General features: G+C 45.6%; 1 protein-coding gene and 1 pseudogene across 2 annotated transcripts; one reads left to right on the top strand and one right to left on the bottom strand.

Moving 5' to 3' along the window:
- The first annotated feature begins 859 nt into the window (after window positions 1–859).
- Window positions 860–46,950, top strand: LOC309565973 (annotated as a pseudogene). The gene is made up of 2 exons: window positions 860–1,235; window positions 46,358–46,950. The product of its transcript is annotated as an uncharacterized misc_RNA (transcript).
- A 12,391-nt stretch (window positions 46,951–59,341) lies between these two features.
- TALDO1 (transaldolase 1) lies at window positions 59,342–100,389 on the bottom strand. Its single transcript, XM_082271168.1, has 8 exons — window positions 100,148–100,389; window positions 82,614–82,737; window positions 79,527–79,634; window positions 76,260–76,391; window positions 65,406–65,581; window positions 64,287–64,484; window positions 61,174–61,319; window positions 59,342–59,563 (listed from the first exon to the last, which is right to left on the bottom strand). The coding sequence occupies exons 1-8, from the start codon at window positions 100,245–100,247 to the stop codon at window positions 59,546–59,548; spliced, it is 1,002 nt and encodes a 333-aa protein (XP_082127294.1). The 5' UTR covers window positions 100,248–100,389; the 3' UTR covers window positions 59,342–59,545.
- Between the last annotated feature and the right edge of the window lie 863 nt (window positions 100,390–101,252).

The raw sequence follows: 101,252 nt of genomic DNA, 5'->3' as shown, positions 1-101,252 counted from the left end.
AATCTGATGAACTTTATAATGGACAAGGCAGTAGTGTGGACCCTATAGATATGACATCTAGAGAACCGTCGGAAATCAGAGATGATGAGGATGATTCTTGGTTAGAAGTGAGGACCCCAAGAACCCCAGGGAATGGGGGCAGGAATATTGCAGAAAGAAATTTTGAACCGAGGCACGCTTATGATGATTCAAGGGCAAATACACACACCAACCAGAGAAATGACAGGACACCAGCTCACATCTACAATCATGTTAGCACATCCAATAGATTTTCTCTGCTCGGTTATTACCAGGAACCTCAATATGACAACAGGGGCCCCCTTCCAAGAAGGGTTTTTTTTTTCCAAGGGGAACAGAGGAAGGCCCCCAAGAGAGGGAGGACCCCCGAGGCAACACAACCAATGGAGGAACAATGGATGGCAACACGATCAATGGATGGCAACAACCATGGAGACGAGAACATCAATATGGAGGCCCGAGAGAGGGACAGAGGCCGCAAGGAGGACATCATACCAGTTGGAGAGAAGATTGGAGAAGACCCCAACAAGAAAACCACAGAGAAACACCCAGGCAAGAAGGGTCCAATATGAACAGGAGGGAAGAACCACCCAGGTTCTACGAATACGGAAGAAACCAAGGGGAAAATGAGGAGGGACAAAGAAAACGAAGAAGAGAGTTTTAGGGAAAGGGATCTTTACCTTAGTGGTGTAATATTTGAGGAGGAAGAACTGAAACTACTAGAATTGGGCCTAAAATATGCGCCGATAAGAACCTCGACAAATTTGAGGCGTATATTGATCTTCAGAAATATATAAGGAAGATCAATATTAAAAAGTTTTTTGCAATTAAAAAGGATAAGATGGCTCCCTTGCCCAACACTGAATTCAAACATACTACACTAAAAAACAGATCAACATTCAACCCAAAGAACCCACAGAAAGAGAATTTGGAAGTTTTTAAAAGAATGGTAGAGGAGGAAATTAGGACCTTAAAAATCAAGAGAAGGAAAGAGAAGGATATATGGGATACCATAAGGAAACTCGAGAAGAAAAAAGGAATTGTCATAAGACCGGCAGATAAAGGAGGAGGTTTAGTTATTTTAAATCAGAAGGACTATGAGGAGGAATTGGAACGTCTCCTAAATGTAGAAGACACATACAAAAAATTACCAGGAGACCCAAAGATGAAATTTGAAAGAATTTTAAAAGGTTTTATTAATAAGGGAAAGGAATTAGGTATTTTAAATAAAAAAGAGGCAAGCTATTTACAGTTGGAAGCAGCCAGAACACCTATAATTTATTACTTACCGAAAATACATAAGGATGAGGCAAAACCACCAGGCCGCCCGATAGATAGTGGCATTAATTCGATCCACTCCCGCCTTGGAGAATATTTGGATACATTTTTGCAACCCCTTGTACCTAAAGGGAGATCCTACCTTAGAGACAGCAAACAATTGCTAACAGATATCCAGAATTTGGTAGTCACGGAGGAAGATATTTTAGTGACTATCGATGTCAACTCTTTGTTTACTAATATTGTGCAGAGAGATGGATTGGACAGCGTGGAGTGGGAATTATGTAAATATACAGATTTGAAGCAAGCACAAGTGCACTTTATTCTGGAAGGCCTTAAAATGGCCATGAATTCGAACTATTTTTGGTACAAGGGACAATATTATGCACAAACTAAGGGAGTAGCTATGGGGGCTAAATATGCCCCCAGTGTTGCAAATATATTCATGCAAAAATGGGAAGAGGGGCAAGTTTTCAGTGTTGATAGACCAAACTTGAAGTATTATAAAAGATACATAGATGATATTATTCTAATATGGAGAGGAAATGCAGAAACTTTACAGACTTTTTTTGATGAAATTAGTGGCAACGAGTACGGGATCACCTTTACAGGGAATTGGGATAAACATAAAGTGTCCTACTTAGACTTGGAATTATTCAAACAAGATGGTAGATTATTCAGTAAAACATTCTTTAAAAAAACTGACAAAAATGGTTATATACCCATGAGAAGCTGCCATCACCCACAATGGTTGGGCAATATCCCCAAGGGTCAGCTTTTGCGAATAAGGAGGAATTGGAACACCTTAAGCATTTAGTAAGAAATATAGACAGAGGTGATCTTATTAAAGAAAACAAAAAGAAAGAAACGAATAACAGACACGAGTTTGCCTTCATCACAGGTTTTAACAGGCAACACAAAGATATAGAAAAAATAATAAGAAAACATTGGCCTATACTCACAGCAGATAGAACGTTGAGAACAATTTTACCAAACAGACCCTCCTTTATCTACAGAAAAGCACCAACACTAAGAGATAAATTGGTGCATAATGTGGTCAACCCACCAAAAAAGATTACCCTTCCCACCAGTATCAATGGCTTCTTCAGGTGCAAAAAATTTTTACCCTGTAGGACCAACAAGAATCAGCAAAGAAAAATAACAAGTTTTTAAATCGAATTCCACTGGGAATGAATTCAGAATAAAGGACACTATCACTTGTACTAGTTCATATGTATAGAATGCCCTTGCCGGTTCCAGTATATAGGTAGAACCACTCGTCCCTTATATATAAGAATAAGGGAACACATCAAAAATATTAAAAATGGTTTTGATAAGCACAACCTCTCCAGACACTTCAAAGAAGTACACTCTCAAAAGCCCTCAGGATTAATTTTTTTATGGAATAGACAAAATCAAGGGGGACTGGAGAGGAAGCAACAAGAAAAGGATGGTCTCGCGCAATGAAACAAAATTGATTTATATGATGAAATCTCTTCGCCCGAATGGGATGAATGCGGACATAGATCTTAATTGTTTCATCACAGACGTACAACACATCTTAGGACCACCTTTTTTACCTTTCATTATGATTTTTATGCAATTTTAATAACAATATAATTCTTACTCTTTATATTTTTGTTAACACTCACCATGATCTGAGTATGTTCATATGTTGATTTTATTATTTTAATTTTTTAATTAAAAAAAACAAAAAACATTTTAATATTTAATATTTTATCTTCCACTCTTGATATTTTTACATACCCTTATCATATCTGGTGTGGTTTACTATATATATATATTTTTTTTTCTCTATTTTATCCTCACAGTCCTCCTCCAATTTAATCAGATCCTTCTCACCCAGCATCCCTTTTATTGAATCCTTCTTATTGAATCCTTTTTATTGAATTAATTTATCCTCCTCATGTTATCTAGTCATAGGTCTCTATTCAACTGAATTTTTATCCGCCATTTTATTTAAACTGTATATTTTATACAGTCTTAATTTCAATATTTGGATTAGAAATAACAGTTGTGTCCTTTCCCTCCTCGTCATTCCTTGATGGACTTATCCGTACTGTTGTGTTTTTTGAAAAAATCCTCAAAGTTTTTTTAGTGTCCTTCTCATCCAGCATCCTTCTTTTTTATCTCTATTGAAGTGATATTGCACTATATGGATAATATGATTCTATTTTTTTTTTTTTATTTTTAACCAACCAAATTTTTGTTTTATGTCCCCGTTTTTTGTGTGTCCTCAACATCCATTCATGTGACACCGTGTTGTCTCATGCGTCTCATTTTTACCGCCATATAATTTTAAAGAAAATTTTATTATTTGTCTATTTTTTTAAAACATTAAAGAACAAGTTTTTTTGCTTTTCTTTTTAAACATTTTCTTTTTCTTTTTAAAACATTTTTTTCAATATTTCATCGCTCGTTGGTGTAGGCTGATCGGAAATGATGACATACAGCCTTATACGAACCGATGTTGCAGAGAGAGGAGTAACATGGCCCCTTTCCGGTTCTATAGGAGCACCAAGATGGCGTTGGGTGAAGCCTCTTGGTTGCTAGGACATGGGTGGCTATTAAACAGCCGGGAGTACGCCTAGTTGACGCCGCTCCAGCAGATGTCCTATGACGAAACGCGTAGGTGGGAGTCTTACGTCACTTCCAGTTATGGAGCCTGAGCCGTGGAACGCGGAAGCTTCCCGGCGTGTAATACACTGATCCTGACCAGCCTACCGAGTGAGTCTACACTATTTTTTACATCACTGCCTTGCAAGTTTCCATCATGGGGTTCTGTTTCTGTTTGAGAATTTAGATCGCCAGGATCTCCCTATCATCTGCTCATCAGAAGCGGAAGGAACCCCTGGGTTTGTCAGCCTGACTCCCACCATACAGGTTGTATTGCTAGTGTGACATCTAGTGGTAAACACAGATGTAGACACTTTCCTTTTTATTTCTCAATTTGCTTTCTTCCTATGGTTTGAGGATATAACTCTCTGGTGTTATTCTGGACACTTCATTACGTTCTTTTTAGGCAAGGAGGTTTTACCTTCCTAAATTTATTTTGGTTCACTTCAAGATACACTAATATTGAGAAATTTACATGCACTTTATAATATGGAATTATTCTTGCGATAATTTGCACTTGATTTATATATTTCACTATTCAATTGTCACCTTGCACTTTATAAATTTATATATTTTTCAATAAATTATTCTCATAATTTGTGCACTTTTACTATTATCATTTATTGCACTTTTCTGTCAGCTCACAGTATAGCACCTATATATACTGAGCACTTGTTGAGGGTCTGTGGAATTTATACCCTTGATCCTTTTAGTCACTGGCACATTGCACTTTATATCACATTTGCATTTATATATATGTGATGATTCTTTTGTGAGTCATAACTTATAGGTAGCGCCTTTTACCAGCCTCCACATATATTTTTATCAAAAGCAGAGGTTGAGCATGGGAGGATCTGCAGGGGGCGAGGATTGAGGATCAGATGAAATATCTCTTCCTCTCCCAGATGACACCTGTCAATAAAACATGCCTGCTGGTTACATAGAATAGATGAAGTGCCCGCTGGTTACATAGTAGTGAAGAGCCCACTGGTTACATAGTATAGAAGAAATTCCCGCTGACTACATAGCATAGATGAAATGCCCGCTGATTACATAGTAGGGAAGTGCGTATAGATGAAGTTCTCATTGGTTACATAGTATAGATAAAGTGCCCGCTGATTACATAGTAGTGAAGTGCGTATAGATGAAGTTCTCATTGGTTACATAGTATAGATAAAGTGCTGCTTGTTACATACTATAGATGAAGTGCTTACTGCTTACATAGATGAAGTGCCTGCTGGTTACATAGTAGTAAAGTGTCCGCTTACATAGCATAGATGAAGTGCTTACTGGTTACACAGTATTCATGAAGTGTGTGCTGGTTACACAGTAATGAAGTGCCCGCTGGTTACATTGTATAGAGCAGTGTTTCTCAACTTTGGTCCTCAGGGCACACTAACAGGCCAGATTTGAAGTATTACCTTGGGGAGATGCAGACTAGAATACTGCAATCACTGAGCAAGAAATGATATCTCCTGTGATGTATTTCAGTTTTCTTGCAAACCTGGCCTGTTAGTGTGCCTTGAGGACCGGAGTTGAGAAACACTGGTATAGAGGAAGTGCCCGCTGGTTACATAGTAGTGAAGTGCCCACTGGTTACATAGTATAGCTGAAGTGCCCGCTGGTTATATAGCATACATGAAGTGCCGCCTGGTTACATAGCATAGATGAAGTGCTCGCTGATTACATAGTATAGATAAAGTGCCCGCTAGTTACATAGTAGTAAAGTGTGTATAGATGAAGTTCTCGTTGGTTACATAGTATAGATAAAGTGCCCGCAAGTTACATAGTAGTGAAGTGCCGCTTATTACATAGTATAGATGAAGTGCTTACTGCTTACATAGTATAGATGAAGTGCTTACTGCTTACATAGTATAGATGAAGTGCTTACTGCTTACATAGTATAGATGAAGTGTCTGCTGGTTACATAGTAGTAAAGAGTCCGCTTGTTACATAGCATAGATGAAGTGCTTACTGGTTACACAATATTGATGAAGTGCGCGCTGGTTACATAGTAATGAAGTGCCCGCTGGTTACATTGTATAGAGGAAGTGCCCGCGGGTTACATAGTAGTAATATGCCCGCTGGTTACATAGTAGTGAAGTGCCCGCTGGTTACATAGTATAGCTGAAGTGCCTGCTGGTTATATAGCATAGATGAAGTGCCCGCTGGTTACATTGTATAGATGAAGTGCCCGCTCGTTACATAGCATAGATGAAGTGCTCGCTGGTTACATAGTATAGATGTAGTGCCGCTGGTTACAAAGTAGTGAAGTACGTATAGATGAAGTGCCCACTGGTTACATAGTAGTGAAGTACATATAGATGAAGTGCTCGCTGGTTACATTGTATAGGTGAAGTGCCCGCTGGTAACATAGTTGTAAAGTGTCCACTGATTACATAGTATAGATGAAGTGCCCACTTGTTACATAGCATAGATGAAGTTCTTATTGGTTACATAGTATAGATGATGTGTCCACTGGTTAAATAGTTGTGAAGTGCCCACTGGTTCCATTGTATGGATGAAGTGCCCGCTGGTTAAGTAGTAGTAATATGCCCACTGGGTACATAGTAGTGAAGTACGTATAGATAAAGTGCCCGCTGGTTACATTGTATAGAGGAAGTGCCTGCTGGTTACATAGTAGTAATATGCCATAGTAGAAGTGCCCGCTGGTTACATAGTATAGCTGAAGTGCCCGCTGGTTAAATAGCTTAGATGAAGTGCCCGCTGGTTACATAGCATAGATGAAGTAAAGTACCAGAAAAAACAGCGCTTGCAAAAATGTGCATATCCAAAAGTTAAAATAAATATAGGAAACAACAATTAATAAAATCATATAAGGTGCAATTGTGCTGCGTCAATCATGACAACTAGCATCAATTAACAAAATAATTAAAGTGCAATAGTGCAAAACCTATCATTTTGATCAGCTATTATAAGTGTATTTTAGCATTTTATTTACCACCAGCCATTTCTATCATTTATATCAGTGCCCTTATACAGTACTTGTCACTTATATGCTTTATGGGGGTGCCAGACTGAATTGCCTCCTGGACCCTGCCATCCGGCCCAATTTGCCCCATGAGACTGGCACTATACTAAAGGTGTAGCGCAAGCCGGCGGGGGACCCTTTTTGTGCGGGAGCCAGGAGGAGGTTGTTTTTTTTTCATGCGGGTTGCAGCTTTTGCCTGCAAAGTGCCGCCCTAGGCCTGGGCCCTGTCGGCCTAGGCCAAGATACAGCACTGACTCTGATATGAGGTTCGTTGGGAGTTGTGGTCTGGCTCTGGCTGGATTAGATGTGCGGTGGCTGGGCTCTCTTCCTATTTTTAAGAGTTCTTGCCTATGGCAAGTACACCTACTATTCTTTCACATATATATTATTATTTTCCATTTCAATGGTTTTTATTAAATATTGATAAAGAACAGGTGTACAACAATAGTGTAAATCAATACAGTAAGTACACAGTATATAGTGCTATAGAAAGCATTGACAATATATTATTCTTTTTATAGTGAAAGCCTATGGGAAAATTTGGCACCCTAACTCCTCCCAAAGTTTTTACACTACATAGACAAGTAATATATCGAAAGGAGCGGATCGTTCCCGATCGCGTTGTTATTCTTTTTTGCAAAGAAGGATTTATATAGCACTTGCTAATAAGTAATAAGATGCACAATAAATATAATAAAGTTAATCTGCACAGAAATTCCACAGTATTATTCACAATAAAAATTGCACTAATTGTGCACAATGGATACTATATAATTATACAGTGCATAGTGATGTCAAAAAATAAATAAGGATAAGATTGTGCCACAAAATGTCCAAAAGGCAAAGTTCATGAGTGACTTTAGTGCATGTATAGATTCGGTGCCAAATAATTTGCAGGTGCTGGGTGCGAATCCTCCAGTAGTCCAACTGCTGGTACTTGGGCGTGATAGGTATGGATTAAAGGTGGTATGCACTCACCAGATGTAGTGGGTCTTAACTACCATATGGTAAAAAGACCTTTAGGGCTTTATGGCCTCCTGGGCCTGAAAGAGGTATCTGCTGGGCCTTGTAGTCCCTCCGTGATCCGGGATCCCTCTCCTGGATATCGATCCTCAGGGTCTGTTTTAGGCAGACTCCATCGTTGTCTTTAATTTATAACCTCTTTTTATGGCCTCTAGCCTTTGGAGTCATCCCTATTAGGTGTCCCATATAAATCAGTTTGTGAAGTGAAATATTTTTTTATTTAGCATATAATCTTCTCATTCTTTTTTGGAAGGTTTCGCCGAATGGTTTGCGAAATATCATCATTTTTGTGGCCAAATTTGGCAAAATTGGCCCCATAGGAATGAATGGCGGAATGTTCAAAACTAGAGTGGGGCCTGAAAATAGTTAGGCTGGCCATACACTATGCAATTTTCTTGTTCAACTTTGCTTTAGATTTACCAAAACCATGTGATATAGGGTCAAACCTAAACATTTTCAATTTGTATGTAATCAGACAGGCCCTTGCACTACATAGTTTAAGGTAAATCTAAAGGAAATTGAATAAGAAAATTGTATAGTGTATGGCCAGCCTAAGAGGGTGAGCGAAGAAATCTTGCCACAATTTCTAAACTGCTGCCACTCCCTCATTTTTAAGGTCACCTACATAAATGTTACATCAAAACGTTTGCCTATCCCTGCTGCCACTTAACCACTTGCCGACCGCCGCAAGTACATTTACTGCGGCAGTCAGCCCCGTGCAGGCAGGCAAAGTGACGTAGTACTACGTCCCTCGCTCCCGCCGGTCTGGGACACGCTCCTGCGAGCCCCCGCCGCCACCGCAGATGACCTGATTGGGTTCAGAATTGATCAGTCATTAGGTCCAGGCCAATGATTTTTGGCCTGAACCTGTTGATCGGTCCTGCCCAATCAGATTCCATGCTGAGCCTGTGTAATGTAAACACAGGCTCAGAAAAGACCCGCTCTCCCCTCCCATGATCCTTTTTGGATTCATCGAGAGGAGAGAGCACATCTAACTGATCTGAACTATCTAGTGAGTACTGCTCCAAGCACACATACACACACTTAGATAGGCACATTTAACACCTGATTGCCCCCCCCAGTTAACCCCTACACCCCCTGTCACATTACACACTGTATATTGTATATAGCATTTTCCTATATACCCGTATAAGTGTGATTTGTGACCAGGTGTAGCGCTTGCGGTCGTTCCTTTTATCCTTAGGATACCCGCCACCCCCTCACAATAAAGATTTAACCCCCTGATCCCCCCCTGTTAACCCCTAGTTAACCCCATCCCCCCTGTCACATCGCACACTAATACACATGTAATATACTGTTTTACTGTATTTTGTATTAATGTGATTGTGACTTAGTTTCTGTCCCAAGGAGGTTTAGGGTCCCCGCCACCCCCCCCCCCATAAAGATTTAACCCCCTGATCACCCCCAGTTAACTCTTAATTGCGCTGTCACAGTGTCACTTTTATAGTGTACAGTTTTTTTCTGATGACTATTATTAGTGACACAGGTGACATTATCTAGTGTTAGCGTCAGTCTAAAATAGCACAGATCCCCGGCGCATAGTTAGAAATAACCCCTTGATTACCACACACACACACACACACACTTCCATTACTAGTATAGTGTTTGAACTGATCAATATCTGATCTGATCAGAACTATACTAGCGTCCCCATAGTTTAGGGTTCCCAAAACGCGGTGTTTGCACGATCAGCATTGATTCCTGCCAGCACCTGCGTTGGTTTAACCCCTCCGGCCAGCCCACCCCACCCCACCCAGGTAAGTGTAGTAATCAATAGATTACTTTCACTTACAAAAAACACAACACACAAAACCGCTGTGTTAGCAGAGTCAGGCCTGATCCCTGCTAGCATTAGCAGTTTTTTTTTTGTAGCGGTTGAAATAGTCCTTGACAACCAGGTGCTTTTATTACCTGTTAGTCACACTACTGTACTGGTAAATTTAGTTAACTAAAATGACCAAACGTTGGTACAGTAGTGCAGAGGCTTACAGTATACTGACCATGTAGAGCCCATAGTGATGCGCTGGCATATCCCAATTGGCAACCCACTGATTCTACAGCGCCAGTGCTTCCCCCATTCACTGCCCAACCTGGAATCCACGTGGAGACAGCTGGTTTTACGCCCCTGAATTTTTTTGAGCTGTTCTTCACGGAAGATCTTTACGGATCTATTGTGGATCAATCAAATGAATATGCACAACAATTTATCGCCGCCAACCCAAATTCGCCCCTTGCCAGACCATTCGGCTGGAAACCTATAACAGTTCCCGATTTTAAAATCTTTCTGGGCCTTTCCCTCCACATGGGCATAACCAAACAGAGTGAATTGCAGCTATATTGGTCCACTAGCCCACTTCACCATATGCGCATGTACTCTGCCTCCATGTCCAGGGCGAGATACGAGCAAATTCTGCGATTTATGCATTTCAACGACAATGAAATCTGTCGTCCTCGGGGAGACCCTGAATATGATCGGCTCCACAAAATTCGGCCCCTCATAGACCACTTCAGTCAGCGGTTTGCAGCCTTGTTTACGCCCTAACAAGTTGTCTCCGTTGACGAGTCCCTGATTACGTTTACTGGCCGCCTTGCTATGAAACAGTACCTCCCCAGCAAGCGTGCCAGATACGGGGTCAAGCTGTACAAGCTCTGTGACAGGGCCACAGGCTAGGCAGTTAGTTTCCAGGTTTATGAGAGAAAAAATAGCACTGTGAAGCCCCTCAACTGCCCAGACTACATAGGGAGCAGCGGCAAGATAGTTTGGGACTGGGTGTCACCCTTATCCGGAAAGGGGTACCATTTGTACGTGGACAACTTCTACACAAGCGTGCCACTATTTAGTCACCTTCTTGAATTACAAATTGGCACATGTGGCACCGTGCGACCTAATCGCCGGGGCTTCCCCCAACGGCTTGTAAATTCCTGTCTTAGTCGGGGGGAGAGAGCCTGCTTGAAAACGGACAAATTGCTTGCAGTGAAGTGGAGGGATACACAGGATGTTTTCGTTCTGTCCTCCCTTCACGCAGACACGATGATCAAAATTTCTACGGCAACTGGCATTATGGAGAAACCCCTCTGTGTCCACGACTACAACCTTAATATGGGAGGGGTGGACCTTAACAACCAGCTTTTGGCGCCGTATTTAGTTGCCCATAAAGCCAGACGCTGGTACAAAAAAAGTGTCTGTTTATTTATTCCAATTGGTTATACTGACGCCTTTGTCCTATACAGGGCGTCAGGATGAACTGGATCCTTCCGAGAATTCCAGGAAGCGATCATCAGTGCCTACCTGTACCCAGGAGGTATGCCTGCCCAACTTCCCCTACCAGATGCAGTGAACCGGCTGCATGAGAAACATTTTCCACATGTCCTCCCGCGTACCCCTACCCAAAGACACCCCCAAAGAAGATGTTGTGTCTGTAGCAAGTGCGGATGTAGGCGTGACACCCACTATTATTGTCCCAGATGTCCTGACCAACCTGGTCTCTGCATCGGGGAATGTTTCGAGCGCTACCATACATTAGTAGAGTATTAGTATAGGGTACAGCACGACATAGTGTAGGGCACACAAACACAGGGTCTCGAAAGATGTTCGATGGCTATCGACATTTTGAGAGACCCAAGCTGGAAAATCGCAGTTCACAGAAAAAAAAGTGTTACAAAAAAAAATCCAAAAACAGTTGTCATGTCAGTCATTTTTTATGTTCTTCTCTTCCTCCTGTACTTTTACTGTACTTTGTTTGTTTTTCATTCTTTTGTTAACCTGTTTCTCTTGCAGGTACCCGTCAGCTGCCACATTGATTTTATATATTCTGACACAAACAGAGTTTGCGCACAGCATATATGGATACCTCTGATGGCAGCAGCTGTGGGGATAGGCTGATTTCACCACTGCAGTTAAAATACCTTTAGGTATACGTGAAATATTGTCATGTATACCCACCATTAAATTCAGTGGGTGACTGTTTGGGCGGTTAATGGTGTGTAATACTACACAATATTCCTGTGGTGATTTCTGTTAGGTTCTCTTTTTTTAAGTTCAGCCCACAGGCTGCATGAAAAAAAAAAACCTTCACTATATGCCAAACAAGGACCAGCAATGTACTGGTACTTTGCTGGACTTTGAGTGGTTATACCAGGATGATGTCTGCAAATTTAGGCATCACCTTGGTATCGTTTTTTACAGCCAGCGGTCGGCTTACATGTAAAAGCAATCCTAATTGGCCGCTAGACTGCTTTTACATGCAGTGGGAGGGGACTCCCCCCCCACCGCCGCCTTCCGTCGCCTTCCGTGGTTTTTCTCGTGCTCTCCTTTCCCACCGGTCCCACCGGTTAACCCGAGAGTGCAGCCGGTGGTTCAATTATCTAACCATAGAGCTGATTGGAGATGAGAATGGCTCCAATCATCTCTATGGCCTAAGATACCGGAAGCTACGAGCATTTCATGACTTCTGTTTCGTCAGAAATAAACAGCGCCATTGGGAAATTGGGAAAGTATTTTATCACACCAATTCTGGTGTTGTCAGATGCGTTAAGGTCAGAGGAGAGAGCTAGAGTCTAAAAGACCCCAATTTTTTTAAAAAAAGAGTACCTGTCACTACAGATTACTATCATAGGGGATATTTAAATTCACTGTGATAACAATAAAAATGATTAACAAAAAAAAAAATTAAAGGAAAGGTGTAAAAAATCACATAAGAAAGCAAAATAAATAAAAAAAATCAAGCCCCCCCCCCGTGCTTCCGCGCAAAGGCGCACGCAAGCGTTGGTCTAGTGTCATATGTAAACCGCAATTGCAGCATTCATGTGAGGTATCGCCGCGAACACCAGGTCAAGTGCAGTAATTCTTGCAGTAGACCTCCTCTGTAACTCTAAAGTGGTAACCTGTAAAGACTTTTAAAGGCTTTTAAAAATTTTCGTAGTTTGTTGCCGCTGCACAGGCGTGCGCAATTTTTAAAGCATGTCATGTTTGGTATCTATGTACTCGGCATAATATCATCTTTTAAATTTTACCAAGCAATTTGCAATTATATAGTGTATTTGTGCAATAAATAAAAAAAAATGTATTTTTTTTCGCAGAAATTGCGTTTGGAAAATCTGTGCGCAAATACCGTGTGACAAAAATATTTGCAACATCCACTATTTTGTTCTATAGGGCCTCTGCTTTAAAGAAATATATAATGTTTGGGGGTTCAAAGTAATTTTCTAGTAAAAAAATATATATTTTTTCATGTAAACAAAAAGTCACAGAAAAGGCTTGGTTTTCAAGTGGTTTGAACTAGAGTGGGTGATGTGTGGCTAAGATTGAGCATAAAATGCCGGGACATTTCAAACACCCCCAAATGACCCCTTTTTGAAAAGTAGACACCCAAAGCTATTTGCTGAGAGGCATATTGAGTCCATGGAGTATTTTATATTTTTCCCTAAGTTTCGGGACGATGACAATTTGTTTTTTTCTTTTGTTTTTTTTTTTAACACAAAGTTGTCACTAAATGATATATTGCTCACGCATGCCATGGGTATATGTGAAATGACACCCCAAAATACATTCTGTTGCTTCTCCTGAGTACAGGGATACCCCATGTGTGAGACTTTTTGGGAGCCTAGCTGTGTACGGGACCCCAAAAACCAATCCCCATCTTCAAGTTTTCTAATGGCGTAAATTGCTTATTTTACCTCTGAACTACCTGTCATAGTTTCAGAGGCCCTGAAATTGCAAGATAGCACAAACCCCCCCCAAATTACCCCATTTTGCAAAGTAGACACTCTAAGCTATTTGCTGAGAGGCATGGTGAGTCCATGGAATATTTTATATTTTGCCACAAGTTTCGGGAATATTATTATTTCTTTTTTTTTTGTTTTTTTACACAAAGTTGTCACTAAATGATATAAATGATATATTGCTCACACAAGCCATGGGTATATGTGAAATGACACCCCAAAATACATTCTGCTGCTTCTCCTGAGTACAGGGATACCACATGTGTGAGACTTTTTTGGAGCCTAGCTGTGTACGGAACCCCGAAAACCAATCCCCATCTTCAAGTTTTCTAATGGCGTAAATTGCTTATTTTACCTCTGAACTACCTGTCACAGTTTCAGAGGCCCTGAAATTTCAAGATAGCACAACCCCCCCCTCCCCCCCCAAATGACCACATTTTGCAAAGTAGACACTCCAAGCTCTTAGCTGAGAGGAATGATGAGTCCATGGAATAGTTTATATTTTGCCACAAGTTTCAGGAAAATTATTATAATTGTTTTTGTTTTTTTTTTACACAAAGCTGTCAGTAAATGATAAAATGCTCACACATGCCATGGGTATATGTGAAATGACACCCCCAAATACATTCTGCTGCTTCTCCTGAGTACAGGGATACATGTGTGAGACTTTTTGGCAGTCTAGCCGCGTACAGGACCCCAAAAACCAATCCGCACCTTCTGGCTTTCTAAGTGTGTAAATTGTTGATCTCACTCCTTACTACCTATCACACTTTTGAAGGCCATGAAATGCCAAGATGGTACAACCCCCCCCCCCCCCCCAAATTACCCAATTTTGCAAAGTAGACACTCCAATCTATTTGCTGAGAGGCATGGTGAGTATTTTGCAGCTCTCATTTTTTTAGGAAAATGAAGAAAAAACAGGAAAATGCATTTTTTTCCCCCCTTTTTTCAATTTCCCAAACTTTGTGACAAAAAGATCTGCAAAACACTCAACATGCCTCTCTGCAAATAGCTTAGGGTGTCTACTTTCTGAAAAGGGGTCATTTGGGGGGGGGGGGGGGTTTTGTGCTGTCTTGACATTTCATGACCTCCAAAACTGTGATAGGTAGTCAGGAGTGAAATCAACAATTTACGCCCTTGGAAAGTTTGAAAGTGGGGATTGATTTTCGGGGTCCTGTACTCGGCTAGACTGCAAAAAAGTTTCACACATGGGGTATCCCTGTACTCAGGAGAAGCAGCAGAATGTATTTTGGGGTGTCATTTCACATATACCCATGGCATGTGTGAGCAATATATCATTTAGTGACAACTTTGTCTAAAAAAAAAAATATATATATATATATATATATATATATATATATTTCCCGGAACTTGTGGCAAAATATAAAATATTCCATGACTCACCATGCCTCTCAGCAAATAGCTTGGGGTGTCTACTTTCCAAAACAGGGTGATTTGGGGGGGGGGGGGTTGTGCTATCTTGGAATTTAAGGGCCTCCGAAACTGTGACAGGTAGTGCAGAGGTGAAACGCACAATTTACGCCATTAGCAAACCTGAGAGTGTTGATTGGTTTTCGGGGTCCTGTACACAGCTAGGCTCCCAAAAAGTCTCACACATGGGGTATCCCCATACACAGGAGAAGCAGCAGAATGTATTTTAAGGTGTCATTCCACATATACCCATGTCATGTGTGAGAAATGTATCTTTTAGTGACAACTTTGTGTTAAAAAAAAATTTTATTTTCCCAAAACTTGTGGCAAAATATAAAATATTCCATGGACTCACCATGCCTCTCAGCAAACAGCTTGGGGTGTCTACTTTCCAAAATGGGGTAATTTGGGGGTTTTGTGGTATCTTGACATTTCAGGGCCTCCTAAACTGTTATTGGTAGTGAGAAAATGCAATGAAAAATGTACGCCCTTTGAAATTCTGATGGTGGGGATTGGTTTTCGATGGGTCCCGTACACAGCTAGGCTCCCAAAAAGTCTCACATATGTGGTATCCCTGTACTCAGGAGAAGCAGCAGAATATATTTTGTGGTGTATTTACACATATACCCATGGCATGTGTGAGCAATATATCATTTCAATGACAACTTTGTGTAAAAAAAATTTTTTTTTTTTTAATCATTTTTCAAACACCTGTGACAAAAAAATGAAATATTAAATGAGCTCAACATGCCTCTCAGGACATTCCTTAGGATGTCTACTTTTCATGAAGTGGTAATTTGGGGGGGGGCAGTGGCGTACCAATAGGGGGGGCGGGGGGGCGGCCCGCCCCGGGTGCCACACATTAAGGGGGTGTCAGGGAAGACCAGGGTGACACCCGGGGCCGGCCGCCAGACTGCTTCCACTGCGGAGGAGGAGGAACTGTTTAAAGCAGAGGATGAGAGAGACTCACTGTCACTCCCGAGCCCTGAATACACAGCGGTCGACGCCTCGGCGGGAACTGCGGAAGTTACTGTGCTGGTTAATGAGAAGGTGATTGGTTGATAGGCGGTCCTAGCTCTTTAACCAGCACAGTAACTTCTGCAGTTCCCGCCGAGGCGCCGACCGCTGTGTATTCAGGGCTCGGGAGTGACAGTGAGTCTCTCTCATCCTCTGCTTTAAACAGTTGCTCCTCCTCCTCCACTCTCCTCCTAAAAAGGTGGGGGGGGGGGAGGCGCTTTGTATTGTAAAGGGTGGAATAAGAGTCTTTAGTGAGCTTCAGGTGAATAGGCTTAGGAGTATGATCCACTTTGGCTGGCTGAGTTGTGCTCTCACCACGAATCTAGCAAGAAATGCTGGTGTAACAGTTGTTGGAAAGAAAGTGTACCGGGCTAGAGGGGCAGAAGCAGGAGATTTATGTAGAAATAGGTAGAGAACCCCGCAGATCAGTGGGATGCTCTTTTTGTGTGATTCATCCACTAAATAGTGCAGTAAATGGGAGAGAAACGTGGTATGATCTTTTCTAGGAGTGTAGTAGGAATATACAGTGACCTTGCATTCAAACAAATGGCCGATCAAAATAAGGTATTGTCCCTCAGGGTCATTGATCTCTGCCAGGAGGGAAAAATGGATTGATCAGTAAAATGCCACAAGAATACCTCTGTGTTTCAGCTGAGGCCATGTAGGGTTATTTTGAGGGGGGGTGGCTTTGTGTTGTAAAGGGGTTCTTTAGGGGGGTGGCTTTGTATTGTAAAGGGGTTATTTGGAGGGTGGTGGCTTTGTATTGTAAAGGGGTTCTATGGGGGGGCTTTGTATTGTATAGGGGTTCTATGGGGGGGCTTTGTATTGTATAGGAGTTCTATGGGGGGATTTATTGTAGAGGGGTTCTATTGGTGGGGGCTTTGTAATTTAAAGGGGTTATATTGGGGGGCTGTGTAATGTAAAGGGTTGTATGGGGGATGGGGCTGTGTAATGTAATGGGTTCTATTGGGGGGCTGTGTAATGTAAAGGGTTCCATGGGGGGAGTGGGAGCTGTGTAATGTAAAGGGTTCCATGGGGGGATGGGGGCTGTGTAATGTAAAGGGTTCCAATGGGGGGATGTGTAATGTAAAGAGGTCCAGGGGTAAGGGGGCTGTGTAATGTAAAGGGGTCCAGGGGTACGGGGGCTGTGTAATGTAAAGGGGTCCAGGGGTAAGGGGGCTGTGTAATGTAAAGGTGTCCAGGGGTAAGGGGGCTGTGTAATGTAAAGGGGTCCAGGGGGTACGGGGGCTGTGTAATGTAAAGGGGTCCAGGGGTATGGGGGCTGTGTAATGTAAAGGGGTCCAGGGGTAAGGGGGCTGTGTAATGTAAAGAGGTCCAGGGGTACGGGGGCTGTGTAATGTAAAGAGGTCCAGGGGTAAGGGGGCTGTGTAATGTAAAGGGGTCCAGGGGTACGGGGGCTGTGTAATGTAAAGGTGTCCAGGGGTAAGGGGGCTGTGTAATGTAAAGGTGTCCAGGGGTACGGGGGCTGTGTAATGTAAAGGGGTCCAGGGGTACGGGGGCTGTGTAATTTAAAAGGGGGTCTCCATACATTTTACACGTGACATGTCAATGGGCAGTTCGTCGCCTGGGGGGGTGCCAGATATAGGATCCGCCCCGGGTGCCAAATGCTCTAGGTACGCCCCTGGGGGGGGGGTGGGTTGTACTGCCCTGCCATTTTAGCACTTCATGGAATGAGAAAGGCAGTCAGAAATTAAAGCTGCGTAAATTTCAGTATTTACACCATAGTTTGTAGACACTATAATTTTTGCGCAAACCAAAAAAAATACGCCCATTGAGATTTTTTTTGTCAAAGACATGTAGCTAAATACATTTTGGCCAAAATATTTGACATAAATTAAGTATATTGAATATTTTTTAAAAGACAAAGTTGAAAATGTAATTTTTTCTCAAAATTTCTGCTCTTTTCTTATTAATATCGCAAAAAATAAAAAGCCCAGAAGTGATCAAATACCACCAAAAGAAAGCTCTGTTTGTGGGAAAAAAGGACGTAAATTTAGTTTGGGTACAGCATTGCATGACCGCGCAATTGTCAGTTAAAGTCACAAAGTGCCTAGTTGAAAAAAGACCTCTGGTCTTTGAGCAGCCAAATCCTCCGGGGCTTAAGTGGTTAACATGTCCACATCTAAGCCATAGCCCTAATAGTTTTAACACTGTGACTGTTTCCAACTCACACCGTCCATTGACATTCATTGAAACTGCACTCAAACCATCTCAAATTTCAAGGCCGTTCTCTAACCTGTGACTGTGCCTTCAGTTTTAATGTTTCATAGACACACTATACAAAAAAATGTCCGCCAGGGTCTTGTGATTCCTATGGTATAAGTCTCAAAGCTGTGAGATTTGGATCTTTTACACTAGAGCTGTATGAAGATGGGCACCTCCAACTTTGGTAAGGTACCCCATAAGAATGAATGGCGAAATGTTCCGGAATGTTCAAAACTAGACTGTTTGTTTCCAACTCCCAAAATTTCTTAACTGCTGCCACTCCCACACACACACACCACACCACACACACATACCCCACACACCACACACACACCACTTAAGCCCCGTACACACGCATCGATTATTGGCCGGGAATTTTGCGGCCAACGTCTGATCGGCCGATTTTCGGCTTGTTAGTATGATGCTTTCGACAACCGACTCCGACTTTTCGGCCGAAAAAAATCTGGTGTGCAGGCTATAAAATTTTTGTTGGCCGTCAACACAACGGCCGATTTTCCGTCAGTCAGTACAGATTTCGGCAGACAAAAATCTGATGAGCAAGACTGGGCATGCTCAGAGAAGAAAAACACATAGAAAGTAAACCAGCACATGACATCACTTCTGAAGTTGATTTTTGTTGGCCGAGAAAATTTGTGTGCAGTCTAGGCACATTCCAACCAACAAAACACCACTCTGGACAAAAGTCGGACGATCGGTCGGCCGATAATCGTTGCGTGTGTACGAGGCATTACACACACACACACACAACACACACAACACACACACCACACACACACCCCACTAAAGCCTCGTACACACGCAACGAATTTCCGCCAACCGGTCATCCGTCTTTTGTCCAGAGTGGTGTCTGTTGGTTGGAATGTGCTCTAGACTGCACACTAATTTTCCCGCACGACAGAATTCTACTTCAGGAGTGATGTCATGTGTTGGATTGCTTTCTTTGTGTTCTTTCATCTCTGAACATGCCTAGTCTTGCTCATAAGATTTTTCCCCATCGAAATCTATACTAATGAGACGAAAATCGGACGTGTTTTGACGGTCGACAAAAATTATATAGCCTGCACACCAGGATTTTTTCGGCCGAAAAGTCGGAGTCGGTTGTCGGAAGCACCAGACTAACAAGCCGAAAATCGGCAGATCGGTCGTCGGACGAACTTTCCCGGCCGAATTTCTACTCGTGTGTGCGGGGCTTTACACACACAACACACACCACACACACCACACCCACGCACCACACACATACCACACACACCACACTTACACACACAGACAACACACACCACACCCCACACACACACACACATAAACACACACACATACACACAAACTGCTGCCACTCCCACACACACATAGTTACTCCTCCCACTCCAGCTGGAGACTACCGGTGGCGGCAAGAACACTTCACACAATTTCCCCGGAAATTGTACGTTTTCTAGTTGCAATATGCAATCTGGATCTGGATGAACCTTTCCTCAGCCTGCACCCTCACTACTCAGTGGCATCCAACTCATTGAACCTTGACAGCCTGAGCGGGGACCCTGAAGCATTTATCATGGGTCGAGGTTCATTGATGCTTCATATTTCTCCTTCCATGACTGGAATACTTTACATGTTTTTATTGTACTTTTAATAAAGGTAGTATTATGCTATGATGCTTCCTGCACCCCTTTTTTCTCCCTTTTTTGGGTTCCCTGACACCCTACTGTGCTCTGACAGCAGGGACTACTCTGCTGTCAGAATACACTGATCAGTGCCTCAGCAACATTCCTGCTTGACAGAAGACGATCGTTAGATTGACTTTTGTTGAGTGGGAACAGCCATAGGTAGATTGAAATTCAGCCAGTCCCGGCTGAATTGGCAAAATTTTGATCCATACATTATGAGTAAAAAAGCAGATGTAATAGAACAGTTTCATTTTATTAAAATGAGTGTGCTGAGGTTTGTATGTATCTGTTAAAAAGCTTGTGAATGGCACATATGCCTCTAAGTCCCTCCCATTGTTGATACAATTTGACCACACCCACAACTTGGCACAGTGCACTATATTCCTTCAGCCCATTTTTTTGGGGGCCGGGGGAGGAAAACAAAACAAAAGCTCCTGTGCATCTGGTGCTAGGTACACCACTGAGAGGAAGGGCCCGTTTTGTCTATATACTAAAAGCAATCTACCTCTAACATTTAGCAAATTTGTAAATTCCTAATTTTCTTATTACTGTATACTCCTCTATATAGATTTAGGGATAGCCACATTTTCTTCCTTACCAAAACTACACAAGCAGCTCCCTCTAGTGACAAAGAAACAAAATGCAACTATGTTCTATTTTGTAAAATATATCATTTGATGTCGTCTATGGTATTAATTTAGATCTGCAGGACAATCACAAAGAAAACAGTCAATTCCAAGAGAGCTAATGCGTGTGTGCATATTTCCCCTAGATTATTATTTTTAGGCAAGTAGCTAAATACACAGCAAAATAAAGGAAAGATGGTACGCACAGTCACATGCCAAGAACAGTTCCCCAGGATCATCTGACCCACTTCCTGTGAGCCCAGTGTGAAAAGCTCCCCACCCTGCACTCATAGGAAAATGCTGAAGAGGGCAGAGTCACTATGTGACTTATAGGATCAACCTCCCACCAGAGGATTAGGGAATGAAAAGGGTCTGTGACATGACTAGACCAGACTTGGAAAAAGGTGTATTTTTTATGTGGGTGTAGGTTTGTCCCATTGGGGAAGTGGGAATCTGAGCCCAGAGTTTTAAAGCAGCAGCCAGCACTGTCACACTGGATGTAAAGGATGCATTAAAGGAAATCTGTACTGACAGAATTTCCAAAAACTGTAGGTGCTACTCTACTTCAGAGAACTGTTTGGATGTCTCTGAGTCTAACTTATTCTAAGCAAGCATACGGACCAGGAAAATCAGAACTAATCTGCATAATTATATATATATATATATATATATATATATATATAATAAACTAGTATTCTTTAGAAGGGTAGGTCAGCAATGGAAGCATCTTTAATTCTTTATGCAGGTTTCCTTTAAAGTACAGGCCTCCTGTTCCTAGTCCCCTATAACACCCCTCTCCACCCCTATCTAGGTATTTACTTACCATTCCATGGTGGCTGCGGCCCATGATGGTAATTACATCCTTGGGCCCAAAATCTTTACAATAACTTTTTTTTGTCTGTGAAGTGACTCAGACTTGAATGGGACCATACTCCTACAGTAGTGAAGCTAGAAAAACATCCACATGCAAGTACACTGTACACTGCCCTACATACTACTGACCTCTGTATACTGCCCTACATATTACTGAACCCTGGATGCTGCCCTACCTAATACTAACCTCTGTAAACTGCCCTACATACTACTGAGCCTTGGACAGTGCCCGACCTACTACTGACCTCTTTACACTGACCTACCTTTTACTGACACTGTACAGACTGTGGAAATGTTTGCATTTCATTTGGAAATCAAAGTCCCAGAGTCTGGAGGAAGAGTGGAGAGGTACATAATCTAAGTTGCATGAGGTCACAGCTCCTGATCTTCATAACCATTGAGATGTCCCAAAGCAGTATTAAACACGAGGAGTGGGAAGAGCAAAAAAATTCCCAAGACTAAACAGAAGTTGACCAGGCAACAAGAGCTCAACCAAAAAAACTGGGGCCCAACTGAAAAAACAATACACCCTCGAAGAGGATCAGGTTCTCTAAAAGGCAGCCTGAAAAACCTTGCAACCAAAAGGAGCATCCACAGATACCGACACATCCACTTTTTAAAACTTAGTGAAAGTGTGCACCGTTGACCTGACGAAGGGGCATGCATGCCTCGAACGCTAGCACCACCCCGCTTCCACCGGATGTGATGAGGGAGAAGCTGTGACGCCAACAGGACACCAGGAAGTGCCAGAAGCCACTGACACAGCCAGGACCCAGGGCTGTCTACACCTCTCCTGCCTCCCCTGCAGTGGATCGGATGACTTGCTGTAAAGCCTGCTTTCCCATTACCTTTTATGCCAATAAAGTATTGTTTTAATACTACACTCAGGTGGCGCTGCTCTGTTCTCTCTCTTTTTCTACCGTTGACCAGGTAGCCACCTTACAAATGTGCGTCACTGACGCCTGATCACGGAAAGCCCAGGAGGCACTAAGTGTCTGAGAAGAGTGCGCCTTAACAGGGAAAGGAGGAACCTGACCCTTGATGGAATAGGCCTGAATCACTGCCTGTCTGATCCATCTGGAACTGGACGCGGAGGAAGCAGTCAACCCTTTCTGAGGCCTATCCGTGAGCACAAATAGTGAGTCTGACTTCATGAAAGACCCTGAAGCTGCCAAATACACCCTAATTGCCCAGACCACATCCAAGACATGCAAGGCAATTTTCTTTGGATGTTTAGGCCTGGGACACAGGGAAGGCAACACAAATGTCTTCATTCAAATGAAAATCAGAGACAACCTTTGGGAGGAACAACGGACAGGGGCGAAGAAACACCTTATCTCTGTGAATCACCAGGTAAGGTGAACTACAGGATAACGCCCCAAGTTCCAACACCCTGCACGCGGAGGTAATAGCCACCAAAAAAGCCACCTTCTGAGACAGTGTAAGCAAGGGAATCTCCCGAAGATTCTCAAAGGGAGGCCTCTGGAGGACCGAAAGCACCAAATTGAGGTCCCAAGGCGGCAACGGAGACCGCACTGGAGAACCCAAATGTCAGACACCCTGAAGAAAGGTACGCACCAGGGAGTGTGTTGCCAAGGGTCATTGGAAGAAGACTGCCAAAGCCGACACCTGGTCCTTGATGGTACTTAAGGCCAATTTTTGTTCAACCCCCCGTTGAAGGAAGGTCAATATTCGAGCCACCGAGAAGGAGCAAGGATGAACCTCAAGAAACTCACACCACGCAATGTACGTCTTCCATGTACGATAGTAGATCTTCCTAGAAGTAGATTTACTAGCTTTTACCAGCGTAGGAATCACCGACTCCCTGCATAGAAGTCTTGGAAGATTCTTAAGAGGAGGGGCCACCAGCGCATCTGTGGCGTCCGCCAGAGGATCCTAGGACTGAGCCACAAATCTCTGCACCTTTCTGTTGAGCCAAGATGTCACCAGATCCACCTCGGGGATGCTCCACCAGAGACACAACTAATGAAACACCTCCGGAGGAAGGGACCACTCCCCTTGGTCCAACGCCTGCCAACCGAGGTAATCCGCTTGCCAGTTTTCCACCCCAGGAATGTGTACCGTGGAGAGGGCTGGAACAAATCATTCTACCCACCTTAGAATGCCGGCTACCTCCAGAGCCGACAGGACACTTCTTGTGCCCCTCTGGTGATTGACATAAGCCACAGCCATGGCATTGTCCGATGTAATGCGCACTGGGGATCCCTGAAGATGATCCATCCAATGGTCCAGACAGTCTGATCGCTTGAGTTCCAAGACATTGATCGGTAGTCTGGACTCTTCCAGTATCCAGATCCCCTGAACAGAATGTTTGCTGAGGACACCTCCCCAGCCAGACAGGCTGACATCCATGGTGACCACTGTCTAATACAAGGGGAGGAAGGATTTGCCCAGGCGAAGGACCGGAGAATGAAGCCACCATATCAGGGACTCCTTCGTTCCCCGACTCAACCAGATCGGATTGTCCAGAAACTGCAGAGTCTTGTCCCATTTGGCCAGAATCTCCCTTTGCAGGGACCTCATATGGAACTGTGCAAACGGAACCACCTCAAAGGCAGACACCATCAGGCCCAGCACTCGCATGCAAGCCCGGAGGGATGACTATGTGCAGGACAGCAGGAGATGAATCGCAGCCTGCAATTTCTGGAGTTTGTCTGGAGGAATGAGCACTATGGCTTAGGCTGAATCCAGAGTCAGACCCAGATAGTCCAGCTTTGTGGACAGAACCAGAGCAGACTTCTGAAAATTCATATTCCAGCCGAACTTCCACGGAGTTCGTATGGTGATCTCCAGGTTTTCCACCAGAGAAGTAGGAGACTCCGCTCGAAGAAGGAGGTCGTCCCCTGTTAGCGTAACAAACCTAGCACCAGGGCTAACACTTTTGTGAAGACCTGAGGAGCAGAGGTGAGACCAAAGGGTAAAGCTACAAACTGATAATGCTCCTCTCCCACGGCAAAGTGACCGGCACATATCGGAATGTGAAGGTAAGCATCCCTGATGTCGCTATAGACAAAAAAATCCCCCTGATGCAGGAATGCCACCACCGTACGAATGGACTCCATTCTGAACTTCTGCACCCACACTAAGGGGTTCAGTGCCTTGAGGTCCAGAATTAGACGCACCTTGCCTTCCCTCCTGGGAACTGTAAACAGGTTTGAGTAAAAACGCTGAAAATTTTCCGAACTCGGAACTGGGGACAATCATCCCTAGAAGTAACAGGTCTTGTACCGCCCCAAACAGACCCTATAAGCGGTCCGATAACAGGCGCATGTTGGAAGGAAAGAAACTTGCAGGGGGACAAGAGCAAAACCCGATCTTGTAATTGCACCGAATTACTTCATGGACCCACTTGTCTTGTACCAGGGAAGTCCACAGGTCTGGAAACCAGCAAAGACATCCCCCCACTCCAGATACGGGTGAGGGCGCACCTCCATGCTGAAGGACCGCGGATCTGGAGAAGCCCACTCTCGGCTACCAGACCAGGTTTGTTTGGATCCTCCAGAGGAGGCCCTGAAAGGCTTCGAGCCTTTGTCAGTCGTCCCTGAGGGACGTAAAAACTTCTTATGAGCCGAAAAGACAAGGTTCCATGCCCTTAGTAGCCTGCAGAAGAAAGGTACTCTTCCCCCCTGTGAGACCTTTAATGATGTCATCCAGGGTAGCTCCAAACAGGCAATCTCCTTGAAAGGGAAGATCAGTCAAGGCCTTTTTAGAAGTCTGGTCCGCAGACCAGCATTTGAGCCAAAAGACACGCCGAAGGATCACTGCCGAAACAGAGAGCCGAGCCACTAGGGGAGCAGCATCCAAAGAGGCATCACAGATAAACTGCAGCCCCTGGATCAGCTGGTCCTCCAACTCAGCAAGGGCAGGGGGGAGCTGTTCTCCCTCCAGGTCACAGTGTAAAAGCTTAGCCCACTCGGTCAGTTTGCAACACCAGGGCAATGGTGAATTCCAGCCTCAGTGCCAAACCAGCCAGAGTGAACATATTGCGGGTCACAGCCTTCGCCTTCCTGTCAGCCGGATCCTTAAAGGACAGGGACTCTTTAAACAGAATCATGGTTGCCTTGGTTAATCTGGAAACCGGAGGGTCCACTACCTGTGGAACAGTCCACTTTTTAATAAGGGACTCCTCATAGGATTAATGCTTAGAAAATCATTTAGGAACCCCAAGGGGACACTTTGGTCGTCCCCACTCTTTAGCGACAATTCTGTCAAAATAGTCAGGGAAATTAATCACTGTTGCCGCTCTGGATGACTTGTGAGTGCCAAAGGGAACCTGCGCCTCCGTTGCAGCTGTGTCCTCTATCTTCAAGGTCTCATGCACAGATACAATTAGTGCGTCCACCAGCGCCTTTTCGTGCGTGGTTGCAGATGTGGAGGAATTGTCATCACTCTCAGAGGATTCGGGGCGCATGGTTGAAAACCCAGCAAGGTGACCCACGTCCGCAGCGGCCAAATCAGATTCAGGATCTGCTGAGGCAGGGGAAGGTGGGGGGCACTTTTTGCAAGCCCATTGCTGGAAAGCCACCTCCACCCGGGACACAAAGTACTCCAGGGCCGCCGTCAGTGCATGGATGGATGGGTGGGACCCAGAGGGCCCCACAGCCTCAGAGAGGGGATCAGGGGGAAGATGTGCTCCAAAGACTCCATGAGTCCCCAGGGGGACCCCACAAAAAGTGTAAAACACTGCAAGGAACAACCCCCACCGTGCTGGCAGCAAAACCCCGTCGCCAGAAAGGGAGAGAACACCGCCAGACTCACCACCCAGCAGAAACAGGCACCTGCAGCCACCAGGATAATCTGCACTCCACCTGCAGCGATCAGTAAGTGAAAGTATCCAGGAGTCAGTACCAGGAGATGAGGAGGGGCTCCCACCACTAAAATCGCCGCTCACATGGCTCCACTGTCATGGCCGCCACTTGTTTCAATGGCAAACCACCGCAAAATGGCCACCGGATTACACAAACATGGTCGCCCTGCATAGAAACACACATGCTACAGCAAAATGGCGGCACCGCGTGGCACCACAAGGTTTTCAGGAACCCAGGAGAGATCCTTAGGCCTCAAGGACAGACCCATGCAGGACAGGGGGCCCTGGCAGGAGCCCTCACCAGGTACAGCCCTATCCCCCCCCCCCCGCACAGCCAGTCACCGGTGGCGCACCCCCCTGACCCCCATTAACAGCATAGCACCCTGCCCCCACCCAGGAAGTGGACCAGACCACCCAAACAGCCCCAGGATATGTGAATGGGGGCAGGATGGGGGTCAGATGAAAGCGGGTGCCTAACAGGAAGGAGGGGAACCCGGGGGGGGGGTCTGACCGTCCCAAGGAGGGGCCCATGTCCACCCCAAAACTCTCCAGGGGGAAAGGGGGGACTGCTATTCACCATACCAGGAACCAGACGGGCACCTCTCCAGACAGAGGCCCTCTCCATTGAAATGGGGGGCTGTCAGCCAGCAGGAACACTGCAACTCGGGCCAATAGCCAGTCATATGTGACCTTTGCGAGGCGTTTCATTCGCAGGCCAGCCCCCGTCCAGTGGGGCTATGTTGCGGCCAACCTAGCACAGAGCTGAGCCACCCATAACAGGGTGACACCAAGCTAACCAGCCACCCACCACAGACTTTTCCTGCAAGCCAGCAAACCATAACAGGGTGACACCAAGCCAGCCACTCACCACACCACGGTGTTCCTGCAAGCCAGCCACCCATAACAGGGTGACACCAAGCCAGCCAGCTACCCACCACAGACTGTTCCTGCAAGCCAGCCGCCCATAACAGGGTGACACCAAGCCAGCCACCCACCACACCACAGTGTTTCTGCAAGCCAGCCACCCGAGACAGGGTGACACCAAGGCAGCCAGCCAGCCAGTGCCACCACAGTGTTCCTGCAAACCAGCCACCCAGAACAGGGTGACACCAAGCCAGCCACCACTGTGTTCCGGCAAGCAAGCCACCCAAAACAGGGTGACACCAAGCCACGCACACTGCCAGGCGTCAGCCACCAACGCACAACAGGGTGTCAGCAAGCAACCCACACTGCCAGGCATCAGCCACCAACCCACAACAGGGTGCCAGCAACCACCCACACTGCCAGGCATCAGCTACCAACCCACAGCAGGTTGCCAGCAAGCAACCCACACTGCCAGGCATCAGCCACCAACCCACAACAGGGTGCCAGCAACCACCCACGCTGCCAGGCGTCAGCCACCAACCCACAACAGGGTGCCAACAACCACCCACACTGCCAGGTGTCAGCCACGAACTCACAACAGGGTGCCAGCAACAACCCACACTGCCAGGCGTCAGCCACCAACCCACAACAGGGTGCCAGCAACAACCCACACTGCTAGGCATCAGCCACCAACCCACAACAGGGTGCCAGCAAGCAGCCCACACTGCCAGGCGTCAGCCACCAACCCACAACAGCGGTTGATGTCCATACTTGAGCCAAGGTACACACTGAAGAGTGAGAAGTATTTTCGAAACCAAAATGATGGCAAAGCTTCACCAAAAGGTCGTTGATAATGTAAAGGCTATGCTGCAACCAGAGAATGCTGGCAACTCACTCTCATTCACGACGGACTGCTGATCATAAACAGAGTCAGAGTCCCTAATCATTCTTACATGCCGCTTCATTGACAGCGGGTGGACAAAAAGGCAATTGGTGTTGAATACAAAAGTGATGCAAGGATCCCACACTGAGTACAGTAGAGAAATGTTTCTAGGCATGCTTGAAGAATGGGGAATCAACAAAGACCGAGTGATGCTAGCGCAACATAGAGACAGTGGAGCAAACATGCGGAAAGGAATGAGGCTTGCTGATATGTCTGAGTCAGACCTCTATGTCATGGCACACAACACCCTCCAACTTTCAAATGATGATCTGTCAAGCCAAAGAGCTTTGATTGATATATGTTTTGAGAAGCATGAAGAGATTAAAAATGTTGTGCTTGCAAGTCTTTTGAATCGTCGATACAATAACCATGCTTTCTCTTCTGATGACGTATTGGCTAAGGCGAAACAATGGCTGACAGAAGATATTCAACAGGAGGTGCAGGAGGTTCCTGACGAAAAGATAAGTCCAGAACACTATTTTTATGAAGAGCAGCATGCTGCAAAAACAGACAAATGTCCAAAAATACGTCAACGAACAGAAGAGAATCTTCTTCATCGTGGTCGAATTTATCAGGACATTTTCAGTGTTTTATTGGGGCCTCATGCAGAGGATTCAATTTCTTCTGAATCTGCAACTATGAGCCTGGATGATGAACTTCATCTCTATTTGAAAGAAGCAGTAGTTGACAGAAGAAGTCATCCTCTTCAGTGGTGGAGAGAAAATGAGGCACGCTACAAAAGACTTGCTTCCCATGCTAGAAGATAGCTCTCTCTCTCTCTCTCTCTCTCTCTACTCCTCTGTCCTCCACTCCTCCTGAGCATGTTTATGAAGTGGCAGCATTGTATGAACAAAACAGAAGACCTTCAACAGGTGACCATGGACATGCTGAACTGTTCTGCTTTCTGCATTATAATATTGTTCTACTTAACTGGGAGTATTGAAAAGAATAGTGTCCACTCAAATCCCCTGTGTAGCTGTTGCCTAGCTTTTTTTCTAGCAGTTTTGTACTGACTGCAGTAAATCATTGCAGTGAGTGCACTACTGCAGCAGTAGTCCCCTGACTCCAGTCCAACTCCAATCCACTGTCGTGCTTCGTGCTGTTGTCTAGCTTTTTTTCTAGCAGTTTTGCACTGTCTGCAGAAATTGCAGTGAGTGCCCTACTGCAGAGGTAGTCCACTGACTCCAATCCAATCCTCTGTCTAACTGTTGCCTAGCTTTTTTTTCTAGCAGTTTAGCACTGACTGCAGTAGTTGCAGTGAGTGCCCTACTGCAGAGGTAGTCCACTGAGTGACTCCAATCCAATCCACTGAGCAGCTGTTGCCTAGCTTTTTTTCTAGCAGTTTTGCACTGACTGCTGTAGTTGCAGTGAGTGCCTTACTGCAGAGGTAGTCCTCCACTGACTCCAGTCCAATGATCCACTGTGACATGTGTAGCTGTTGCCTTGCTCTTTTTCTAGCAGTTATGCACTGACTGCTGTAGTTGCAGTGAGTGCCCTACTGCAGAGGTAATCCACTGAGTGACTCCAATCCAACCAACTGTCTAGCTGTTGCTTAGCTTTTTTTTCTAGCAGTTTTGCACTGACTGCTGAAGTTGCAGTTAGTGCCCTACTGCAGAGGTAGTCCACTGAGTGACTCCAATCCAATGTCTAGCTGTTGCCTAGCTTTTTTTTCTAACAGTTTTGCACTGACTGCTGTAGTTGTAGTGAGTGCCTTACTGCAGAGGTAGTCCTCCACTGACTCCAGTCCAATGATCCACTGTGACATGTTTGTGTAGCTGTTGCCTTGCTCTTTTTCTAGCAGTTTTGCACTGACTGCAGTAGTTGCAGTGAGTGCCTTACAGAGGTAGTCCTCCACTGACTCCAGTCCAATCCACTGTGTATGTATGTGTATTGTGTAACTGTTGTTGCCTAGCTTTTTTTCTAGCAGTTTTGCACTGACTGCTGCAGTTGCAGTGAGTGCCATACTGCAGAGGTTGTCCACTGACTCCAGTCCAATCCACGGTGTGTGTAGCTGTTGCCTAGCTTTTTTTCAACTACACTGCAGAGTGCATGAGCATCATGGGAAATGTAGTTCCAAAACATCTGGGGTGCCAAGGTTCGCCATCACTGATCTAGGTGATTCTCGGAATCATTGACATCAAACGACCTGGACAAGGCATCAGCACGAACATTTTTGGCACCAGGACGAAAAGTAATGTTGAAATTGAACCGGGCGAAAAAAAGAGCCCAGTGAGCTTGTCGTGGGTTTCAAGCGTTTTGCAGATTGTAAATATTGCAATATTTTATGATCAGTAGATGGTGATGCAATGGGGGGAACCCTCGCCATTCTTGAAAAGCTAGTTTAATAGGCAGTAGCTCGCGGTCCCCAATGGTATAGTTTTTTTATGCATCTGAAAACTTCTTGGAAAAGAATGCGCAAGGCTGAGGCTTGCCCTCCTGAGCTTGCAATAGAACACCACCGACTCCTACTGAAGAGGCATCAACCTCCATAGAAAAGGGTTTCGTAATGTCCGGACGTAGGAGAATAGGGGCAGGGAGGAAGGCTGCCTTGAGTTTGTGGAAAGCATCAATGGCTGCAGGGGACCAGGACCTGACATTGACACTCTTATGGGTAAGAGATGTAATAGGAGCCACCACAGTGGAATAGTTATGAATGAATTGTCAATAATAATTGGTGAAGTTTAAAAAGCGTTGGGTGGCTTTAAGACCAGAGGGCAGAGGCCATCCAGAGATGGCCCAAAGTTTGGCTGGATCCATGAGGAGACCCTGACACGTGATTATGTAGCCCAGGAATGGAACTTGTGTTTGTTCAAATAGGCACTTCTCCAACTTGGCATAGAGACAATTGTCCCGCATTCGCTGCAGAACAGCTTTCACATGGAGATGATGGGTGTGTAAATCTGGAGAGAAAATAGAATATCATCCAAGTAGACAATAACACAGACATATAAAAAGTCCCGGAAGATCTCATTAACAAAGTTTTGGAAGACAGCTGGGGCATTACATAGGCCAAAGGGCATCACAAGATATTCATAATGTCCGTCCCTGGTGTTAAAGGCAGTCTTCCACTCATCTCCTTCACGGATTCTTTTTTTTTTTCCAAAAGGATTCTTATTAAATTATAGGCCCCTCTAAGATCCAATTTAGTGAAAACATGAGAACCCCAAAGTCTGTCAAAGAGTTCCGAAATTAAAGGGAGAGGGTATCAATTTTTCACGGTGATGGTGTTAAGGCATGGACAGAGTGAACCGTCTTTTTTTTTTTCCACAAAGAAAAACCCGGCTACGGCAGGTGAGTTGGATTTCCTGATGTAGCACCCTACAAGGTAGGTGATAGGCAAAGTATAGTGGGCCTTGGCTGCCTAACAGCAGGGCCATGATTTTCAGCTGGACTGTCGTGTCTCCCAGGTGTGGCTATTGAGACTGGGGAGTCTCCCCACTGGCTGCATGAGAGAGTTCTCATTGGGCAGTGGAGGAAACCCAATCAGTGGCACATTCAGGCCTGTATCTACCCCAGAAAGGCAGATTCTGCCGCACAGGATTCTGGGAGTGGGTATAAGTTTGAGGGGAGCGCATGACGCAGCATCTTTGGCGGGAAGCAGAGTCCCAGGAGGGAGAGTACGGCTGTCTCTCCTCCTGTCAGGAAGAATCAGGTGTCCCGGGTGGCTTGCCTGAGGGGACGGAGTGAGCTGAGCTGAGCTGCAGAGAGGATCCTATGTGCCGAGGACCAGCAGAGCAGAGGGGGTCCAGTTTCAGGAAAGCATTCCCAGTTTGTGAGTACTGTAAACTGTCCTTGGGGTCTGCCTAGCAGAGGGGACCACTCCGGTGAAGGTCCAAGGGATCCAGGAGCCAGCTAGCGGTAAAGGGGGTGCTCCAAAGGAAATTTATGATGCTTGGCACCTTACTCCTGAGCTCAAAAGCAAAGCTCCCAGACTACTCCTGTTACGGGACTCATACCTGGCATCCCCAATAGCTAGACCTTGCTGCCCTCTACGACCGGGGTGGTCGACATAGCACTGCAAACAAAAACACAAAGAAAGGGTGCACCAGCCTAGTGCATTATCCTCAGTAAGGCCTCTGAGGAAGAGGCAATGTCTCGAAACGCGTTAGCCAACATACAAAACTAAGACTGTGGACTCTATAATCATGGACTTCTGGAACCGTTGCTGGTTTACATCACCTGTTTGTGAATAGACACCTTTTAATTTGTTATAAATAAAAGCCTTACTGAGGATAATGCACTAGGCTGGTGCGCCCTTTCTTTGTGTTTTTGTTTGCAGCGGTAAAGGGGGTGCCAGAGTTGACCCTGAAGTTCCGAGGGGGTGCCTAGTGAGAGGACCCTGAAGTTCCGAGGGGGTGCCTAGTGAGAGGACCCTGAAGTGTAAAGGGGGCGCCAGTGGTTGGGCCCTGAAGAGTTAAAGTGTACAGCGTGCAGTGTACAGTGTTGAGATTTGCAGCAGCACAAGCAGTTACAAAGAGCTACCTCAGTCAGTGAAGGGCTGGAGGGAGCTGTTTACAGGACTTTTGAGCTAACCAGAGTGTCAAGAGTCAAGTCTCAGATAGTCCAGGACTTTTTGAGCTAACCAGAGTCTCAAAAGTCAAGTTTTAACACAAGTTCAGCAAGTCAGTATTTTTCAAGCGCCAGCAAGCGTTGGTCAGCATCCAGCTGGCATCAAGACAGCGCTAACAGGCATTTTTCTGCAATGTGTCCCAGTTGTACCTAGTTGAGCCAGAGGAGTATCCCACTCATTCCCTTCTCCCATCCCCATTATCAAATAAACAAAATAAACCAAAGATGCCAGAATGGTCATTGTCTCCAATATCACACTTAGGTATTCAGCTTTAAATGGGCTGAAGGTGTCACCGGTAACAAGAACCCACATGAGGCTCAATGCCTGGAAAACCTGCTACATTTGGGGGCTCGTCCGAGATTTTGCCATTGCTTACTGGCCCAGTTGCCCCTGGCAACAGCAGAAGAAAAAGTCAGAAAAGTCAATTTTTGTGCCCAGAACTGTTGTTCAAGTACCAAGCCAAGTGTGAGGCTGGATCTGCGGGAGGCAGGAAGAGTGGGATGAAGCTAGAAGTGCACATGGAAGGTTGCTCACGGCAATGCAAGTGTTCAAGCAAAGTCTGCAAAATGATGAGAACCTTTGATATGGACTATGATATGTACTCTGCTCTCAGATATGAGGACAGAGGGAAAAAAATGTGAAAGTGCATGAATACTGCAACTGCTTAACAGGAAGAGGACCCAGTGAGGACGGAGAAGATGGCGTCAGGGGTCCCAGTGGGGGAAGAGAAGAGGACGCCGGTGGTCCCAGTGGGGACGGTGAAGATGGAGGCGGGGGGCATGGGAAGAGAGGTGCCAGGGGCTGGGTGTATGTGCATGCTATATGGACTGATGTTGACCATGCGACCGACAGCGGGACCTTTATTCTGTATAGTGGATGCACGGATACTGTGGGGATCGTAGTCGGCCATGCCAGGAGGGGCAGTGGGGCTAGCCTCGGAGACAGTATGGAAGATGTAAATTGCACATGTATGGCTAGGAAGAGAACTATCGACCCTGCGACCGTCAGTGGGATATTACTCATGCCAAGCAAGAGGAACAGCTGGCTTTAGTGAAGGAAGGCGCAGTTATGGCCCTGGTGCAATTGAGGAGAGTGGATGCATGTCTGGCAGGTGACATGATCCGCTTAGCAGCCACTTCCCTGTGGGCTAAAGTAAGAGAGCATGGCAGGGGAAGAGTTACAGCACCGCGCGGGAAAGCGCAATACATGCAGACCTGCTTAACAGGAGGAGTCATCACCCAATATGGCGAAAGGGTGGAGAAAGCGGGAACTTTCAGCCAATCAGAAGTGACCAAGGGAGCCCTATTAATACCCCCTCCTTCGGGTGTGGCTGTGAGGGAGACACGTGTAGGAGAGAGAAATATGACTTTTGTGAGAGAGCCGAAGAGTGTGACCGCTATTGCTGCCACCATGGGTGAAGACTCTGCTAGGCAGACACTGGAGCAGATCCACCAGCCCAATCCATCCCTGGTATGGGACACAGGTACCCGGATGGTGTCTGAAGGCGGACTTGCGCTGTGTACTGGAGGCAGCTGGGAATTCCTAGGAGCGGTATGTCCTCAGTGTGCCACTGTAACGTTAAAGATGCAAGCATGGGTTCAGTGTGGGCAGTGTGGCTAGTGTATCTGCTGCTCCGGGCAGACCCAAAAAGTTGTATGTTGCTTGGGAGTCAGGCCTCACTCAGGAGGTGACCGGGACTGAATCCAAGTTCCTCCCTGGAGGCAGACGGGGCATGTTGCGATTGATGATGCACCTGGAGGCCATGCCAGCAGCCAGTGTGCCTTCAGTGGTTGTAAGGGATGGCTCGGTCGCAGAGCTCCCTAGGGAGAGGATGCATGCCAGCACTGGTGGCCGGAGGATGCATCTGCCACTGCAGTAGTGGCCGGATCCGCTCCTATTGATGAAACCCATTTGCGGGTTTTCCTGAATGTTTTCCGACATGGCTTGTGTTTCTGGGATAGAAAGAGGGTAGACATGGCCTCGGGGAGAAGAGGTTCCTGGTAACAGATCAATGGAACAGTCATAGTCTCTGTGAGGAGGAAGGCGGTCGGCGGACTTTTGCACAAAACATCATGGAAGGACTGGTATTGGGAAGGCAAAATGGGAGCTGTGGAGGTTTCAGCCAGAGGGAGGGAAAGAGATTGTAGTACCTTGGACACACATTGTTCATGACACTGAGGCCCCCCAAGCCAATACTTGTCCAGAGTTCCAATCCAGATGCGGTGACTGTTTCTGCAACCACGGGAGGCAGAGAATGATGGGACTGGAGGATTTAGGCAGAATTAGGAAAGAAGTTTCCTCACCATGCAAACGCCAATATGTAACGCAACAGGAGGGGTTTGAAACCGGATTGTGCCAACTGGCAAGCAGGAGCCATCTACTGCGGTCATGGAGAGGGGTATAGTCAGGGCAACAAAGGGAATGCCCAACTTCGAGGCCAAGGATTGCTCAATGAAGCTTCCGGCTGCTCCAGACTCCACATATGCAGAGAGTTGATAGGCATTTTGAGCCCAGTGGATAGACACCGGTAAGCAACCAGAAACTGGTCTGAGTGGGATTTAAATAGGGAGATACATGGGAGACTGGACAGGAAGTAGCAGGAAGGAAGGAAGGTATAACCTAAGACTGAGAATGTAGAGTGTCACCACAATTGTATCTCAATCACCCAGCACTTAGGAAAAAACTTACAAACAATAAATAAATCAATAAATCATTTGCAAAGAATGCATGTAAATCTCAAAACGGTAAAACTGATACCTTATGAATAAAATATGTAAAAAAGATGTATGTAACTCCTTCTATAGAATGTAACTCCGCATGAAGAGTCAGACACATAAGCAGCGCAGTGTAGGTGAGTCCACAGTGTATTAATATAGTCTAAAGGATGGGATGACAATCCACCATGAAGTGTGGTAAAATCATGCGCCTTCACCGCACCATGTGCCCCCTCCTTTGGTATTGCTCACTCACCAAATAATATGAATACTATGCCTTTGAACAACACTTTACCCAAGTCTCACAAGGATATCTCGATCAGCCACACACCTTGATAATCAGCACAGGCAGAAGATGGAGCAGTGTATATAAGAAAATAGAGGGCTCATAGGACAGTATGTATGGTCAAGTACTTTATTGAATCCCCCCCCTTTCCCAATCACAATACACTCACAATGTTTAAAATCCAAAAGCACAGTATGAATCCACAAAACAGAAGTGACTAAACCTGGCGCCGGCTAAGCCGCCGGAGTCTCACCGTCCCCGCTCGTCAGCGTGTCTGGAAAATTCCGAAGCCGCTCGGCGTCTGGTGTTCACGGTGACCGCATGCTCACGCCCTGACGCATTACGTCATCAACAGACTTCTACGGAGGGCATTGTGAGTGTATTGTGATTGGGAAATTTAGACTAATAAATAGACTAGATAGACTAATAAATAGACTAATAATCTAAATCTAGACTAGTACTATGCCTGGCTGCCAGTGCCAGGCCAGCCTATTTGCAGAAGAAATCCTGATTTGAATTAAATTGTTGCTGCCAGTGCCAGCCTATTTGCAGAAGAAATCCTTATTTCTTTGAATAAAATTGTTGCTGCCAGTGCCAGCCCAGCCTATCTGCAAAATAAATCCCTAAGTAGAAGTCACTCCTCTCTCCAGTCCTCCACTTACCTTGGGTGTGCTGTGCGATGTGGCTGCAGAGTGTTCCCTCTGGACATAGTGCAAACATGATACAGGAGATGGTCAGAGACTAAGGACATGATACAGGAGATGGTCAGAGACTGAGGACATGATACATGAGATGTCAGAGACTGAGGACATGATACAGGAGATGGTCAGAGACTGAGGACATGATACAGGAGATGGTCAGAGACTAAGGACATGATACAGGAGATGGTCAGAGACTGAGGACATGATACAGGAGATGGTCAGAGAATGAGGACATGATACAGGAGATGGTCAGAGACTGCGGACATGATACAAGAGATGGTCCACGGCCCACCGGGAATATGCCCGGTCTGCCCGATGGCCAGTCCGGGCCTGGTCAGCGTAGAGATGGTATTGGAAGCCGCGGGAGGCTATCAACTGACCCAGAGAGGAGGTGTAGATTGAAAATAGGAGGAGTCCAAGAACAGAGCCTTGAGGGACCCCAACAGAGAAGGGAAGAGGAGAGGAGGAAGTAGAATTGTGCATAACGCTAAAGGTGCGGTTGGATAAGTAGGAAGATAACCAGTGAAGAACAGTCACGGAGACCAAAGGCATGGAGTTTTTTTGAGGAGGAGGGAATGGTCAACCATATCAAAGGCAGCAGAAAGGTCCAGAAGTAGGAGTAAAGAATAGTGTCCATTGGTTTTGGCCGTTAGTAGATCATTTGTCAGTTTTAGGAGAGCAGTTTCAGTGGAGTGTTGAGGCCGAAATCCAGACTGAATGGGATCAAGGAGGCTATTCACGGCAAGGTGGTCGCACAGTCGGTTGTAGACTAGACGTTCGAGGAGTTTTGATGAAAAGGGGAGCAAGGAAATAGGGCGTAGGTTGTTAAGATCGGTTGGGCCAGTGAAGGCTTTTTAAGTATGGGGCTGACTAGCGCATGCTTTGGAGAGTTGGGGAAGATGCCAGAAGAGAAGGAGAGATTGAAGATGTGGGTTAGAGAGCGTAGACTAGGGCCAGAAGGTAAACGTAGCATATATAAAAATGTAAACATATATTTCTCAAAATATATATATATACACAGTAGTATTCAAAATTATTCAACCCCCCCCCCCCCCCCCCCAATGCTGTAAAGGGTTTTAGGGAATTTAGTGTACATTTGTAATTGTATTCAGAATGAAATCCTACAAGGACTTCTTAAAGAACCATATGCAACTAAAATGACATCAATTGGTTTTGTAATACAGTAATAAATGTTTCTTTTGTGAATTCTTCATTGACACAATTATTCAACCCCTTAAAGACTACCACTCTGAAGAACAGAGGTTCATTGAAGTGTTTTCAATCAGGTATTGAAAACACCTGTGGATGTCAGGGAGCAGCAATAAAGCCTAATAAGCACCAATTAGGCAGCTTTAAAATGACTGTGATACTCAGCTCCTTCTAGACATTTACTGGTGTGGTTACAAACATGGTGAAGTCAAGAGAATGATCCAGGAAGACAAGAGAAGAGGTGATTACTCTTCACAGGAAGGGCAATAGCTATAAGAAGATTGCAAAGATGTTAAACATACCAAGAGACACCATAGGAAGCATCATTTGCAAATTCAAAGGCAAAGGGCACTGTTGAAACGCTACCTGGTCGTGGCAGAAAGAAGATGCTGACTTCCACTGCTGTGCACTACCTGAAGCGTAGAGTGGAGAAAAGTCCCCGTGTGACTGCTAAGGAACTGAGAAAAGATTTGTCAGATGTGGGTACTGAAGTTTCTGCTCAGACAATACGGCGCACACTGCGTAACGAAGGCCTTCATGCCAGAACTCCCAGGCGCACCCCCTTGCTGTCTCCAAAGAATAAGAAGAGTCGACTGCAGTATGCCAAAAGTCATGTGGACAATCCACAGAAGTTTTGGGATAGTGTTCTGTGGACTGATGAAACAAAATTAGAACTGTTTGGGCCCATGGATCAATGCTATGTTTGGAGAAGGAAGAACAAGGCCTATGAAGAAAAGAACACCTTGCCTACTGTGAAGCATGGCGGGGGGTCAATCATGCTTTGGGGCGGTTTTGCTTCTGCAGGTACAGGGAAGCTTCAGCGTGTGCAAGGTACCATGAATTCTCTTCAGTACCAGGAGATATTGGGTGACAATGTGATGCAGTCCGTCACAAACCTGAGGCTTGGGAGACGTTGGACCTTTCAACAGAACAATGATCCCAAGCATACCTCCAAGTCTACTAGAGCATGGTTGCAGATTAAAGGCTGGAACATTTTGGAGTGGCCATCACAGTCACCAGACTTAAATCCGATTGAGAACCTCTGGTGGGACTTAAATAAAGCAGTTGCAGTGCACAAGCCTAAGAATGTGACTGAACTGGAGGCTTTTGCCCATGACGAATGGGCGAAGATACCCGTAGATCGCTGCAAGACACTTGTGTCAAGCTATGCTTCACGTTTAAAAGCTGTTATAACTGTAAAAGGATGTTGTACTAAGTACTAAGATTGAATGTCACTTGGGGGTTGAATAAAACTGATAATGATGTGAGCACAGAAAAGACATTTGTGGTTATTTCATTATAAATGTTATGTTATATTTGTCTGACCTACACGTGCCTCTTTGATTTAATTGTAAGCAGGATGACTGAATGATCAAAATCAATGTCAAACTGGCCAAAACAATCAATTTCAGTGGGGGTTGAATAATTTTGAATAGAACTGTAAAAGCACTATTATACAGACAGATATTTGGTGTAAAAAGGGAGCATCATTCACTGCGTTTTTGTTTCCAACCGGTTTTGCCAAAATGGCTTCTTCAGGGAAGTGCATGAAGAATTTTCCAAGAATTTTTACTAATGAGCAAATAAGAAATACAATGAATACTGAATACTGAGAAAGCAGCATATAAATACATACAAACAAAATAAAATAAACTGCAGTTGATCAATCATGTAAAGATTTAGAGGTGTCTCCATACCTATGGTGGCGTAGAGCTCTAGAGACTATTGAATGATGAAGGTAAGCCTGTCACAGGGGACCCATGCACCAGCCGGACTGAGGGGCCCATATACCAGGTCTCCAGCAGAGGAGGTAGAAGGTCTCAATAAACTAAGGGTTAAACCTGCATTTACTATGGCAACGTGTCAAATTAAGGCCCTCAACTGCTTATACCAAATCTACTCTCAAAGCTGTCACACTATGGTGTCTCTGGTTTTTCTTACAAATGCCCAAAAATGGAGATCAAGGAGAACCTGCAACCAATATTGGATAGCCTTCAAAAGTCAGTATTTCACTTGGTCATTTATTCTTTAACAGTCCCTCAATGTACATCAGTCAGAATGACCAGACTTCACTGAACCTTCAAGAGTTGCCAGTCTATACAGGGAAAGGAAATTATATAGAAAAATAATATAAAAAATAATAATTCATTCCCAACCTGGGTACCCCATAAATACAACATAGGTGATTGGTGCGCTTTTCAGTGTGAAACATGAAATATTCAAACTCTAGTTTCTAAACCACAATGATCAAAAGAAATTATTGTCTTGAAAACTCATAAGATGATGTGTTAAATCAAAACAATTATATTTCACAGTGTTAAATTAAACAGAAATAATCAACAATACAAATGTGTAAAAAATCCACATGTGAAAAATTATTATATTGTCCTTCAAAATTGTGTGATAAAGAAACAAAAAATAGGTGAAAAGTCCAATGATAAATCAATAAAGTGATGAGTAGTTGAATGGTCCCTCCACCTGGTGAAATGCCTCCTTGCCCGGCGGAAAATAAGGTAAGTGCCTTAAATATATTCCTGTGATGGTGACATGTATCTATCCATATGAACACCTTCAAACGTGCACGATCCCCCAGGTGCAAAAGGGAGGCCCGGAGCAGGAGCGGAGAGATAGCATAGGGCCAGCATGACTAAGTGGACAGGGGAGTGTAGGGGTTAAGTCAGGAAACAAGTTAGCAGTGGTCATGAGGGGAGCCTAGGTTGTTTAGCTAGCTCAGGGGGAGGTGGGGCTGGCAGGCAGGAAGAGGTGGGATCTGCTGGGGGGCGCCAAAATCCCCTCACTCGGCAGTAGAAGCGTCCAGGGTGAGGTTGTGTCCCCCTTGCCTCCCTCCCTCCGTGCCTGGGGCCCTCCGGCTGTTTGCCTCTGCCGTGCCTGGCTGTCCGTCCCTTCCACTGGGCTGCTCTCGGGCTGTCTCTCCCCCCCCCTTCCTATCCCCTCCGGTGTCGGCGGCGCTGTGCTGCGCTGCCAGTCTCCCCTCTCCTCTCACTCCTCCCCCCCCCGCTCTTCCTCCACGTGGAAGCTCTGGTCAGTGCAAGGGTTGCGGTGGACTCGGTCTCCCGCTCCCCCGCCCCCCCCGCAGGCTATACCCGCGCCCGCTCTTTAGACACGTGGGCAGCTCCTTCCTGTTTAGGAGCAGTGGTGAACGCTGACTCCAGCCCCCCCCCTCCCTCGCAGGCTATACCCGCGCCAGCACTCCCTCCACGTGTGGGGCTCCCGGGCTTCCTATAGTGCGGCTGTGCACTCGCCCGCCCCCCCCGGGCTCCCCTCCCGGCCGGCCAGCTTCCTCCTCCAGTTACTTTAGTCCTCCGGGCGGCGGGGCAGGCGGTCCGGCCCCCCCCCCCTCCTGCATGCTCACTACCCGGCTGCATGGCTCCTCTCCCTCCTGCTGTGTCCCTCTGCCATCCAGCCAGCCCCCGCAGCTTCACCCCCCCTGCTTTCAGCTGGCCTACTCCTGCCTGCTGTCCCCTGCTTCTCCCCTCTAGAATGGCCGATCTGGATGGATTACTCTCCCGCCTCCGCACCGCGGCCGCGGTGCATGGGGCGGCCTGGGTCCAGGCTCAGGTCGCGGCGGTCCTGGGCGAACAGAGCCCGGCCGTGGTGGCGGGGGGGGGGGCGGGACTCCACTGGCGCTCGGAGAACCAGGCCTCCGGAGCGTTTCTCCCCGGACTCCCCCCCGTGCTGTGAAATCACTTAGGAGCCCCAATAGGGACCCTCCAGGCCCGCTGGCTAAGCGTGCCACTGCTTCGGCCGGCGGCGCGGCTGGGAGGAATCCTCAGCAGCAGCGGAGCTCGAGGGGTGGGAGGGGTAGGCGTGCCTCAGTTTCCCCTCCCCCTGAGCGGCAGTCGGGCAGAACTGCGGACTCCTCCCCGGAGGTTATTGGCGTTGGGGAGGAGTCTCGGCGGGGGAGGAGCAGTGATGCGGCTGCCGGGCCCTCCGGTGCCTTGGCCGGCAGCCCCCATAGGTTCCAGAGACCCTCTAGGCCCAGGGCTTCAGATCGGCGGGGAGGCACGGGTCGTGCCACAGCGGGCGCTCCAGGCTCGGGGCGTGCTGCCGGAACATCAGCTGGAGGCGGGACCGGTGTGCGAGGAGCCGAAGGACGACCGCACGGTTCGCGGGCATCCGGGGGCAGGCCCCCCGCACGGCCCTCCGATGAGGCATCCCCACCTGCGATGGATCGGTCAGAAGGCGAGCTGTCGGTTTCGGACGAGGAGGCGACTGTGAGCGGCCCAGCTGAGAGGGCTTCCGGAGCAGCGGCTGGCGGGACCACCCCTGGGCAGCCCGGTGAGTGTGAGAATTCTGTGTCTGTCTGAGATTCTTTACGCGAACTGTTGGGTTTAGGTGGGGGCGGCGCGTTGGGGTCGCGGTTGCCTGCTAGGGGGGGGGGGGTTAGCTGCCCAGTTGGTGGGCGGTACGCCTGCTGCTGTGGGGCCGGATGGGGCGTTAGTTTCCTTGCTGTCGGGTCTGCGGGAGCTGGTCGGGCGCTTCGACACGCAGGGGGGTGCTAGCCCCTCGCCAGCAGCTGCGTGGGTCCTGCCCGCTTCTGGAGGGGTGACGGCGGGGCTTGCGCCGGCGCCTGGGGTTCAGGGGGCGGTTGGTGTGCAGGCCGCGGCGGTTGAGCCGTCGCCTGCGGCCGCTTCCTCATCGGTGGGGGACGCTGCAGGGGGGTAGGAAAAGGGGGCTGCAGTTGGAGACAGTGCTAAGAAGGGGGACACGGTCCGGTTGGACGACTCGGCGAGGTGCGAAGTCTACGTTTGCTTCGAGGGACCGTTGGGTGCGCATCTGAAGGCGGAGGTCAGGGAGAAGATTGTCAAGGGTGAGTACGTGGAAATCTTTACTCTGTTGCCGCTGGAGAAATTTAACTTGGATAGGCTCAAGCCGGAGGAGAACAAGAAGGAGGATGAGGAGAAGCGGCGGTATAGGTTAATCCCTCGCACTTTCGCTAACTGGTTGCAGGCGTTCGCGATTCTGGCTAGTGTGATTGGGGAGAAGAACCCCGAACATTGTTCGGCTCTCTTCTGTTACTTGGATGCTATTGGTGAGGTTTACACGGGGTACGGCGTGGCTGCGGCATGATGAACAGTTCCGTCAGCGGAAGGCCTTTCGGCAGTCGCTGCGTTGGGACCACAAAGACATTAGCCTCTGGATGCGGCTTATGTCGTCGGCACGGGCCCCCCAGCAGTTTTTTCCAGGGGGGGGCGGCGGTTCTTCTACCCCTGGGCAGTCGGTCACAAAGTGGCGGGGTTGCTGTTGGCAATTCAACGAGGGTTCCTGTAAGTTTGGGGGGTCCTGTCGCTACAAGCACGAATGCTCGGGTTGCGGGGGTGCCCATCCGTTGTCCCGCTGTTTCAAACGGGGTAAGGGACGCTCCGGGGAGCCTGGTCAAAAAAGGGACGACGCCGGTGATATTGGAAAAGATGCTGCCTTTTCTAAGTAGATACCCTGATAGGGCAGCGGCTCAACTAGAGGCCGGTTTTTCGGAGGGTTTTCGTATTCCCTGCTCCATGACTACCATTCCCCCTCATGTGCGGAATTTGCGGTCCGCACTGCAGCATACTGCGGTGGTGTCCGACAAGCTAGCGAAGGAGGTGGCGTTGGGTCGGATGGGTGGCCCGTTTCCCGATCCAAATTTGGTGGTTTCTCCGCTGGGGGTGGTGCCCGAAAAGGAGGTCAATAAGTTTCGTCTCATTCACCGTCTCTCTTTCCCGAAGGGGGGGTCGGTGAATGATGCGATTGATTCAGCTGCCTGCGCAGTGGCTTAAACGCCTTTCGATGCGGCAGTGTTTTGGGTTCGGCGCTATGGGCGGGGGGCGCTCATGGCAAAGGTGGATATTGAAGCCGCCTTTAGGCTGCTTCCGGTGCACCCGGATAGTTTTCATCTGTTGGGTTGCCGGTGGCAGGGGGCTTATTATGTAGACCGTTGCCTCCCTATGGGTTGTTCCATTTCTTGCGCATTGTTTGAGACGTTCAGCTCTTTTGTGGAGTGGGTGGTACGGGACGTGTCTGGGACGAATTCCCTCATTCATTATTTGGATGATTTCCTTTGCGTGGGTCCGCCTTCCTCCAACGTGTGTGCCGTGCTTCTTGCTACGTTGCAGCACATTGCAGTGCAGTTTGGGATCCCGCTGGCACTGGAAAAAACGGAGGGCCCTACCACGATGCTGAGCTTCTTGGGCATTGTGGTAGATTCCGACGCTATGGAATGTCGCTTGCCGGAGCTTTCACAAAATCCAGCTTCGCTGCTTGCAGTCGTTGTTGGGCAAGCTGAACTTTGCGTGCCGGATTTTGCCAATGGGTCGGGTTTTTTGTAGGAGGCTGTCGGCGGCCATGGCGGGAGTAACATCGCCCGCGCACTTTATCCGCCTCAACAGGGACCATAGGGAGGACCTGCGACTGTGGCACAGTTTCTTGGTCGACTACAATGGGAGGGCTTTATGGATGTCGGGGCCGGTCAGCAATTTTGACCTGGAGCTGTACACGGACGCGGCGGGTTCCACTGGGTATGGGGCTTTCTATCGGGGGCGGTGGAGCGCGGCGCCTTGGCCTGCGTCATGGTCGGAGGCAGGCCTCCTTCGGAACATGGAGGAGAGGAGAGATTGGCGCAAACAGATGGTCAGAACTGTATACAGTTTCTATGCATAGAGCAAGGTATGGCAAGGTGGGCTTCGGTACACAAAGTCCGGTGTGGCTTGCTAAACACTTCGATGGCTGCCTCCAGTGAAGGGTGAAGTAACCCTGTATGACCCAAAACAAGAAGAGAGAAGACTGGGCGCCGATCTAAGTGTAGCAATAAAACATTTTATTAGCAATAGCAGGAGTACTACTCACAGGAGTACGTTAAAAACAGGCATCTCAATGGTGGGTGTGCAGAGTTCGTCCGGGGGGTCCTCCAAAAGTCCTGTTGGAGCTGGTGCTGCGAGGGATAAGCTGTGGTCTCCTGGTGCGGGACGCGCTGATCGCTCTGTGTTGATCCGGCAGCGTGAGTTCGTAGGATGGAGGGCCGTGGTGTCACTTCCTGGTCGACCTGAAGAAGGAGCGCATGCTCCGCAACGCGTCGCCGTTCAAGCACGCAGAGTCGACCAGGAAGTGACACCACGGCCCTCCATCCTACGGACTCACGCTGCCGGATCAACACAGAGCGATCAGCGCGTCCCGCACCAGGAGACCGCAGCTTATCCCTCGCAGCACCAGCTCCAACAGGACTTTTGGAGGACCCCCCGGACGAACTCTGCACACCCACCATTGAGATGCCTGTTTTTAACGTACTCCTGTGAGTAGTACTCCTGCTATTGCTAATAAAATGTTTTATTGCTACACTTAGATCGGCGCCCGGTCTTCTCTCTTCTTCTTCTCCTTCGGAACATGGTACTTTTGGAACTGTTTCCGGTGGTGCTCGCCATGGAGATTTGGGGGGACGCATTCCGGGATTTGAGGATTCGTCTGCACTGCGATAACATGGCAGTGGTACAGGTGATTAACCGCTCCTCGGCTTCCTCGCAGCAGGTGGTTCGGCTGCTGCGGCAATTGGTGTTGCGTTGCCTTAAATTGAACATTTTTCTTTATGCTGTGCACATTCCGGGGGTGGTCAACACGGTGGCTGACGCCTTGTCTCGCTTTCAGTGGGAACGGTTTCGAGAGCTGGCACCGGAGGCGGAGCGACAAGGGGTCCCGTGTCCCGATTGGCTGTGGAAGATTGCCTTGGGGTCCTCGCCGGCTGGATTCAACGGTCTGTGAGTGAGGCTACGTGGTCGGCATATTCCAAAGTATGGCTCGAGTGGTGGGAGGTTCTGCGTTTGGCTGAGCTGGACAGCGGGGATCCGGCGGTTCGGTGGGTGGTTCTTTACTTTCTGGCGCGACAGTTTGAGAAGGGTGGGTCGGCGTCTGCCGTGGCTCGCAAGTTGGCCGGCCTGGCCTTCTTGTTTAAGTTGCGGGGTAGTCACGATTTTACGAAGGACTTCGTTGTTCGGCAAGCTCTGAAGGGGTATGGGCGGGCCCATCGCCGTAAGGACGGTAGGCGCCCTGTATCCTTTCCCCTCCTGCTGGATATTTCCGCCACATTGGGTGCGCTGTGTTTTTCTGATTATGGGGTCCTCCTTTATCGGGCGGCGTTCTGCCTGGCGTTTTTTGGGGCCTTTCGGATTGGGGAATTGGTGAGCCCCTCTAAGGGAGTGTCGGGGGGCCTGTCGGCGCAGGATGTGTCCTGCCGGGGGGAGGAAGTTCACATTTTGCTCCGTCGGTCAGAAACGGGTCAGTTGGGTAGAGGCGTGAGGGTCCGTTTGTTTGCAATGCCGGCATCGCCTTTGTGCCCTGTTAGCGCTGCTCGTGCTTTTTTGGCCATACGGCCGCAGGTGGGTGGCTCGTTTTTGGTGCATGCTGATGGGGCTTCCTTGTCCCGATATCAATTCATCGGGGTGTTCCGTAAGTGTTTGAGTGTCCTGGGTTTGGATGCGAAATGCTATGCCTCACACTCCTTCCGCATTGGGGCGGCCACGGAGGCCGCCCGATGGGGGTTGGATGAGGATGAAGCGCATTGGTAGGTGGGATTCGAAGAGGTTTTCGTTGTATGTTCGTCCTCATCTGTTGTGATTGTCGTGGGGGATTTGTTCTGTGCGTCTGTGTTTGTACAAGGAACCTGCAGGGGGGTTGCTGTTATTTTGCCTTTTGTTTTGTTTCTTTCAGGTGAACCGTGCCTCGTCTGGATATTGGGACACTCCTATGTGTTTTGGGGTGCCAGGCGAGCAGATGTCCGTCCCGGTGGTAGACAGCTAGGTTTTACCAGACAGGAAGCCTGCGTCCGCTGGCTGGGGGTGCCGGGTATGATATGGAGCAGAGTGGTGCCGGAGGTTTATAAATTTGCTCGGTGGGACAGGCATCCGGATGTGCTGGTGCTTCATGTGGGGGGTAATGATCTGGCGGTCAGGTCCATGCGGGAACTTATACGGGACATAAAAGTGGATTTCCTGCGTCTCCGTGTGTCCTTCCCGGACCTGATCATTGTCTGGTCTGACATTATCGCCCGTACTTCCTGGCATTTGGCCAGGTCGGTGGAGCGTGTCAACAGGGCCCGCATATAGGTTAACAAGGCGGTGGGGAAATTTGTCTGTCGCAATGGGGGCGTGGTCGTTAGGCACCTGGAGTTGGAGGTTGAGACCTGGAGGTACTTGTGGGGCGATGGGGTGCACCTAAATGCTGTGGGTACTGACTTGTGGGCTCTGGGGTTGCAGGACGGTATACAGAGGGCGTTGGGGGTGTGGAGGGGCACTCAAGGGTAAGGCTTCACCCTTGGCGTGCGGTGGCGTCTTTTTGTTGGTCTTTGCTGGCAGGTGCAAGAACCTTTAAGGCAAGATAATGGTTCGGGACCCACTGGTGGTAGGTTCCCTCTGGTGCGTTCCAGTTGAGGTCAGTTGACTGGAAGGAAACATGGGTACACTGCGGGTAGAGTGTTGTCTCAGAGCTGGAGTTTTGCGGCTGGAGGCCTATTATGTTTAAGTGGGCCCGCAGTGTAGTATTTATCTGAACATTAAAATGGGGGGGCCTCAAAGACCAACAAAAGCTTTAACTGTTTTTGACGTTTCTGTTTTAAGGAATGTTTTTTTCCTTTATGTTAATTTATGTTAATTTAATTTGAAATTGGTTAATAAAAGGGCTGCTATGGCCAAGTTTATTCCACTTACGGTGTCGTCTCGATTATTGTTATAAGGTAAAGGTAAAAGGGTGCAAGTGGGTGGTGGGTTGGCCGTTCAGCCAGGTTTTATAATGACATCTGTTCTACGCTAGTCAAGGGAGGCCCGGAGCTGGAGCGGAGAGATAGCATAGGGCCAGCATGACTAAGTGGACAGGGGAGTGTAGGGGTTAAGTCAGGAAACAAGTTAGCAGTGGTCATGGGGGGAGCCTAGGTTGTTTAGCTAGCTAAGGGGGAGGTGGGGCTGGCAGGCAGGAAGAGGTGGGATCTGCTGGGGGGACGCCAAAATCCCCTCACTCGGCAGTAGAAGCGTCCCTCCCTCCCTCCCGCCCTATTGTTTAACCTCTATTTGTTGGATCCTAGGTGGGGGTTTTGTTCTTTTCCTTTGTTTTTTGACAGGTTTGCCTGGGATGTCGTGGCAGCTGTGGCGTCTTTTTGTTGGTCTTTGCTGGCAGGTGCAAGAACCTTTAAGGCAAGATAATGGTTTGGGACCCACTGGTGGTAGGTTCCCTCTGGTGCGTTCCAGTTGAGGTCAGTTGACTGGAAGGAAACATGGGTACACTGCGGGTAGAGTGTTGTCTCAGAGCTGGAGTTTTGCGGCTGGAGGCCTATTATGTTTAAGTGGGCCCGCAGTGTAGTATTTATCTGAACATTAAAATGGGGGGGCCTCAAAGACCAACAAAAGCTTTAACTGTTTTTGACGTTTCTGTTTTAAGGAATGTTTTTTTCCTTTATGTTAATTTAATTTGAAATTGGTTAATAAAAGGGCTGCTATGGCCAATTTTATTCCACTTACGGTGTCGTCTCGATTATTGGGATAAGGTAAAGGTAAAAGGGTGCAAGTGGGTGGTGGGTTGGCCGTTCAGCCAGGTTTTATAATGACATCTGTTCTACGCTAGTCAAGCAATATAAGCCTCTTACCAAATGAAAACGGAAAAACAGCCTTTCAATCAGCAGATTGAAACTGCAGGCACTCTTCCTGTCTCCTTAGATTGGAATGGATGGCTCACACTGTGATTCGGCAAGGTGCATAAAAAATATGGGAAACTGCAGATGAGATCCTGAAGGTTATGGTAAGTGTGTTGTGATCCAAAGGACCACACCCGCTGATAGTCAGAGGCCGCAGGCCTGAAGGCGAGGGTCCCCACCCAAAATGGATCTCCCACAGAGGGAATATAGGAGCTCTTAGTATATAAAAAGGTAGAAAAACGCACAAACCCCCCCCCCCCCCCCCCCAAAAAAAAACGCACAAAAAATGAAATGGTCCAGCCGAGTGCGCCAGAAGTAAAGAGGTATCTTAATATCAGTCTTTAGAGAAAGGACTTGGGTATATAATGAGGCAAAACTGTACTGCAACTGACTATATATGTTGAAAAACCAAAAAGGAGATTTTATTTTTCCCATAGACTTATCCACTGATATAAATTCAGGCAGAAAAGCACATAAGGTCCAATTCCTTCTACATAGCAAAGATACCTTTACTAGAGATGTATAATGGTCTGGCACGCTCCCAGCGTATCTTTCTTACTATTACTTCTTTATGCATATTACTTCTTGATGTAGGATCAGTGGGAGGAGCCACTTCGCCTGGTGGGGAAGTCGGTATTTGAATTACCTGGAAATGTCAAATGCCAGCGGTAGATGGAGATCTGATACATAGGAGACAATGAGAAGAGTAGGTAGTTGGAAGTTGACCGACATATCCTAATCCTGTCCATGTGCAGAGAGGTAAGTGGCATTCCCACCCCCTGCATTTGGAACAATTTTTCTGCTATCTGCCCTTTACCAACCCAATTCTGGTAAGAAGCAAACCTGTGAGGTGGTGGGAAACCTTCACATCCCATTTGTATCACGATTGTCGTCACTTTTCACATTTGGACTTTTTTATTGCGTGTGACAATTGCATAATTTTGTTTTAAGTAATATTCTTTCAAGGAATATTTATTCACTCTATTTTATTTTTTGTAATCATCACAATTGTTTAATAAGGTCCAGTTTTGGTATCACATAACACTTGTTCATGATGGTAACAATTTAGAGCACCAGACTTTTTTCAACTCCTGTACAATTTCCGCAGTCTCCGACAACTCCTGTACAATGTCCACAGTCTCTGATCTTCTCCTGTATTATTTCCAAAGTCTCTGACCATCTCCTGTACTATGTCTACAGTGTCTGATCATCTCCTGTACTATGTCTACAGTCTCTGACCATCTCCTGTACTATGTCTGCAGTCTGACCATCTCTTGTATCATGTCCGCAGTCTCTGAAAGTCTCTTGTATCATGTCCACAGTCTCTTGTATCATGTCCGCAGTCTCTGAAAGTCTCTTGTATCATGTCCGCAGTCTCTGAAAGTCTCTTGTATCATGTCCGCAGTCTCTGAAAGTCTCTTGTATCATGTCCGCAGTCTCTGAAAGTCTCTTGTATCATGTCCGCAGTCTCTGAAAGTCTCTTGTATCATGTCCGCAGTCTCTGAAAGTCTCTTGTATCATGTCTGCAGTCTCTGAAAGTCTCGTGTATCATGTCCGCAGTCTCTGAAAGTCTCTTGTATCATGTCCGCAGTCTCGTGTATCATGTCCGCAGTCTCTGAAAGTCTCTTGTATCATGTCCGCAGTCTCTGAAAGTCTCTTGTATCATGTCCGCAGTCTCTGAAAGTCTCTTGTATCATGTCCGCAGTCTCTGAAAGTCTCTTGTATCATGTCCGCAGTCTCTTGTATCATGTCCGCAGTCTCTGAAAGTCTCTTGTATCATGTCCGCAGTCTCTGAAAGTCTCTTGTATCATGTCCGCAGTCTCTGAAAGTCTCTTGTATCATGTCCGCAGTCTCGTGTATCATGTCCGCAGTCTCTGAAAGTCTCTTGTATCATGTCCGCAGTCTCGTGTATCATGTCCGCAGTCTCTGAAAGTCTCTTGTATCATGTCCGCAGTCTCGTGTATCATGTCCGCAGTCTCTGAAAGTCTCTTGTATCATGTCCGCAGTCTCTGAAAGTCTCTTGTGTCATGTCCGCAGTCTCTGAAAGTCTCTTGTGTCATGTCCGCAGTCTCTGAAAGTCTCTTGTATCATGACCACAGTCTCTTTTATCATGTCCGCAGTCTCTGAAAGTCTCTTGTATCATGTCCGCAGTCTCTGAAAGTCTCTTGTATCATGTCCGCAGTCTCTTGTATCATGTCCGCAGTCTCTTGTATCATGTCCGCAGTCTCTTGTATCATGTCCGCAGTCTCTGAAAGTCTCTTGTATCATGTCCGCAGTCTCTTGTATCATGTCCGCAGTCTCTTGTATCATGTCCGCAGTCTCTGAAAGTCTCTTGTATCATGTCCGCAGTCTCTGAAAGTCTCTTGTATCATGTCCGCAGTCTCTGAAAGTCTCTTGTATCATGTCCGCAGTCTCTGAAAGTCTCTTGTATCATGTCTGCAGTCTCGTGTATCATGTCCGCAGTCTCTGAAAGTCTCTTGTATCATGTCCGCAGTCTCGTGTATCATGTCCGCAGTCTCTGAAAGTCTCTTGTATCATGTCCGCAGTCTCTTGTATCATGTCCGCAGTCTCTGAAAGTCTCTTGTGTCATGTCCGCAGTCTCTGAAAGTCTCTTGTGTCATGTCCGCAGTCTCTGACCGTCTCTTGTATCATGTCCGCAGTCTCTTGTATCATTGTCTGTAGTCTCTGACCATCTCCTGTATTATTTCCACAGTCTCTGACCATCTCCTTTATCATGTCTGTAGTCTCTGACAATCTCTTGCATGTGGGAGGAATTTTGCCCTTTCCTTACCCCTACACTGAGTTACACACCCCTGTCTCCTGCACTCTGTTTTGTACTCCTGATTTTTTTTTTTTATACATTACATACTCCTGGGCCCTGCGTTCTGTGCATTATGTACTCCTGGACCATGCTCTCTGTGTGTATCATGTACTCCTAAACCTGGCACTGGCTACAGCCCTCTGTGCATTACATTCATCTAAATCTTGAACCCATTGCATTACACACCCTGGACCCCTGCAGCCTGCACTATGTATCCTAAACCCGTCAGTGGCTGCAGCACTTCCCAACCCCTGTGCTCTGCTTTACACACAATACTGTACATTATATACTTCTCACCAAAGTCTTCATTGTCTCAACAGTTGCTGGTTGCTATGCAGTCCCTGACTATTTTATTGAATTTTTTCTTTAAGGTAGGCTCAGACAAGACAATCAAAGCATATTTTATAGGTACAAGGAAGCCTGGGTTTTGTTTAAACATATCCCTTAAGCTCCTCCCACAATTTACCGCAACCTAGCATGCCGCAGGTCTTTTCACTCCTCCAGTGTCCCTCATTCTGAAGTTCAAATGTTGGGAGGTATGATTAAGCGGTGACAGCAGGCTTTTTCTCGCTCAGTCCACCAGAGAACAGGTAGCGAGCTGCGGGCTGTCAGTTTATCTTCCCCCCCTCTTTTCTCCTGTCAGCAGTGCAGGAGAAGAGAGAGCGGCTCTCATCTGATTGCCGTCTAGCCTACAGTCTTTTTCCCTTCCCATTGGCCACCGCTCAGGGCCAATCAGAAGTGAATAGGGGGGCATCATGGGACATGTAGTCCCAGAAGATATGCAGCCCCATTTGTAGTCCACAGGGAGCAGACAACAGCCCCCAGCATGCACTCTGCTAGGGGGAGAGATTGAAGACTGGAGGGAGTGTGTGTGCTACACCATAAAGAGAGGACTGTGCTGGGGGAAGTCAGAGAGCCCCACTGCCCAGCACCACCGGCGAGAGGGCCATGCTGCTGCCCAGCACCACCAGAGAGAGAAAGACTCATTGCCAGGGTACAGACGGGCTACACTACTGAACAAAGTCAGCCTGGTCAACCCAGAGGGAGCGAACGTCTAACTGGGTCTGGCAGGATGGCCTGTCAGCCATTATCCGTTACTGCTCCTAGGGACTGAGCCATTAGGAAGTGCCTAACCTGCTATCCTCTGGGCCTTATTGACCGTCGCAACCTGCTACAAAAAAACTCCCAACGCTGAGCTGCTGCCCGGCCCGAATATAGGGGGGGGGGGGGGGGGGAGTGTGACACCATGTTTTACCGCACCAGGTGACACCGACCCTAGTGACGCCACTGCCTATAGGGCAGTCCCAGGGGGTATACTCCCACTTCCAGGTATAGGTCTTCAGTTTTGTAACAAGCAGTGTCAGAAGAACATAAAACCTAACTCAATAGAGGGGCGGGTTCTGTGTCCGTCAATGAACATCAGAGAAAAGGATTTTATGGTAAGACAAAAATCCATTTTTCTCTTTTGTTCATTGACGGACACAGCTCCAGATATTCTTGACCCTTGGGACATCCCAAAGCAATGTCAACATAAGGGGGTGGGAAGAACACAGAAAGAAACAGACTTCCCAAAGGCTAAACAGACAACCAGGTAAAACAGGAGCTCAACCAGGCCCAACTGGAGCTCATCTGTCAAAAAAAAAAAAAAACACCCTCAAATAGGACTAATCCTCTCCAACAGCGGCCTGCAAAACCTTGCGGCCAAAAGCAGCATCCACAGATGCCAACACATCCACCTTATAAAATTATGTGAAAGTGTGCACCGACGACCAGGTGGCCGCCTTGCAAACCTGCATTACTGACACCTGACGGAAGGCCCAAGAGGCACTAAGCTCCCTCGTAGAATGCGCCTTAACAGGGAAAGGAGGATCCTGACCCTTGATGGTATAGGCCTGCACCACTGTCTGCTGTGACCATTTCTAGATGGATGAGGCAGAGTTGGCCTGCCCCTTACAGGGTCCATCCGTAAGGACCAAAAGAGAATCCGATTTATGGAACTACTCAGTCGCCACCAGGTATACCCTGATTGCCCGAACCACATCCAAAGAATGTAAGGCAATATCTTTAGGATGCTAAGGCTTAGGACACAAGGAAGGCAACATGTCTTCATGAAAATGGAAACCAGAGACAACTTTAGGAAGGAACAACTGGCAGGGAAGAAGCACCACTTTGTCTCTGTGAACCACCAGATAGGGTGAACAAGACAACGTAGCCAACTTCGACACCCTGCGCACAACTCACAAATATTTTAAAAAGGTGGTTTCTGAAGAACCAACAGCACCAAATTGAGGTCCCACGGAGGTAACCGAGATATCACCGGGGGGAGCCAGGTGGCGGCGGACCCCCTGAACAAAAGGTGTGAACCAAGCTATTCGTTTCCAAGGGGCGCTGAAAGAAAATCGCTAGGGCCGAAATCTGGCCTTTGATGGTACCCAAGGCCCAACGCTGATCTACACCTCTTTGGAGAAACTCCAAAACACAAGACACCAAAAATGAAGACCCCCCCCCCCCCCCAGACTTACTCCAAGCAATGTCACACTCCAGACTTGTTGATAAATCTTCCTAGAAGTAGATTTTATAGCTTTTAACAGCGTAGAAATTACTGATTCAGACACCCCTCTATCCTTCAGCACCTGGCTTTCAACAGCCAAGCCAATAAAGCCAGCGACTGTAAAGCAGGATGGAAGATCGGTCCTTGAGCTAACAGAACTTCTCTGAGAGGAAGTCTCCAAGGGACATCAGCGACCAGCTGTACTAGGTCTGCATACCAGGACCAGCGAGGCAAGTCAGGAGCCACCAGGATGACCGGAATCCCTTCTGCCTCGATTCGAAGTCTTGGCATAAGAGTTATCGGGGAAATGCGTACATCAGACGATACTGGCCCCAAGGAGCCAACAGAGCGTCTGTGGCATCGGCCAGAGGATCCAGAGATCTTGCTACAAACCCCTGCACCTTCCTGTTGAGACGAGAGGACAAGTCCACATCGGAAGTCCCCCACCAAAGAAACAGTTGATGAAACACCTCCTGGTGGATCCTACCTTTACCCACTGAGGTAGACCACCTGACAATTTTATACCCCTGAAATATGCACAGCAGAGATGGCTGGAACAAACCGATCTGCCCACCTTAGAATGCTGGCTACTTCTCGGTCCGCTAGGACACTTTAGGTGTAGGGATAGGGACCGTAGGGATCTAAGATATCAAGTCCGTCGCCCAGTCTGGCAGTTGATTGTACTTCTCACAGGAACAGAATTGATTGTAGTTCTAACAGGAACAGAAAATAATATAAAAGAAGAAAAAAATTCTGTTTAAAAAGGATATAATGCTAGGACCAGGGATCCCAGGAAGCATCTAGGTCTTTACTCCTGACTAGGCAAAAAAAAAAAAACTGAAGACTTATAGCAAAAAGTGGGAGTATACCCCCTGGGACTGCCCTATAGGTGTAATCAAACGTTTTTCCGCCTAGTGTTCTACTCCTGTAGGGGGCAGCATAAACCCAAGGGTCAAGAAGATCTGGAGCGGTGTGTCAATGAACGAAAGAGAAATATAATATTTGTAGATTGTTTTTTTTTATAACTGTGCGGATCGTTTATGTGGAGTTTATTACATTTTACACAACATACAATAGGCTAATATACTCCACTTTACAGCGTCTGTTGTAAGTGTAAGTGCAATGTGGGCGGAGCCCTGGTCTTTCATGCTGCTTCTGCCAGCATCCCATCCAGGTCCAACTCCTCCTCGCCCCTGACATTCCCTGTTTTGATCTGGGCAGGCATGTACAGTAAGTGAGGCAGAGCCCAGGTGGGAGTGGATATAGATCAGGCAGATTTGCTTGCAGTGGCTGGACTTTGTCATCGTGCGTGCGTGCATGATACCCTGTCATAGCATCTGCATCCCACACTGATGGCAGACAGGGGATATAAGGGTCTCACCAACACTGTACTTGTCTGCTGGACCAGTGCAAGTTTTTTGCCTAGCTGCACAATGACTACAGGTATTTGCCCAAATAGAATATGCAAGTGGGAAGGGAGGCTATGTTGTATTTAGGGGATACCCAGGTTGGGAATTATTTTCCTATAATTTGCTTTTCCTGTATAGACTGGCTGCTCTTGAAGGTTCAGTAAAGCCTGGTCATTCTGATTGATGTACATTGAGGGACTGTTCAAGATTAAATGACCAAGTACTGCCTTTTGAAAGCTATCCAATATTTGTTGCAGGCTCTCCTTGATTTCTGTTTTTGGGCATTTGTAAGTAAAACCAGACACACCATAGTGTGACAGCTTTGTAAGTAGATTTGGTACAGTTGTGTTCATAAGTTTACATACCTTGGCAGAATTTGTGATTTCTTGGCCATTTTTCCAAGAATATGAATGAAAACACAAAAACCTCTTTCACTCATGGTTAGTGTTTGGCTGAAGCCATTCATTATCAATCAACTGTGTTTACGCTTTTTAAATCATAACAAAAGAAACTACCCAAATGACCCTGATCAAAAGTTTACATACCCTGGTATTTTTGGCCTGAAAACATGCACACAAAAGGAGTTTGAATGGCTATTAAAAAAGGTAACCATCCTCACCTGTGATCTGTTTGTAATTAGTATGTATATAAAAGGTCAATGAGTTTCTGGACTCTTGACAGACCCTTGCATCTTTCATCCAGTACTGCACTGACATTTCTGAGTCATGGGGAAAAGCAAAAGAATTGTCAAAGGATTTGCAGGAGAAGGTAATTGAACTGTACGATTTTGTTTGCGCGATTTAACTGCGATTCGGCAGGCGGACATCGCACAGCGTTTGGGGTGCCATTGCAAATCAACAGCAACGCACAGGCATCCCGCGATTTGCAATGATTTCCAGATCGTGGGCAGAATCGTGGCGATTCTGCCGCGGTCCGCTACGCTAACGTGAACGTAGCCTAAAAGTCCCCCACTCCATGTCCTTTTGTTTCTCTAGAACAGAGATTCCCAAACTGTGGCCCTTCAGTTGTTCAGCAACTACAATTACCATCATGCCTAGTCATGTATGTGAATGTCAAGAGTTTTACAATGCCTCATGGGATGTGTAGTTCTGAAACAGCTGCAGTGCCGTTGTTTGGGAATCCCTGCTCTAGAATATTGGGATGTTAGTGCTCACATCTTTTTTAGAATTGGTCCCATCCACTTGAAAGCACAAATGCATTTAAAAGTATGAAATATTTTTTTCTGCCAAGACAGTGCTGCCAGGAGGAAAAGCATCTAGGAGAGTTGGCAAAATGTCCTGTGTGCATGCGGCCTAAGGACTAACTTTTTAGCAACATTCCTTATCTGCATATTTTTTTTGCCGGTGATCAGTGGTAGCAGGCATCCATTTCTTTAAGAGTTTGCTTTAATACAGGGTGTATTGATAACAGGTAGACAGTCCAGCAAAAATGTACTACCCATTTCAAAACAAAATACTGGAGGGGTGTGGTCCATTCACCTGTGTTGTAAATAATTGCAAGAGATCAAATTATACAGAATATTCACAGCATAAATGCAAGGAACTGCTGGATGAAATGGTCACCATTTTCATAAAACAAAGTACGGCAAAATAATATTCACTTATCCAGCTACCTATGACACCAAACACCCGGCATTGAATACCTGAGCTGAAATATCTTGAACATCTGGCACACTTTAGTGTTTAATGCATAGTTTCTCGCTGGGCTTTGAAGTTAACTCCACCACCTCTCCCCACTACTATGTTCTGTACAAAGCTTAAAGATTGGTGGAGGACCTTACAGTATTCAACCCTCCCAAAGAGTCTAAAGCGGAGCCTTCTTCAGCGAGCAGCGCTGGCAAGGGCAGCAGGACAGGCAAGTATTCATGGCTTTTAAGACAATACCAGTGATTTAAAAAATGTAAAGTATTTAGTCCTGCACAAAAGAAAACTTGCAGAACCATAGTATCCCTTTAGATCTGTTCTCTTAAAACATTCACTTCCTTTAAGGTTTGAAATCGCACTGATTTATTTCTGTACAGGCAAATCAGATTGGGCTCCTTTCTCGACACCTTTCTATACCAAAATCCTTACATTTTTTTTTTTTAAACATTCAACGATAGCACACAGCTTTGCAAAAATAAACTGCTTCCTTTTCCTTTTTCCTCATGCCTTGGATAATCACAGACCAACAAATCTTCTGCATACATTTTAGGCTGTTTGCACTAACTGCAAGTAAAAAGATAATGAGAATCATTTTCATCCATGCGACTTTCCAGCCAATGTTGGCTATCACTGCTGAAAATCATTGTTATGACTAAGTAGATTAAAGGCCCAGTCATACTCGCATGCTAAAATTATCTGTTTCAAGCAGGCTGAGGTGTGCTCTGTGCCGGCAATGGGGCCTACCATAACTTCACTGAAATGTCAAAGTGACTCCTTTCACATGTATGTACCACAACAGAGCTCTGAATTTTTCCCTCCTGAACACCATACCAGTGTGTCGTATGGGTGGAACACAGAAAACAATTGTTTTTTGTTGTGCCCTTGCAGTTACTGGCATTGATCCGGTCTGCAAAATCACCAGTCACTGCAATGTGAACAACCCCCCCAAGTCTCTATACATTTTTTTAATTTACCAAGGCCAAATTTAGTTTAGGAATGTTTCACTTCAATTATCCAATCACGTGCAGAGGAAACAAACAGATTTGCTTGTCAAATATTACACATGTATACATTTAGTGTGTCCACATTCTCTCCTTTAGAGTCCATTCACACTGCCGCGACTTGTGTGCCCTCAAGTCGCTTGACATAACAAATCCCATGTAAATCAATGAGAGCCATCTTAATTGGCACTACTGAAGTCGCTCCGACTTCAGAAAAGGGTACTGTACTACTTTGAGGCGACTTGTCCCAATAGACTTCAATGGGAGTCACCTCCAAGTCGGATCCTTATCTTATTTGAAGTAACTTGTGATCCGACTTTGCAGGTAGAAGGAAAATTAGCCAGGCATTCCACACATTGCAGCCATGCCTACAGTTCCTATATACCATCATCTCTGCCTGGTCTGTGTGAGTGGCACTGGTGGACACCGATTCGTGGCACTGATACGTGGCACTAGTGGACACTTAGTGTGAGGAAAGGGATATGCAGTGTAGTTAGGGTACTATATACCACTATAGTTAGATTCAATAATCCAGTTTCTGTAGGGAAAGTGTTAAATGTCAGGGTGACCGTAGTGTAGTTTAGGGTGAACTGACTGACTGCTATGCCAGGGTGACAGAACTCATCCATGTCAGGGTGACCGCCATAAGAAAAATATTTTAGAATTATTATTAGAGCTCCTTTTACACCTGGGTGTTTTTGTTTCAGGCGTTTATTGGGCTTTTTTGTGGACGTCTTTGGAGGCAGGCATGACATCTGAACTTCTGTGTAGGGGTATATACACACACATGTATATATACACACATAGGTGTGAAAGTAGCGGAACCCCATCCATGCGCTAATGAAATTATTTGCAGGGATGTGGCTCCGCTCCTATCACACCTATGTGTATATATACGTGTGTGCGTGTATATATATATATATATATATATATATATATATATATATATATATATATATATATATATATATATATATATATATATATACCCCTACACAGAAGTTCAGATGTTATGCCTGCCTCCAAAGACGCCCAAAAAATGCCAAATAAACCCCTGAAACAAAAACGCCCAGGTGTGAAAGGAGCGGAGCCCTATCCCTACTAAAAATTCTAAGAAAAATGATCTTTTTTTTCTGGTTCTGGACATGCTACAGAGCTGAAACTTCACAGGTACACTTTTTAGACCACCCAAACACTAAATCCAAAGAAATCTCTTTTTTTTTAAATAATTGGCTCTCCATCAAAAACGACAATTTTTAAGAACTTTTTTTTGTGTGATTGATCATGACCCAGAACCATCATATTCTGATTGGCCAAATACAAAGTCTTCTTTCATACAAGTCGCGCTGAATACGCGCAAAGTCGCGCTGAAAGTAGCCCCTTATGAGGCGACTTTAGAGGTCGCGGTAGTGTGAACCGGCTCCTAGTAACCTGCTTCAGTGTAATTTACAAAAGCAAGCATTCTTTTTCATGCTGCAATGCACATATGTAATCAGTGGCCACAAATGCAATTTAACAATTTCTGCAAATGTAGAAGCTCAAACAAGACCCCATAAAAGAAACTACAACAGCTTTGGCAGGTGCAGGATTTAATCAGTGCATAAGTAGAGTCATCGTACAAAAAAGGAAATGTACACAATATGTAAAATGGCAATGTTTCAATATTGATAAAAACGGGAGTAAGACTAATGCAGAATTTCTGAAGCGGTATGAGGATTGATGAGCTATGATCTGGATGCCGTGATTTGTTATATAAAAGTAATAAATAGATTATTTTCCAAGCTGCTCCTGTAAAAAAAAAAACAAAAAAAACACTTTAACACATGGCATTTCAACTTCCTTTCAAAGGCAGAAATACAAAGCTCAAAAAAAAGAAAGGAACACCTTGAAAATATCATGCTGGATATCTACACTGATATTAATTGGGTAATTTGTTCGGAACGAAAAGATGCCACATTGATTGAAAAGAAAATTCTCAACCTACAGAGGGCTGAATTCAAAGACACCCCAAAAATCAAAGTGAAAAATTATGCCGCAGGCTAGCCTATTTTGCTGAAATTTGAAGCCACTCAAAAATGGTACTCCTAATGAGACGTCGGATGGTGTCCTGGGGTATTTCCTCACAGATCTGGATCAGGGCATCACTGAGCTCCTGAACAGACTGAGGTGCAGCCTGGCAGCGTCGGATGGACAGAAACAATGTCCCAGAGGTGTTCTAGACATTATGACTGGCTGCATACTCCCACATGAGGCTGGGCATTGTGCACCAGGAGGAACCCAGGATCCACTGCACCAGCGTAGGGACTGACAGTGGGTCCAAAGAGGTCATCCCGATACCCAATATCAGGGTGCCATTGTCTATCCTGTAGAGGTCTGTGCATCCCCCCCATGGATATGCCTTCCCAGACCATCACTGACCCACCACCAAACCAGTCATCCTGAACAATATTACAGCCAGCATAACATTCTCCACGGCTTCTCCAGACCCTTTCACGTCTGTCACATGTGCTCAAGGTGAACTTGCTCTCATCTGAAAAGCAAAGGGCACCAGTGTGGACCTGCCAAATGCCAATCAAGCTCCACGGTGCCAGGCAGTGAGCACAGGGCCCACTAGAGGACGTCGGCCCATGGGCCACCCTCAAAGTCTGTTTGCTTGTTTGGTCAGAAACATTCACACCAGTGGCCTGCTGGAGGCCATTTTGTTGGGCTCTGGCAGTGCTTCTTCGTTTCTTCCTTGCCCAAAGGAGCAGATACCTGGCCTGCTGATGGGTTAAGGACCTTCTACGGTCCTGTCCAGCTCTCCTAGAATCTCCTCCATTCTTTTGAGACTGCTAGGAGAGACAGCAAACCTTTTGGCAATGGCACGCATTGACTGCCTGTGCAACCTCTATAGGGTCCAGGTATTGCCTCATGCTACCAGTAGTGACACTGACCCTAGCCAAATGCACAACTAGTGAAAAACAGTCAGAAAAGATGAGTAGGTAAAAAATGTCAGTGGCCTCAACCAGCAAAACCATGCCGGTTTTGGAGGGCGACTCGTTGTTGCCCATCTAGTACACCTGTTCATTTCAACACCAAAGAACCTAAAACTGATTAACACCCCCCCCCCCCCCCACACACACACACACACTAAAACTCCTGGGATATTGATCTGGAAAAGTGTTCCTCTCATTTTTTTGAGCAGTGTACAAAGCTTTCATTATTGCCTAAAAACTGAAACATATTGTAACTATTGAACAAAGTGTTAACATGTTCCTGAAGTTCTGCTTTAAGCTGCCCAGACAAATTCATTATCACCCATTTAAGTTATTACAGATTGGAAAAGACTGTCTGAACTCTGTAGGCAAATATACCAATCAAGTTTCATTTAGCTCATATACAAACTGCAGGAGACGTACCTTTAACTTCTTTTCCAGTTTTACAGCATCTTCAGTAAATTTCCTGATCCCATCCGACAACTTCTCTACAGCCATCTGGTCTTCATTGTGCTGCCAACGGAAATCCTTTTCTGTCAAGTGCACCTTTTCCAGGTTACAGGCCTGAGCTGTACAAAAACAGAAAAAAAAAAATATATATATATATAACAAATATATTACAAAATTAGTTTCTCTTCCTACCCAGTCCTATTACCACCTTTCATTTACTGAACACACTACGACGACAAATAGATGCTTTTATTTAAAGTGGAACTTCACTCTCCTAATCAACATTGATTAATTGTCATGCTGCTAGCATCTGTAAATAGATAGAAAAGTACATAATTTTATTTCCTGGTTTCCAGGCCTAGGCAAATGTCATACATCCCAGGAGTCTTCAGGAGGGGTTCTCAGTTAGGCACACTCTTGCATGCATGACTGAGCGAAGGGAAAATTGTAGATGAAAATGCTACATTAATCATGTGCCCTTACTCAAAATGGCCACGGCGAGAAATGCGAAGGGGTTGTTTTTCCAAGTGATTTCTCAACAAAATAAACCATAGACACTGGTATATTGGGTGGGGGAGGGGGGGATTGCTATGAATATTAAATAGCGTTCTTGGTTTGTGAAACTCAGATGCAGCGAAAATCTACTTTATGCTCACATCAGTATTTAATGCAGATCCAAGTCTGGTCACAAGATGGCACTGCTGCAAAACTGATCATTAAAGTACTCAATTACACATAGTAGACCGACTCAACCAGTCTCTATCCAACCGATACATTTCAATGTAGGGATTTTAAAACGTTCACGTGAGCCAGCCTGAACATCCTAGGCAAAAAGAAATGTAAACTAATACATTTCCTTTAATCCTTGTGGCCTTCACTTAGTTCACTTAGGTGAGGAATCTGCCTTATGCACGGAATTATTGAACACAGGCAAGTAAGCCTTACACACATTACCATCACAATACACAAAAGCATAACAAATGGGTTCCCTTATGTGTTCAAAGGTTATTGCTTTCAATTTAAGAAAACCTGTCAGCGGTATAAAGCAGCCTTTTTTTAATTCTGAAAATTCCAATGTGTCATGCTAATTTTCTGTTCAATACTTGGAGTCACTGACCTGAAAAACATGCAGCAAACAAAATCAGAGCTTCTAAACTGCACATTTGTTCAGGGTCAGTGTCAGTGGTGGTCAACTGCCTCAACATAGGAGGCCACAATAGAACATTGGGCAAATTTGCAATGACACACGGTAGTTATAGCAAACATTGTTTAACTAAATATACAATAATACCTTGGTTTGCAAGCATAATTCGTTCCCGGAAGCATGCTTGTAATCCAAAGCACTTGTACATCAAAGCTAATTTCCCCATAAGAAATAATGGAAACTCAGATGATTTGTTCCACAAAAAAAATTACAGTACACTCACAATGAGTGAGGAGTCTGGTGCAATTCCAAAGCCGCTGGTGTATAGTATATGGCCAGTGGTCCGGGTGCCTCCTCCAGACCTCTGAGACATCTGGGAACGGTTGATGTCACTTCCGGGTGCACCGAACACGCGTTACGTCCGCCCAGCCAGCTGGAGTGTGAGTTTTGCAGCGCCACCAGCGCTCCTGGACTTCTGGCCATATACAGTATTGTATACTGCACAGCAGCGGCTTTAGAATTGCACCAGACTCCTTAACATTGCGAGTGTAATTCTTTTTTTAAACAATAAAACTACTGCTCATGTTGCTCGTATATCAAGACAGTGCTCGCAAATCAAGGCAACAGAAGAGAAAGAAAAAAAAACTGCTCGTCTTTCAAAATGCTCGTAAACCAAGGTATTACTATTTATGCTAACCCAGGAAAATATTCATTTGTAAAAAAAAGTCTAAAATGTTAAGAGCAGGTTGGGTCTGAAGACAGGAATTCGTACGACAGTGACATTAACAAATTTGCGATCTTTACATTTCTGAATGACTTATGCTCACTTACACAAGGGTTTGATGCTTACCCATTAAAAGCCAATGCCACTCAAAGCATCTGAAGACTTTGCTGGGGCATGGGGACTGTTTGAGCAATTTAAAAAAACTTTAAAACCCTTTTCCAATTCCTCATATGGAGGGCTTGAACTAGTCAGTGGAGACATGATCCAGCTGCCCTCCCTATATGCAGGTCTGCTGCAACAGATCACTGCCAAGTATAAACAGGCAGCAATAGCAGTGATCTACTGCTGCAGGGAAGGCAGGATAGATGTTCATTAGCTCTGCCCAGGCCTCTGTACTGCAACATCTGATGCTACATTACTACCTCTGTAAACGCTGTGCAAACACTGTCGTGTTTAAAGTACCTGTTACCAGCACTCCAAGGGCTTTTTAGCAGAGTGGAGGAGCTCAGGAACCAATCACTTCAGCCCCTGGGCTTAGTATTGGACTGCAGCTGTCCCTATCAGTAGGCAGTTCCAGCAATAAAAGGGATGCTTGCACTCACTGTGGAGCCTGCTGTGCCCTGGACCTGACTGGAGGTCTACAGCACAGTAGTCACACAACAGGTCTAAAATAACTAACAGAATTAACATGACTGACTAGTATTTTCCAAAAGTTAAATGCTGGCCATGTACTGCTTTAAAGAGTTCTAAATCCAAAAATATAATGTATCACAGCTTAGACATTCTTCGATGTGATGGCTGCATTTTCTTTTCAGGCTTTTCTTCCCATTTTTACCTGCTGGTAAAGCACACTTCCAGTAACTGTGTGGCCACACTCGTTTCTCCATTTTATCTATGGCTGTTACACAGGCTGAACTTCAAAACATGTCTGCCTTTGTTCATCTGTCACATTGTGGATTGATGGGACTAGTCGTTTACAAAGCTAGATAAGGATGTGTTTTCTGTTGAGCTCAGTGTCAAGGACACTGCATGTCTGGCAAGATCAACATGTATTTTCTGTACCTGCGGAAAATGTTCTTAGACTGAAAAATGAAACTAATGCAGCCACCACATCCAAGGATGGTTACTTGACAACCTACTTAAAGGTTTGTTTTCTGGATGTGGATATGCTTGAAGTGAATTTAGCATGGAGGAAGCACACTAAGACTGCTATTATACCTTCTTTAACAGTGAGTGTTGGAGTGAGCTTGGAGAAGTCTTTGCTGAGCTCTCCCAGCAGTTTGGGGGAAATGGTGAGATAATCACATCCAGTAAGTGCTTTAATCTCCCCAGTGTTGCGGAATGAGGCTCCCATCACAATGGTTTTGTACCCAAACTTCTTGTAGTAATTGTAAATATTGGCAACGCTCTTTACACCTGCAAAAAAATTGAAGAGGTAACATTAATTTTACCAATAAAAAGTAGCTTTGGGCCCATATTTTTCACTTCTGTCCTTAGTTTGTGCATTACCATGTGTTGCATTAGGGGCTGAGAACTTAAGTAAATGGTGTGTCAATGCAACAGATATGCAGCATTATTTTCCAACTCAGCATTAGCACAGCGCACGAGTGGGATACTGTGCGTTGTAGTATGCTGCAACAAGTCCTTTAGGTATGCTCCCTTATTGCTGCCACCACAAGGTACGAAGACATACAACCTGCATTATCAGATCCTATGCACACTTTAGCAAACACTACATAACAGGTTTTCTTGGTACACATGTAGTTGTGTACATGATTAAAGCTAGCCAACTGCATCAAAGTGATCATTCTCCAGTCAGTCCCTAGTCTGACTTTCAAACCACCAAACATGCCCTGAGGGGGAGGGGGGGGGGGGGGGGGGGAGTAGATAGGGAAAGTTTTTTTACTTTATTACAGAGAATGCATTAATGAAACCTTTAACACCACTTAAAATAGTAAATAGTAAGGGTTAGTCCACCTACTTTTCATACAAACTTCCCCATGCGCTACCATTTCATTTGTACACTAACATGCAATAGTATTTTTTTGTAAAAATGCTTTTTAATTGGCTCGTTTCACTGTGCTCCCCTCTGTCTGGTTATCTGCAGGACAGAAAGGGGATGGCAACAAAATGAGAAGCTGAAAATGTTTTTACAAAAAAAGGAGCACGCTGCATGTTATGTACTGAGGACACTAATGCAGGGAAGTTTGTTGCAAACGTCAGTAAAGATGAACTATTTTAATGCACATTGAAATAAAAACAGGAGCATTTTAGAGGCTGGGGAGTGTAGGATTAGGTCATAAATTGTACTCATTTTAAGGTTATGATGAAATGTACCTGGATCTTCATTTGGTTCAAAACTCTTCTTGCCGGAGTTAGCTACATGCCAGTCCAATATTCTGCCCACAAATGGAGATATCAGTGTAACACCAGCCTCGGCACAGGCCACAGCCTGAGCAAAAGAGAACAGCAGCGTCATGTTGCAGTGTATTCCATATTTCTCTTCAAGCACTCTATAGGAATAATTTACAAAAAAAAAAAAAAAATCAAAATGTTAATTTGTAGCTCTAGTTACAATAGAAGCAATTTTAACATTAAACTAAACTACTTGCCTTGTATGGATCTACATTAATACAACTCTTAAGAGCTGAATAAAAAAAAAAAAAAAAAAAATTGGCCTAAAACATAGCCACAGTTTGGAATTATCAGTTATAAAGCGCATAGTGTAGAATTGTGTGGTGCTACATTTTCAGTAGTTTAAGTAGCAAGGCAGGCAACAATGCGCACAGAGGAAAATGGGGAGAACAGAAGCCTCCAATTCCCTTCACAGCAGACATGACAGAGGGTGTTGGAAAATTCTGCTTTCTACAGTGATACAATACGGGTCCTCTAAAATACACTCTGCATCCATCTCCTGTACATACTGCCCACGGTCAGACCCTCCAAATGCCTTCTGCACATACTACCTGATAAGACTAGTATTGTTAGCTGAATTTCAAACCTTTGTAATGGAAAGACTTTTTGCTAGTTTATCATTAAAGACTGGTAATCAAAGTTTCTATTCACCCACCTCAGTGTGGTCCACATACCTACTTAGTCAGCATCTCACATCTTCACTGTGGCCCAGCACTGCACAGGCTTTGCATCCTGCCCTCTGCACACTTTATTCATTTCTATGACCCAGCCATTTAGATTAGCGCAGCCTCAGCATTTTACTGAATAGAATGAGCAAAGTGCATGCTCAAAAAGGTGCATGATGCAACCAGGGACTTTTTCTGCAAAGGCTGCGTTGTGCAGGACAGGGCCACACATTGAAGATCTCTATAGAAGGGCTGAAGGTAAGAATATAGGTATGTGGTTTCAGTGAGGGGGGACATTAACACTTCTTTGCATTTTAAAAACATCCTAATGCACCTGTGTTGCCGAGCAGTGTGGGAATCTCCGGCACTGCTAGTCTCAGGGGTTTTTGAGTCCGATTAGGTGGTGTCACCACTATGCTTGCTCACTGTTGAGCTTCCTGGAGGCTTTGACATGAGAAAGCAAAACCCTGCCTCTACCAAGATAGCTACCTCCACACAGACAATGAGGAACAAGGCATGGCAAGTCAGTAATGGGGAAAGATCAGCTGCTGCAAGACCACAGGAAATGCTGGTGACTAGTCCTTCGCCCTCTTTTTTGCACAATCGCTCTAAAGATGGCGCCAGGGCACTTCCACAGCAGTCTGAAGGAGAAGTTGAGGGATACCGCGGTCCACCTGGAGCGCTTCACCAGGGCACCAGAAGTTCCCTCTTATAAGGTTGCACCTTCCACATCAGAGGGATCCCCCACATGCCAGCTCTCTTGCTTGGAGGATAACGCAGCCTCATGGTCCCGAAAGTGCAGAGAGTAACACAGGCAGGCATGACAGACCGCTGTCAGGCTGAGCCTACACTATCTGGCGACATGTCAGCAATTACTTCCTGTAAGGAATCCTTGGTCAATCAATCAGGGATTTGACAGTTTTAGGGAGGACATTACCCTTAGACAAAATACGAGAAATTTTAGAGAGCATTGCTGCAGCGGGAAGAATCAACTGTATTGAAGATAGTTAACCTTTTAGTACATTCCATTGAAGACAACAAAATGCTCTTGGCCCATGACTCTGCTGGAGGACCTAGAGAGTAGGCTCTGTAGGAACAATGCTCGCATTGTAGGCCTACCAGAATGGGCAGAAGGGAGGTTTCCTGTGGACTTTACTGAAAGATAGTTGGAGGTGTTTGGCGTTAACTGCTTTTCGGCCAGGTTTGCTGTGGAGAGAGTCCACAGAGTGGCAGCTAGGCCGCCTTCAGCTGGCAGTGCTCTCTTCCTATTGAAATTGCTTAATTACAAAGATCGTGATCTGATTCCACAGGCTTGTCACCACCCCCGTCGTAGATGGTTCCAGGGCATCTTTTCCCCCTCCGACTTCTCAGTGGAGTAGCAGCACCAACGTGCTAAATATTCTGATGTGAAAAAGACACCCGCCCGTGTCAGCTGTATGTCACCTTATATCTTGTCCAGCTCTGAGTGGTAGCAAAAGAAACTACCCATTACTTGGACACCCCACTAGCTGCTTGCACCTGGCTTGATCTGAATGACCAGAACCTGCAGTTCCCTGCTTCAGCCTGATTTCATGATCGCTGAGTAATTTCTTACATCGTTAACAGCGCACTCCTTCCTTATTCTACTTATGGAGCTTTTATAGGAGTCGTTTGGCGGCACCACCTACTAGGTCGCATAGCCGCCCTGGTAGTGGCTCCTGCAAGGAGCAGGTTCTTACTGTTTGTAATTTGTTTTTCATAGATGTGCTTTTCTTGGACATTTTCATGATACAACATTGTGCTATACTGCTTCAGATGCCTCATTTTTAAGCATGAACACTGACTCCACCTATGCAGCCAGGATTAGACACTGGGGACTTATGCAGCCAGGATTAGACACTGGGGACTTATGCAGCCAGGATTAGACACTGGGGACTTATGCAGCCAGGATTAGACACTGGGGACTTATGCAGCCAGGATTAGACACTGGGGACTTATGCAGCCAGGATTAGACACTGGGGACTTATTTCATTTATGGCTTCTTTTTACCCAATCTCAGCACCGGCCTTGTCCTTTCCATAGGACTTGATAAGGTTTCTTTAGTTAAAAGGCCAAGTTCACCTTTGTTCACATTTTTTTCTCTAAATTCAAGCTCCCCTATGTACCAATATAGCATTAACCACATTAAGACCGCCCGCCGCACATTTACTGCAGCCGGCAGCCTCTCCTGCGTGAACTGATGCAGGGGTATGTCGGTCACACGCGTGGTGCTGAGGGGCGAGCTCCTGCCCCCACTAGGCAGCGGGGATGTCGATGCATGAGGCCAGCGGCCACGATTGCTGCCGGGCACCCACAATTGCTCCCCGCTGAAAGGGGAGGTCAGCTATTGTAAACACAGCCGACAGGTGTTCTCTATATAGAATCACAGGTCTCTAATCATTCCACAAATCCCACCCCCCACACAGTTAGTAAACACTCCTCTAGGCTCACATTTAACCCTTTGATCATCCAGTAGGTTAACCCCTTCCCTGCCAATGTCATTACAATAACGGTGCATATTTTTAAGCAATAATTACTGTAGTAATGTCACTGGTCCCCCCAAAAGTGTAAAAAATGTCAGTTAGGGGTCCAAGCTGCTGGCCGCAATGTCGCAGTCCTGCTAAAAATCGCAGATCGCCGCCATTACTAGTAGATAAAAATTACAAAATCTTCCCCCTAGTTCGTAGACGCGATAACTTTTGCGCAAACTAATCAAAATACGCTTATTGCGATTCTTTTTACCAAAAATATGTAGCAGAATATAAATTGGCTTAAAAGGATGAAAAATTTAGAAATTTTTTTGGGAATGTTATATAGCAGAATGTGAAAAAATAGAGTTTTTGTAAGAACTTACTGTAAAACTCTTTTCCGAGTCCTCTGACAGTCGCAGCCCGTTCAGTATGCCTTCACCATTGGTTAATGGCGCCCTCTGCAGGAGTAAGCTAGGCAGTGAAAGGATTTCGCAAAAAACTTTACACCAAGACACACCTCTAGGGGGCTGTCCCTCAGACATTACCCTGAACCATTTAAGTACCGTTCTCCAGTTTCGTAGCAAGCAGTATAGGAAGACAGTCAACCCCAAAAATAGAGGGGCGGGGGCTGCGACTGTCAGAGGACTCAGAAAAGGAGTTTTAAGGTAAGTTCTTACAAAAACTAAATTTTCTCTTACGTCCTCCGACAGTCGCACGCCTTCACCATTGGGATGTCCCAAAGCAGTGCAGGTGTGGAAAAAAACACAACCAAAGAAAAAAGGCAACGTGTCGACAAGGCCAGAGAAAACTGAGCCAACAGGGCAACAGAAGCTCAACAGGAGCCAACCCCAGAACAAAAATTACCCCAAGAAGAGACAGACCACCACATCTCAAACAAGCTCAAAACTTTGCAGCCAAAGGAAGCATCCGAGGATGCCATTACATCAATTCTGTAGAATTTTGTGAAAGTGTGCACAGACAACCAAGTCGCCGCTTTGCATACCTGAGCCACAGAAGCCTGATGGCAAAAAGCCCAAGAGGCACTAACTGCTCTAGTAGAGTGTGCCCTCACAGGGAAAGGTGGCACCTGGCCCTTTAGAGAATAGGCCTGAGCAATAGTATGTCTGATCCATTTGGAAATGGTTGTAGCAAACGCAGTCGTACCCTTCCGAGGCCCTCGGGAAGGACAAACGGTGAATCAGACTTACGGAAGGACTGTGGCCGATAGGTAAACCCTAATCGCCCGGACCACATCCAAAGAACGTAAGGTAAATTCTTTTGGATGCTTGGGCTTTGTGCAAAGAGAAGGCAACACAACATCCTCTTTAAGGTGGAAGTCCTAGACCACCTTGGGGAGAAAAGACAGATTAGGTCGCAAGACCACTTTATCTCGATTAATCACCAGATAAGGTGAGCGGCAAGACAGAGCCGCCAGTTCCGACACTCTGTGAGCAGAAGTGATGGCCACCAGAAAGGCCACCTTCTGGGACAACACAGGCAGAGCTATGTCTGATGTTCTCAAAAGGGGGGCTGTTGTAAAACGGACAAGACCAAATTCAGGTCCCACGGAGGTAAATGAGCCCTCCGCGGTGGAGACAGATGATACACCCCTTGAACAAAGGTGTGAATCAAGGAATTAGTCGCCAAGGGATGCTGGAAGAAAATGGCTAAGGCCGACAACTGACCTTTGATCATGCCCAGCGCCAAACACTGGTCCACACCTTCCTGCAGGAAGGCCAAAACTCTCGCCACCAAAAAGGAGCGTGGATGAAACCGTTGCGACTCACACCAAGTAATATAAGCCTTCCAGGTACAATGGTATTCCTGGAGGTAGTCTTCCGAGCCTTCAGCAAGGTAGGAATGACAGCAGCCGAGAGACCCTTGTCCCTCAACACTTGGCTTTCAACAGCCACACAGTTAAAGTCAGACTGTAAAGCAGGATAGAAGATCAGCCCTTGAGACAGTAGATCGTCTCAGCAGAAGCCGCCAGGGAGGCTCGATGACCATCTGCACGAGGTCCGTGTACCAAGACAGACTAGGCCAGTCTGGAGCGTCCGTGGCATCCACCAGAGGATCGCGGGCTCTTGACACAAACCTTCCCACCTTTTTGTTGAGCCGGGACGCCAACAGATCCACGTCCGGGGTTTCCCACCAGGCACACAGGAGATGAAACCCCTCTGGATGAAGGCACCATTCCCCCTGATCCAAGGGCTGATGAGATAGTCCGCCCGCCTGCCAGTTACCCACTCCCGGAATGTGAACAGCCGAAAGCGCTGGAACATGCGCCTCAGCCCAAGACAGGATCTCTGCCACTTCCCTGGCCGCTCGGGCACTCTTGGTGCCCCCTTGGTCATTGATGTAAGCCACCGCCGTGGCGTTGTCCGTTTGAACACGAACCGGGCGACCGTGCAGCTGATTCGACCAATGGAACAAGCATAGCTTGATTACCCGGAGCTCCAAGACATTGATCAGCAAGGAGGATTCTGCTGCCGATCAAGTCCCTTGGGCACACAGTGTCCAGGACACTGCCCCAGCCTGACAGGCTGGCATCTGTGGTGATCACCGTCCACAGAGGCAGGAAGGACTTGCCCTGGGACAGAGCGGGTGATATGAGCCACCACGAAAAGTCAGTCCTCGTGAGATGACTCAAACATATCCTTCTGTCCAAAGACTGAGGATCCTTGTTCCACCTGGCAAGAATTTCTGCTTGCAGAGTTCGTGTGAAACTGAGCAAACAGGATCGCTTTGAAGGCAAAAACCATCAGACCCATGGACCGCATGCAGGTCAGGTCCATAGAGAAGAAAGATAGTTGTCCCCGAGAGACCCGATCTCGCCTTGCAAGGTTAGAAGTTTCTCCTCCGGGAGAAAAACCTTGAGTGGGGTCCAGGACCATCCCCAGGTAACAGACGGACTGACGGGGTCAGTGCCGACTTCTGAAAGTTGATGGTCCACCCAAACTCCTGGAGCGTCTGAACCGTGACTTGTCAGATCGCTCGACAGTGGCACACGAGCTTGCTCTCAACAGGAGATCGTCTAGATAACAGAGGACCGCAATCCCCCTCTTCCGCAGCAGAGCTAGCACTAGGGCCAAAACCTTGGTGAATACCCTGGGAGCCGAAGCTAGACCAAAGGGTAATGCCACAAATTGGAAATGTTCCTCTGCCACTGCGAAGCGGAGATACCGCTGATGACCTTCGTAGATAGGGATGCGCAGATACGCATTCTTTAAGTCGATGGAGGCCAGAAAATCTCCCTGACCTAAAGACGCCACCACCGACTGGATGGATTCCATCCGGAACTTCTGCACCCGCACAAAGCGGTTCAGAGACTTGAGGTCCAGAATCGGACGCACTTTGCCCTCTTTTCTGGGCACCGTGAACAGGTTGGAATAGAACCCTTGAAACCTGTCCCGCCGAGGGACAGGTACAATGACTCCTTAGACAAGAAGATCTTGCACAGCCCCCGTAAGATCCCGCAAACGATTGGGAGACAGACAGAGATTTGATGGAAAGAACCTGTCTGCAGCGCAAGAACGAAACTCAATATTGTACCATGAGCGAATCAGTTTGTGAACCCACCTGTCCCGGATTTGGGACAGCCAAGGCTCCCGAAAGCAACGCAGATGTCCCCCCCACCCCTGAAACGGGTGAGGGCGTCCCTTCAGGCGGAGGAGTACGGGCCCCCCCACCGGTCTTGGGCTTCTTGTGACCGCCGGAAGCCTTCAAGGATTTACCTTTTTTCTGTGTCCCCAAGACAAGAAAGGACCCACGATGAACCGTGAAGGAAGGACCCCGCCTAGCGCGGGGTGATTTTTCCTTAGAGGTGTGGGGTAAAAGGGTACTCTTACCCCCCATAACACCCTTGATCAACTCATCCAAAGTATCAACAAAAAGCCGATCTCCCATATAAGGGACATCAGTCTTTTTGGAAGCCAAACAATGCGGCGGAGTGCGACCCCCAACCTCAGATAACCTTGCAGCCAAAGGAGCCTCGTCCAGGGCCGCGTCACATTGGTATACTATGGACTGGGCCATTTGATCCACCAGGTCAAGGACAGTTGGAGGGACCGACTCCTAAGCACCTTGAACCATTCAGTGACCGTTTGTGAAACCATCACAGAAGCAAACACAGGCTTGAGCAGAGAGCCCGCAAAATACATGTGGCGGGAAAGCGGGGAGTCCTCCACGGGCATCACTGTGGATTTATTCAACCTGGAAACTGTGGTCCACGGTAGGCGACACCGTCCAACGAATGTTGACCGGGTGCGCAAAGTGATAGCAGCATTGAAATTGCTTAGGCACCACCAGCATGTGCTTGATGCAACGCCATTGTTCGTTCGCTATCTTGAAACTCCTCGGGGCAGGGAAAAAACCTGACCCGACTTCTGGGCTTTGCGGGACCCGAAGGAAACCCGTTTACCTGACTGGGCAGGCTCATCATCAATATGCAAAGTCTCCCTCAAGGAGTGAATTGCTTCTACCAGAGCGCGTTCCACGCCGCAGCGGAGGTCGACTCCTCCTCCCCTTCAGAATGTGAGGACTGGGACCCAGCAGGGGTGACAGTGTCCGTGGCAACCAAATCAGGCTTAGTCAGAAGACAGAGGGAATCGACCGTTTTTGAACAGTACGTTCAGACATCAGCAAATCAACCTTTGACGCCAAGGTCGCAAGAGCAGCAGATAAGGAGGCCATGGCCGTTTCAGGAGTACCCGAAGCAACAACCAGGTCTGTGGGGAATTTGCTATCCTGGGACTCCATTTTATGAAAATAAAATTTTTTGGACACTGGCCCTTTAAGTCAGCGATGCCCGCATCGCAAATCTGCACCGCCGGAGTCCCTTTTAATGATGTAGAAACAGGGAAAGCATAGTTTTAAGGTAAAATGCCCGAAAAAACTGAATAAAAACAGCCCCAGTGTCACAGTGTAAATTACCAGACCCTCTCACGAGCTGCTGCAGGAGGAAGAAGTCAAAATGAAGTGACCTCAAACCACTAGAGGCCGAAGTAGCGCCCTGAGCCAAAGCAATATGGATGTCTATTTGATTCAATGGGAACAAAAGCACTCGCAAAATGGCCGCTGCCCTTACTAGGCGGCTGCCCACAGCCAAGATGGTGCCGGAACCAGCGCCAAATACCAGAAAATGGCTGCTGCCCTCAGCCAAAATGGCGGCCGAATCGAATGGCGCCAAAAGTCAGGAAAACCCAAGAGGTGGCCACCGTGGGGATCCCTCAGAGAGATCCCCAGGACAAGGTAATAGGCCCCACACCCCCCACCAGGCAGTGTTCATCAACAGAGTGCCTCCATAGGGGCAGGGAGTTAGGGGCCGTCCATAGCGGCCAGGGGGGGGGGACACTACAGAGACCGCAACTTCTGCCTTCCCCTAGGAATGGGCCCACATGACTCCCCCCACAGGCGACTGTCCCAGGGACACAGGGGTAGCATCACTCACCATACCACAGATCGCGGGCTCCGCTCCGATACGGAACACCTCCCACCCTAAGTGGGGGTGCAGTCTGCCAGGAAAGGACGCTGCAACACAGGGCGTTCGAGTTGAGACATCCCGGCGAAGAAAGGCACTCCGCAGGCTTGTCCCCATCCATAGGGGCACCGTCGTGGCGAGGCCTGGGTGTACCAATACCCTGCACACGCTCGTTGGCAGGCTGGGACACCATAAGGATCTAGATTATCCAGTGCGAGGCCCAGCCCGGCTGTCGCTCGTAATCCTCCAGGAGGATCCCCCTGACTAGCTAGTGAAAGTGAGAAATCACAGGTGATCAAATACCACCAAAAGAAATCTCTATTTGTTGGGGGGGGACATTAATTTTGTTTGGGTACAGTGTCACATGACCACGCAACTGTGTAAAGCAATGCCGAATCGCAAAAAATGGTCTGGTCATTAAGGGGGCAAATCCTTCCCGTCCAGAACTGGTTAATGTACTTGTTTTGCAAAAAAAAAAAGCTTTCCATTAATTCTGCAGTGGCTTACCCAACTCTTCATAGCGGTTTAAACACACTGCTCGATTACTTCTGCCTTACTTTCTGGTCAGACTTGAGGTCATGACAGGAAGGGGTTGACAACGAACACAAGAGAAGGGCACACCGACCTAATGCAATCCCATTAAAACATTAAAGGATAAAAAGTGACACTATAGTCACAAACGCATGTTGTAAATACCTATGTCAGAGCACAATGTAAACAAGTCGCCCCTAGGACTGCTGGAATACTCCAATGATGCAAGGCGTTTCAGCCTAGCCATCACAGTAGACACACCCTTCTCTTGTTTTCGTGTCTACTAGTACTTTTGGAAACCCATAGTCCTAGAGGACAGCAAGACTAGGTGTTGACAATGATTAAGACACTTTCTTGCCTAGAGCATAAAGCCCCTTTCACACAGGCGGACCGTTCAGATCCGCCTGTCCGTTTTTTGGCGGATCTGAACGGTCCCCCCATGCATTCCTATGGGGCATCGGATGTCAGCGGAGACATGTCCGCTGACATCCGACCCGATCCGTCAAATCTGGACGGATGGAAACCCTATTTTCCATCCGTCCAGCGGATCGGATGGGATCGGGTGAGAACGGACTGACGGTCCGTTGACATCCGATTTCCCCCATAGAGATGCATGGGGAACTGTCAGCTGTGTCTCCGCACACAGCGCGGAGACACATAGTCTGTGATCATAGTCGGCAGAATCCTCATTTGTTTCATCGGATGACTTTAGGTTGCGCAGTATTTCTCTGCTTGGTAATGTTTCCTGGTAACTCATTTTCATGAAAGAACTGGGTTCTGTAAAGTGTGTTCCTAATAGCCCCTGCAGCAGGTGGAGTGTTCATGCTCTTTAAAATATCTAGAATAGTGGTCTGTATTTGGTACCCACTGGAAAAGCGCAATGTCAACTATGGTAGGATCATAACCAAGCTTTGTTTGTACACATTTCGCCCACTAGGCATAGTTCTGTTATCTTGATTTTATTTGTAAAATTGGAAAAAAATTACCAGATATAAAACTAGGTACAAATGGTGAGAATATTCACACAAACACCCTGGGGTGCAAATAAAGTCAGGCCTACAACCCACCTATAGAAGATAAAAGTGCAAATATCTGAACTGTTGAGTGCTCAGGCACCCAAGTCCACTGGAGCAAATATGTAGCTAAGTAGCCTGCTTTGCAATCTAAGGGTCCTTTCACACGGGCGGTCCGGTCCCCGTATGTCCATTTTTCCTCCCATCCGTTTGCGGATGAAAAACTGACATACTGTGTCTATGGGATTGCAGAGGTTAGCAGATGACCATCCGCTGACATCCATTTTGCGTCCATTCCGTTCAGTTTTTTGAGACGGAAGAGAACTCTATTTTTCTTCAGTTTAAAAAACGGAACAGACGCAAAATTGGATGTCAGCGGATGTCATCCGCTAACGTCCGCAATCCCATAAACATACATTATGTCTGTTTTTCATCCACAAACGGATGGATGAAAAACAGACATACGGAACGGACCCTACAAAAGTGCATCCGTGTCAGTTTAAAAAAAAAAAAAAAGTGACTGAACGGACATAAAAAACCTGAACAGACCGTGTGAAAGGACCCTAAGGGATGAAATTACCAAGAAGAGAGAATCTTACTTTCCAGCTTGTATTCCCTCCCAGGTTGATGACAACTTGATCAAGATTCTGTCCTTGTCAATACCAGCTTCTTTGTAAAGAGCAATGATGCGCCTGGCACGTTCAATCATACCATCTTTGTCAAAAGACAATCTGCAGAACAAAAAAGAGAAAGTGGTATTATGTTCACAACATAGACAGTTATATTGAAATAGTAAGAATGGCTAAAATTAACTGAACGAAAAATTAGAATCCGTACCAAACCAAGCGCAGGATCACCTAAAGCTTCGTGTGTTGTAGATCACAAAATGCAAATTCTGCATATTTACCAAAGTTCAGTGACCCAGTCATTGGGAAACTAATTCCACACATGCAACGGTTCTTAAAGGTAGATCCTCTTGACAGAAGTCCAAACAAAATATATGTCCATGGTTAATCTCCACACAGCCCTCTGCACTGCCATAATATAGCTGAACATGAATTCTCCATCCAGCATCTCATCCATACAATCATGTTATTCAAGCACTTTCACATCCCCCTTTTAAGGCAGCCGACATCAGAGGCTAAGAATGCAATTACCATGCCTTCAGCTTGATTGACTGATCAGCAGTCCATGCTGGCCAATGTTTAAAGCTGAACTCCAAGCAGATATGGGAGATAATACATGCTTTTTAAAATTTTGCAAAGTATCTGAATCCGACTTGTGTAAGCCTCCTACAATCCCCTTTACAGCAGATTGGCTACTTGTGCCGATTGTCCCTCTGTCTGCAAACGGTGGTTTCAATGTTCCATGTGCCAACAAATGACATGCGGATAAAAGAGCTGCTCATCAGTCCGCTGCTTCTACTTTCATTGACTAGTCACAGGCTGGGGGAGTAACAAGACCATTAGGTGTTACTTGAACAGGAACTACATCTAACTTGACGAAAGCTGCAAGCAGGCAGCTCTTTATTGCATAAGATATATGCTATGCCTCTGCTGCAATACTATACACCTATCTGCTTGTAGTTTTCTATTGAATCTGCACATGCATAGCTAAGCATGTATTCCCGAAACATTGTGACTGCCGGAATGACTGACTCCCATGAAATTGCATGGGACATCATTCCCCACTAACCATTCAAGAGACTGAAAACCCAGGAAGATGACAGCTGTCAGCGAAGGATCTAATCGATGCATTGCTTAAAGATTGAGGTGAGTGTATTTCAGAGTCTAGTTCCACTTCAACTGCAGCAGAGAAAAATGCAGGTCTCCTGTCCTGCCAGACAGGGCTGTGCTGAGTTTCAGAGCTGAGAAAATATCAGGGCTGAATGGACAGAAATACAAATCTTTTTACAGGGGAAACAGTGTATATATATATATGTGTCACTGTAATTAATGGTTTGTCTGAAGCTTAGGCTTTAGGGCATGATGGTTTACCCAGAGATGCCAGCATATATTGATTTCTTCAAGACGAAGACAACAGTTTCCAGTTTTATAGTAGCCTGTCATTTGCTCCAGCATCCCTCAAGGGAATATCACCTGTCTTTCAAACAGTGAGTCACGGGATGGGGGTAGAAGGTGCTACAGCCTTAGCAAGGGAGGGGGAAGGTATTCCTTCAAAAATAAACCTTTTTTTCAGTTATATACCAAAATAAATAATAAGCACAAGTTATCGTTATGGACCTAAGCAGCTGATATATGAAGAGGTTGCTTGGTATAGTTCGATGAGAAGTCATGTATTTAAATTTGCAATAAAGAGGACTCTTTATAAATGGCCATAGATGGTGAGACCTCTCACTAAGGACAAGAGAAGTGTGTCCTTAAAAATCTCACACCCCAAATAGACTTGTTGTTAACCCCAATTCAACGGAGACTACCCGTGACGACAAAAATCGGTGCCAGTTCAAATTTTTTGCTAAAGTTAGAAAATGTGTACATGCAGTAAAGCATTTGTGGACATGCTAAACACGGTTAATGTCACACCTTAACTGCTGCAAGTGATGCTCCAATCTTAGAATGTTGTTTTATTGCAGTGCATATCGCCACCCTAGGACAAGAACTCAATTACATTCTATTTTGATAGGTGCCCCAACCTCTTGCAAGTAAATCGGTGTTATCTACTATAACTATACAGTCTGGAATGGATATTTGTAAGAACCAGAACATCCAATCTTAAAGTGACCCTGGTAATTTCTCGAGTAGCCCAAATGTAAAAGAAGCAAGCATGCTGTTCCTCCAGAACTGTGCATTGAAAAACCTCAGCTCCTCAGGCACTGCATGTATTTCATGGTCACATGGGTCAAATACATGCTCCCCTTGCCAGCCATTGTGGTTCCTTCAACTGGATGATGCATCCTATAGCTGCAGAAGAGCTGGCAGGAGGAATCACAGTGGCTATAGAGCGAGTAAATATTCTACACACAAAAATGTAAAATACATGCAACAGCTGGGAATTGAAGAGGCAACTTTGTAATTAACCAGCTGCTAGAAAGTATGTATATCCAAGTATTCTCAGGTGTGCTATTCGGTAAAAGTGACTGGTGAAAGGGTCACTTTAAACCCTTAATATAATATTACAGCTTCACTTCTTATAGGTGTTTGTTTACTTGTATGCTCCTCCTGCCAGAGAAGAAATGACTAATCCCCCCCAAGGCAGCCAGCCTACTGTATGTCCTGCCTGGGATCAGGACTGACACTATGGGCTACTGAAGGTGTTAAAATTGTCAAACAGATTTTCTTTAAACCGTCACTAAAAGGCAAAACCTTTAAGGGAGGTTTTGTAACCTGTCTTTCTTGCTTTTTGTGTCCCTTTGGGGAGATTTCCCTTCACATCCTGTCCATTAGCCAAAACAAGTAGCGAGAAGAAATCCCTCCAAACTGAGGGAATCAGTGTTTCATCAGATCTACTGACTCCATTGGAAGATTTTCACTCTAGTGTCATGTCAATGACAATCCCTTGCACTAAGTTTTGCCTTTATTTACTTTAATGTAATCCTGACAGCAACTTTTACTGAACAGTTTTAAAGTCTTGGAGCTGAGCTCAGGCAAGAGATGGTCTTCTAGCCTGAAAGATAATACAAATAAGTCCAAGAAGACCACAAAAAAAAAAAAAAAAAAAAAAAAAAAGTTTCAGATCAAGTTTTATAAAAGATCAAGTAGGGGTATAAAACTATTGTGTTTCCAAGTACCAAAAAAAAAAAAAGCAGAAGGTATTTATAGATTTTTTTCACAGCAATACAGAATGCATGTTATATATCCAGTGCATTATACAGAAGTGGCAACCTTCTGGATGAGTTAAAACCTTACCTGGCATCTACCTCTGTAGAAACCCGACCAGGAACCACCTTCAGGATTTCTATTCCAAATGACACAAAAAGCTTGTCCATGACATTGTTGATCTGTTCCTGTTCAGACCTAAAAAGGAAAACTGTTAAATAGAACTCTAAGCAGATTAAGTGAAGTTAATGCAGCTCTGAACTTGAAATACATCATTAAAGAGGAGCTCCAGTCATATTTGTAAAAATTAGAAGTCAGCAGCTACAAAAACTGCTATTTTTTCCACCGGGCCCTGGCACTTTAACCGTGGGCACCCAGCTGTGACAGCTTGCAGCCTCACAGCCTGCTGCCCACTGCACAAGCCACACAGTGCATTGTGAATGGTCCAGCAGTCTTCTGGGAGGTGGAGGGGGAGAACTCGCTTGGATTGCCTGTCAAAGCCAAGAACCCGCAACAAAGATTGCACATTTTTAAAGTTTCAAAATTTTTTTTTGCCTGTAAGTTAGTGAAAATGAAAATTCGAAAAGCTGCTTCCCATTTTATCTTTTTAAATGTTCTTTACCTTGTAATTTTTGGCGAGAGCTCTGCTTTGAGCAGTCGGATATCATTTGTTAGGGTGCCCTCTAGAGGTTAAAGTTACACAAAACCCATTCCTGCTCAGCCCATCTAAAGGCTTGATTCTAAAATGGACCTTTTGAATCTAGTGTGGAATAAATAGCTAACGGTTATGGATAATCCCTATATCAGAATGGCATGGGTATAGTTTGCCGACGTTTACCATTAAAGTATTTAGTACTTACAAGTATAACCATCTTTCCAGACAGAAACCATATGCCAGAGATCTAGGTTTGGTTACAGAACAGCAACTGAGCAACCAAATTCTCAAATGGAACTCATGTGCACTCCATGGGAGTAACCTTCAATACCATGTGGATTACAAGAGGGTACATCTCCAAAATGCACACTTTTCCTAATACAACTTCGCACAGCTGCACTTCTGCCACCGCCTACATGGCAACAGGGAATCTCCTTGAATATTCAAATAGATCTTCCATCAACAGCAGCAATCAGTGAATTGTCACAATGAAAATGGAGAAAATCAACCCTATTGTTTTTAATGCATACGCTTGTAATTTTAGCACAAAAGGATATAACAAAACTGATGGATTTTGCCATGAGTAGGAAATTAAAGAGGAGTGCTATACAATATTTTACTACTTTTAAATAGAAGGGTTACAACCTCTGCCAGGTTTGTATTGCTTTGTCCCAGATGAGGTAGTTTCCCTCCACATCCTGTCCCAAAGATCTAGGAAACTCTCAAAGAATGAAGAAATATCACATTGACAGCTGTTACCAAACAGGTGTCCCCATTGTAGAATTTCCCCACATTCCTGATCCTGCAGAACACCGTTTTGAATTCCAGGACAGACTTAAACGGGTTGTAAAGTCAGAAGGTTTTTTTTATATCTTAATGCATTAAGATAAATAGCCTTCCGTGTGCAGCAGCCCCTCTTGGCCCCCCTCAACACCTACCTGAAGTCCTTCACTTTCCAGCGATGGCCAGGAGTGTCTCAGCTGCCCATGATTCTCCCTCCAGATTGGCTGAGACACAGCAGCAGCACTATTGTCAAAGACAGCTAGCCAATCAGGAGAGAGGTGGTGGGGCTAGGGCTTTGCGTCTGATTGGACACAGGAAGCTGTCATTCGGCTCAAGTGCCCCCATAGCAAGCTGCTTGCTGTGGGGGACACTAAACAGGAGGGAGGGGCTAGGATCACAGAAGGGGGACCCGAGAACAGGAGGATCTGGGCTGCTCTGTGCAAATCCACTGTAATAGAGGTGGCAAGTATAACATGTTATTTTGATAGGGGAAAAAAACAAGATTTTACAATCGCTTTAAAGAGCCTGTAAAGGTTCACAAAAAAAAAAAAGCATGTTATACTTACCTGCAGCCCCGATACTCTTCTTGGGTCCCCCACCGGCTTTCATGCCCCCCCCCCCGCTCAGTGTCCCCCCTATAGCAAGCTGATTGCTATGGGAGCACTTGTACATGCTCGCTCCCGAGTCGCCTGTCTAAGACTGAGCACGACTCAGCCCCACCCCCCGCTGCTGTTTCCCAGCCAATTGGGGGGGAGCTTCACGTGCACGTCGCTGGCTCGGGATAAGGCTTAACTTCAGCCCTTAACCACTTTAATTATCTCAATAATCATCTTAATTACCAGCTGCCAGAACATTCATTTGTACAACAATGCTCAGGTGCATTGAACATACTTGAGGCATATATACCTGTGGAAACCTCCTCTGTGTATACAGCCAAAAAGGCCTGAGATTGTGCTGAGTGCTGCCATCTTTGATGTGATTTCAGCAGTCCCAGCAGATTCTGTATTCTTCACAAATCCCCCATTAGCTACATAAAATGTTACAGCATGTAGGAAGGGGTGGAGGGGTTGGGCCAGAACAGAGTAGTCACTCCCAGAAAGAGGGTTATGATGTATAAGGAGGGGACTATGTGAAACTGCACTGAGCTCATTTTGGAAAAACCCTAGAGCAGTTTGCATGCAAATTCAGCACGGCTGGGATCACCCACTCCTCCAGTCTGACTGCTACCTATCAAGAGATTTTAATATTTGCATAACCCCCTCCCAAGAGCCAATTCAATGCTTGCATCATGGCTTAGGGAGTTCTGATGCAAGATGCTGTGAAGTTGTCAGGAAGCCACATACAGCCACCCGCCGGGGCCTCCCACAAGCCATTACCTCCCTGCATAAAGTATTTCATAAAAAACGTTTTTTTTACCTACAAAAATAAAAAAAATGGCATTAGCATGTTGGGGGGCAGATACCAGCAGGGAAAGGAAAGAAACAAACTGATTAAAATCAGCTTTGAGAATGTTGTGTAAATATTATTGACACCATTGCCTACAACCTAGTAATACGAATACACAGTGTGCTATTGGAATACACTAGTAATTCTAACTACTACACAAATAAATTATATATTTAAAGGGGAAGGGCTGAATACATTTAGACAGGTGACTGCAAGATTAAAGAATACATTAACCAAAAGGGACACTGCTTTACATGACAAATTCTGGTCTTCAGCATTACATCTACATTTACCCGCCAAGCTTCTTCCCATACTGGATTGCATCTTCTACCAGATGTTTGTATGCTGGCATCTGGGCTGCTGCCAGGATCAGAGATGGGTTTGTAGTGGCATCCTGTGGCTTGTATTCTTCAATGGCTAAAAGATAAAATCATGCAATAAATTCTCATGCTCTCTGCAGACATCCAGTATAAAAATGACACCTAATATGCATATTAGAATTGTTTTAATGAATTACCTTCCAGCTTGCCTGATCACATTATCCCCTCTCTATAGTCCATTCACTCCCAAGGCACCGCAAAGACTATAGCCTGGTACACACAATGAGATCGTCTTTTTGCGTGCTAGTCTCCATATTAAAATAAGAGGTCACTAAAGTTACAAACATTCTCCTACGATGGAATAAAAATGTGGCAGTGGTGTAACGTACTGCATTTGTATTGTATTTTTGGACAAAATTTGTACTGATTAAACGAAAATAGTACAATCTGGTATCATACAAGAATAATTTTCCAATAGGACAAGCATGGAAATTCTCGTACGATACCAGATTGTGCGTTTTTCGCACGACCTGTCCTGATTGCCTCTCAAAAGCTCTATACTATCAGATTATCGTACGATCCTTTTGAAAGCAGAGTGCCAGAGGCTGTGTGGTTTCTACTGTGCGGTCTAGTCACAGGCTGAGGGAAAGTCCATGAAAGCCTGGTGTTCGATAAATGGAGTGATTGATCCTGGCAGTCGTTCAACTAGGAAGATGGATGACATCTTGCCGCAGAATAGAAGTACTGCTGTGAGCTGCTCCAGATATTTCAGTAAACGTTGCTTATTGATCATTTAATGGGCTGTCTTTTCATTTTTGCTGAAGTTCGGCTTTACATTTTGCCAGCCTGTACCAATCATTGGGCAAACTATCCTATCACAGCTAACAAGACTAAGGTGTCTTTCATATGGGTGGTCAGTAAAGTAGTTGAGCTGCACTTTTACTGCCCCTGAACACCCACTAAAGCCTACAATACAGCTGGAGGGGACTATTCACATGCTGTGGTCATGATGTTTTTGAGGTCGCGGCAAATTGAAAGGACAAGTTCACTTTTTGGAACAGGTTACATGTTCCACCTGTATTTATGGTGGAACATTTAATACGTTTCAGCTCCTGCCCCCTCTCGCCCTGATCCCCCTCAGTGTGAAAGCAGGCAGTGGGTTCTTCTCCCCACACCTGTCAACTCAAAAGCAGCGCAGCCGTGAGCGGCTTCGCCCACAAAATCGCATCGTTCATTCACAGTTTTCGGTGAATGAACTACAAGTACCGCCATCCACTGTGATAGATGGCTTGTAGTTCTGAATGAACTGCGGGGGCACTGATGAGCACATTTATAGTTAATTTACAAGCCCTGAAAAACGGACAACCTGTATTTGGAGGTACGAGCTGAAAGCTGCAGAGTGTCTGCAGAAGCCTGACTTTGCACCCCTTATCCACTGATCACAAGTGCAATTCTTTCCAGGCTCCTGCAGGGAAAAAAAAAATTCTGCAAATTATGCGCATTTGTGTACAAAAAAAAAAAAAAAAAAAAAAGTAAACGTATCTTAACATGGCATGTCGCGTTGACAGGCAGCAACAAATGCACCGGTTTGTCCTGAGAGCAGGGTGTATGTACTGCAATGCAGAGCCAAATAGGTTGGCTTGGTCATAGGGTCTATCAGAGACCAGCAACAGTTAGAAAATAATATTTAAGATGTAGAACATATTAGTTATCATTTAGATATATCCTATATCCATACTAGTTGCTTCCCATGTTTTTCAGAGTTAGACCACATGCATTGCAATGTCATCATTTTGTAGAATATGAGATTTCATTCTAATCCTTTCCAGAGCTGAGATTTTCCCTGGATAACCTGAAGGAATTAGGTGTGGACCTAGAGATACAAGAATGAATAAGCAAATAAAACGTTCGCCTCAGTCACAGTGACTATGCAGAACGCATTGCAGCGAAATGAGGAAAAGCCTTTTCAATTATAGCAGGAAGCCAAGAGTTTCCACACAGTGTTGCTTAAAGCATTACATAGTAAAGTCCTATCTTCCTCATATGTAAACAATCATGAAATGATTTGACCACAGAGCCTTTAGTCTCAAGGTCCTTGCTATGTTTGGGGAATGCAAGGTTGGCATACATTCTTCAGAACACGGACTAAACAAGGGACTGCAAGGTTTGGCAGTTCTATTCAGTATGGGAACTACAAAGAGGGATGTTTTTACAGCAATGGCAGTCTGGTGGACATTGTGAATTCTATTGTAAACACTCAAAGGCTCTAAATTCCAGATTAGCCCCAACAATAACAGCTTATTCACACCATAGCACGCATGTGAAGGTGCTGCCATGCGTTTAGTCTATGCTGCAACGCACTGTTAACATGCATTTCAGGTGCTTGTTATGAGCCCAATTTTCTTTTGGTTTAATTCAATGCTCTTACTGTGCACAGTGATGCATTTAATACATGAGCTTTTCTTTTTCAGAACACAAATGCAGCATATTGGTGTGAAATGAAGCCATGGGACACAAGGCTATTTCCTTCATCCTTGCATTAGGACAATAGGGAACACAAACCAACAATGTTGTAAATGAGCCTTTAATGTAGACTTAAAATCCAAGTACAAAAATGTTTATATTGCAGCTTATCAGTCGTAAGATGTGGTGAAGGTGTTTTCAATGTTCATGCTAACATTTTCAGCAAGTACAGAATACCTGGTTAAAGGATCATGGTATCACTGTGCTTGATTGGCCAGCAAACTCACCTGACCTAAACCCCATAGAGAATCTGTGAGGTATTCTCAAAAAGGAAGATGAGAGACACCAGACCCAACAATGCAGATGAGCTGAAAGCCACCTCAACAGTGCCACAGGCTGATCTCCATGCCACATGCATTGATGCAGTAATTCATGCAAAAGGAGCCCTGGCCAAGTATGTTGAGTGCATACTATACTGTACATTAGGGCTGAATGATATTTGATGTAACATTAAATATCATGCTGTGGGCGTGGGCGATAGTCACATCGCCGGATCATGCAATATTGGGGACTCAGTAAAGGTAGAATACAGCCCGACATCTGTCCCACATGTTAAGTCCGTCCTGCAGCTCTCCTGACTGAGCGGTGAGCAGCGCGCTGGGAGCAGCAGCACAGGGAATCAATCAGGCGTGCCTGCACACCTGATTGGTTCGCTGTGTCGCTACTCACGACGTGATTGGTTCGCTGTGCTGTGGGGCAGAAGTGTATTGTGGGGACTGGGAGTATGCTTCCGGTGCGAAGGAGCTGCCTGGTGGAGAGGACTACAACTCCCAGCGTCACCCCCACTTCCCGTGTTTCCGTCTGCCCCCAGCCAGAGAGATTCCCCCTCCCTCCGGGAGAACCGACTTCACAGCCCGATCATGAGAGAAACAGAAGAGGCGGAGGGAGCGCACGTGGGCCGAGGCTGCCAAGAAGGTACCAAATACGGAGGGGAGGAGACTGTACCATGTACACCAGGAAGAGGCGGGTATAAATATCGCAATATATATCATTGGGGAAAAAGTACCGCAATGTGATTTTTTTTTCCCAATATCGTGCAGCCCTACTGTACATGGACATACTTTTCAGTAAGCCAACATTTCTGTATTACAAATATTTTATTGGGCTGTAAGATTCTAATTTTGAGATATGGAATTTTGGGTTTTAACTAGCTGTAAGCCATAATCAAAATTAAAAGAAAAATGCTTGAAATATCACTGTAAGGCATCTACCTAAAATATACAAGTTTTTGAATTGAATTACTGAAATTTACTTTGTGATATTCAAATTTTAGGAGATTCACCTGTGGCACTGCGTAAATTGACGATGCTATATACAGTGGATATAAAGTCTATGCACCCCTGTTAAAATGTCAGGTTTCTGTGATGTAAAAAACGGAGACAAAATAATTTCAGAGCTTTTTCCACCTTTAGACCCCGTTCAGACAGGGGCGACACTACCTGGTGGGGCGACCTCAGTGCGACTTGCACGGACTTCATATCATTGAAGTCAATGCAAGTCTCCTCCAGGTCGCCCCAAAGTAGTACAGGACCCTTTTTCTAAGTCGGAGCGACTTGCGTAGCTCCTATTAGAACGGGTCCTGTACTATTCAATGGCGAGCAACCCACCGCACAAGTCGCGCTAGTGTGAATGGGGTCTTAATGTGACCTATAAACTGTACAACTCAATTGAAAAAACAAACTAAAATAATGTGGTTGCTTAAGTGTGCACACCCTCTTATAACTGGGGATGTAGCGGTGTTCAGAATTAAGCAATCACAGTCAAACTCATGTTAAATAGGAGTCAGTACACACCGGTCATCTTAACGTGCCTTTGATTAACCCCAAATAAAGTTCAGCTGTTCTAGTAGGTCTTCCCTGACATTTTCTTAGTCGCATCCTACAGCAAAAGCCATTGTCCGCAGAGAGCTTACAAAGCATCAGAGGGATCTCACATTGTTCAAAGGTGAAGGGTGTCAGGAGAAGGGTACAAAAGAATTTCCAAGACATTCGATATACCATGGAATACAGGGAGGACAGTCAACAAGTGGAGAAAATGTGGCACAACAGTGACATTACCAAGAAAAGGACATCCCTCTAAAATTGATAAGACGAGAAGAAAACTGATCAGGGAGGCTGCCAAGATGCCTACAGCAACCATAAAGGAGCGGCAGGAATATCAGGAAAGTACGGGCTATGTGGTACATGTGACAACAATCTCCTGTATTCTTTATATGTCTGAGCTATGGGGTAGAGTGGCAAGACAGAAGCTTTTTCTTAAGAAAAACATCCAAGCCTGGCTAATTTTTGCAAAAACACATCTAAAGTCTCCGAAAAGCATGGGGAAAAATGTGTTATGGTCTGATGAAACCAAGGTTGAACTTTTTGGCCATGATTCTAAAAAAAATATATGTTTGGCGCAAAAACACTAAAACTAGAGGAAACAATAAAACTTGAGGAAAGGCGGTTTAACCTTAAAATACACAGGGGGTTCTTCACTGTAAGAGCAGTAAGGATGTGGAATTCTCTTCCGCAAACAGTCGTATCAGCAGGGAGCATCGATAGTTTAAAAAAACTATTAGATGGGCACCTTAAAGACCACAACATACAGGGGTATACAATGTACGGTTAACAGCAAACACACACATCATAGGTTTCAACTGGATGGACTGGTGTCTTTTTTCAACCTCACTATGTAACTGTACATCACCAAAAGAACACCATACCCACAGTGAAGCGTGGTGGTGGCAGCATCATGCTTTGGGGCTGTTTTTCTTCCACTAAACTGGGGCCTTAGTCAAGGTAGAGGGAATTATGAACAGTTCCAAACACTAGTCAATATTGACACAAAACCTTCAGGCTTCTACTAGAAAGCTGAACATGAAGAGGAACTTCATCTTTCAGCATGATGACCCAAAGCATACATCCAAAGGAATGGCTTCACCAGAAGATTTTTTTAATTTTGGAATGGCCCAGCCAGAGCCCAGACTTGAATCGGATTAAAAATCTGTGGGGTGATCTGATAAGGGGTAGGCACAAGAGATGTCTTTGCAATCAGATTTGGAGTGTTTTTACAAAGAAGAGTGGGCAAGTCAAGATGTGCCATGCTGATAAGACTCCTACCCAAAAAGACGAAGTGCTGTAATAAAATCAAAAGGTGCTTTAACAAAGTATTAATTAGGGGTGTGCACACTTATGCAACCATATTATATTATTTTTGCACAGAATGCATTAGGGTAAAAAAACCTTAAGCCTTTAGAACCACTTTAAATATATTTTAAAAGACCTGCCAATCTATAGGTATCTACAATATTGCAAACAGAACTTTAATTTTCATCATCGATGTTTCCACATTCTTTGATGCAAGCAATTGCTAAACAATGTGGGTAGAGTAAACCAGTTTAGTAATTAGATGAACATCCCTCAAAACAAGGAACTTTGAATTGGGAAATAAGAGCACTGCCCATGACTTCGAGGTCCTTTCTGCCTTTTATTTTGACATGTAAATTATTACACATACTAAAGAATTAGTCAGTGTACTTTAGGCCCCTTTCACACTATTGCAACGCAATTTTGCCGCAATTTCGCGGCGCGATTTTTGCCGCGATTTTGAAAGCATGGGCAAGGCTATATGCCTCAAAATGCATTAAAATCGTGGCAAAGTAGTGCAGGAACTACTTTGAAGTCGGTGCGACTTCAAAACGCACTGATATGAATGGGGCTCATTGAAAATAATGGAAAACGACTTGTCATGCGATTTTGCGGTCCAAAATCGCGGGACAAGTCGCACTAGTGTGAATGGGGCCTAAAGTGGAACTTAAAAAAAAAAAAAAAAAATGAACAGGCAGGGTTTAATGTAGAAGAGACATACTACTGTATTAGCCGTTGTATGGGACAGCAAATACAATTTTCAAGTTAAAACATATGGAGAGTGTAGCCCAAAACCTATAAAAACTACCCCCATTCCTAAGCAGCCCAAGAAATAATGTATGTACCGTAGCGGAGTATAACATCATGTGAGGACTACTTTACACGACCCAAAACTAACGTCCCTAATCTCTCAACCTGCTGGATGTGCGGTAATGTATGTAGCGGAGTAAAAAATGAGAGGACTACTGTACTTTACATAGCCAAAAACGAACGTCCCTATTAATCGCTCAACGCACTGGATATGCGGTAATACTGTATGTACCGCAGCTTCGGCTACATAAAGTATACCGCGCTGAGCCAATCATGGTGAGCGATGTATTCCATTATTGAATACAAAGCCGGTTAGGATTGGTGGAGTCAGAGGCGGGCTGAGGATGTTACTCTCTGACTAAGCCAATCCGAGTTGGCTTTGTATTCATTAATAGAACACATTGCTCGCCGTGATTGGTTCAGTGCGGTATACTGTATGTAGCCGAAGCTACGGTACATACAGTATTACCCCATATCCAGCGCGTTGAGCGATTAATAGGGACGTTTATTTTGGGCCAAGTACAGTAGTCCTCATTTTTTTACTCTACTACGGTACATACATCACTGCACATCCAGCAGGTTGAGAGATTAATAAGATGTTTGTTTTGGCCACGTAAAGTAGTCCTCACATTTTATACTCCACGTATAAGATAACCCCCCTATTACTGGGGGATGTTTTAAGTGGTCTTAAACGCCGGAATTACGGTAGGTCTCTTCTGCATTAAAGTTTTTTACCTGCCTGTCTGCACCGTACACTGAACTGCACACATGTACGAGGGACTTAAATTCAACCTAGCCAATCAAAAACGTCCAAAGATCAAAACCTGGAAGGAGACACGCTAAAGGGGTTAGCTGGTGAAGGAGCTCTGGGACACCGCAGCACTGGAGTGGAGTGGAGGCGATTATAGTTCCACTTTAATTGCAGAAATTCAAGACTTAAAGGATAGGTTCAGCTTCATGAGCATGTTGCACTCAAATTTAGGGTATAACATGTAACATACTTCTATGCACCCGCCTCCTGCTGCCAGCGCTCCCCTCTGACAGAGGATCTTCTCGCCACACTGGGTTTTTAAATACCGCAGTGCTGTGCAGATCTCCACCCACATGTATTCACAGAGATCAGTAAAAGAAATACCTACAAGTACTGTCTGCCATCGCTGCAGACAGTTGTAGTTTGAATGAACTACAAGCGTGCTGAGAAGCGCACTCACAGAACATTCATTCTTCCTCCAATTTTGTAAACTAATGCCTGCATGGACAAAGCGAGGGGGAAGACTGCAGGAGCCTGACCCACCCTCTACTTGATCGTGGGTACAATGTTCTGCAGGCTCCAGTAAAAAAAAAAAAAATGCACATTTTTACTTGCAAAATATGTGCATTTATTTTTTTAAAAGTGAACTTCGCCTTTAAAGGTTTGTGCATTTATATACGAAAGGATTCCAAAATCTACTTGGAACATCCAAGAGCCTCATCTTTGGCAAGTTGGTGCCCCGAGTTCCTTGTGCTAACCATGTAAACTTTACGGTTCGTAAATGGAAAATGGAGTTAAAAAAATGGAAATGGCAGTTGGAAATTTAAATGAAGAGCCTAACTGACAACGCATACCAGGAATGCAGAATAAAAAAAATACGTTCAAAATTTGTTACAGGTATCCAGCATAATTACCATCTATCTCAGTGGTGTTTAAACTGTGGTCCTTTGCTTTCCTTTATCCTACCCCTGGGGCCGTATTCCTTCCACTGACGCAAGGGTACCATATATTCTACTGTCATCAACAGAGGGGTTTCAATTCCCCCACTGAAATAATGGGGCACTCTTCCTCCCACTGACACCTATGATAGGTCACCAGTCCTCCACTAATACCAATTATAGGGGCATTCTACCACCTGCCCCATACCACAGGTGCTATTTTTTTTTCTCTTACACAGACTACCAAGCCTAAGGAATTGTTTTCTCCTGCGGACACTGGAACATTTTCTTATCCCACTGACTACAATCTGTCCCTCTAAAATCTGAAGGACAGTAAACCTGCCCTTTGTTTAGAAAGTTTGGAGACCCCTGATCTAGCTAAGTGCCGGTTCACAGTCTTCCGACTTGTCAGGCGACTTGGTCGCCTGACAGTAGTGGTCCATGCTGTGCAATGGTTCCCGTTCTAATAGGAGCGACTCAAGACGATTCGACTTAGAAAAAGGTTCCTGCACCATTTTTTTGCAAAGTCGGAGCGACATGCATTGACTTCCATTATGTGAAGTCGTTGCAAGCCGCGCCGAAGTCGCAATGCACGGGCGACGGCATTAGTCGCCCGAAGTCGTGTCGTATCAGTGTGAAATGACACTAATGCCCCGTACACACGTACCGATTGTCGGCCGAACGATCGGCCGTCTTTTGTCCAGGGCTGTCGTGTCTGTTGAAAACTGCACACGAATTTTGTCGGCCAACAACAGCCGACTGCAGAAGTGATGTCATGTGATGGTTAACTTTCCGTGTGTTTTTTCTTTTCTGAGCATGCCCAGTCTTGCAAATCTGCTGATTGTCGGCCGAAATCTGTACTGACTGGCCAACAATCGGCCGTTCTGTTGTCAGTGTACAAAAATTTTAATGCCTGCACGACAGATTCTTTTCGGCCGAAAGTGCGCTGTCGGTTGTCGGAAGCATCATACTAACAAGCCTACAATCGGCCGTTGGCCGAATATTTACGGCCGACAATCGGTACGTGTGTACGGGGCATTAGAGTCTACATCCTTCACTATGTTTGAAGACACCATTCTAGTCTACACCAAGGTTCTCTGTATTGGTGGGGACATCAGCAGTTCCAACTAATCCGAAAGAAAAGGCTTTTCATGTGACAAGCAGCTGACAGAAATCACTAGAACATCCATTATGTGTAGTGCTTACTGAAAATGTGTAGTGCTTACTGAAAATGTAAATCCTCGCAGCAGGAATCAATTAGTATATTGATATTAAAACACAGCCTAGATCCAACGGAAAGGCTACAGAAGGAGTTGGCAAAGTTCTAATACCCCCACTTGGAATGCAGAGATCCCAGGATGGGAACACATTTTATTACTGAATGGTAAATTACATTTTAAAGACCAGTGCCATTAGCAATGGGGATCTTTTGTGTTCGATAAGGAAGTAGACCAAATAGGAAATTAATCCATCTGGGAAGGCTATTTTTTGTCCCCATTATTTAGCATTTTGTGACACACTACATCTGAAAAGTTAAAAACTAGAATAACCAAGGTTCTGCACCTGTGCCAAAAGGAGGCATAACCCAGGGACGGACAAATCCCAGGAACCAGGTAGCCAATGCACAGCATTAAAAACACAGCAGACCGTTCTCTCAGCGATCATGTGTTCTTCCTATTTAGGAATACAGGCTCGTGTTGATTTTCCATAAGGCAATCCCCACCCCAGTTAGAAAACACCCACTAGGCATACACTTAACCCTCTCATCACCCCTGGGTTAACCCCTTCCCTGCCAGTGTCAGTACAGTAACCGTGCATATTTTTAGCACAGATTACTGTAGTAATGTCACTGGTCCCCCCCTCCCCCCCAAAGTGTCAGTGTCTGTCCGCCGCAACGTCACAGTCCCACAAAAAAAAAAAAAAGCTGATTGCCGCCATTACGAGTAAAAACAATAAGGACATAAACCTTTCCCCTAGTTTGTAGATGAGATAACTTTTGCACAAGCCAATCAAAATACGCTTATTGTGATTTTTTTTTTTTAATGAAAAATATGTAGCAGAATACAAATTAGCCTAAGATGAAAAAATTGGGAATGTTCTATAGCAGAAAGTGCATTTTTTTTTTTCTTCAGAATTGCCACTGTTTACAGCGAAAAAAAATTTAAATCATAGAGGCGTTCATATACCACCAAAAGGTGGGTACAGCTTCGCAGGACCGCACAATTGTCCGTTAAACAGAGCTGAATCTAAAAAAAAAATGGCCTGGTCATTTAGGGGGAAAACCTTCCGGTCCGGAAGTGGTTAAAGAAGAACATAACGGCATCATTATTACTCAGCATAAACTTTTATTCACCAGCCACCTACACAATTTTCTACATTATATTTGAAGAATTCATTGCTTGCAAAGCTTTAGTCAATGTACTGTATTAGATATTCAAACAATACTACTTCCAAAAGTTTGCACCTTTATTTACCAAACTTTGTATTGCCACTCCCTGTCTTCACCAGGTTAGCTGAGGTAAAATGATGAAGCCCAATAGAGGCGGGTAAGAACACCGATTACTGATAAGGCGCCCTGGGTTTAGATGGATTAAGGCTCCGTTTCCACTATTGCGACTTGACACATGTCAAGTCGCACAGCAAGTCAAAAGCCATTAATTTCAATTTGGCCTGTTCTAACTGCTGCGACTTGAGTCGCAGCGACTTGAAAGATAGTTTTTGCACTACTTTTGGGCCGACTTCAGTGTGACTTGTCCCTCATAGAAGGAAGCTGCAAACAAGTCACACTACAAAGTTACGCTACAAGTAGCGCGACTTTGTAGCCGCAATAGTGGAAACGTAGCCTAAAGGAGGTCTAAAGTCATGATATACCATAATGTGTGATAAAAGCAGCACAGTAGAATAAAAACAGTTTATTATAAGAAAAAACAAAAGGCAAAAATGTTCCCCACATTTTGGATAGAGTAACAAAGGTATAACCCCTGTTAGTTTTGTGCCATCTGTGCCCCATTGGGGAGATTTCCCCTCACATCCTCTCCCATAGACAAAACAGAAAGCAGGGTGGATAAAAATCAAAGATTAAAAAAAAAAAAAGAAAATCTGTTTTTACTTTAAATCGGATTTTTGATTTTTATCAAATTTATTTTGATTGAATGCTTTTGGAGTAAAAATCTATTTAAAGATAGTTTTCTATAAAATACATTAATAATTTAGATTATTCAGCATGAAATGGAGCTTAGTTTTGCTGCATGAGGCTGTATATTATGCAATATATACATGTTTGGTAAACTCATTCAATTACTCCAAGCTCTGCAAGCTGAGATAACATTCATGCATTCACTTAATTTCACACTACCAGCAAGAATAAGTCCTTACATTTAAAGAGCACCTGTCCTTGTGTCACTGCCGCATCACCAGCCATCCCAATAAAGTGAATAGGACTGTCTGAGTGCCGGTTCACATTTGTGCGATGCGGGAAGGCTGCTAATTCGCAGCCTGTTCCCGCATCGCAAACGCACCCCTGGCAGTTCACACTGCCATATGCGATACGCTGGGGGTGTCAATGAGATGTTAACGACACCCCCAGTTTGATTGCATCTTTACAGTTCGCACAGGATCAGATCGCACAAGTGTGAACCACTGTGCGATCCAATCCTGATGCGGCTGCAAAAAAGGGTCCTGTGCGTGTTTGCTGCGGGTGCGGTGCGAATTTAGCCATACAGAGTGTATGGCTGAACTTGCACTGCACAGCCGATCGCATATAATGAAGGAGCAGTGCGCTCCGATATTTCATGCGATCGTCGCAGCCGCACATATGTGAACCGGCACTGAGTCAACAGCAGGTCAGAGGAGCTGCTGGGGGACAGAGATGAAAGTTGCTCTTTAAAAATGATTAATTAAATCAAGTTGCTTTAAATCAAGCCTTTTTACTAGTGATTTAAATCTACTTGATTTAATTTCAATACTCCCTGACAGAAAGTGTCCCTGGTTGTCGCTAGGGTCACAAGAACTAGTGTCCCCATTGGAAGATTTCCCATCTATTCCTGTTCTGGTGACAACCCAAAATTGGGGGGGGGGGGGGGGGGGGGACAAGGACTATGTACAAGGCAAATCCACCTTTGAGAACTTTCCAGTTATTTGCCCACAAATGTGAAAATCCTTCAAAGGTATCAAGTATCCCCCGCTGTCAAACGTTGGGGAAGAACGGTAGCTTAGGTGGGGTACACAAAGAAAATGGGGCTTTTAATAAAGTGGTTGTATACCCCCCTGTAATGTTTGTACCTATAGGTAAGCCTATAACAAGGCTTACCTATAAGTGCTGTAAATATTTCCTTTAGGAGATCTTACATTGCATGAAGCTGACGTCGTCATAGGTGCATGCGCTGTGAAGGAATGGCCGCCAGTGCCGTTTCTTCAGAGCCCTATGCCGTGAACGGCAGCTACCGCATGCATGCGCGGGAGTGACATCACGCAGCTCCGGCCAGTAGCACAGCCGGAGTCCGTGGACGCAATCGGAAGATGGGGGGGGGGGGGGTGGACGATGTGGGCTTTGTTTGCAAGTGTCAGATAATGTGCTAGTATACTAGCACATTATGCATTTACTTTGCAGGTAACCAAAAAGAAAAAAAAAATCAAGTTTTACTTCCTCTTTAATTAAATTATTCTTCAAAAAAGTTGTATATTCTGTTCCAAGTGTCTTTTCCAAACAAACTAGCACTACTCCCTAAAGTATGCTTCAATGTAAGTATCTCCATACAGAAATGGATTTTTGAAGCGTTGGCAATTTTAGGACATTACTTCAATTAGAAATTTATGGCAAAATGAAGAAGTGATCTAATGTATAAAAGCGGGAGGACATGGAGGTGTTCTCCTGATAAAGGGTGCGGTTATGAATAATGATTACTACTGGTTGGCTGCACAAGAATGGGGTGTTAGCTTAGCCTAATGCCGCTATGGAAGAGTTGGGACCCAAAAAGCCTGAATAGGACAAGATTTCCTTTACAGCTCTAGTGTGAGAAAGGGCTGGTAGAAGCCAACTGATTACATAACATTAGAAAACTGCTGTGTTCAGTATATGCTGTATATCAGATATATCGCACCCTGGGATGCCATTCAATCGTAGGATATATTTCTAACAATGTGCAAAAGTAGCATTTTCAGAATTGAATTCTGTGTTAACCATGGCCTCCCATTAAATATACACTTGGTTTAGGTGTTTGTGATATTAAAGGCAATATACCGTATATTTTTAACATCTTATACCTACCTGCGCTGTGCAGTGGTTTTGCACAGAGCAGCCTCAATCCCCCTCTTCTCAGGTCCCCCACTGGCACTCCTGGCCCCTCCGTGCTGCCGAGTGCCCCCACAGCAACTTAGAATTGGGGCCCCCAAACAGCCTCACTCTCGAGCCACTGCTTTGTGCGTCCACTCAGAGCCATGGCTCAGCTCCGCCACCTCTCCTCATTAGCTTACTAGCTGTGATTGACCACAGTGGGAGCCATCAACTCAGCCAATGAGAGAGAGAGTCCCCAGAGAGCCGAGGCTCTCATGCACATTGCTGAATCATAGGCGTGCGCAGGGGGTGTGCCAGATGTGCCTGGGCACACCCTAATCACTACGCTGGAGGATGGAGAGTGGGGAAAGGGGCTAGTAAATAAGTAATTTACTGGTGCCTTCCTTTTTCAAATGAACATTGTGAACACAACTAGGTTTACTATGCTTCAGTTTGTGAAGAACAGGAGGCCACTCAGCACAAAGCACTTACCATTCATCCACTGTCCAGTGCAGCTGAGGCTGCAGAGAAAGGCATGCGTGTTTGAGCTTTGGGGTGCACACTCTAATGCAATAGGCTGCGCACACCTCACACCTCACACCTATGCGCTGAATCATGATGGGGATCAAGTGTTACAGGCGCTGGGGAACTGCTGCAAAGTTTTTTTTTTTACCTTATTGGAATAAAATGCGTTAAGGTAAAAAACCTTCTGCCTTTAGAACCACTTTAAATTTTCTCTTGCTACCCCTGTAAAATCCTACAAAGATATGCTGACCCTGCCAATGACAGGAATGCTTATGTGGCAATGATGCTGCATTACTCCTTAATTCACAGCAGAGTTGTCACTCATGTAGGATGGGTCTATTGTACTGCAGTGGGTGTCATTATCAGCATGGTCACTGCTCATCCAAAATCCTGTGGCTTGCTAATCACATGTTGCATGTCATAGTCCTGCCTGTTGCTTCCCACATTGGCAGCACTGCTAAATGCATATAAACTCATGCAAACGCACCAGAATGCACATTCCTCTGAATGAAAACTTTTTTTTAAGGGTCAAAAAAATGCTGTGAAACGCATCAAAAAGGCATGTAAATGCATAGGCAAAAACTCATCCAGAGCCAGATAGTGTGTGAAAGGCCCTCAGTCAGGGAAGGTAATGGAAGGGTTTCATTGTTTGAGCTTGTGTATCATAACTAGACTAGGACTTGACTATCATAGCAGAGTCTTCGTATTTTGACTTCAGTACCTATTGGAATATGCAGATCAGATCCTCAGAGTAAAATCAGAACGAATCTACATGTTTGCTCTAGATACTGGATCAGCATGACAGCCAAGATACTACTTTGGAAGGTTTTTACCTTAATGCAGAGAACATATGGAGGGTAAAAAACCTTTTGAGTTTAGAACCACTTTAAATGTCCCACTAGAGGAAAGGAAGAATAAACGTACAGATGTAAATGACTGTTACATGCCATTTGTACACTGATCTTCCTGCCAGGCGGATCCTGCAGAGATCAATAATTTAATCACAGCAGTGTGTATGAGCTCTCAGGCTCCAATCAAATCAGGCGTGTCCGGTCTGTTCAACATCGTAGTACAAAGGCCTGTCTAATCGGATACAAGTGAAAGCGTTGTTTAGCTTTGACCTCGTATGATGTGGTTTGTGGTAAATCTAACAGAAAATTGAACATGTATGGCTAGCCTTAGAAATAGGAGAATAATCTACACAATCCATTCAATTTGTACCCAATCATGCAGGTCCTTGAATTACACAGCTGATGAAAGATCTAAAGAAAATCGTACAGATTGTATAGTGTATGGCCAGCTTTACATTGAGTTTTTGATTAGATCTACCTGAAATTCTGCCCCATGTAAAGTGGCACTGTATCCATTTACTTATCTAAATCTGGCCATACATTATGCAATATTCTTATTCCTTTAGGGTGCATCTGATTGCATACAAATTCAAAGGGTTTAAAGGAATTGTAAAGTCAGAAAGGTTTTTGTTATCTTAATGAATTCTATGCCTGAAGATAAAAATACCTGTGTGCAGCAGCCCCCCTAATACTTACCTGAGCCTGTCTTTATCCAGAGTTGTTGTAGAGTGTCTAAGCTGCCTGGGACCCCCCCTCATTGGCTGAGACAGCAGCGCTGCATGAATGCGACAGCTGTCAATCAAAATCATTTAGCCAATCAGGAAAGAAGGAGGGGGGCAGTGCTGCAGATCTGTGAATGGACATAGGGCGTTGTGACTCGACTGCCCCCATAGCAGGCTGCTTGGGGGGGGGGGGGGGACAGAGCAAGTATAACAATGTATCTAAAACCCCAAAAAAAAAACCACACACTTTACAATCACTTTAAGATTGACCTCACATTATATGGTTTTGATAAATGTGAAGGAAAATTGTATAATGTATGGCCAGCCTAAGTGCACACACTGTATGGTCCCCACATGATCTTTTACACAGCGCTGATATTAGTCTTTTATTATAGTCCTTTAACTACTTCCAGACCGCCCGCCACAATTTTACTGCAGCAGGCAGCCCCTCCTGCGTGAACTGATGTACCTCTACGTCGGCCGTGCGCCTGCAGCTAGGGGGCGAGCGTGCAGGACTCCGATGGACGGGGCAGGCGGATCCGACTGCCGCCGGCCACCCACGATCGCTCCCAACAGAGGACAGTCAGCTATTCTATATAGGATCACAGGTCTCTATGATCATTTCACAAGACCAACCCCCATATAGTTAGAATCACTCCCCTAGGCTCACATTTAACCCCTTGATCACCCATAGTATTAACCCCTGCCAGTGTCATTAGTACAGTAACAGGGCATATTTTTAGCACTGATTACTGTATTAATGTCACTGGTCCCCCCAAAAGTGTCAGGGGTCCAATCTGTCTGCCGCAATCCGACAAAAGCGCAGATTGCCGCCATTACTAGTAAAAAAAAATAAATAAATAAATAAAAATGACAAATCTTTCCCGTAGTTAGTAGATGCAATAACTTTTGCGCAAACCAATCAAAATACGCTTATTGCGATTTTTTTTTTACCAAAACATGTAGCAGAAAACAAATTGGCCTAAAATGTTAAAAAAAAAAATCAAAATTTTTTAATTTTTTTTGGGAATGTTATATATCAGAATATGAAAAATAGTTTATTTTTTCAGAATTGTCACTTTTTTTGTTTATAGCGCATAAAAAAAAAAAAAAAAAAAAAAAAAAAAAAAAAAAAAAAAAAATCGCAGAGGTGATCAAATACCACCAAAAGAAAGTTCTATTCGTGGGGAAAAAAAAGACATCAATTGAATTTGGGTAAAGCGTCACATGACCGCACAATTGTCCATTAAAGTAACGCAGTGCCGTATCGCAAAAAATAGCCTGGTCATTAAGGGGGCAAATCCTTCCGGTCCAGAAGTGGTTAAAAGAACCCAATGAGCAGCTCCAAAATGCAGCCGCTGTCTTTGTAACTCTGCCATGAGCTGAACAAATTGTACTCCGCATAAGATGGATTTCTCTAACAGCGGTCATACAACAGATCAACTTCATATAAGATCCTAGGAATAGATCTCCCATCTGATCAGAAGATCATTTCATGCACCATACACTCATCAATCACAAACTATATACTTTTCTACAATCAGACTTCCTGTCAAAACCAATCAGAACAATTTCAATTCAATTTGCCTAAAATCAATCAACACATCCCATGCAATTCGTAAAGACTGGTGCAGGTTTGGCGTGCGTTCCCCCGCCGTGTCCTGGTCATAATTCATGGATCAGAACATCCAATTCTGTGAAGAACAGTTCTCTGTGTATGGCCATCATATATATGGGTGCCCATACATGATACAATCTGATTGTACAATCTGCGTTAGATCTACCATCAGCTATATACTACAAGTACCTATCTGATTGGATGCATGGTTTAGGTCCATGTATAGGAGATTGTATAGTGTGTGGTCAGTAGGCTATGGATATAGAATCCATACAGTGAGCGGTCATGTGACCCCCCTATCACACATACGGGTTACACAGCCCCCAGGTAGCACACAGGTGGGATGCACACATCACATGGAGGTCTCACCATTGAAGTCTCCGGTATCAGCCACCACCACCGTGTACTTCTTCAGCTGCTCCAGCGCGGACTCCTCCATCTTCTGCTTCTTCACTTCACAGTTGGACATAACAGGGGTCTGAATGGGGCCAGCGGCTCCTATATATGCCTGCGGGTAGCCGGGGGGCGCGTATCAGTCCGTCCAATGGGAATGAAGGGATGGGGGTGGCAAGCGCGCGACACAAACCACGCGAGGAAGACACTCAAGACAGAGCGAGCAGCGGCGTCACGACCAACCAATCATTGACCAGTACAGGGGAGCGCATGTTCCGAGCACGCCCACTCACCTGCGGGGCGTGAGGAGGAGGCGCTGTAAAAGACAGGAAATAAGGGACGGGCGCACGGACCAATGAAAAGAAAGTGGCTGATAACACGGGCCAATGAGCAGATTTTGACAGATAACATGGGCCAATGAGAAGAAAGTGACTGATAACACGGGCCAATGAGCAGATTTTGTCAGATAACACGGGCCAATGAGAAGAAAGTGTCTGATAACACGGGCAAATGAGCAGGCATTGACAGATAACACGGGTCCATGAAAAGAAAGTGGCTGATAGCAGGGGCCAATGAGCAGGCATTGACAGATAACACAGGTCAATAAAAAGAAAATGGCTGATAGCAGGGGCCAATGAGCAGAAATTGACAGATTACACGGGCCAATGAGAAGAAAGTGGCTGATAACACAGACCAATGAGAAAAAAGTGGCTAATAACACGGGCCAATGAAAAGAAAGTGGCCGATAACACGGGCCAATGAGAAGAAAGTGGCCGATAACATGGGCCAATGAGCAGAAATTGACAGATAACACCAACCAATGAGAAGAAAGTGGCTGATAACACGGGCCAATGAGAAGAAAGTGACTGATAACTCAGTGTACGATGTATGATACATTTTGTATGGCTCAAATCGCATCCACACCAAAATGGTGCAGAACCTTTTTTTACCCCCACACCTGAACCGTGTCACATGGGTGTTGACACACATGCGATGCGATTCTGGCAATCGCATTGCATTTTGCGATCTGTTTAAGGGTGTTCTTAATCTAACATTCACACCCACAGCAGATCGCATGGAC

The sequence above is a fragment of the Pelophylax lessonae genome (assembly GCF_965119305.1).
Source record: "Pelophylax lessonae genome assembly, chromosome: 10".
Classification (NCBI taxonomy): Eukaryota; Metazoa; Chordata; class Amphibia; order Anura; family Ranidae; genus Pelophylax; species Pelophylax lessonae.
The sequence above is the reverse complement of the archived record's forward strand: the minus strand, read 5'-3'. Positions and strand labels throughout refer to the sequence as shown.

Bases quoted from the DNA above. Each gene is read 5' to 3' on its own strand.
- TALDO1 (XM_082271168.1), bottom strand. From the start codon at position 100,247: ATGTCCAACTGTGAAGTGAAGAAGCAGAAGATGGAGGAGTCCGCGCTG. The intron at 76,392-79,526 runs GTAAGGTTTTAA...TTTGTTCTGCAG, and splicing joins TCTACAGAGGTAGATGCCAG to ATTGTCTTTTGACAAAGATG. The intron at 61,320-64,286 runs GTATAATAGCAG...GTTTTTGTACAG, and splicing joins AACACTCACTGTTAAAGAAG to CTCAGGCCTGTAACCTGGAA.